Source organism: Simochromis diagramma, unplaced genomic scaffold, assembly GCF_900408965.1.
Source record: "Simochromis diagramma unplaced genomic scaffold, fSimDia1.1 OVJJ01000348.1, whole genome shotgun sequence".
In the NCBI taxonomy this organism is placed as follows: Eukaryota; Metazoa; Chordata; class Actinopteri; order Cichliformes; family Cichlidae; genus Simochromis; species Simochromis diagramma.
In genome coordinates this window covers 661-139,323 of record NW_024386755.1, presented here as the reverse complement: position 1 = coordinate 139,323, position 138,663 = coordinate 661, and the positions used below count along the sequence as shown (strand labels likewise).

The following is a 138,663-nucleotide window of genomic DNA, read 5'->3' as shown; positions in this document are numbered from 1 at the left end:
GATTATATACAAGCTAGTACATGCATATTATTTCTTAATTAAAAAAACATTTAGAACAACAAAACACCACAATCATCACCATGGTTTTGTTAATACACTCACAAAACCAAAGAAGAGTAAAAATCTATGATAGCAACAAGAAGTCTACACATGACCCATGATTACGTAGTGGCTATAGTAAAATGCTCCAAGATCTAACCCCATACTTACATTTTCTGTTTTCAGAAAGAAAGAATTCTTATCTGGGGTTTAAATTCACAACAACAAAGATACATACAGGGGGAGGAGATAAGAAGTATGACCACTTAATTCCGTAGATGAGCATTGTTCCAAATCAAGTCAAACTTTCAAAAGCTCTGTAAAACTCAATTTTACACTGATGGACATATCTGAGGGAAATGTCAGTCTTATCTTTGCAAATTCCTGCAATTAGTTTGTCACAATGCATATTTCAAGTACTTATTATCTATTGACTACAAAAATGCAAAGATCCTGTGACCATGAGCACTGATTGTTAAGTGATGACGTGAGGAATCCTACTTCCGGGCCTAAAGTAGTCTGCGTTTAATATGGCTTTTGTATTGTTAACATGTTTAATGTTATGTATTTTCTTCTATTTAATCTCAAAAAGCTCCTAAAACAGTCAGTGATCACTGTTGACCTCCCTCGGCTTTTATTACCGCTAATCATTTATTTAAGCTCAGTTTTTAAAACCTTAGGATGTAACTACAGCCCAGCCCATGCAGTAGTATATGAATGACTAACCTCGTATTGTGGATGGATTATCTCAGTTGTTCTCCTGGCTGAAGTTTGGTCCTTTTACAGCATCCTGCCATGTGATTACATTTGTTCCTGACCACCGAGAACACTCACGGTAACTTTTATCGAGTGGAAAAAAAGTTAGCTTGTTTATATTATGCTAACATAGCTGTGTCGCTAGCGGTCACGTAGCACATCATTATATACCAGCTAGCCCAACTTCAGTAACCCTACAAAAGTCACTGCTGTTTAACTTTCTGTCTTCATTTATGCTGGGAGTGATAACAGAGCTGTACGTTTTCATTTGTTTCCAAAACCCCGCAGTCAGGACATGCTATATTGTATTTAGATAGAAGCTAGCGAGCTAACTCCCTGCTAACTTCTAACGCCGTTAAATGTCATAAATTCCGTTTTTATGGATGCCTGGATGTTAAACTCAAACACCTGGTAGAGCAGAACGCTGATCATTTTATTAAAGATGAAAGACTTTAGACAGTTTTTCAACTCTCAGTAATGCCATAGTGATCGTTTGATATATGGACCTGCAGCGGAGTTTAGGCCCAGACACGGTTAGTGACGTCACACTGAACAACCGGATTAACAAAGGTAGCAATTTTTTGGCACGTAATTCTTCCCGTCAGAATTATGCTTCTTGCTCTTATTAACAAAGGTAGCATGTTTTGGCACGTAATTCTTCCCGTCAGAATTATGCTTCTTGCTCTTATTAACAAAGGTAGCATGGTTTGGCACGTAATTCTTCCCGCCAGAATTATGCTTCTTGCTCTTATTAACAAAGGTAGCATGTTTTGGCACGTAATTCTTCCCGTCAGAATTATGCTTCTTGCTCTTATTAACAAAGGTAGCAATTTTTTGGCACGTAATTCTTCCCGTCAGAATTATGCTTCTTGCTCTTATTAACAAAGGTAGCATGTTTTGGCACGTAATTCTTCCCGTCAGAATTATGCTTTTTGCTCTTATTAACAGAGGTGTTATGTCCCCACTAAATGTCCTCAGCCGGAAACAACATCTGTGGAATATTTTTAAGTTTATAAAGGTTTAAATTTATTTACATAACATACACTATATAACCAATATAACATCTACATTACCTTGCTGACACACTTAAACTTCCCAGAAAACAGAGGTTGCAACAATGCAAGACAACTGATACACGGGTTTCTGAAAAATGCAAGATTATTATTATTTTTTTTAAAGATTACAAAATTGCATAAAATACCTTTGTGAAATAACCGGCATACGCTCTCACTTGCCTTTTGTTTCCTAATGAGGCAGTGCAGGGCTCTAGAGTGCGACCAATTTGGTCGCAAATACGACCAAATTTTTCAGTGGTGCAACTAAAAAAAAAAAAAAAAAAAAAAAAAAAATTTGGTTGCACCTGTGCAACCAACTGTTCGGGTAGCGAAAAAAAAAAAAAAAATCTGCAACCTTCCCTGTGGTCAACAATAGACACACATTATGCCCCTATCGTGGACTAAACCAATCAGAGATAGTAAGGGGCGGGACCTCTCTGATTGGCCGTGGTCCAGTTGAAAGTGCAGGTGGAAGTGAGAGGTGAGTAGCTTGAATAAAGCGATATCAATTCATTAAATCCTGAATCGACTTTTAAATATAACTGTGTTTTGCCAGAAAAGCCAGATTCTCAGATTAAAGCTCACAAAACCATTTCAACAACAACCAAACAGCAAATGAGAGCAGGTACACGGATTCCACACAAAGACGTAAACATAGAACGGACCCGACGCATCAGAATCAACTTTGTCTTTCTCGGCTTTCTCACCCGACGGCCTGTAGACGGACACGCTGTCGGAGCTCAGCGATTCTGATGCATCCGTTCCGCGCTGTGATTACGTCTTTTTGCGCTGATTCTGAGCTGCAGGTTTTGTCTCTCTCCAACCAAAATTCACCGAGCCAGCAGCAAAAGAAGCAGCAAACTGCGCTTCACATTTGATCAATGTCGTCATGAATTTTGCTGTTTTGCTTCCAAAATCCCACTCCATGCACAGCTAGCTCTCTCTCTCACTCTGTACTTCAAGAACAGTTTCCCGTCTCCAATCTCTGTTTTCTGTATTATTCATTCGCTTATTACCCACCAGTCTACCGCTGTTTACAGCGCTGTGGCTGCTGTCTTTTTCTTTTCTTTTTTTCAGTTAAATGACCTCGGACAAGAAAGCCTATTTTTTCTGTTGTTCAATACTGAAGAAATTTAAACTTTATATGCAGAACATTGTAGAATATTTTTAAGGTTATCTGCTATAAAAAGCCAGACCAGAAAAATCTCCTTCATGTTTTTCTGTGTTTTATTCTCAGTTACTTTCACGCAAAGGCATCTGCTGTGATGTTCACAATTCTGATGAAGTCAGTACTGATAAATGATCAGAATTATAATATTTCTGACTGTCTGAGGCTAAGTTGAATCGAATCGGGACTTTGAAAACCGGAATCGAATGGATTATAGAAATCAGTGATGATACCCAGCCCTAGTGAGCAGCCTAGGCACGACAGAAGTGGATGTAGCTGTAATAGGAAAAGAACTATTGCTAACGTTTCTGTTAAGTTAAGGCCTGATCCTTCTGAAATTCATAGCCAGTGCTCTGACACGGTGTCATCAATCTTTGAATGCTGAAAAAGCACAGTGTATCCAGAAAAACACATTATATTATATAAATTATTATAAAATTTGTGTGCGCCTAACTTTTGTGCCGGTACGCCTAACTTTTTAAAGTTCCAGAATCTTTAAGGTAAATATATTTATGGAGTTCACGTAAATGTTCAACATTCTCATTTGTAAAAAACCCCCCAAAAAACCAAAACAAAAACACTTAATGACACATTCTCTAACGAACAAACAATTTAGCAACAATACTTTGTGTGCGTCTTAAAATCTCTGCCAGGCCTACAGGTTATTACTGTAATATCACTAATTAACCATATTTATTTATATTTTGCAAGTGTAGTTTGTCTTTTAACTGATATCAAAAAATTTGCTTATTTTAAACGCTATTTAACAACAGTACAAACAGTTAATACATACCCATGTTTTAATGTCAACTGTCATACCAAACCAGTAAAATCTGGAACACACTGCATTTAGCGTTTTGTGTGTGCCAGTGTGTCCTCCAATTGGAGATGAATGAAACTCATGAAATATCTTCCTGGCATCATCCATGGTTTTTACTACTCTTCTGGTTCCAACAAAGAGTTCTCCATCTGCAGTAAAACAATATATATTTAGAAATTAATTTAACCACATATATGAGTTGTTAGTATTAACAATAAATTACTGACCCTTTTGTTTGAATTTTGAGGCATATCTTCTGAGGTTTTGCCTCTGAGCCTTGTCATATCCTGAAGGGTAGGAGCCCGCAGAAATGAATGCGTAAATCTCTTCCCACTTCTTCTCCATATCTACGAATGTAAATAAACATTTTCTTATGAGCTTCAATATGTGCAGTTAACAATGCAAATAATTTAACTTAATAAATAATGACATTACTGAAACAGCCTTGAAACACTGAAGCTGCGGACTCAAAAGTGTTGTGCAAATACAACGTGTCCAGTAACTTGACAGCAGACTTCACTGAAGCTGCAAATTCGACAGTTTTGTGCAGAAAGCAGATAGCGACTTCACTTTAATATTGACAAACAATCACAAAGACTTAAAAAAATCAAGTATCAACATCAATAAAAAGTACTAATACTTACTACTTACCTATTCTCCTGCAAATATGACAACGGAGTAGCGTGAAATCACAGCCGGATGCGTTTAGCTTCCCTTTTTGTGTTGTGCGCATGCGCGCACATGCTCAGGAACAACGGGTAGGACAGTTTACGGGGTAGGAGAAATTCCAAGAACACCGGAAACCATCCTCTGTAAGCGGGTGGCTAACAACTCCTGGTATTTAGGTACTGGCAGCGCTACCCACTCTTGGCAGTGATACTCCACCGTGTATATTAAATCTGCCTGGAGCTCAGCGGAGGGATTATGAGCTGCTGGGTCCATGTCGTGGTCGCGTTCTTCTGTCATGATCAGGCTGTGTGCAGGCAGGATGAGGACCCAAACGCAAACTCACGGGAAAACAGGACTGAACTCAAAATACAGCTTTAATGCTGACAAAAGATAACGGTGATACAAAATAACATGAAACTGAACTGGGAAGTACTAAGGAACTGACTTACGAGGAAACACACGGAGGGGAACACAGTCATGAGGGAGAACGTGACACTGAACTGAGGGAGATGTGGACATAAATGACCAGAGGGTAAACAAGGGAAGTGGGAGCACATGGGGAACACAGCTGACACAGATAATCGTAACGAGACAGGGTAGGGGTGAACACAACATGACGCATACTGACGAGAGACTGTCAAAGTAAAACAGGAAGTACACAGAGGTTCAGACAGGAGGAGAGAGCACGGACATAACGGAAAACATGGAATAAAACACAAGCAGGGGAAACAAGGGTTCACAGATACATAAAGGGGCACACAGGAGGTAACCAAATAAGGAACATCTTAACTAAACAACCTAGGAACCAAGGCATAAATAGGACAAAATACAAAACACACAAAAACTAAGAATACTGGGCCAACATGGCCCAGGACCATGACAATAACTCAAACTTCTCAGAACTCATGGCCATCGGGCATACCGGGCATATGCCCGGTGACTTATTTTTTATTTTTTTTTGTAATGGCATGAACAATGAGAGGTGGTGGATTGGCCAGATGCAGGTCGATGTGTAAAAATAACTCAGTTGTTTGGTGGTGGCTATGGCGGGGCTTCCACAGAGGCCAGCAGGTGGATGAGGGAAGGGGAGGCAGAAGGAGAGCCCCGAGGCGGCCACCAGTCTGAGTGTCAGGTGAACTGAACTTCAGGTAAGAAGTTGTGACCTGCAGTCTATCTGGGTCAGATATAAACCAAGTTTAGGTGAAGTTTATTTTCGTTGTGCTGCCTTTTTACAGTCAGTTGCAATAACTCGTACTGCGTTCTAGCCAGCTTGATGGAGTTTTTAGGTGGGTGGGTTCTATGATGTTACTGATAGTGAACTTTATTTTATTCATAAGGTTAGTTAGTAGAGTTGCCAATGGCTCCTTAAAAAAATGGAATGGTCCCTCATTCAGAGAAAATATTACACATTTCGTATTGAGCTGAGAAGAGACGCAGTTTGTCCCGAACTTTAGCTAGAATGGAAAAAGACACAAAGCTGGATTTATTCTGTCGTTACGCTGCACAGCTGCCTCTTCTTCTCTCATTCTCTCCCCTGCCTCTCCTGTTGCTACTTCAATCATGAAACTGATCAATGATCAGCTAATCGGCTTTTCTCTCTCATTTATTTATTGCCCACTTTGCACCAGAAAGAGGAAACCAGCAGATGTCGCGCTAAACAACAGCAGCACGTTTAAGCTTGATCAGCTGTTGTTAGAATTTATTTAATATTAATTTCTAGTATCAGCTGATGTTTGCTGGAGCCACAGCTGTAAAACTGCTGGTCATGATGTCAGTTTGTATATGTGGTGAGAGGGAAACATGAAGATGAAACCAGGAGATGTCCTTACTGAATCATCAGAGCTGAACAGGTGATGGAGAAACAGGTTTACCTTTTAGGTGACATGAATGAGTTGAAAGGAAGTTATGAACTGTTTCTGAGAGACAAATAACACCAGGATCCTTTTCTATGTAGCTGACAGCTGGTAACTGTGCAGGGGTGGATCTAGGAAATTTTTGCCAGGGGGCCAGGTAGGGCATTAACAGGGAAAGGGGGCACAAAGAAATACTTTTCTTTCTTATTCTCATTTAAAATATCTAGCTTTTATTAAATAATTATCTAAATCTTACAACCAAAGTTTTTATCTGACGTAAAATGTCTAGAAATCATACATATACCAACAAGACTGTGTACATCACTGTCACAACAGCATTTGTTTTCATTCAAAGGCTTTATGGCTTTAATACCTGGTGGGCTGGTCTGTAGTCAAAATGCCCGATTTTCTGTCCCGGTCCAGCCCTGCAGGTTAATACTGGCAGTGTCACCATGCCAGCTGACTGTATTTCATCATCAGCCAGTGTTGTTCTTTATACATCAATGTTACCAAAGTTTACCATAAGGCAGCATAGAAAGTATTTACTTGCTTTCAGGTTTTATTCAAATGTTAGTCTTTTCAGTTGTTTCCCCACTTTTTTCCTGTTTCAAAATCAAACACCAGTTTGTGAGAAGATTATCTTCTTTTTTTAATAGGCAGATAAAGTTTTGCATTGGCATTGGCTAATTTGCCAATTGTTTGTTACAAATGTTCGTATTTTAATATTAAAAAATGTTTTTGCCCAAACCATATGTGCACTATATGTCAGTAAAAATACTATGCAAATAGTGCTGTCCTTGAATGCTGAGTAAACACTGACAAAGCACTGATTGTATCTCTTGTACTTTATCAACGCAGTATCTAAAAACTTTGCACCGTAGTGGTTAAAATCTCATTCTAATAAGAGTTAAAAGCGCATTCAGTTATTAGGTTCATAGGGTTATTGAATTATGGTTAATGGTTGGTAGAATTTTTTTTAAACATTATCTGCCAATTACATCTGCCACCCTTCTCCAAATCTGTGCCCCTACCTGGCCCCCCCAACAAAAATTTTCTAGACACGCCACTGCCGATACTTTGTACAAAAACGTATTTTATTAATTGTATCTTTTATTGTATCTCAAATTATAGCGTCATCATGATTACAGGATATCAGACTACTCGTTCTTATCACTTAATAATGCAGAATTCATAGAAATAAAAAAACTGAAGTTGTGCGCTATTTGAACACGCTGCCTGCCTGCAGCACTAAAGGACTCCACGAGAGACGTCATATTCTGTGATATGATTTACTCTGAGGTGTTTGACGAGGTTAGTGGTGTTGCCACAACACCTCCCTTTCTTGCCACATGTATCACAAGTCTCGGCTGTTTGTGGAGGTAAAATACATCCACACATGACTCCATTTACGCTCAGCCATTGTTGTGAGTGCACACGCCAAGGGGCTGCAACACATTTATACAGTCATATTTCGCATATGACTATGAAAGGCGGAAGAGGAAGTAGTTCCTTCGAATGTAGACAATCCGAATGTTATAGTTTCTTTCCACTGTGTTCCTGTTAATGATAAACTACAAATTTACCCTAAATTACTACAAATTTACCCTAAATTACTAAAATATCAATATTTTAATATGAGAATCGATTCAAGAACATGAATGACTGGTATCGGAGGAATCGATATTTCAGTATCAATCCGCACATCACTAGCCCCCCACTTGTGTTACGTCTCCTCAAGGGCAGGAGGGGATAACACAACAACTGTTAACCCGGTACAGGTGTTATAAAAAAAGTTTAATGGCAGCGCTCTCACAAAATAAATAACCCAAAGTCAAACAACAGATGAGGGGGAGAAAGGGACAGTTAGGTTATGCCAAAAAAAAACCCCACCAAAAAGCCAAAACCAAAACTTAGCTGAGCTATTATCCTAGAAAAACAAAAACAGGGGGGGTGGGGAAAGACCCTAAACCTCATCTCAAAACAAGCTCAAAATTACATGGGTGGCACCAACCTACTTACCTAGTGGCAACATTTTGGGAGTAATGTAAAGGCTGGATGCACAGATGAATTTAAAGGTGAGAAGCTTTACGACAGCTCTTTTTGAGATAAGAAGAGAGAGAGATTGCTTTACTCTGGTTACATTTAGTTTTTTTTTAATTTTTTGCAAGAACTTCTAGAAGAGGATGGAGGCTGTAGGAGCAAGAGGAGTTTATCCGAGTGGGCAGACAGTATTACGGTGAATGCAAAGTGTGAAGGTGGAGCTGAGGGCTGGTGCCTCAGCAATTTGAGTCCTGCAGATGATTTTGTCACTAATGAATTTATTTAAAAGTTTTATTTACAGATTATTTAAAGCTTATTTACACAGACTCAGTAACTGTTCTCATTTCTTTCACTGTTTCTCTGAGCTGTTCAGCTCAGCACTCGGGTTCTTTTGTAGTATCCACATTAAATTCAGGAGGACACTCTTCAACTCCGTTAGTCACGTCCACGTGAAGGCGGCCGTCTTCATCAGTAGACATAATCATTGTGGGACGGTTCAGTCTCTCCCATAGCTTCTTCTTTATGAGGCGTCCCAGCTCCAAACTGTATGGACGGAGCTGCCCGTTCTCGTCTCTGTGAGGAACAGAAGAAACAGCAAGTTTTAAGCCATTTTTTTTGTCGGGCGGGGGACAAAAGAGGTTTGATCCACACTGACCTCAGCATATCATCAACCACTTCATGGTACACCTGCTGGTACTCTTCTACTGAGCGGTTGTGGATCTTTAGAGGGCTGTCTGGCCGAGGTGCAACAGTAGAGGGTCGAAGATTGTGGGCTGTATTTGAGACCGGAAGCAGCTCAGTATCAGGGATGGTGGCTGATGGTCTTGTGAACGTGTCGTCTGCATCTGAGGTAGAGGCCTGAGGGGTGGAAGACATATAGCTATCATTTATTTGTTATCAATTTAGCACCACTGCAGAAAGTCTAGAAGAGACAGACAACCTTGGTTTTCCTCCTTTTCTGGGGAAGGATGACTGCACTTGGAGAGCGCTGGCGTTTCACTTGAGTGTGCTGTAAGTGGAAACAGGCAGTAAGACACAAGAACATCCTTAAGAACATCCTTTAACAATCCTGCAGAGACAAATCTCCATCAGATACATTGACCACTCTCACAGGAGATGACCCTCAAAAATTTGCCAGATCTTAAGATGTAAGAAGAGATTTAAAACATGAGCTGTGCTCTGTTGCTACTCATGATTTGATGGAAAGTAAACAAGTGTTGTAAATGAATCAAACAAGCAGAGTAGCATTGTTTCTAATATATTCACGTATTTTATCGTTTAACATATGAGAATCAGATGTGTAACCTGCTCATCCTTGAAACACTCACACGGTCTACAGGCTACAGGCTTTCTTCTCCTCTCTGATAGCCGTGCAGAGACTCTCTTTGCTGTGAGGCTGTCTTGGACTTCAGCAGCACACTGCAAAATTTCATACACATCAGAAAAAAGCCTTTCTAACACAGCATATGTAATAATGTCAGTTTTAACAAATTTCCTGCAACTAAATTGGATTTTCTGGAAGACTGAACACCACAGTGTTCTCCTGCCACCTACAGTTTACATGCAAACAGCAGTTAAATGAAACTTTAGCTAAATAAGATAAGATAAGATAAGAAAAAACTTTTTTTTTTTTATTACTTAGTTTTTAATAAAGGTTTTACATATTTTTACAACAGAAAAGGAAAACAACAAACAACCAAAAACAACAATAACAAAACAAGCAGTCGACTGAAAAGCACAGGTTTTTCCCACAAAGCAATTCTGGCAATGAGAACATGACTTTATATTCATGAATTGACAGCAGATCTACAGATGTAAGAGCAGCCTAGGAGAGGCATACAGAGGTTTATATAGATGTGAGTAGGCACAAACAGGAGAAAGAAAAAATAAATTACATTTAAAAAAACAAAAAAAACAAACAACATTCTAATTTCGGATATATTTCAACCACTTGTCCCATCTTGTGGTATAAATATTAGCCTGCAGTCTTAACAAAAAGGTAAGTTTTTCCATTTTATGAATCTCCTCAACAACGCTCAACCAGTCGTCCAGAACAGGGGGGTCAGTACAGAGCCACTTACGAGTAATTGCTTTTTTTGCTGCAGCAGTAAGAATCTTCAGGAGATATTTGTCATTGCTTGTTAATTCTTCGGGTAGGTCTCCTAAATAAAATGTTATGACAGGCCGTCGTTTTGATTTAAAGCCTATAGTCTGTTCTATCTTTGATATAACATCTTCCCAAAATTTAGAAAGTTTTCGACACGACCAGAATATGTGGGTATGGTTTGCAACAGTTTCCCCACAGCTCCTCCAGCATGAAGAATTTCCCCGTGTTTGTTGTTTTGGTGTTATGAAAAATCGTACCAGGTTTTTCCAACTAAATTCTCGCCAGTATGCAGAGGATGAGGTTGAACTGGCAGTCTCACACATATTGTCCCATTGCTCAGAAGTTATAACTGAGGACAACTCTCTCTCCCATCTTTCCTTTATATAAGCTGTTGAGGTTCACCTACTTTTCAATATGCCCTGGTAGAGTTTAGAGATAACTGACTTGCAGCCCTTATAATATGTTTGTGAAATCAGATTAATTATTTCATTGGGTTGTGTATTAATTTCTTTAGTCACTTTTGAGGATAAATACTGCCGTAATTGTAGGTATCTGAAAAAATCACTTTTTCCTAGTTCATATTTTTCTTGTAATGTTTGGAAACTTTGCAGGCCATTCTTATCCAGTATTTTACAGTATACATTAATGCCTTTATGCGACCAATTCTTAAATTGTAAATCCAATTGGTTTGGTTTAAACTCAGAGTCATAAGCCACCCACTTAAGTACTTGAATGTGTTTCCTTAGATTTAGTTCCTTCACTATCTCAAACCAGATAAGCAATGTAAAAGATGCGAAAGGGTTCAGTTCTTTCTGGTGGGCTGTTGCCAGCTTCTGATCACCTATCAAGGCTTGTATTGGAATGACCCCACACATATTCTCAATGTCTTTCCATCGGGCCCCATAAGTGTCATCACACCATTGTATAATTATTTTGAGTTGAGCAGCAAGGTAGTAATCCCTGAGACTTGGGAGGGAGAAGCCGCCTTTATCTTTATGGATTAATAATGTGCTATATTTAATTCTAGGTTTCCGCCCGCTCCAAATAAATCGAGATATTTGTTTGTCCCAGACATGGAACTGAGATTTGGGGATTTTGATAGGCAGAGACATAAACAGATACAGTAGTCTGGGTAGGACTGACATTTTAATGACCTCCATTCTCGCGCTAAAATCAAAAACAAGTGTTGACCATTGGGTGAGGTCCTCTTTAATCTTTTGGCTCACGGGTTCAAAGTTTTTTTTATACAAGTCATCTAACGATTTAGTCAGCCATACTCCTAAATATCTAATTGCTTTCAGAGACCAATCAACAGAAAAAAAAATTTTTAACCTCATTCGACGGGCTATAGTTAAAACTCAAAATTTGTGTTTTTCCTATGTTGAGTTTGTAACCAGAATACATCCCAAACCTTCCCAGCAAATCTAAAAGGGTCCGGATGGACTGGTCTGGATTTGACAAGTACAAAAGGACATCATCAGCATATAATGCTATTTTATGTTCTCTTGAATTAACTACGACCCCATGAATACTATTATTTTCTCTTATTGCCTGTGCTAAAGGTTCAATGTAAAGAGCGAAAAGAGTCGGAGACAAGAGACAACCTTGACGAGTAGATCTTTCCAACTTTATACGGTCCGTGACTCGTCCATTTATCTTGATTCTCGCGGTAGGCATTGAATATAATGTCTTAATACTGTTGTGGCGGGGCGTGGCCTGCGGTGCCGTGCAGAGGAGGCGGACGCACCTGCACGGCATCCGCAATCACGCCCCGCCGAATTAAATATTGTACTGGGTCCTGTGGTTGGGTTGTTGGTGTTATGTTGAGCTGGAAGCGGGAGAGCTGCAGCTCTGAGTGCGAATGTACAGCAACTGTGTAGGGATTAATAAAAGCATCAAAATGCCACTGGGTCTGCTGTGGTCGTTTACAACTGTTAATGGAGTTTTCAGCAAAACCAAACCTTTCTAGGACCAAGAACAAATACGTCCAGCTGACACAATCAAAGGCCTTTTCGGCATCCAGACTAATTAGTACCGCTTTATGATTATTTTCTCTTACATTATTGATTATGTGGAGAGAGCGTCTTATGTTGTCTTGGGTTTGCCGGCCCCCAACAAATCCAGTTTGATCTTCATCAATCAAATCTGGGATGAACGAGTTTAGCCTATTAGATATAATTGAGGCATAAAGCTTATAATCTTGGTTTAGGACTGATATCGGCCTATATGAGCTGCACAGCATTTTGTTCTTACCGTCTTTAGGTATAATTGTCCAAGCATTTCACTACATATCGTACTGTGTATGACTGTGTACGTGACAAATAAAATTTGAATTTGAATTTGAATTGTTATGATTGTCTCAGACCATGATGGGGGGGTGGACATATTCTCTAATGTCCAGTTCAATGACCTTAGCAAAACTGGAAGCCCCTCCACCTCAAATGCTTTATACCACTCAGCCGGCAGGCCGTCTGTACCTGGTGTTTTGTTATTTTTTAGTTTCTTTAAGGCCATTTCCAGTTCTTCTTTCTGAATCTGTTTGGTTAGGCATTCATTTTGACACTCGCCAATTGATGGCAAATCTAATGAATTAAGAAACATTTTTATATCTTCTGTATTGGCTTGTGCAGGTTGTGCGTATAACATTTTGTAATAGGTTTGGAATGCCAAGTCAATTCCTTCCAGGTCACTTTGTAATTTCCCAGTTTGGGGATCAAGGACTGAGCATATAGAATGCGTCATTTGCTTTTTACGAAGTTTTCTAGCAAGTAATTTTGTTGCCCTTGGCCCCGTTTCATAATATGATTGTCTCATAAATTTGTATTTTTTCTCTTCTTCTTCCTGATATATATCAAGAATTTGTTTTTTAATTTTCTGAATTTGTTTCAAGGTCTGGTCAGATTGAGTCTTTTTGTGTCTGTTTTCTAAATCTTTTAGGGTATTTTCAAGTCCATTTAGCTGATTCTCTTTAGCTTTCTTCAGAGCTGCACTTAGTGATATAAATTTGCCCCTAACAACTGCCTTTAAGGTGTCCCATAAAATGTTAGGATTTACCTGGCCATTATCATTTATTTCTAGAAAATGTTTTATTTCGGCTTTTATCTCTTTTATAATAGCCTTATTGTTAAGTAGACCTGTATTTAGCCTCCATACGGTTTTTTTTGGTCTAGTCTCTAGGTTAATTGTTAGATAAATTGGTGAATGGTCTGACATATTCCTAGTGCCTATGTCACAACTTTTTACCCTATGTCTATCATTTCTAAAGACAAAGAAAAGATCTATTCTTGAATATACGGCATGGGGGGTGAAAAGTAAGTAAAATCTCTATGCTTTGGATGCATTTCTCGCCAAATATCCAATAAGCCCAAGTCATCCAGGCCCTTTCTTAGCAATTTACTCTGTGAAGTCACTATCCTCTTATTATTAGAGGTATCATCCTTATGCATGATTGTATTAAAGTCCCCTGCGCATATTAACACAGCCTGAGACTCCGAGGAGATCAATTCAAGGATTTTCTTAAGAAGTTTCAAATCATAATTTGGTGGTAGGTAGACTGAAAGAAGAGTTACCATTTTGCCCTCTATTTTACCTTGAATTAACACATATCTGCCTTCATTATCCTTTACTTGTCTGGTAAGTTCAAAATGTACGGAGTTGTGTATCAATACCGCCACTCCTCTTTTGTTACCTGTTTTAAAAGAGCTGTAAAATGTATTTGTGAATCCAAACTTCTTTAACTTCTCATGCTCTGTTTGAGATGAATGAGTTTCTTGGAGAAACACAATCTGTATTTTTTCCCGCTTTATCTTAGACATGACTCTACTCCTCTTAACAGGGTTGTTAAGTCCATTTACATTCCATGAAGCTGCTCTAAAGTCACAGTTACCGGTATTTCCAACCACTTATGTCAACGCTCTGAACATAGTTAGAACTATAAGAACAAAATAACCACAAAAACTGAACATATGTTACCTTGACTTCCACTCCTGGGGCTTTATAGTGCCCTGTCATTCTATAGTGTCCATTCTTACAATATTGGAGAAAAAAATCCTACCATATGTAGGAGCTCCATCGCTGCATCCAGCAGCTTCCTCTTGTCTCTGCGCATTTTAAGTATCTCTCTCTCGGTCCTGATCAACATAGTCTGTTTTACACGACACAGGTCTAACGCAAAAAATGGTATAAAGTAAAAACGTTACGGGAGCAATACGTACAATGCCAGAGGTAGAAGTATTTCTTTATAAATCTTAAATAAGATGTAATAGAAAGGTAAACACCTCTTCCTCTATTATAATAAACTGAGATTAGGAAACAGTACTTACAGAGCCAAAACAGGTATTTTAGCCGCTTAGTCCAGTGAGGCTTAACACAAGATAGTTAATACTTATTGTCTGAGAAATCCACGAAGCGGACACGTTCGGAGTGTGAGCTATCCGTTTTCTCCCAGTGTGCGCTTCGGGTGAGAACCTGTTCCCAGTTGACGTCCCCGCAGCGTGGCATCTCCACAGCGTAACCCCGCTTCTTCATATCCTCTGCCACTTCTGATGCACTCTTGTACAGGCGTGGTCCGCTCTCCCAATGAATTCTCATTTTAGCTGGGTATGGCGTCTGGAAACGAATTTTTTGTTCTTTGAGGATCTTCTTAATGTCCTTGTATTCTTTGAGCTTGTTGTTAATCTCAGTCGGTAAGTCGTGTGTAAAAGTGATAGTTTTGCCCTCATAAGAAATTTTCTTAGCCCAAGCTGCTCTCAGGATTTTGTCTTTTATGTCATACCTCTGGAAATTAACCACAATAGACCTTGCAATCGCTATGTCTTGCGGCTTTGGTCCCAGTGATCGGTGAGCGCGCTGAATCTGCAACTCCTCATCTTCGGGAAGGGCAAGTTCTTTCTTTATGAAGTTGTTAATGAATGCCATCATATCATTCTCCCCCTTTGTTCTTAGTGCCAGCAGCTCCGCTCTCGAATAGTGAAGGAGCTGGTTCCAGAAGTTTTAAAAAGTGCATTATCCATCTTGTATCGCTATATCTAAGAGGTATAAGTACAGTAACTAGAGGAAGGTGAAATAAAGTTTGAAAGCCTAGTCTAAAAAAAGTTAAAAGTTAAGAAAAAGTGCGGTGTTGCAGAGCTACTTGGAAAGGCTGCCGTCACTCCAGCGCCATCTTGAAAAACAAATACATAATATCAGGTTATAGTATTTCAGATTCACGGGTTGAGTTGTTTAAAACAATAAGATCCAACTGATTGGAAAGGTTTAATTACAACAGATGCAGAAAAACATTTATGCATGCATTTGCATTTGTTTTGAATTAGACTAAGTTTAGGCAACTTTGAGTGCTACCGAATGCACGTCGATTCACACTCTCAGGTAAATTGTAAATAAAGTAAATTGAGTAAATTGACCTTGAAAAGACTTCATTGGTTATATATTTACAATAAATACTGTTTGGTTTTTTTAAGATATGAGAAAATCTTAAATCTAAACTTTCAGGCCTACAAAAATCTCAGAGGTGAAACACACTGAAAACAAATCAAATCTCACATTTTCCATGATGAAAGTCGCTTTCTTCTGGCTCTGGGAATTTTTAGTCCTCATCAGGATGAAAATATTCTTCAATAAAACTGATAGTTTGCTAGAAATTGCTGTGTCAAAAGTCTCAAAAAGGATCTTGAGCATCAGAATGTTTGTTTAGGTTTAAATGATGAATAGACAGAAATGAAGCATCTGCAGGGGAACCATGGCAACTGTGGAACCCTGGGTATCCATGTAGTGCACAGCTGTTTTTTGTAAACAACTTGGTGTTTTGACACATCTCACCTGTGTGACTGTCTCTGACACAGTCTGACTGCATCCTCACTCACAGTGCCTGCTTTAACTGTGCTCTCAGTCTTTCTATGAAAAGCTGACTGTATTTGTGCATGCGCTTGTAGAGCCTTAAAATAACCAGCCCAACATAGTGTGGATTAAATAAGAAGAAAGCAAAAAGATACAGCCATGCAGAAATTAAAGGCTCTGTCTGCACATTAGCACACATTTTGAAAATGGATTAAGTTTTAATAGAGTAGAAATCAACAACAAACACATCTACAAACATCACAAAACTCCTCATCACATCTGTTGCACATCAAAAGCTCCTAATTTTACCTAGTGTCTTAGATTAGGGAGCGTTACCTAGAGGTTCATGTCACTGTACAGCATGTTTACCTTTGACTGCTCCATAATTCAGACTCTTCATTTTGTGCACATGGCACAGCAGCGGTATCTTCATTCATGAGTATATTTAGATCTGTTGACAAAGCTGCATCTTAGTGATAATTTCCCCTAGGGATCAATAAAGTATTCTGATTCTGATGGTAATAACTGACTGCGGTTTCTTCATATTAGACAGTTTTGCTGTTATACACAGATCAATAAAGAGAAAACATTTAGAGGTCAGCATTTTCAAGATGTGGCCAGCTCCACAAAGCTGATCTCAGCACCTGAGATCAGCTTTTTAAAGCACAACTGTTTTCGGGCCTCTTTGTGTTTCAAAAGTGCGAAATGCACAGAGCTCCACTTCTATGTTGATCTTTGACTTACCGTCCAGATGTTTCAAAATCAGAATGTATAGACTTCTGTGTGTCACTTTAAGTTATTTTCTAAAATAGAGGATAAGTATCTAATGAATATGTAATGTGTTCTCTGTTCATGCGATTGCAAATCTAATTGATCAGCTGCAAACATAATATTTCATAATCAGGCAACCCTGTTGAGCTGCTGGTTCAGAGTACAGATCCATCCATTCTCTTCCATTTATCCTTTTCAGGGTTCGCAGGGGGCTTGAGCCTATCCCAGCTGTCTGAGGGCAAGAGTCAGGGTACACCCTGGACAGGTCAGCAGTCTGTCACAGGGCAAACACCATTTGCACACACATTCACACCTATGGGCAAGTTACCAATTAACTTAAACCCAATAACTGCATGTCTTTGGACTGTGGGAGGAAGCCACAGTCCCCAGAGAGAACCCATGCAAACACAGGGAGAACATGCAAACTCCACACAGAAATAGCCTGGCCTGATGATGGAATTGAACTCAGGACCTTCTTGCTGTGAGACCGAATTTCAATCATCGCTCCAATCATAGAATTGCTGGCTGGCTGGCTGGATGGATGGATGGATGGATGATGGATGGATGGATGTGGGTGGGGGCTCTCCTTACATTTAATGACAGAAGCCATTAACATGAGCAGCTGCAGCCAAACAGCAGTGTATGATGTAAAAGCATTACATAGCACTAACAGCACTAAACAGTTCACTGTAAAACAGAAAGCGTAACTTTGAGCTGACTTTATTACCCAGCAGTCCATGTAATGTTCTTAGATTCACTGCACAGAATCTGTGGTTCAGCCAAACGCAATCATTCAACAACAGAACACATGTAGGCATCAATTCTTTTCTTTTTTTTTAAAGTTTAACTGCATTGATTCCATGCTATTAGACAAAACTTTTACTTAATTACACAAACAATCAAGATTACTAGGATCATTATACTACTGTCATTTAGTCTATGTATCAGTTCTCAGTCAATGGGAAAACAACTAATCCAGTTCTGTCTTATCCTGTTCTATAATACAGACATGAAACTTTGACAGTGAATGGTTTACATATTAAGTGTCATGCATATAATGTAACATACTAAAGTGATACTTACTACAAAAACATGATTACTAGTTCCACTAAAAACCACACAAAAACACCATCATAACCACAAACCACCACCAGTGAGCGTACTAAATAATTACACAGGTTAATTTTGCTCTATGTGTAACAGGCCTAAAAAACAAAGGAACCAAGAGGCTGGCGTAGTGTACAGAAACATCTGAGGTCAAAATGAGATTCCAAATATGGTTTATTTTTAACTAATGTGGTTAAAAAAAAGACCAAAAAAGAACAGTTTCACTCATTAAAACTAACATTAATATTTTGTAGTCTGCAGTGGCACTGGGTTTATCTGTACTGGGTCATGGGGTGATCATTCCAGTAAGGCAGCTTGGACAGTTTCATTTCAGTGGCTGTTTCTATTGGCCAGCCCCAGGCCTTAAAGAAGCCAGTCAGGTTCATCTTCACAGTCTGAGAGAAAGTCTCAGCATACAGGTTCATCTTTGTGTTGTTGTTGTCAGGGATGTCACTCATATGGTGGTACGCAGCAAACACCTTCTTGAAGGCATCCCAGCCAAACTTTTCCTGGAGCTACAGAGAAGGTAGATATGACAACAAGCCAAACTACTTTTATACAAAATTGTTGCTGTTTGTTATGTTGTTTGTTTGTTGGGAGTATTTTCCTCTTGATATCCACCAGTGACTGGTTTATTATTGTTCTAAGGGCAGTGTTGGGGAGTAACGGAATACATGTACCCCCGTTACGTATTTAAAATACAAAATATGAGTAACTGTATTCCGTTACAGTTACCGTCTAAAAAGGTGGTATTTAGAATACAGTTACTTTGTTGAAATAAATGGATTACACGGGGGTACTTCCATGTTTCATATTGTCGCGTGTCAGGACTGTTTGGGTTTTGTTTGACAGCTACGTTCTGTTGTTCCAGGTGGCAGCGTTACGGTTGCCGTGGTTATAGGGTGATGCGCTCTCTCTCTGCGTGTTTCCTGGGTGAGAGAGGCCTTTTTGTTGTTGTTGTGCTAAGCTAATAGGCAGAATGCTACCGGTATAGCTCTAAAGAATGTAGCATCATAGGCAGTGTAGTCCGTGCTGCAGGGAGAATGGACTGCCATACCCGTTATGTGTCTGTGAGCGAGGGAGGGAGAAAAAGGAAAAGTACGAGTTGTCATCGAGCAGAAACGGGAGCTGGAAGCATGTAAATATAATAATAACCACTGCAGCCAAGAAGAGTGCCTGACGAGCCCAGTTGTAAGTAAGCTATTAAGACTCGACTGTACACAGTGTTCGTGTTTTCCTCCAAAAACAATAAGTTCCGTTGGAGCAGTCTTTCAACGCCTCTCTCTGTCTCTCGCAAGAAAAGTTGACCCACACAACAAAGTAAAGCTATTTTTCGCCCGACACAGAACCCACCGTATTAGCCAGAGGTCCCTTTACTACGGTTCGGAGCCGCGGACCTTCAGTAACAGTAATAAATCACAGCAATAGTACATTCATGTAGTTGTAAACAGCATGATAATATATTAAGTAATCCAAAGTATTCAGAATATGTTACTCTCATTGAGTAACGTAACGGAATACGTTACAGAATACATTTTGGGGCATGTATTCTGTATTCTGTAATGGAATACATTTTAAAAGTAACCTTCCCAACACTGTCTAAGGGTCATGTCTACCCCTTGCTGTGTAATTTTCTCCTGTATATGATGTAATTTGAGTATGTGGCTAAAATGCAGATTAAATAAGTGATTTGTTGTTCACTTGCTAGATTTAAAGTGTGACTGGATCAAATGGAGTTACAGACTTTCAGTCTTATTCATATCATGCATTTTCTTCACTGTGGACCAAGCAAAATTTCTCTATAACTCTCTCACCTGCAGATATGTTTCCAGGGCAACCCACAGCTTCCAGTCACTGAGTTTCCTTCCTCCCTTGATGTATTTCTCTACTCGACTCTTTCGCTTTGCTAAAGGCAACTCGTCATGAGCCTGCATTGAACAACAATTGGAAAAAGTGCTTGTGTTTTATGATCATGTCTGATAACGTAAATAACAGATTTTCAATCTCAACACCAATTGATTTGCTCTACCTGTGCTCTGTTGAGACCCAGCACTTCTTCATGCACATACACTGACCACAGGTTGCATGTACACTCTGTGGTGTGTGGTGGGAACTCCCAGCAGCTTCTCTGTTGGTTGTGTCCCAACTCATGGATGGGACCCCACAGTTCTTTACCTTTTTTAACACCAACTAATTCAGCAGCTGAAGCATGGTGTGCCATGATAGGATAACCTGCATGCATCCAGCCTTAACCAAAGAATAGAAAGTTGATCTACAGTGGGATACTAGTACTTTTTTAAGATTACATAGCTTTGTAAGAGAACAGTGCAACATACCATATATTGCCATTCATCATTCTAACAGTGTATATATGACAGAAACATTCATTTCCTGTTTAAGTTAGGATGGAAACTACAAATTGTTGTGATTTATAAATGTAAATGGTTGTCTGTATATGTGTCAGGGACAGGCGTCATGTCATTGGGACTCTCCATAAGCAAAGCAAATAAGAAACAGGTACATACAAAAGCTTTCAGCTGCTCCCTTTTTCACAAGGGGTCACCACAGCAGGAGACAGTGGGCAAGTATAAAACATGAAGCAAAGTGCACTTACCGGCAGAAATCTGCACATCTGTCACAAAGCGCTCCTTGCGGGGAAATTTGTGTGGTTTGGCAGCCAGATCTGCAATGGCCCTCATCATTTCATCCCAGAGAGTGGCCACCTTGTCGGGGTGCTCCAGATCCCGAATAGCATCTGATGGTACAGTGAGGACGATGTTTTCAAACTCCAACTCTGCCCACGGTGAAGGAGCTGTGCGCAGCGCTAACCACTCAGCTGCAGTTGTTACACCTGAAAAGAGCAAAAGGGGAACAGACACTTAAAAATGCCTTGGATTATTAAACTTTGTGTACTGGTTTAGAAGAGGGGTAAAGCTGTTAAAAGGTTCTTTGTTTAGCTTTCTTTACTAGAAATATGTTAAGCTCAAGTCACCTGTATTGTCCAATGAAAACACTGTGTACCTTCGATCAGAATGAAAGTGATCCAATTCAATAAGATTAAGACTTATCAGATATCTTCCATTAAATCAACTGACACAAAGTGCACAAAGTACACAGCACTGTTATAAACCACAGACTCACCAGACTTGTAATATGGAGCAGTTACAGCTTTCTGGACTGGGACCTCCAAACCCTTCACTTGTGTGTTGGGTGGAGCCACCAGATAGATGAGTCCCCCCCACAGGTTGGACACAAGCATCATGTCTGATGTAACAGTAAACTGCTCATGAACACATGGTGGTCTTTTCAGCTCATCCTTGTCATGTAGCTCATCAGTTTGACAGCCTATCTGAATCTGTAGATAAAATGGAAAATTGTGTCATTGCCTAATACTTTTTAGCTACACATTACAAGATAAATAAAAGGATAACAGGCTGCAAAATTTGATTTTCAATTCAATTCAAATCAATTTTATTTGTATAGTGCCAAAGCACAACAACAGTTGACTCATTGTGCTTTATATTTTAAGGTAAAAAACCTACAATAATACATACAGAGAATACTCCATCAATCAAATTTCCCCTAATGAGCAGCTTGGCAACGATGGGAAGGAAGAACTCCCTTTTAACAGGAAGAAACCTCTGCTAGTACCAAGGTCAGGGAGGGGCAGTCAACTATTGCAAACAGTGGGGGCGAGGGAAAGGAAAGGGACGCCTCAGTAAGATGAACTTGGCCCTAAACCTCACTGGAGGTGAGTTATGGTTTCTTATGGTTTCTATCAAAGACCAGACAACATGTAGCATTATCAGAGGGACAAAGAACTCAAAATAATCTGATTTTGTTTGCAGTACCTTCCAGTTTTTGTTGATAATCTCAGCTGGTAAGACCACGATGGTCTTCATTCCAGGACACAGGTAGAGACCTGTACTGATCCATTCTTCCTTACCTGGCACACAAAAAGAGAAAAATAATATACTAACTATACTATACTAACTATTAACTTTTATTAATTTGTTGAATTATATTAATTCACTATTGTTGTTAATAAGAAAAATTGTGCAGAAAATAAATATAAGGTAGCTAAAGCAGTATGAACAACTGCCATTGAGATGTGGAGTACTAAGTTTGTACACTAACTATAACAAGGCTTAAAGAGAGCACCAAACTGTAGCGACTCAGTAACAAACTGAAGAAACATCTGTGAGTCAAGGTTTAGGGGGCACAATAACAAAACAACAGGAGGAGCTGCCAGAACCACTTCAACTGGCTCCTTTTAATGTGAAAGAATAGAGTCCATCACACACCGAGAATGATTTCAGTTTATTGCTGATAATGCAGACCAAGCTTTTTCTGCAATTATAAATGTGACAGCAGACAAGACACCCCGTACTTCCATGTCATCTTGCACAGGATACCCCAAGGGACACAATTATATGCCTTGTCCAAATCCACAAAACACATGTGCGAACATGGGCAAACTCCCATGCACAATCAAAAATCTTTGAGAGTAGGGCTGGGCTATATCATACCCCATATGGAAAAGATATATATAAATCTTATAAAGTTTGTATCTGTCTTGTGTGAGACTTGTATGAAAAGTATATAAGAGTGAAAACAGATATAAGATCCCGTGAAAATTTATATAATGAAACTTGTATGTTTTGGATACTTACTAAAACAATGTATGAAAGTAATGAGAAAGTGGCCACTTTCATGAGTAAATCATGCAAGCCTTATATGATTTACTCATGAAAGTGGCCACTTTCATGAGTAAATCACATATAAGTTGTTACTATCTCTTTTCCATAAGAGACCGTTCACGGTAATACGGGTGTAATTTTGGGCAACGATAGGAAAATGAAATATCGCAATAGAATATGGGTAAAACGGGCATGCGCAGTGCCTTTGTTTACATACGCACATGGCGGTGACGCAGAATGAGAAGAGCTAAAGTGGATCGTTAAATGAAACGGATGAACCAGAATTGGTTTGTAAAAATGCTGCAACTTTAGTGATGTGGAACTGGTTTAGCTTTCGTCCATCAGATACACAGCAAAGCACTATTTTTGGTAGAGCATGCTAGCAGGCTGTCGTTATTACCGTGTTGTTTGGAAAATACGGCACACTTAAAATCAATCCTTTGTTATTTCTGAAGATTAACAGTGCCCCTTATAATCCCGTGTGCCATATGTATGAATTCTGGTTGTGTTTACTGACCTCGAAACGATTTTATGTCGTACACGGTAGTGATGGGATTTCCGGCTCTTTTTAGAGATCCAGCTCTTTCGGTTCGGCTCACTAAAAAGAGCCGGCTCTTTCGGCTCCGAACCGGCTCTTCAAGTTGTTTTGTTGCTTTAATTAATTTATTATTAACAATAATATAAAATTATGCACAAAAGGAATTACTAACGTAAAAAAAAGTGGTTTTATTTGTATATGTTTATATATAAATATATGCGGTGGCCCCTAGAGACAAAACACGTACAAACTCCAAAACACAGTTCTAGCATGAACTGAACTTCCAAATCAGAGCTACTAGATCACTTAAATTACACAATTGAAAGCATGTGTGTATTGTTTGTGTATTTATACACAGGCAGTCATATATATTCAAATAATTTAAAAAAAAAAGTTCATTTACCTGTTACTACCACACACCAAATCCGGTCGTTGGTACTTGCTGGCTTGTGTAGCCACTAGGTAACAAAAGCTCAACACTGCGCCCAGCATCCTGGAGCACTTCTGTTATCTTTTGTACGTGTTTTGAGTTTTTATGTGCTTCTGAGTTTTTTGTACGTGTTTTGGAGTTTTTACGTGTTTTGGAGTTTGTACGTGCTTCAGAGTTCGTACGTGATTTGAAGTTTGTATGTGCTTTGTCTGTAGGGGCCACTGTAAATATACTTTTATTTTTTCACTCAACATAAAATGTAATAAATAAATCATATAATACAAAAATCAACTATTCACATTTCAACTTTTAACTATTTAAATTTTCAGCTTTTTCCTTTTACAAATTTAAAGTGAAAACAACACAAAACACTGCAAACCACAACACAATCAAATATAAATTATAATATGAAAACAAAAAGAACATGCATATTCTCTGTCATATGGGCCTGCATGAATAAACTTTCTGAATCCTTTATCATCTGCAACCGAAAATAGTTGTGGATGATTACTATACCTTTCTAATGTGACGTTGTTGTCCCTGGCTCTCTTTCTCTCTCGCTCCCTCTGGCTCTGTTCCTGTGCTACTGAGTGTAACTACCGCCCCTCCCCCCTCTGCCCAGCATAAAGCACAAGGCTCAGGTGCGAAGTGAAGCGGAAAAAAAGTGCGAGAGAGAGAGAGGGGGAGAGAAAGAAAAAAAAAAAACCCACGTGCCGGCTCGCGATAAGGAGCCGGCTCGCGTCGTTCACGTCAAAGACCCGGCTCTAAGAGCCATTTCGTTCGCGAACGACCCATCACTAGTACACGGCGCTCGAAAATCTGTCAAATGTTTTAGTACAACTTTGCTAAGCTACGAACCCGCACTGCTAGATGGATTGTCGGAGCATTACGGCTATCATACTCAGGAGCCTCGCGGAGTGATACGTACTGTGCGTCAACATAATATTACCGTATTGTGTGTGTATAACCTCTTTTAAGTTTTGTGGATATTATACGTGGTTATGCTGAGGATATGTCGGCCAATTTCCACTGGAAATGCCTTTTGGTTAAACTGTCAACAAGGAATTTGCACTGTTACATTTTTATATAACTTTAATGCACATAAAAACAGCTGCTTGTTTAAGTGAAAATATATTGATGGGGTGTTTTGCACTAATAAAGTTGTGGAGTTGTAAAGTATTTTGTCTAGTGTCAATTATATCGTCAGTTATATCGTTATCGCAAATTTTCAAATGTATATCGTGATAAATATTTTTGGTCATATCGCCCTGCTCTATTTGAGAGGATAAATAGCTTGTCCAGCTTTTCCAGTCGGCTCTGTAATTGACTGCAAACTAAACACATTCAAAGCTGTGGTGAAGACGAGATCACTGAACAAACAGTTATACATAATGGATAATCTTGACCACAGTCTGCACTAGGGATGGGTACCGGTATCCGGTGCAAACGGTAGTAACCAGACCCAAAAGCAGCGCACATTTCGATGCTTTATTTCTGTGCTTTTTTTCCCCCCCTGAGCTGTGATACACTTTAGATTCTAGCCAATCATTTTACGTTTCCGAGGATAGTAGGCAGGTCCAGGTACGTACGTTCTTTTAGAGCAGAGCTACAGATTAAAAATGCCCAAGGCGAAGTGGTCAAAAGTCTGGCTGTACTTTACAGCAAAAGATGCAAACTCAGCAGTCTGCAACAAGTGCTTTAAGCTGATACTGTGATACTGTCAAAGGAGGTAACACCTCGAATCCGATGAAACACCTGGCGAGGCATAGCGTTCTTTTTTAAAAGCCGAGAAATGCGCCGTATTTGATAGCTTGCTGCGAGACCTCACACCAAGCACATCTACTGCGGGTGGGTTGCCTGTTATTGGATCCGGAGTTAGCAACATCCCCAAGAACCCAAAGAGGAGAGTCCTGGCGCCTAGCCCTGCCAGTGTAGCAGAAATGATGACGGATGATGATGGCAGCAGCAGCCGTTCTTCTCTGCGTGAGTAGCTTAATGTTGTTCGTGTGTAATTTACGTTGAGTAGGCTAACCACGTTATTACTAGGGGTGCAACGATACACAAAATTCATGGTTCGGTTCGATACTTTGGTGTCACGGTTCAATATTTTTTCGATACAAAAAAAAAATGTTCATGCCTTTTTAATTTGTCATTTATTAAAATTATAAATATATATTGTAACTCAAAAGTACAGTTTTTAAATGTAGTGTTGCTGAAACAAAAAAGTAATAAAAAAAATATATATCTGCAGGGCTCGCAAAATGTCATAATCCCTGGTAGCCCTTCAGGCAGGGACTCTTCAGTTTTTGGTAGCCCAAAATAAATTTAAGTAGCCCGAATAAAAAAGAGAGCAATTTTTTTTGATTGATGTTTTGTTTCCTGTTTTGTTTCCTTTACAATATTATACATTAAAGTATAATATTGTAAAGGAAACAAAACATTAATCAAAAAAATTGTTGAAAAACAAATTACAACATTGTATAAAAATTACAATCATCAACTCAAATACTTGGTTCTAATTGAACAGAAATTTCTATGAACTTGTAAGAACTGTGTAGGACATGAATCAGTCTGTGTCATATCCTGAATTTGAAATTTCCACTGAAGTCACGGGTAAGAGACAAGTGGAACCAAGATCTAGGCCATTTGCTTTTTGAAGTTTGCAAAGACTGCTAAATTTTGCCAGTGGTAGTTCACTCTTTGCAACATAGTACGCTGTTTTAAACAGATTTTTCAGGTTTATTTTTAGTATGTTATTTGCAATTGGTGTTTGTTCTGGGAAAGATATTGCAGACTGAGCAATAATGCATTTCTTGCATTTCTCATGGGTTCTAATGGGGGCCTTTCTTAAAGGGAAAGGGAAAGGGAAAACCAACAACACACCCGGCAGAACATTATGTTATTTACACGGGTGCACATAAGTGGTCCGCATGTGCGCATTCGCTGTCAAAATAAAAGACGCGCACCAGATAAGAAGTTGCAACGCGCGTTTGCGTCCATATAAAAAGCACTGTTTTTGTCCGCTAGAGTGGGATTTTCACGGCACATCCCGCACCACATCTCTGTGCGTTCATCATTTGTTTGAAGCCAGCTCACCTCCTGCAACCACTTTTCCGAGAATACGTGCTTCTTTTGTGGTTCGGACTCCTTCTGACATTTCTTTGGAGGTGGAGGAAAACCAAAGTAATTGCTTAAAGGAGCTTCTTCGACATCTTTAAGAGTTCTAAACAAATGTCTGTCCTCCTCCAGAAAATCTTATGTACGCAAACACGCGTTGCAACTTCTTATCTTGTGCGCGTTTTTTTATTTTGACAGCTTATGTGCAGCCCTGGTTATATAGCTTGTCATAATGCAGCCACAGAAATTCTTTTGTCCATGAAACCATAAAGCTGCACTTTCTTTTTGCCTTATAGTCTGATTTGTCACTTTTCCGTTTTGTGGTAAGCTTTTCTTTGGCTGTCACTTCTTCACCCTGACCTGTCTTATTTGGCTCAGCAGAACTAAAATATATATCCTGCTGCTTTTACAGAGGCACTCACATAACGCTCAGCGATTCTCTGCGTGATCAACCTCTCACATGTTTAAGCTTGCTGCGGGAGAGTTCACTTGTCATGTTTGCATAGTAAGCTAACAATTGATAAGACGATGTCAGTCACCAATCAGTACTGTCGCTAGGGTTGCCAACTCCCTGAAAAATAAATAAGGGACACCTCGTGGCCAGGGCCGGGCAACGCAGTTCACCCTTCCCAGTGTGTTGAATTTTGTAGCTCTTGTTTTTGTGTGAAATTATTTTTTAACCATTTGACTTGAATTTGATTTAAGCAGATGCATATTCTGAAATATCGATTCCTCCGATACCAATCATTTATGTTCTAGAATCAATTCTCACATTAAAATATCGATATTTCAGTAATTTAGTTTACATTTGTAGTTTATCATTAACAGAAACACTTGGAAAGAAGCTATAACATTCGGATTGTCTACATTCAAAGGAACTACTTCCTCTTCCACCTTTCATAGTCATGTGCGAAATACGGCTGTATAAATATCTCGCAGCCCCTTGGCACGCGCACTCACAACCATGACTGAGCGTAATTGTGCGAACGTATTTTACCTCCACAAACAGCTGAGACGTGGTTTGCGATACATGTGGCAAAAAGTGAGGTGTTGTGGCCATACTTTCCCAACCTTGAGACCTCAGAATTAGGGAGGCATTCAAAAGGGCTGTTGGGGGGGTGATAAATACATTTTACAGTGTTTATTTATCGGATAAAATACGTTAAATGTCATCATTATTATTAGCCGGCCCGGAAACAGCGGGGGTGTCCAAATTCAGAGGCTGCTTCCACCTGAGGACCCGGCCTTCGCGGTCTAAAGAAAGCCGGGTTGTACGTCACAGGCTCCCTCGGTGGAGTGAAACTCTGCCGTCTGCTCTTTGCTGTCTAAAATATAACCGGGCGCTGGCGTAAACTCTCAACCGTCTCACACTTTCTTTAATTAGTTTTCTGTTTGATGTTTATTCAGCTGTGTGAAAACCCCGGAGGAACCCTCTCGATGGATTAATAAAGTTAAATTTAATTTAATCTAATAACTTTAATCTCAGCCAAACCGATTTACTCACGAACAAATAAAACACTGAAAAAGGCAAACAATAACATTTTTAAGTTAGTGACTTATATATCATGTTTAACCCGAGTAGCGAAAGACCGCGGGGGTTTGAAAACGATGGGTAGGCTCAGATATTTGAAGTTTACACAGCCACATTCTCACCTGAAAATATGTTGAAAGTTTTTTTTTTTTTGCGACCCAGAAAGAGAAATAAGAGTAATATTAAAACTAAGTAGCTGCCGCCATTGTTGGAAACTGGAATTGGCTGGGCCATGCTAGGAATTCTGCGATATGGTTTTTCAATTTTGTTGTCCAGGTGGAAATTCGGGAGAATGGTGGCTCCGGGATTCTCCCGGAAAAATCGGGAAGGTTGGCATGTATGATTGTGGCAACACCACTAACCTTGTCAAACACCTCAGAGTAAATCATATCACAGAATATGACGAGCATATGTTGAGACGAACTGAAGAGGAGGACAGGGACAGATGCTGCTAGGGCTAGACAGACCTCTCTCATGGAGTCCTTTAGTGCTGCAGGCAGGCAAGGTGTTCAAATAGCGCACAACTCCAGTTTTTTTTTTTATTTCTATATGATGAACTCTTCATTATTAAGTGGTAAGAATAAGTAATCTGATGTCCTGTAATCATTATGACGCTATAGTTTGAGATACAATAAATAAAATACGTTTTTGTATAAAGTATCGGTATCGGATCAGTATCGTTGATACCACCCTGAATATTACTTGGTATCGGATCAGAAAGGAAATCAGTGGTATCGCACATCACTAAGAAGCATGCCTTTAAAGCGCCGGCACACAGTGCAGTGCGCTTTAAAGGTGTTATCGTGCATTTTCCCAGCCAGGTGTTTTCCTTTTCCCATTCCTCCCTGTACTTTTGCAGCCTTTTTTTTTTTCTTTTCTCTGAGCAACAAACATTGCTGCTCTAATGCTGGGCTTACACTGTGTGATTTTTGGCCCATTTTGAGACGATTTTTGAGTCGTGCGACCAATTTGGTGATCGGGCCGATTTTGGCCTTCATCGTGCATCGTGTAGTATACGTGGGGTAACGAGAAGCGATTAACACCTCACGACCAGCTCCCGATCATCAATCGCTCGTGAGGGTGTCACCACAGCCGCTCACACTGCTCACGTGCAAACACGTAAACGTCGGTGAAAAAGATGGAGCAGCACGGCTATGCAGCGTGTGATCTGGACACAAGCGATGGAGGCACAACTTGTAGAACTTTGGAAAGCTCATCCAAGCCTTTTCGATGTGGCCTCACAAAATTATCACCGGTTTGAACACCGTTTAAGCACCGGCACCGTTTCAAAAGTACCGGTTTGGCACCGGTATCGGATAAAACCTAAACGATACCCATCCCTAATCTGCACTGATTCAGCTCCACTGGCAGAAGGGCAGATACACAAAGTCTTTAATACCACATGCCATCACCCTCTATTATGCAATATACCTGTCTACCAGAGGGCATTTCCTCTTTCATTTCAGCATTTTATAACCATTTTAAAGCTACTTGTTTTATCATTATTATTATTATTAGTAGTAGTAGTGGTGATAGCTCATTTTGAATGATAGAATTTTTTTATTTAAAAGAAGCCATACCCCGACATGCAACATTAAAGTTTGTAGTCACTGACAACTGCATATGCAAAATCTGCAGTTCGCTTATTTTATGGTTTTCAATTAAATTGATATGTTCATGTTATGTAACATCAAGCACAAACATTACTGTAACATATAGAGGGTCATTGTCTAAGTCAGATATATTACTTAGACAATAAGTGCACGTATATGGTGTGTAGGTTGGACTCATCAATAGTTCACATATTTGTCAACAAAAATAAGCTCTGACCTGCTGTGTTAACATCGATCTTGATCTTATGGTTACAGACAACAGGCATTGCTGGATTATCCTTGATGAGGTAGGGCCGGAGGGCATCGGGTTTTGGGCAAACCTTATATACAGCTGATCCCACACTGAGGAGTAGGTGGTCTTTTGGAGTCATTACAGGACAGCTGTCGCTCACCTTGAAAGAAAATTTCAGTGGATGTTAATCTAACACATCTAAGTAGTTGATAGCTGTAGTGTACTATATGAGATACTGCATGATCTTCCACTCACCTGCGGCAGGCCTGACCTCTTTAACACGTCAGTGAGTGCAGCCAAGACTTGTCTGTAGTGGAAGCAGTCATGGGCTTTCATCTGCAAGTAGACATTGCAGTCGCTGCCCAGCTTTTTCAAACATCCCTCCTCATGCTTGTTTAGTTTTCCACCTGTAGTCACATGGGCAGCAAAGCGGTACAGAAGGTGGCGGAAATGGTAACTATCTTTAATAGCCTCGCTGGGAATAGCGGCTTTGTATGATCCCGCGCTGATTGTTGCTTTCAACAGGCTCAATCCCATTAGGTTGAGGATCTTGTTTCCTGAAAGACATTACACAATTCCTGATTGATTGTCATTGGCTCCGTCTTAAGTCACCACCATCACTAAGTAGTATATCAAAGACATTTCAGTCATGCAATTTAATAGCATGCTATGTGGTCAAATGTTGTGTGTGTTTGTATAAGTACGTCCTCTAATTTACTGTGATCAGTGTTGGTTTTGTTACTCAAAAAAAGTAATGAGTTACGAATATTACATAGAACACTTGCAGTATATTACTTAATTAGACATGAGACATGAAAAGGTAGAAACAGTGGCTGCAGACACAAACTAACAATTCAAAGAAATTGACCTGGTAATCGGTTCTTGGAGACAACAAGTTCTCGATTCCCATCCCTCGTCATCAGTGTATTAGTGGTTGTCTGTTACAGCACTGCATGTATACAATACGTTTTAAAGTATTGCTTTGGTTGATAAGAGGACAAGAGCTCTATATTAATGAGGTGCATTTATGAACAATTAGGTGGAAAATAAGGACAATAAAAGTATTCCTGTTCTGTATATCGAGAAACCCTGGAAGGTAAAATATTATACCTGAGAAATCTGTTAGTACATTTTGCCCAGCATGTGTCTGCGGCCAGTACCAGGCATGTCCTCCAATCAGCAGGCCTCCTCCCTCTGCCACAAAGTTTTGGATTTCCTCCAAATGCTCAGTGATATACGCTTTACACACAAACACACTGAGGTCTTTCCTGAAGTTTGTCTTCTCGCACTTCAGCCCAGACTCACTCAGAACTTTGAGTGCAGGATCCACCATGACACCAACAACCCCTTTGCGCCCTTCATCCAACCAGTGAATGGCGTTTCTCCAAAATGGAGCCATGCTCTAAAATGAAAGGAAAGCAGCAACAAAGGCTGTCATGTGTATGTGTGATATACAAAAACGTCCAATCAGCATACAGTTCATTTTCTCACTTTTTTCCACTCTGAGGTTTATTACATAACCTCATTAAAGTAAGTGATTTTTGGAATTTGAAAGTTATTTTGCCAGTACTCCATCACACTTAAACCCTCCACCACACTGATTGTGATTGTGACAGACTGCTGGTGGAAACAAATGTCGTGTGACACAAATGCATTTGTAAATGTACAACATGAATAAATTCTTATGTGTTGATTTTGACCTTAGAAGGTCTTAAAATTTCAGAGTTATTTTTCAGAGCAACTATACCTCAAATTTCAGACATCCTTCATGTGTAACCACAATGACCCGTCCTCGCCCATAGTAGGCTCCTGCCAGGAATGCTCGTCCATCTTCTGTAGTGCCGATGGGAAAGGCTAGTGGGCTGTGGACTAGAACCTCAGAACACAGATACTCAGAGGGGAGGTTGAATTCTGAAACCCCCTGGAGTAAGAACTCCAAGTCATCCTTAAAATCCCTGCCTGTCCTGTATTTAAAAGGTCAAAGAGGAACAGGAAAGACAATACATCAAAGTGAAATCAGAGTCTTTTTACTAAAAATCTGTTGTTGTTGTTTTGTTTTTTACCTTATTTGTCATTATGAAATTAAAGTGTAAAATGTTTAATCTCTAAAATCAATGTCCTCAAAAAATATATTAATGTTGTAAAATAACAATTCAATTGAATTTAACTCTAAATTGATTCTACATTTGATCAGTAACTGACAAATAAATAACATTTGCCAAAATTAAACAAAAAAAAGCTGTTTATGAAAAAACAGGAAACTTTAAGCCACATTATTTTTTAATCTCAATTTTTGAAAACTACACAAAGTGTGTACTAGGACAAAAAAAATGATTTTCTTCAAATAATAGATCAAATGTATTATTTCATTATAATAAAATAATTCCTGTGATAGACTCAATGAAAAATGTAAGTTGAATTGATGGACAAAACAAGGAGGAAAGAAGAAAAGGAGAAAAAAAAAATATTAAATGTATGATGTTGAATTGTAAGTTATAAAAAAAAACAGTTCGATTTACTTCAAAAATGAGCCCACAAAAAAAAGAAAAATAGTTTAAAAGGTCTGTGGCAGCAGACTGTGTTTCTCTTTAGAGAATCCAAACACAGACACTCGGGGGAGGGACAGCATTTAATAAAAAAACATGCAGTTTATTGAAGGCAGAGCACGAAGGTACAAAGTAAGAGAAACCAAAACCAACAGCTAAACTAAACTGGGAAAAAACTAAACTAGGAGCAAGAGTTAGACAAGCGTCTTAGAAAATTTATTCCTGGATAATACAATAAAAAGTAAAACTAATGGGAAAAAAAACTTTATATAAAATTGTAATTTTTATAAAAGCTATTTCTACTTAATAATTAGGTAACGCAAAGGAATAGATTCAATGCCAAATTTCACTTTAATAAAATTGTATCAAACAAGAGAGAAAAAATGTTTTCACATTAAAAGTTATTATCTGAAAAGTGGAACTTCTAGAAATCTGCAGTAAAACAGAACTCTAGCATATACTCACGCTAACGACATCCAGGAGGACGGGATCTGAGGGTAGACGGGCAGGTTCTCCGCCTCACCATAACGCTCAGTGAAGTAGATTCCTGCCACTCCTGACACTTTATTCCCATCAAACTGATGCAGTGTGTTCTCTTTGGGGTGATCTGCAGCCCAATGCCACGCCTGTCCAGCTATCAGCACCCCTCCTCCAGCTTTCAGAAACGCCACCAGCTCTGTTGGGTCTGAGCCCACGCTGTAGGCATCGGTCACATAAACACCAACTTCCAGTCTGTCACTGAAAGCTCCCACAACTTCTACTTGGAAGCTGGATTTTTTTAGGCTATTAGCAGCTGCACTGACATTTCTGTGCACCCCTACAGAGAGGTTATCAGATCCATCACCTCTCAGCCAGGTCACAGCATTTTCTACCAGAGCAGGAAAGGCTGTCAAGTAGCCCTCATGACCCAGGACCACAATCTTTCCACTGCCGTACAGAGAGGCAGCCATCAGGACCTGACCTCGGCTGTTCATTGCTAAAGGAAAGGCATGGTCTCCAATCAGGACCAGGTCACTGGGAACACAGGGTCCCTGTAGGTCCAGCTCCTTCAGGCCTCTCATCAGGGAGGTGTAGGCTTCTTCATGTTTGATTTTGAATGACTGGTTAGATGACATAGTGTAGAGGATTTATACTCTGTAGACTGATGAATAAGGTGAAGGTTAGGATGCAGGAAAAACGGTTTTTAGCACATCAGCTTTAATAGTTTTTCTTACATATATGTATGCCAAGCTAAGTTGATGGATTTAAAAAAGACTCACTTAACATAAAAATAAAAATATTATTCTTTTGTTAAACATCAAGCCTCAAAGCAAATTTTCAAACTGCAGCTGGTGAGAAAATAAAAAGCTGTTCTCCACTGATCTCATTACAACCACACACAACTTAAAAATACAAAGCATTTTTTTGTCTTTTTGGTTACCTGAACGTTGCCTTTCTGTAGTGCAACAGCTTTAAAGAAAAACACCAGGAGCTCTACCAGACAGGACAGGAGAAGGAATGTAAAAAGAGCAGGGAAAGGTGATGTTTATATCAGAAGATATGACAAGAAGAGGAGGGACTTTAGTGAGGACAAACGAGGAAAGAACTACTGATGAGAGACAGCTCCTTTTATGTAAGTATGTATATAAATGTACTCAATTATATTCCGTCACAGACCGATGTGTTAGTTTTCTTTGCTATTTGAGTTCAGACTTGTGTTTGTTTTGTTTCTGTAAGACACAGAAAGTTCTTCACTCAGCACAAATACTGTGCAATCTTTAACTCATCATATACACCTTTAACATCAGAAGTTCACATTTACAATCGCAGTCCGCATGCCTCGAAATCAAACACACATGCCAAAGCAAGTTGAGACAGATTACCACTGGCTTTTGAGCTACTTGACAAAAAAACAAGTACTCCCCCTTTTGGCTCAGGCTTACTGATCATCACTGTGACCTCAGTGCACAGGCTGGTGGGTTTTTAGTTACTGAAGACAACTTGTCTTGACAAAGCCCCTCTTTGGAAACAAATGAGTTCCTAAACTATTTCCCTGCAAGCACTACATTTATAACATTAACAACAGAGTAAGTTATTTTTGTATTTGAGTCTGTGTGAATGTGTTTTAGAGAGCCTGCCCTTTCCTCTTGGATGCCCCAAGTGCTCTTTTCGTGAGGCGTTTTTATTCATTTATTTATTTATTAAATGTGTGTGTGCATGTAGAGCAGGGGTCCCCAACTCCAGGCCTCGAGGGCCAGTGTCCTGCAGTTTTTAGATGTGTCCTTGATCCAACACAGCTGATTCAAATGGCTAAATTACCTCCTCAACATGTCTTGCAGTTCCCCAGACACCCTTGCCAACCAAGGAGGCATCTGATGACACAACCTGGTGACAAAGGATTGGGACCAGAATGCTCTTTCCATATTGATTAGCCCTTCCCACCAATGGGGAGTTACCTGCAACCTACACATCACAGTAATCTGGTTTTCAGGTGCTTCTGAGCCAAAGGGCAAAGTCCCAGTCCAAAGAGATATTGCTGAACACGACACATGTTCAGAAGAGCCAGTGGGAATATGTATACTGTTGCTGCCATTAGCCCCATGTTGCAGAAGGTATGGGTATAACCTCCAGGTCACTCGTGACACCAACTAAATCTGGAACAAGCAAGTCCTGAGGGTGGCATATCTCACAGGGGTTAACAATAAGGTCCCTCTCCTGGCATCCAGCCACATGTATAAGAATTCTGTGGCTTGAATGGCCTTAAGTCTGCTTTTCCTCGTGTCTAGGTTCTCTAAGTGCTGTGGCACTGCTCCTCTGAAAGAGCATTCAAGCCAGCTGTCTGCATAACTCCGACCAGTGATGGGCTTTAGAAGGCTTAACATACTGCCTGAGCACCAAATCCTTGAGATCAAGAACCAGCGGTACTGAAGATAATCAGGAAGACCCAACCCTGTCATTTTCAAAACAGAATTGCCACTGAGATGACACTCTATATTTGTGCAGGGAGAAATCCAAGAACAATTTCAAAAACTGGAGATTAGTATGTAGCATCATTTGACCATGACCAGCATTTTCACTTGTTTATCATAACTTCCTAAACCACACATTTCTGAAAGAGCCAGAGAGAACCAAAACAAGCAAAAACAACAAAATAACAAACCCCTCCCAGGTCACAGTCCCAAAGTCAGACCGCGCATCCCGCAGCGGTGCAAAAAAAAGAAAACGCCACAAAACAGTCTCAGCTGGCCCCTCACTACAACATAAGAGTTCAGGTGGCCTACCTCGGGTCCCGTGATGGCAGTAGGATGCTTTAGGCGGCCGATCTCGAGTCCAGTGGCGGCGGCGTTGCAGCTCCGGCGGGCGGCCATGGGTCCGGCAGCAGCGGCGAAACAGTTCCGGTGGCCTGCCACTGATCCAGTGGCGGCAGCGCTGCTCCTCCGGCGGCTTGCCCCGGGTCCGGTGGTGGCGGCGCTGTAGCTCCGATGGCCTGCCATGGGTCCGACGGCCGCGGCGCTGCTCCTCTGGCGGCCTGCCCCGGGTCCGGCGGCGGCGCTGCTCCGGTGAGAAACAGCGAGGAGTGGCACAAGGTCTATGAAGCACTGGTCGCTGACGTGGACGCGCTGGACGTGGATGCCGTGGAGGGCGCGCTAGGCGTGGAGGTCCCTCCGCCTCGCTGACCTCCAGCTTCGGCTCGCTGAGGTCCTGATCAGGCGGCTCCCGCTCGCTGGGCTCCGGCTCCTCTGGCTCTGGATCAAGCAGCCAGCAGCCAGACACCTTCTGGAGGGAAACTAACAGCAGCAAAGGGTCTCTGGGTGGCTTCTTAACAGGTGGAAATTCTTCATCCGGCAGTGCTAAAGGGGAAATTTGAAAATCAAAGTACAATCATAACATTTTTTATGCTGACAACTCTCCTGCTATGAGTTTAATTTATTTAATAAAAACGCCTTAATTAGGGGAGTTAAAAGAACAAAATATACAATAATGAGCTGAGATATTAAGAAAATAGTTCTAAGGATTTGGTTCGTATCCATGTGTTACAATTAAAAGAGTAACAGTTAACAAAAGAGACGCTTTTACAACCAGATATATTTCATAATTTTATGGATATTTGATGATGATTTCTTTACTCGAAGCTGCCATGCGATGCCAAATGTTATTACTGTAAGTTGACATTGTACTACTGAATTATTTAGATTGCATTCCTAGAAGATTCATCCAGATCTAATTTAAAATCCTGCTCCTCACATATAAGGTGTTGAATGATCGAACTCCACCTTATCTTAAAGACTTTATAGTATCATATCAGCTGCTCTCTGACTGTGCTCCCAGCTCCCAGTGTCAGGGTCCTGGGTCTGAGCGACCCAGGATCCCTGGGCAGTCATGGACTGGTGATATTATATGTATTTTTGGTGTTGCTGCTGCTCTTCTCCATGCTTGTAGATGTGAGTGTATGTGTGTGTGTGTATGGGTGCAGGTGTCTATGAACACTGGTTTACAGGCGCCTTCAGGCCTGGTGGGTGTGGCCCTGCTAGGGGACTGGCCACACCCGAAGCTACACACCTGCCGTTGATCAGGGCTCGTCGGGGGAGCTACTTATGCTGGGCAGACACTGTGCGATTTTTGGCCCATTTTGAGCCGATTTTTGAGTCGTGCGACCGTTTTGGTGATCGGCCCGATTTTGGCCTTCATCGTGCGTCGTGCATCGTGTAGTATACGTGGGGTAACGAGAAGCGATTGACACCTCACGACCAGCTCCCGATCATCAATCGCTTGGTCGTGAGGAAATCCTCACGACCGTCGTGAGGGTGTCACCACAGCTTCACACACTGCGCACGCGCAAACACATAAACGTCGGCGAAAAGACGGAGTAGCATGGCAGCGCAGCGTATTGTATGGACACAAGCGATGGAGGCACAACTGGTTGAACTTTGGCAAGCTCATCCGAGCCTTTTTGATGTGGCTTCAAAAAATTACCATGACCGCAACAAACGTGACAGGAGTTGGGTGGACATTGCTACCCAATTGCAGCTTCCTGGTAATTTTTTGTCATTAGCAATTTAGCAAAGTTGATGGTGGTAGTGGTGTTTGTGACTGAGTGAAAGAGAGGGAGAGAAAGAGACAGATGTAAAACCCTATAAATCGACTATCAGAAATATTTATTTTTATAATTAATGTCCAAGTAAAAACTCTCTCAAACTGCAGTTTTAACTTTAGTATGAGGAGAGCTTTGAATCTGAACTATTTAAATAAAAAGTACATGTTAATGTAAATTTTTCAGTGAATGAGGTGAAAACCCGGGTTGCATCACTTCGGACGCAGTATGGCAAACCGCTAAAACCGAAACCTAGTGGCAGTGGCCAGAAACCACCAACTCCCAAACAGACCTGGATCTTAAAACATTTGGACTTCTTGAAGGCACATGTTGTCCATAGACAGACTGAGTCCACTCTGAGAGTAAGTTCATAACCAAGTAGTTTAAAAGCATACACAGATACACACACCTTATGACGGGATATTTGTGGTGAATGATGTCAAAGGTAATTCTCAGTTGAAATGTTTTTAGTAAAATAAATGCCACAAAGTATGCAGTGTAAAATTAGTGTCTGATGTAACTAATACTGTTTAGATCTTTATCACTTTCCCTTTGTCTGCTTTTGGTACGGTTTCCTACAGCTTGGAACAGAGTCAGAGGACATAGGCGCAACAGAGGAGGGAGATGAGGATCAGTCCACTATGGGAATTGAAGCAGATGTCCTTATGTCTTCAAACACCACTAGCCCAGTTTCAGTGAGCCAGGAAGAGGAAAACACCTCAAACAGTCCACCAATCTCAGAGTCCACAGGTCGGCTTGTTAAAAGACCTAGAGTGCAAAAACATGCACCAAAATCAACAGAGCACAGCACTGAGATGACCAAACTTTCCCTGCTTCAGCAGGTCCAGCAAACGCTATCAGCATCTAATGCAGATTCTGAGGAGCTGTTTGGCCAACAAGTAGCCTCAGAGTTGAGAAACATAAAGGACAGAGCTCTACAGCTGTGACTCAAGAGAAACATCATGAACATGATTTATGACACGCAGGAGGCTGAGCAGGGAGGCCACCATTCTCAATTTGCAGGTTAGGCCACCTTGGTATCCCACCCAACCTCATCAGGTCCCAGGCCCCATCAACCCAGCCAATGTCCTTTCTGAAAATGCTCAACTCTGAGTAACTTAAATAATAAATTTCAGACAGTTATATCTAAGAATATTTTCGAGTTCACTGGTTCCTGCTATAAACACAGTCCATTGAAATTACAGCTTCATTCAAATGTTTTAAATGTTCCAACAGTTAATTCAAATTGTACATTAGAATTTTCTTGGTGACACTATTACTATGTGTCTTTCGTACCTCAATTTTGTGGAGTGTTGCAGAACTATTTGCACAATTTGATGGAAGATATTTTTGTATTTATGTAATAAAGCAAACCATTTTTGCAATTTCCCAGAGGTAGATTTATTGTTGTCAGTATTTACAAAGGGATTTTTTTTTTTATTTAGTAAATTTTGGAAAGTAAACAAGGCAATTTAAACAAAAAAACAAACAAAAAAAAAACCCCTTCTGTCTTCCTATACCATGTCTTCTTGCCATGAAACACTCCCTGCAGGTGAGACAAAGTACTCGCAAAGGACATCTCGTTGTTTCTTTGCTTCCACTGAGGGGTTCCGTGCAAGGCCCATTGAAACTGACTGAAGCTCTCCCTCCCTTCTCCATGCACCTTTGACCAGCTGGTGGTTGGCATCCTCAGAATCCACATAGCCAGGTGGTACATAGGCGTCAGATTTGTGGTCCCGGAGATAGTTGTGCAGACAAAGACACGCAAAGATAATGGTGACAACCTTGTCTGGGTCCAGGCAAATTGTTGTTCTGAACACTCTGAAGCGATTCGCCAAAATTCCGAAAGCGTTCTCCACAACGCGACGTGCTCTGGACAGACGGTAGTTGTATATTCTCTGATTGGTGTTAAGGTTTCGAAATGGATATGGTTTCATGAGATCTGGTCGGAGGGGATAAGCATCATCTCCAATTAGCATGTGTGGCATCATAGCATCAGTGCCTGGCAGGGTATCAGCAGGGGGAAAGCTCAGCGTGCCTGTGTCCATTGCTTCTTTCAGGTCTGAATGGGCAAACACTCCTGCATCAGAGACCGTACCTTGTGTCCCTGCGCTTGCATACACAAATTTGTAATTGGCATCAACAACAGCCATAAGAATGATGGAAAACCTGGACTTGTAGTTAAAATACATGCTGCCACTCTTGGGAGGGGGTTGGATGAAGATGTGTTTACCATCTATAGCTCCCAGGCAGTGTGGAAATTGCCACTTGTTTGCAAAGTCTCTGGCAATGGCCTTCCACTCAGACTCAGTTGATGGTGTCTGTGAAAGACAAGTAGAAAGTGATACAGCAAAAGAATCTCTGGTGAATTCATGATTTCCTTTCTTAACCATACATTCAAGTCACTGTCACACTATGAGTTCACTTTACTTTTTTATATACACATGTAACAAAGACTGAACAAATACATTTGTGACTCAGAATTGTTTTTGGTGAAAACTTGCTGTATTAACTGATGGGACATTTTTGACAATGTGCAAGTCAATCTTTCAATAGTGTGAGCATGGGTAATGTATTTTCTGTCAAAATTACCTTCAAGTAATCTTCATGCAGTGCACAGGTAAGAGCTGTGCATGTTTCCATGACAATCCTGCTAAGTGTGGTGCTTCCAATCCTATACTGGAAACTTAATGAGTTGAAGGTTTCACCTGTCAAATAGAACAAAGTGTCTTAAATAATATCAGGTGGATAGTGGGCATGGATGCAGCTTCGTAGAGTGACAGATTTTAGGTGACAGATGTAGAATATAATGCAGTAGTAGCACCTTATGTAGTATGAATTTTCATGTCCACACACTTGCCTGTTGCCAAAAATCGTAGGGTAACTGAAAGCCTTTCCCTGGGGCTGATGGCCTTCCTGAGGTGTGTGTCCTTCTTGATGATAGCAGGACTAACACTCTCCAGTAGATAGTTAAAGTCCTCTACAGACATTCTGAGAAGGTCCCGAAAACCCCTCATATCATCTACCTGTTTACACAGAACAAAATCTGCTGGGTAGATAGCTTGTACTGGAAGGACTGTAAGGTGCTAGTTCAGGTTTGCAGCTACCACTCCCCGGAGTGTCGGCCAGAACACTGCTCAAGGCCCGGATGAATGTTCAGAAGGGAGACAATGAAGACACAGAGCATAGTGCAGACTCTTGTATTGACTTCACACAGTTGAAGGTCACAGGGATTGTCAGAGGAGCAGGTATTGCATACAGGTTTAGGTGCGTGGGCATGGGTGTGTGTGTGTGTGTGTGTGTGTGTGTGTGTGGTCTCTGAAAGGAACAGAAAGAAAATACTACATTACTAAAGTGTTCACAACAATGTCTCCAGAGTACATCAACATAAACACAGGCGGGAAATAAACTAACATCCCCTTTAATACCATAGGCCATATATTACCCACGACTCACGCATAGACCCACTGAGAGAGCTAACCAGGTACACAGCTATACCCAACCACACGGCAGGAGACTTAGCTTAGCTTAGCTTAGCTTAGCACCCACTAGCGGCACAGATAGAAACATAGTCATTTCCCCCCTAACCTTGATTACAGTCCCAAACACATCTTCTTATCACATCCTCACACATCACCAACTTACGTTGCTCATTAACGCACACTTCTCACGGAATAACCAATTCTCTGCCGGTAATCTGGAGCAGAAAAGCTCAGGTGCTTTGCCCACGTTTCTCCCTGGACATAGTCTCTCATACAAAGCGGTGGGGTGACCTCTACTGGCCACTCTAAAAACTACAGGTGAACTAACAACTAAACAGAATAAAACCATAACTACGGGGCCTTTTGTACAGCCGCCCCCAAATGTATGAAGTACATTTGCTCACAACAAAAGGCAATTTTACAAACAAAGTCATGGTGATTGTCCTTTGTCTTCGTTTGGGAGAGCAGGCAATACCACCAGCCTCGCCACAGGTCGGGTGAAGGTCCGGTCCTTCACCTTGATGTCAGCAGACCTGATGTGCCCGTCGGGACTGGGGTGGACTTTGGAGATGCGGCCCACGAGCCAGGAAGCGCGAGGCAGCTGAGGATCTACGATCATCACCACCGAACCTTCTGTGACATCTGCGGGGGATGACCGCCATTTCTGCCGAAGCTGCAGGCTTGGAAGGTACAGCCGGATGAATCGAGACCAGAAGTGGTCAGTCAGCACCTGGGAGTGCTTCCACCTCCGGCGACTCAGGAGCTCTTCTCTGGGGTAAGCCACTTGAGGAAGTGCTCCGTCAGGCCGCCCCATCAGAAAGCAGTTGGGGGTCACTGGATCAGGATCACTGATGTCAGACGGGACATAACCTAGTGCCATTAGGAAGGCATCTGTATCGATGGAGGTTAGGACATCAAGGTGGACCGCTCTGATAGTTAGGCACTTAAAGATGATGCCCCACCTCTTCTCCATACGGTGCCCGATTTTGACCTCAAAGGGTCCAAAACAGTCCACGCCTGTCGAATAAAAGGCAGGTTTGTAAAGGCGGAGGCGCGCAACTGGCAGGTCCGCCATCTTGGGAACAGTTGGTCGGGCTCTCCATCTGCAGCACTCAAGACAGGTCCTTTGAAAACGCCTAACTGCTTCCCGGCCTCTCAGGATCCAATGAGTGCGCCGAATCTCCGCGAAGACCCTCTCTGGCCCTGGATGGCGCAGGCGACTGTCGACGTCCTGGATGAACGGGCGGGTGACTGGATGTGTCGGATCCAAAACTAAAGGATGGGAGCTGGTAAAGGCGAGATCTTCAGAGCGGCGAAGACGTCCACCTACACGGATGACCTCATTCTCGTGGTCGAACTCAGGGGATAGTGCGAGGAGACGACTGCTGCGACTGATGGATTTCCCCTGCTTAAGGAGTCGATACTCCTCAGGGAAGCTCTCCTGTTGAGCTTCTCTCAGGACGTTCATCTCTGCTCGAACATAGTCATAAGCCGATGAAGTTCCACCGCCTTTGGCCACCCCATGCAACTGCGTAATAGCAGCTTCCAGCAGCTGTGTCCAGGTGTCATATTTGCTGAAGTTCGAGGTGGCGGGGTCGAAGGTGGTAGAAAATCCACAAAAGGTCTCTTTACGGAGCTCAGATGGGCCTGGAGGCTCAGCCAGGGTGCCACTTGGCTCTGGAGGCCACTGTTCTGGACCTAGGAGCAGGAAAGGAGGCCCTTGACTCCATCTATTGGGTCTGGTCAGCTCGGGAAGGGACTTCCCACGGGTTATATCATCTGCGGGGTTCTGGGCTGAATCCACATAGCGCCAGGTGTGTGAGTGAGTTAATTCCTGGATCTCAGCCACGCGGGTGCCGACAAAGACCTTGAAGTGGCATGACTGGGACCTCAACCAGGTGAGTACAGTTGTGGAGTCAGACCACAGCACTATTCTCTTTATGTTCAGAGTGAGATCATTTCTAAGGAGACGGGAAAGATGAGCTCCGGAGAGGGCACCACACAGCTCAAGTCTAGGCATGGAGAGAATGCGTTTAGGGGCAACACAGGAGCGAGCCATCAGGAAGGCTAGATGTGAACTGCCATCACCTGTCACTGTTCTCATGTAGGCCACTGCGCCATAAGCCTGCTCTGACGCATCACAGAATATGTGAATCTCTCTCTCACTAACTGACTCCGTGATGTGCTTTGGGAGATACGGGCGAGGAAGCAGGACTTGTGCAAGGAACGGCAATTCCTCTTCCCAGGTTTTCCACTGCTGGAGTAGTTCTGGCGGAAGCTGCGGGTCATCCCATCCCCTCTGTTGATCCCAAAGGCGCCTCACCAGCATCTTGGCTCGGGTGGTGTACGGTAGGATAAAGCCAAGTGGGTCGTATTGGCTTGCGAGAACCTTATAAATATTCCGCATAGTGGGGGCGCCATAACTGATTTTGCGGTGTCTGTAACCCAAGGTGTCCGTGTGGAAGTGCCAGCTAAGGCCCAGAGTTGGCTCAGAGGTGTCTGATTTGTCTTGAGTGAGCCAAAGTTCTGCACTTGGGGATCTGAGGTCTTCAGGTAGGTGGCCAATGGTGGTGGGTTCATTACTGGCCCACTGGCGAAGGACAAATCCAGCAGAAGACAGGAGGGCTCTTAGCCTGTCCACTAGGTCCCGGGCTTCTTCAGGGGTCGGCACACTCTGGAGAAGGTTATCAACATAGAAGCACTGTCCCACAGAGTGACGTAGCGAATCATCTCCTTCCGTGTGGTCCCTGGCGTGGCGCTGCAGAGCGAAGGTTGCACAGCATGGGCTGCAGGTTGTACCGAAGGGGAGGACCTGCCATTCATAAACGGCCACCGGTTCCTCGGGGTGCAGATCCCGCCACACAAACCGCAGGAGGGAACGATCCTCGGGAAGAAGGCAAATCTGGTGGAACATACCTTTAATGTCACCACTAATGGCTACGGCATGCTCTCGAAAGCGAAGGAGGACACCAAGGAGTGATGCGCTCAGGGTAGGCCCAGGTAGAAGATGTTCATTGAGGGCTTGGCCTTGGAACTGGAACGAACAGTTAAACACAAGGCGATCTTTGCCATTGTGGCTAACAAGGTGGTGAGGGATGTACCATGACTCATCTGCTTGAGCAACCTCAGAGGGGGGCACCTTAACCACCGAACCGGCCTGGACCAACTTCTCTATCTCCGCCCGGTAGATCTTAGCTCGTTCTGGATCTTTCTGGAGCCTTCTCTCCACACTTCTCAAACTGGGAACGACAGCGTTAGGGCTAGCTTTAAGGTGTGGCATGTTCTCGCGGCGAAGGAGGGGGGTGGCATAGCGTTGGATGCCCTCGACATCTACACGAACTGTCTTCTGCTCTAGCAGGCTAACTGCATAGTTATCTTCTCTTGAACGGGTAACCACCTTGCCTTCTGGCACCGGGACAACATCTACCTGCCATAACTTCTCTACATGTTTGAGTAGCTCACTCACCTGGGGAGGAATGGCGGTCGTGAAGAGGCACTGTTGTGGCAGCGAAGAGGAACCTATAAGGCTGGAGGGACCCTGTAGTGTCCACCCTAACCTGGTGCGCATAGCAGCGGGACCACCCGGTGGACCAAGACGGACAGCTTCAGTTGGAGTGATGAGCTGTGGGTGGTCACTGCCAATAAGAAGGAGAGGTTTGACCTTCTTGAAGGACTGGAGAGGCAGGCCTCGGAGGTGTCTGTACTTCCGCTGCAAGGACTCCACCGGATAGCTGTGCTCGGCTAGGTCGATACGGGTGGCGGTGAAGGCGTTGCGGACTTTGTACTTCAACCTAGGTTTGCCACCAGGGGAGATCTCGAATAAGACACATGATCCATGCAGAGTTTGCACATCTTGCCTGATAGTGCGCAATGGAAGTGTCTCTGGGATGCCTTGAAGGTCAAGCTTCTGGGCAGCGGTGGGTAGCAGCATAGTCCTCTCTGACCCATCATCCAAAACTGCGTGGGTGCTCAAAGTCTTGCCATTATGGTGAAGGATGACTGGGTCAACCTTTAACAGGACTTGGCTGCTTTCTGTAGGACGATCGAGGTACAGGACGCCCGTAGGATTCTCACCTTCTCGTGGGGGAGCAGACACTGGGCCATGTGTCTTTAAGGGCTTAGAATTCACATTGTGAAGGACCTGCAGATGACAACCCTGACACAGGCTGCAGGGTTTCTTGAGGGTACACTGTGCTGCCTGATGGGAGCGAGCGCAACGCCAGCACCTCTTGTTGGTCTTTATCCAGTCTGTGAGCTGTTCGCGACTCAGTTTGATGACCTCCTGACACTGACTCAGGTGATGGGCACGGTTATCGCAAAAGGCGCAGTAGGGTTGCTGCCTAGCTTTGTTTGGAGTGGTACCTAGTGACCTGGGTGAGCTCTCTGCACTGTGAAGAACCGCAACAGAGCGTCTGCTTGGTCTGACATCAGGCTTCTCTCTGGTGATCGCTGGGGTGGGCAAGCCGTCATAGTCCTGACACCAGGATTCATACTTTAACCAGGTAGCCAGGTCGTCCAGGGTGTGAGCCTGACCAGAATGGTTGTACATGCACCGACGGAAATCAGCCCTTTGCTCTGAAGGAAGCTTACTAAGGAGTCGAGCCACATGGGAGCCACACTGTAGTTCGACCTCCCCATCAGGGCCTAAAGTCTTCAGCATGCCCACGAGCGACTGGATGTGGAGAGAGAATCGCTCGAATGCGGCTGCATCCCCTCGGCGGATGTCAGGTGAGTCCATGACAGCAGCAATTCTTCTCAGTGCAAGCTGGTGGGGCTGCCCAAGCCTGTCGTTAAGAGCGTTCATAGTGTCACTGAAGGGCGTGGCAGAATGGAGGTAAGTGTCCACTATCAACTTTGCTTCCTCCAGGTGTAGGTGATCTAACAAGACTTGGTACCTGAAGAGCTCTGAACTCTCCGGGGGCAATAAGTTCTCTAGCGCCATCTTTAGACGAGCAAATTCCCCAGGATCACGGTGTGTGAGCTTGGGAATGCTTGGACGAGGCCCCCTGTAGGTCAAGAAAGGAGTAGATGAGGACGGAGGTGGAGCTGGCAGTGGTTGCAATGGAGGGGGGTGTGCTCTCGGAGGCGGCGCTGGAGGGTAGGTGGTCCTTGGCTCAGGAGAAGTGAACCCTGGCCTAGATTCATGTGGGGGGATGATCTGACTCTCCTGTGCAGCCATAGACTCCCTCTTCAGATCCTGGAGCTCTTTCATCATCGTATCGATGCGGTCCGCAACTGGACCCTGGCTGGAGACAGACTCCTCTTTGAACACAACAGGAGGAGGTGGTGGAGGCCAGTCCTCTTCCTCTTCAGCAGGGGGTGGCTGGAGATGAACAGCCGGGGCTCTGGGCGGTGGACTGAGCTGCAGACTCTCTGCACGGTCCAGCAACTGCAGCAAACTAGCACGAAGGGCCTGGAAATTAGCCAGCCCGGCTCTCATCTGGTCATGCGACTGCTGGAACAGGAACCTTTCACGTTGTATATCTTCTAACTCTGCTCTCAATGGTGTGACATGGCCGTGTGAGCGGTCATCAGAGGGGTCAGACGGAGGATGGTGGGAAGAACGGGTGTCGCCTCCTGTCTCACTTTCCTCCTGGTAACCTGCACCAAGCCCGGGGAAGTCAGTCTCATAAGCTTCATAGCGGAGGGGACGACGTACATTATGCCGTGGGCGCGCACCAAGAGCTGAGAAGTTCTGAATATCATCCATCTTGTTAGGGTAGAAGCAGCTTACCTCCGGCTCGGAGGACCATTAATGTTGGGTAGATAGCTTGTACTGGAAGGACTGTAAGGTGCTAGTTCAGGTTTGCAGCTACCACTCCCCGGAGTGTCGGCCAGAACACTGCTCAAGGCCCGGATGAATGTTCAGAAGGGAGACAATGAAGACACCGAGGATAGTGCAGACTCTTGTATTGACTTCACACAGTTGAAGGTCACAGGGATTGTCAGAGGAGCAGGTATTGCATACAGGTTTAGGTGCGTGGGCATGGGTGTGTGTGTGTGTGTGTGTGTGTGTGGTCTCTGAAAGGAACAGAAAGAAAATGCTACATTACTAAAGTGTTCACAACAATATCTCCAGAGTACATCAACATAAACACAGGCGGGAAATAAAATAACATCCCCTTTAATACCATAGGCCATATATTACCCACGACTCACGCATAGACCCACTGAGAGAGCTAACCAGGTACACAGCTATACCCAACCACACAGCAGGAGAGTTAGCTTAGCTTAGCACCCGCTAGCGGCACAGACAGAAACATAGTCATTTCCCCCCTAACCTTGATTACAGTCCCAAACACATCTTATTATCACATCCTCACACATCACCAACTTACGTTGCTCATTAACGCACACTTCTCACGGAATAACCAATTCTCTGCCGGTAATCTGGAGCAGAAAAGCTCAGGTGCTTTGCCCACGTTTCTCCCTGGACATAGTCTCTCATAAAAAGCGGTGGGGTGACCTCTACTGGCCACTCTAGAAACTACAGGTGAACTAACAACTAAACAGAATAAAACCATAACTACAGGGCCTTTTGTACAAAGTCAAAGTCAAGAACACACACAATAACAAAGCGACATAATAGTGGTTGAATGTTATTGATAATTAAAGAGTCGGACTGATATTTAACCAATGTTGTATAAAGCAGAAAGATGTCCCAAAAATCACTTTGGTAGTTGTTCAAGTCATTCACTAGAATGCTACTCAAGTAAAATGTAAAAGTACTATAGTTAATGGCCAGTAATCCAATTAAATAAAATACTAATAGGCTAAAATTAAATGTTGCCTACTGAAAGTAGAAGCATCAGATGTCTTCAAACATTTACCCATCATCATGCAGATAAAGTCCTGTAGGTAAGTGCAATTTAGCTGTTGGTGCTTACCTCCAGTTCTCGTTGTAGAATTGACAGACCGTACTGCCCACGTTTTCCTAGCCATTTCCTTGTCCATACACGCAGTCACTTTTCATTTTTAGATCTTTCTGCACACAGAATGGCACACATTGCTAAGGCAGCGCGTTTCTCTTTGGTGAGCATTTTCAAATTTCCCGGATTACAATCTCCCCAGTTCCGGATTCTTCTTCTTCTTATTGTTTATTGGCGGTTGACTTCCGGGTTCTTCTTCCGGAAACAACAACACGACGTGTTGTGCATGTACGCACAGTGTGAGCACTCAGGTCGCATCAGAGCATCGGGCCGTATAGTGTGAGACCCTGCATCGTGACCTATGAACTTCTAACCCCTGCGAGTCAATCGTACAGTTTGAGCAGGAGCTGAATCGCGCGACTGAAAAAATCGCACAGTCTGCCCAGCATAAGTCTTCATCACTGGCTGGTAGTAACAATTAGTTAGCTCCAGCTAACAGCAGAGAGTCCCATGTAAATAATGAACCAGGTGCTCCCCATTTTGATAAATAAAAACCTGGCTAGCACACTAAGTTAAATTGTTAGCATAATGTTAATTTCTGTCACTCGTTTTAGCTCTGAAAAATCGAGCTGAGCTCATTCAGGTATGGTTATCATCAGTGGAAATAATACTAATCACTCCTCCATCCCCATTAACCTGTAGGAGTCAGGGCAGAGGATCACAGAGAGGGAGAGGGGAGAGACCTCTGCTGGAGAGGTGAGTCAATTCTTTCACAGGATGGAGTCATTTGTGATGCAGATAGTCTGATTAGAATGTTATAGAACTCAATATGGATATGAAATATGAAACATTTCAGTCACATGTGGAGTTCCCCAAGGTTCCATCTTGGGACCCCTTCTGTTTAACATTTACATGCTCCCACTGGCACAGATTATAAAGAACAACAAAATAAACTATCATAGCTATGCAGATGACACACAAATATATATCACAATGTCACCAGGAGCCCGAGGCCCTGTACAGGCTCTTGGTAAATGCATTGAGGAAATTAATGACTGGTTGTGCCATAATTTTCTCCAGCTAAACAAAAACAAAACTGAGGTAATAGTCTTTGGCGCCAAAGAAAAAGGATTACAGGTCACCGGAGAACTTCAATCTATACATCTAAAAACCACAAACCAGGCGAGAAATTTGGGTGTAGTGATGGATGCAGACCTAAACTTAGAAAAACACATTAAGACAATAACAAAGTCAGCTTACTATCACCTCAAGAATATTTCAAGGATAAAAGATCTGATGTCTCAACAGGACCTGGAAAAACTAGTCCATGCTTCATCTTTAGTAGGCTTGATTACTGTAACAGCATCTTTACAGGTCTACCTAAAAAATCAGTCAGACAACTACAGCTCATTCAGAACTCTGCTGCTCGAGTACTCACTAAGACCAAAAAAGTGGACCACATCAGTCCAGCTCTGAGGTCTTTACACTGGCTGCCTGTCCGTCAGAGGATAGACTTTAAAGTTCTGATGCTGGTCTATAAAGCTCTGAATGGTTTAGGACCAAAATACATCAATGACCTCCTGACCCAGTATGAACCTTCCAGATCCCTCAGGTCATCTGGATCCGGTCTTTTATCAGTTCCCAGAGTCAGAACCAGACACGGAGAAGCTGCATTCAGCTTTTATGCTCGTTATATCTGGAACAAACTCCCAGAAAGCCTCGGATTAGCTGAAACACTCAGTTTATTTAAATCCAGGTTGAAGACTCACCTATTCTCAGCTGCATTTGAACAAAGCACCAAATCCACACTTTTAAGCTTAAATTTCAAAACTTACATTTAGCTACTGATTTTATCTACTGTTCTGATTTTATCTGTTTTGATTTTATATACTGTTTTGTTTGTTTGTTTGTTAATTAGTTTGTTTGTTTGCTTGTTTTAATAAATTTTAAATCATGCTTTTTATTTGTTTTTGTTTCTAATGTCTCTGTAAAGCACTTTGAATCACCTTGTTGTTGAATTGTGCTATACAAATAAACTTGCCTTGCCTTGCCTTGCCTTGCCACGGTACAACATATAAGACCTGTTTAACTTGAGCTTTTATTTAGGAGAGTCAAGGTTAGAAAGTAGAGAGAGCAAAGATATCTATATATCTATATCTATAGATATATAGATATATCTATATCTATAGATATTAGGGGTGCAACGATACTCGTATCGATATTGAACCGTTCGGTACAGTGCTTTCGGTTCGGTACGCATATGTATCGAACAATACAAAATTTTTAACTTATTTTATCAACTTTCCTTCTGACTATGCTGTCTGTGTTGAGCGCTCAATGGATCTGCGCTCGACAGTGCAGCCTAGGCGGAGTAGTCGAACGCAGATTCACTGAGCGCAGGGCAAGCTAGCGAGACAGAAGTTAAGCTCTCCTTGCAACATGGCAAATTGAACCTCCCCCACCCTCATTCAGATCTGGCGTTTGGAACTATTTTGGTTTTCATGTGACGTATGACCCTGAAGGTAAGCGTGTCATGGACTAAAGTAAAACAGTATGTTGGATGTGCCATGCAATGCTCAATTACATGGGTGGGAACTAGTGTGTTAGTGCAGTTAGCTCGTTAACGTGTTGGCCGTCCAGCCCCACGCACGGGGCGATCCGCGGTAGCTCGTTAACAGAGATTTGCCGTGTTGTGGCGTTAACGTCATTTCAACGAGATTAAAGCTGACAGCACTAGTGGGAACACAACGAATATGACTGCACATTTACTCTGACAGCATCCTAGTGCAAAGACAAGTGGAAGCAGACAAAAACAACAAGCACGCATGCTACAAACTTTACCCGAGTCATTTAGACAGCCGTTAGCACATGATTCTCCTTATGGGGACCTGATATGTTTAATATGCTGCTGAGAATATAGCCCAGAAGAAGCGTATAGTATAGCTTTTATTTTGGAAAGAGCCATTTCTCTGTAATAAACTCTCTTTTACAAAGATGAGTGATTCCTCAATCAGATACAGGGCTCGCAAAATCGCTAGCCCGACGTCCCGGGGCTAGCGATTTTTCCAGTCGGGCTACCAAAATCTATCTCTGCCCTGCCCGTCGGGCTATCGTAGGAAGGAAAAATCTATGTCAATGCTTTTGCATTCTTTCGGAAATGTAGCTGGGTAATTATGTCATTGGCATCGGTGAGCCACTGTCAATATGTGACATATTGAAATCGCGTTTGAATTTGCACTTGTTTTTTTGCTTTCACTTTGCAATCGAGCGAACTGTGTATCGAGAGCGACAGCACTGATTGGTGAGTGATGATAATTTGCGCACCAATTCCTCTGACATCGTCTTATCAATCGTTAGCTTACTATGCAAACATGACAAGTGAAATCTCCCGCAGCAAGCTTAAACATGTGAGAGGTTGATTGCGCAGAGAATCGCTGAGCGTTATGTGAGTGCCTCTGTAAAAGCAGCAGGATATATATTTTAGTTCTGCTGAGCCAAATAAGACAGGTCAGGGTGAAGAAGTGACAGCCAAAGAAAAGCTTACCACAAAACGGAAAAGTTATGACAAATCAGACTATAAGGCAAAAAGAAAGTGCAGCTTTATGGTTTCATGGACAAAATAATTTCTGTGCCTGCAATATGACGAGCTAAATAACCAGGGCTGCACATAAGTGGTCCGCAGGTGCGCATTCGCTGTCAAAATAGAAAACGTGCACAAGATAAGAAGTTGCAACGCGTGTTTGCGTACATAAGATTTTCTGGAGGAGGACAGACATTTGTTTAGAACTCTTAAAGATGTCGAAGAAGCTCCTTTAAGCAATTACTTTGGTGTTCCTCCACCTCCAAACAAATGTCAGAAGGAGTCCGAACCACAAAAGAAGCACGTATTCTCGGAAAAGTGGTTGCAGGAGGTGAGCTGGCTTCAAACAAATGATGAACGCACAGAGATGTGGTGCAGAATGTGCCGTGAAAATCCCACTCTAGTGGACAAAAACAGTGCTTTTTATATGGACGCAAACGTGCGTTGCAACTTCTTATCTGGTGCGCGTCTTTTATTTTGACAGCGAATGCGGACCACTTATGTGCACCCGTGTAAATAACATGATGTTCTGCCGGGTGTGTTGTTGGTTTTCCCTCGATTTCTGAGTCGACAAGCGCCTTTGTTACTGGGACCAGTCATTTTAAGAAAGGCCCCCATTAGAACCCATGAGAAATGCAAGAAATGCATTATTGCTCAGTCTGCAATATCTTTCCCAGAACAAACACCAATTGCAAATAACATACTAAAAATAAACCTGAAAATGTGTTTAGAACAGCGTACTATGTTGCAAAGAGTGAACTACCACTGGCAAAATTTAGCAGTCTTTGCAAACTTCAAAAAGCAAATGGCCTAGATCTTGGTTCCACTTGCCTCTTGCCCGTGACTTCAGTGGAAATTTCAAATTCACGATATGACACAGACTGATTCATGTCCTACACAGTTCTTACAAGTTCATAGAAATTTCTGTTCAATTAGAACCAAGTATTTGAGTTGATGATTGTAATTTTTATACAATGTTGTAATTTGTTTTTCAACAATTTTTTGATTAATGTTTTGTTTCCTTTACAATATTGTACTTTAATGTATAATATTGTAAAGGAAACAAAACAGGAAACAAAACATCAATCAAAAAATTGCTCTCTTTTTTATTTGGGCTACTTAAATTTATTTTGGGCTACCAAAAACTGAAGAGTCCCTGCCCGAAGGGCTACCAGGGATTTTGAAATTTCGCGAGCCCTGCAGATATATATTTTTTATTTTATTACTTTGTTGTTTCAGCAACATTAAATTTAAAAACTGTACTTTTGAGTTAAAATATATATTTATAATTTTAATAAATGACAAATTAAAAAGGCATGAACATTTTTTTTTGTATCGAAAAAATATCGAACCGTGACACCAAAGTATCAAACCGAACCGTGAATTTTGTGTATCGTTGCACCCCTAACAAATAGGTATGCCAATAGTAGTGTGTTAAAACAGTGTCACAAACTCTGACTAACAGAATTTGGTGACTTTGGTGAACCCTCTAGAAAATGTAACAGTCAACATTTCCCCACTAACATGATCACATTCTTTTGTTTATAAAAGAAGTTATCGGATTTAACAGCTGAATGGTTTCATTCCAATATTACAATGCATTTTATATAAAGAACAATATTGATTAACTACATAACAAAAAAATCACTTAAACTTATAATCTTTGTTTTTCAGTCTGTAGTGTTCTAAGCTTCAGTCATACTGAGCCAGAGGGGGGTGATCAGTCCAGGAAGGAGAGCTATAGTAGCCGTTTTTTATGGCCCAGCCAGAAAGTCTCAGCAAACAGGTTCATCTTTCCTGTGTTGTCATGGGGAAGTTGTTTATGTGGTGGCAAGCAGTGAACGCTTTTTTTCAGCATCCCGGCCAAAGGAGCTACAGAAGAGAAAACAGGTGTAGGGATATCTGCGAGTGAGAATATCAATCCCATTTAAACAAAGATTATACATGTGTGTGTATCCTTCATGGGGAAACAAGGACAACATATGTGATGTCATGGTTGCCATGGCATGTTTTCTCAAGGCCACACTACTACCCCAACTCTCTGCCATTTTTCAATTGACTCACAGTAACACACCATCCATATGTCTCTTGTCACCTGACACACCCGACTCCCAATTATATTGTGTTTACTCTATCCATTCTTTCTTTTGCCACATTCAGTTTCCCCTTCATGCAGCTCTCCATATCACCAGTAGATGTCCTCAGCCTTTCTTTCTTGACCTGTCACCCGACTCTCACATGCATCTGTTCTACTGATCTTCCCACCCACTCACACACACCTGTACTCTAGTTGTCTCTTATTGATACCTGCATTTGTCTTCAACAGATAATCTTCTACAGCACAGAAAAAAACGTGAGCTCTAAAGTTTCTCTCCAGAGCTGAATGAAAAAGGAAGTGTCTGAGAGGTATAATTCACGTTTATTAGTGTTTCAGTTGTGAGCAAACAAATATCAGTGTGAAAGTAAAGACAAAGGTTTGCTTAAATAAAGTCTGACCTCTGTATTATGAACCAGCATAATTCAAATGTGCAACAGCAGATCAAATGAAAGATGCAGTTTACTTACTCACACAAAGAAAATACACATATTCCACATCCACACTCTTACAGTATAAACCTGTAGAAAGTCCCTTGTATTCTTTTGAATATTAATTTCTTTATAAAAATTCATTTTACATAAGGAAAGGGTTGTAGTGCAAGGAAAAGAAACCGAAACAGGTTGGCAAACAGAAACCAAGAGCAAAACAGAAACATAATGCATAATGCATTGTATTTCTTTATAGAGAACAAATGATTGAAATGTATGCTATAGTAGTGCAATGCCTTGGTATGATTTCAGCCCAGAACATGTATAACAAGTCATATTTCCTGCTTGTATCTTCACATCAACTATGAAATAAAAGCAAAGATGCCACTCCTTATACCATCAAAAGTCTAGTCTACCTAGCAGTAAGTGGAAGCCTACTGTACTTCCCCTCGGGAACATGAGAATCACAAACCAGTTACAATTCTGAATTCAAACCCTGCAACCTCAGTACGTCATTTCTGTTTTTCTATTCAGATACTCTAATAAATGTTGTTAAAACAGAACACCAAACACCAAATCAATTCACTGTGTTGCCCATCATTCACTTCAAGCTAAGATATTGGTTAAAACCACCCTTCAGTGGTCTGAGGTTTATTGATATTGGGTCATGGGGTGATTGTTCCAGGGAGGCAGCTGGGACAGCTTCTCCTCAGTGGCTGTTTCTATTGGCCAGCCCCAGGCCTTAAAGAAGCCAGTCAGGTCCATCCCCACAGTCTGGGAGAAGGTCTCAGCATACAGGTTCATCTTTCCTTTGTTGTCCTTGGGGAAGTCCTTTATGTGGTGATACGCAGCAAACACCTTTTTAAAGGCATCCCAGCCAAACCTTTCCTGGAGCTGCAGATGAGGAGACATGAATCATAATGCTGGTAGTCGTGTTATGTGCACTCCAGTGTGGACAAAGGACTGACTGTTAAGATACTGTTTATAATTCTGTCTCCACACTTTCTTAAAAGTGACTTAATGGAAAACATTTCTTGAACTCTCCTTGTTTCACACTCTGCTTTCAGTTTTATATGCAATCATTTTTTTTCCTATGGAAGCAGGTCACTCCAGTGTGGACAAAGGACAGTTTCTCTACAGAGCAGAATTCTCTCACCTGCATATATGTTTCCAGAGCCACCCACATGCTCCAGCTCTCAGGTGTCCTGTCTCCCGCGACATAGTCATTTATTCGACTTTGTCGGTTTGCTGAAGTCATGGCTCCTTCAGTCTGCATTAAACAACATGGGATGAGATGATCGTAAAATATTGTACTCTAAAACATAGTTAAGTGGTTTGTCATCATATAACATCAAAGAAGTTATCATAAAAAGCGTAACAATATAAGATGTTTCTGGCCATTTGTCTTTGTCATTTACTCCACCTTCTCCCTGTCGACGCCCAGCACCTCTTCATTCACATACACTGACCAGAGGTTGCATGTACACTCTGTGGTGTTTGGTGGGAACTCCCAGCAAGCTCTCTGTTGATTGTGTCCCAGTTCATGGATGGGGCCCCACATCGGATTACCTTTTTTGACGCCGACCAGTTCATGAGCTGTCATTTTGTGTGCCATGATTGGATAACCTGCATGCATCCAGCCTGAAAAGAAAAAGAGCAATAAACAGTGGTATAGTGATGATTCTTTCAGATTTTACAGCATTGATAGACAAAAAAAAGAGAGAATGCCATTGTATCTATCTGAGCAAAGAACCAAACAAAATCATCATTACACTATAGTTGATCACTGGAAGGGTGGCTGTAGCTCAGGTGGCAGAGCAGGTCAGCTACTAACCAGAAGGTTGGTGGTTTGATCCCAGGCTGCTCCTGTCTGCATGCCAAATATCCTTGGGCAAGATACTAACCCCATGTTGCTCTCCGATGCATTCATCGGAGTGTGAATGTATATGAATGGTAGCTACTTAGCACTTAAGAGTTCAGAAAAAAGTGCTTGTGTGAATGGGTGTGATTGGGTGAATGAATTAGTTGTATAAAGCGCTTTGAGTGCTCAGAAAGAGTAGAAAAGCGCTATATAAGAACCAGTCCATTTACCAAGTGTGAATAGTGGCAGAATGCCCGAACTCCCCAGCAACCTTCACCACAGCTCATCTGAGCTTTCAAGTGGGTCGTTGGAGCAGAGCATCTACAGGCTGGACAGCAGCTGCCTCCTATTCACACCTACATGGGTGACATGAAATTGAAGCCCAGCAAATCTTGGAGCTTATCTTTTGCAGGCTATCCATGTAATATCCACTCCAGTGCTGGCAGAGCAATCAGTCAAACATTCAGGGCAGTGATAGAATGCGAGGTTTAAAGACTCAGACCATATTGACTAACTGAGGAAGAAACACCTTGTTGTCATAGATAGAACCTGCTACTCTTGCAAATTCAAAAAATACGGTGTTGGCAGTTCGTATTACTCTCCCATTTGTTGTGGCTTTCAACACTCTGTGAGGTTCCGATCACAAACATATAGACATAGCAGCCGATGCAGAACAAGGTGTACCTAGGTATTTCATGTAGAGGTGGGTTGCAGAGGACAACAATCAGGTCCCCGAGAAGAAAATGTGGATTCAAGCCATCACTATCAGAAGCTGATGAGTGAAGCAGTAATTGGCTTTGGAAGGAAAGGAAGTACACCAAATGGGCTGCAAGATGTCTGACATGAGGGGTTGAAGCAGAGGGAGCAGACTTGGGATGGCAGGTATTCAACTTGAGCTTTCAGGAGAGTCCACACTGATTTCTTGGTTGGTTACTCTGTTTTCTTCTTCTGAGTCTGGCTTCCTGTTCCCAGTGACTCCATCCCAAGCAAATAAGAATGAATTACTCACCTAAACCACTTAATTCCTTCCAAGGAGTGTTAGCTGTGTTAGGAGCTGACACTCCTGAGTGTTAGGAGTGCCAGCTGGTCCAAAGACTGGTCCACATGTAACCAGTCAGTCACCCAGCGTTTTTTTGGTCAGGCCTTATGTTCTTGGGAGTCTCTAAGAACAAGCAAATAAGTGCAATGTGTGTACTGTACAACATGAGGCAAAATGCACTTACCGTGAGAAATCTGCACATCTGCCACAAAGCGCTCCTTGCGGGGAAATTTGTGTGGTTTGGCAGCCAGATCTGCAATGGCCCTCATCATTTCATCCCACAGAGCAGCCAGCTCATCTGGGCGCTCCAGATCCCGAACAACATCTGCTGGTACGGTGAGAATAATGTTTTCAAACTCCAACTCTGCCCAGGGTGAAGGAGCCGTGCGCAGCATTAACCACTGAGCTGCAGTTGTCACACCTGAAAAGAGCAAAGAGAGGAGTGGATCTACTAAAATGCTTCGGGCTATAACATATACAGGGAGTGCAGAATTATTAGGCAAATGAGTATTTTGTCCACATCATCCTCTTCATGCATGTTGTCTTACTCCAAGCTGTATAGGCTCGAAAGCCTACTACCAATTAAGCATATTAGGTGATGTGCATCTCTGTAATGAGAAGGGGTGTGGTCTAATGACATCAACACCCTATATCAGGTGTGCATAATTATTAGGCAACGTCCTTTCCTTTGGCAAAATGGGTCAAAAGAAGGACTTGACAGGCTCAGAAAAGTCAAAAATAGTGAGATATCTTGCAGAGGGATGCAGCAGTCTCAAAATTGCAAAGCTTCTGAAGCGTGATCATCGAACAATCAAGCGTTTCATTCAAAATAGTCAACAGGGTCGCAAGAAGCGTGTGGAAAAACCAAGGCGCAAAATAACTGCCCATGAACTGAGAAAAGTCAAGCGTGCAGCTGCCAAGATGCCACTTGCCACCAGTTTGGTCATATTTCAGAGCTGCAACATCACTGGAGTGCCCAAAAGCACAAGGTGTGCAATACTCAGAGACATGGCCAAGGTAAGAAAGGCTGAAAGACGACCACCACTGAACAAGACACACAAGCTGAAACGTCAAGACTGGGCCAAGAAATATCTCAAGACTGATTTTTCTAAGGTTTTATGGACTGATGAAATGAGAGTGAGTCTTGATGGGCCAGATGGATGGGCCTGTGGCTGGATTGGTAAAGGGCAGAGAGCTCCAGTCCGACTCAGACGCCAGCAAGGTGGAGGTGGAGTACTGGTTTGGGCTGGTATCATCAAAGATGAGCTTGTGGGGCCTTTTCGGGTTGAGGATGGAGTCAAGCTCAACTCCCAGTCCTACTGCCAGTTTCTGGAAGACACCTTCTTCAAGCAGTGGTACAGGAAGAAGTCTGCATCCTTCAAGAAAAACATGATTTTCATGCAGGACAATGCTCCATCACACGCGTCCAAGTACTCCACAGCGTGGCTGGCAAGAAAGGGTATAAAAGAAGAAAAACTAATGACATGGCCACCTTGTTCACCTGATCTGAACCCCATTGAGAACCTGTGGTCCATCATCAAATGTGAGATTTACAAGGAGGGAAAACAGTACACCTCTCTGAACAGTGTCTGGGAGGCTGTGGTTGCTGCTGCACGCAATGTTGATAGTGAACAGATCAAAACACTGACAGAATCCATGGATGGCAGGCTTTTGAGTGTCCTTGCAAAGAAAGGTGGCTATATTGGTCGCTGATTTGTTTTTGTTTTGTTTTTGAATGTCAGAAATGTATATTTGTGAATGTGGAGATGTTATATTGGTTTCACTGGTAAAAATAAATAATTGAAATGGGTATATACAGTGGGGCAAAAAAGTATTTAGTCAGCCACCGATTGTGCAAGTTCCCCCACCTAAAATGATGACAGAGGTCAGTAATTTGCACCAGAGGTACACTTCAACTGTGAGAGACAGAATGTGAAAAAAAAATCCATGAATCCACATGGTAGGATTTGTAAAGAATTTATTCGTAAATCAGGGTGGAAAACAAGTATTTGGTCAATAACAAAAATACAACTCAATACTTTGTAACATAACCTTTGTTGGCAATAACAGAGGTCAAACGTTTACTATAGGTCTTTACCAGGTTTGCACACACAGTAGCTGGTATTTTGGCCCATTCCTCCATGCAGATCTTCTCGAGAGCAGTGATGTTTTGGGGCTGTCGCCGAGCAACACGGACTTTCAACTCCCGCCACAGATTTTCTATGGGGTTGAGGTCTGGAGACTGGCTAGGCCACTCCAGGACTTTCAAATGCTTCTTACGGAGCCACTCCTTTGTTGCCCGGGCAGTGTGTTTTGGATCATTGTCATGTTGGAAGACCCAGCCTCGTTTCATCTTCAAAGTTCTCACTGATGGAAGGAGGTTTTGGCTCAAAATCTCACGATACATGGCCCCATTCATTCTGTCCTTAACACGGATCAGTCGTCCTGTCCCCTTGGCAGAAAAACAGCCCCATAGCATGATGTTTCCACCCCCATGCTTCACAGTAGGTATGGTGTTCTTGGGATGCAACTCAGTATTCTTCTTCCTCCAAACACGACGAGTTGAGTTTATACCAAAAAGTTCTACTTTGGTTTCATCTGACCACATGACATTCTCCCAATCCTCTGCTGTATCATCCATGTGCTCTCTGGCAAACTTCAGACGGGCCTGGACATGCACTGGCTTCAGCAGCGGAACACGTCTGGCACTGCGGGATTTGATTCCCTGCCGTTGTAGTGTGTTACTGATGGTGACCTTTGTTACTTTGGTCCCAGCTCTCTGCAGGTCATTCACCAGGTCCCCCCGTGTGGTTCTGGGATCTTTGCTCACAGTTCTCATGATCATTTTGACCCCACGGGATGAGATCTTGCGTGGAGCCCCAGATCGAGGGAGATTATCAGTGGTCTTGTATGTCTTCCATTTTCTGATGATTGCTCCCACAGTTGATTTTTTCACACCAAGCTGCTTGCCTATTGTAGATTCACTCTTCCCAGTCTGGTGCAGGTCTACAATACTTTTCCTGGTGTCCTTCGAAAGCTCTTTGGTCTTGGCCATGGCGGAGTTTGGAGTCTGACTGTTTGAGGCTGTGGACAGGTGTCTTTTATACAGATGATGAGTTCAAACAGGTGCCATTCATACAGGTAACGAGTGGGGGACAGAAAAGCTTCTTACAGAAGACGTTACAGGTCTGTGAGAGCCAGAGATTTTCCTTGTTTGAGGTGACCAAATACTTATTTTCCACCCTGATTTACGAATAAATTCTTTACAAATCCTACCATGTGAATTCATGGATTTTTTTTTCACATTCTGTCTCTCACAGTTGAAGTGTACCTCTGGTGCAAATTACTGACCTCTGTCATCATTTTAAGTGGGGGAACTTGCACAATCGGTGGCTGACTAAATACTTTTTTGCCCCACTGTATTTGTTTTTTGTTAAGTTGACTAATAATTATGCACAGTAATAGTCACCTGCACACACAGATATCCCCCTAAAATAGCTAAAACTAAAAACAAACTAAAAACTACTTCCAAAAACATTCAGCTTTGATATTAATGAGTTTTTTGGGTTCATTGAGAACATGGTTGTTGTTCAATAATAAAATTATTCCTCAAAAATACAACTTGCCTAATAATTCTGCGCTCCCTGTATAAAAAAAGGACTAGGGGTTAGCTAGCTTTAACTTAAAGTTAGCTAATGTCCCATACTAGATAAATTACAAACTTGTGTCACATCAAGATCTACAGAGACAAATAACGACTTTATAATGATGAGGTTTCATAGATAACAATGGTCCACAGGAAATTAATGCTCATGATATAAATCACAAAGTCTTTTCATTTTATACAGTACATTATACATTATGACGTACACAGTGATTACTGTTCAGTTAGTAGCTTTGATTAACAGTTAAGAAACCCTGTTTCACAGTTAAACTGTTACTTGGAGACACACTTGGATAAACACATATTACAGTTCTATCCACCACAGACTCACCAGACTTATAATATGGAGCAGGTACAGCCATCTGCACTATGACCTCCAACCCCTTCACTTGTGTTTTGGGTGGGGCCACCAGGTAAATGAGTCCTCCCCACAGGTTCCAAACCTGTATCATCTGTGCAGTGACAGGAAATCGCTCATGGACAGATGGTGGTCTCTTCAGCTCGTCATTGTGATGCAGTGAGTCAGTTTGACATCCTATCTGAATCTGCAGAAGAAAAGGAAAATGCATTATTAGCATGTGTTAGTTAACTGAATAGGTGCCAGAAACTGCAGTCTCTCTCTTTTTTAAGCCTTAGATTTTGGACCATTGCCGCATTGGCTGATAGGAATCTCCCTGCCAAATCTGATCTTTCTACCAAATTTTTTTTTTACATTTTTAAAGTAATTATAACTGCAGTTATGTTTTTGTATCTGCGTGACCTTGACCCTGTCTCATCCCAATATGGTCATTTGCAATTTAAAAAAAAACCCCAACATGATTGTAGCCAGAGTACTGAAGGCTTTAAGCTTTAAAACCAGTGGGTGATGTCACCCACCCATTAGATATAGGTGGATTGATATTGAAGGCTGAGGCATGCCATATCATTATACTGCTAGTGGGCTTGACTGGAACCTCATCTTATACTTATGATGGTCTATAATCTTCAAAGTATCACATCAGGCTAGAAAATGCATATTTAAAATAAATAATGAGAATAAAATATTGTGGACCCCAACCTTTAGGAGGCATCCCGATTAGATGCCTCCTGAGGACAGAGACTTACATGGGGTCAGCATTATCACTGAAATTAAAATCAATTGACTTCATATGCTGTACCTTCCAATCCTTGTTGACAATCTGAGGTGGTATGGCCATGTAGGTCTTCATACCAGGAGAGAGGTAGAGACCTGTGCTGATCCACTCTTCCCCATCTGAAACACAATTATGTTTAAAAAATAAAACAACACAGTCAGGGACATTTGCAGGTATAAAATCAGTATTTTAAAAACTGTATTTCACAGTTTTCAGTGTCTACAGTGAGGTTCACAGATTAAAGCTGTGTAACATCAAGTAACAAACATTGCTGCATCATGGTGAACATTGCTATGTGATTCAAATGTGTTAGCAAAACAATAACCACTGTACACATATTGTAAATTGTAAAATTATAACCAGTTCACATAACACAGCAGAGAGATCTGACCTGCTGTATTGACATCAACCTTGATCCGGTGGTTATAGACAACAGCCATCATTGGGTTGTCCTTAATGAGGTAGGGCAGGAGGGCATCGGGATCTGGGCAAACCTTATATACCTGGGTACCCACAGCGAGGAGGAGGTGGTCTTTGGGACTCTTTACAGGGCAGGTGTCACTCACCTTGAAAATGCGTGGTGAATGTTATAAAAATTATCTTTCGCACATTATCACAGCATCTGCAGCCAAAAAAAACCTACCAAAACCAAACACTCATAGATTGGGCAGCTGTCAGTCATTGGTCACTTATAGCTGTGAGAAGTCAACCAGCACTGTTTCATTCTTTTGGAATTTTTTTAAGATGATCATATTATGTTGTCTACTTACTTCTGGCAGGCCTGATGTTATTAATATATCCGTGAGTGTGGCCAAAACTTGTCGGTAGTGGGAGGAGTCATGGGCTTTCATCTGCAAGTAAACATTGCAGTCGTTGCCCAGCTTTTTCAGATATCTCTCCTCATGCTGGCTAAGTTCTTCACCTGTAGTCACATGGGCAGCGAAGCGGTTTAGAAGGTGGCGGAAGTGGTAGCTGTCTTTAATAGCCTGGCTGGGTACAGGGGCTTTGTATGATCCTCCTCCGATTGTTGCTCCCAACAGGCTCAATCCCATTTGGTTCAGGATCTTGTTCCCTGGAAGATATTAAAGCAAATCTGACTTAAAATACTCTCGTTTACTGTTGGAAGTGTAATGACTTTGGTTTTTTCATTAAACTGCAGAAGGTTGTTTTTTTTTTGCCCAAGATGTGCCACCTTATCATCACTGTAGGCTATTAGAGCTCTGTATGTATATAATAAAAGAGCTTTGTGATGTTTTTATGAGCAATCATGGCTTGTAGTGTAAAATGATTTAAATGATACAGGCAAACTATAAAAACACTACCAGAAATTTTGAGTTTGAAAACAAGCCCAAAAATATTTTTTCACATTTAGTGACTCATGTATACCACATACAGTTAGGTCCATAATTTGTTGGACAAGAGAAGACTCCAACTGTCAGTTTCAAGAGGAAAAATGCATGGTCCATTCTGGCCATGAATAAGCTTTTTAGCCTTGCAGGACTTCTGGAAACAATGCTGGGTCAATAATAATAATAATTAGTAGTAGTAGTAGTAGTATCAGTAGTAGTAGTAGTAGTAGTAATATCATTTCCTCAGGGCAGTCACCCGTAAACTGTGCGAGTGACTCCAGCAGATTCCAAGACCAACATCCGAGATCTCTATCAAGAAGTGTACAGTCCAAGAAGCACCAAAGATACTGTGCAGAATACTTAATCTCTTAGGTCTCTGGTAGAGGAACTGAGCTTGAAAGATAAAGTATGTCAGCAGAGTGAGTGGTATTTTGAACTGACACCACTGTAATGTTACTTTGGTGACTTATTGGCCCACATACACCTACATGATTACCAGCCAGCAATAAATGTCCTAAAAGGAAGGAAATCTCAGTCTTGTATCCTGACCAGCACTCAGGGGTAAGTATTGACAACCCTCGAGTGCAAAACAGAGCTCTTATTCCTCAATTCCTCATTTTCATGTCTGGTTTCCTGGGAAACAGCACAGCGATATGTGTGTGTAGCTTTCTGTCATCCAGAGCTTTAAAAAAATAAAGGCAACTGGATTTTATTTAAGTTTGTGGAGATGTTTTAGCTCTTATCATGAGGCATTTTCAGTTCTAAAAACTACAGTTGGAGAGTCTCAGGTACTTAACCTCTAGTGGGGGTTTTCTGCTTTGGAGGTGGAAGTGAAGGTTGCTGACCCACTGTTGATTATGTGAGTCATTAAATGAGCCAAGGTGTGAAAAAAGGCATGGGTCCTTACCATCACTAGTCGTTAAGGGTGAAACCACTGTAAGGCCTTGCCTAACTACATCATGTAACCATTTTAGGTCAGATAGGAGAAGATGTGAGTAGTGTGAGTTCACTTGGTACATAGGTTGGTCTATGTAAGGGATTTGGGGAAACTAGGGGACTATAGGAACGACCTCCACTTTAACCTGAGACGCAGACAGACTGAATCTCACACTGGTTCCCAGTCCAAACTGGTTCCCAGGAGTTTGTGCCTTCGTTCTACACTCAAGGACATGGACCTGAAAAGATCTTATGGGAAGCACAGAAACAGCTCCTGAATAAAAGGATAGGATGGGTCCATTTCACCATAGATGCACTCCGAAACAAGATCAGCCAGACCCTGAAGGAATTTAGAACATTCTTACCATCCTCCATTGTAGAAGAAGTTTCAAAGTTGATGGACAAAGGTCAGTTGGTACAGCACATCAAAGGCCAAAGACAAATCAGGATTAAGGTTTCAGCAAACTTCTCTAGTGCAGGAAGTTTTCTGTCTAACCTCACTATCCAAGAAAAGAAACCCATCACATCACTGAGTAAGTCCATCACCCACTGGAAATGAGTCTGACTTATTGCCGGCTAAGCAGACCTTGGCCTGTCAGTACCTATCAGCTGCTTCTGAAGTTCCACAGTTAACCAAGCCCGATAGGACTCCTTCTTCAGCCTGGTAGCTCCCTTCACATCTGGTCTCAACCTTTTGGTTCAGGGGTTGCCACCACGACAGGCAGCAACCACCTTGTGGCTGCAGCTCAGTGCAGCGGCTTCAGCAGTAGAGGTGCTGAACATGATCCATTCAGACTCAATCCCCCCAGTCTCCCTTGGATTGCGGTAGAAGCTCTGCTAGAGATGTGAGTTGAAGATCTCGAGGACAGGGGCCTCTGCCAGGCCCTCCCAGTGCACCCTCACTAAACATTTTGGTGAGTCAGGTCTGTCCAGCAATGCTCCTGCGCCACTTGTTCCAACTCACCACCAGGTGGTGATCAGTTGACAGCTCGACCCCTCTTTTCCCCCGAGTGTCCAGAACATATGGCCACAGGTCTGGTGATACAATTATAAAATCGATCATTGACATTCCCCGACCCAAAAGCACAGGGAACAAACCTTCTTGTCCACCAGGAGAAACACCAACATACAGGCAGCAAGCCAAGGGGATACAGATACCCACCCCAGCCCACTGCGTCTCACCAAGGGCAACTCCAGACTGAGACAGAGTCCAGCCCCTCTCCAGGAGTCTGCTTCCAGAGCCCAAGCCATGCTTTGAGGTGAGCCTGACTATATCTAGCCAGTACATCTCAACCTCACGCACTAACTCAGGCTCCTTCCCCACCAGAGAGGTGACATTCCATGCCCCAATCACTAGTTTAGGTACACAGCAAAATCTCCAGTGTTAAATTAACACTGGAGAGTGTCTATATGGGTCCACACCTCTGAGTGTTAAATACAACACTGTTGAGTGTTAAATTAACACTTTTGACAGTGTTATATGTTTAAAAGTAACCTAGTCAGTTTTGAAGATTAACAAAGACTAACACTGAGCAGTGCTGATTTTCTAACACTGGAATATTTCTAACATTTTGAGTTATTTTCCAGTGTTAGAAAATCAGCACTGCTCAGTGTTAGCCATTGTTGATCTTCAAAACTGACTAGGTTACTTTTAAACATATAACACTGTCAAAAGTGTTAATTTAACACTCAACAGTGTTGTATTTAACACTCAGAGGTGTGGACCCATATAGACACTCCCCAGTGTTAATTTAACACTGGAGATTTTGCTGTGTAGTGGGGGATCAGTCCACCAGGGCATCCACTCCTGGCCACTGCCCAACACACATTGCACCCGACCCCTACAGCATCTCCTGCTGGTTGTGAGCCTACAGGACGATGGGCCGATGTCCCTTTTCTGGGCTCTGTCTGGCAAGGCTACATGGACTAAGGCCTAGCTGCCAGATGCTTGCCTTCAGGCACCCTTCCCGGGCCTTGCTCCAGGGCAGGGCTCTGGAATTCTCTGCACTGGAAGCTGGGAAGTCATTGCTGAGGAGATCACATTTATTGGAACTGCTTTGGACTGCATTGTTTTACACTGTAACTAAATTCCCTGTCTGCGAGTCCTGCTTTAGGTCCTGCTTTTCTGACATACTTGGCAGACTCAGCCTAGAGGCAATACACTCTCCTTACTCGAAAGAATGCTAATTAAATCCAAGAAGTTATAAGTCATATTATCTGGGCCAGGAGCAACCAGATCCTCAACTTTATATATCTTTATAACTTTATATATCACTCTTGTCGTGCATTTTCATACCTGAGAATTCCGTTAGCACATTTTTCCCAGCATTTGAATGAGCCCACCACCAGGCATGTCCTCCAATCAGCAGGCCTCCTCCCTCTGCCACAAAGTTTTGGATTTCCTCCAAATGCTCAGTGATATATGCTGTACACACAAACACACTGAGGTCTTTCCTGAAGTTTGTCTTCTCACACTTCAGCCCTGAATCACTGAGAACTTTGAGTGCAGGATCCATCATTACACCAACAACCCCTCTGCGGCCTTCATCCAACCAGTGAATGGCATTTTTCCAAATTGGAGCCATACTCTAAAACAAAGGAAGAAAAGCAGCAACAATACAGTCATATGTTTAATAATAATAATCTTTGCAAGTTTACAATTCCACTACTCATTTACTCTCACACTGGTGGAGGCAAGCTACAGTTGTAGCAGACAGAAGCGAGGCTGCCATATCGCACCATTGGCCCCTCTGGCCATCACCAGTAGGCGGTAAGTGAAGTGTCTTGCCCAAGGACACAACAACCAAGACTGTCTGAGCCGGGGCTCGAACCGGCAGCCTTCCGGTTATAAGACGAACTGCCAACTCTTTGAGCCACAATCGCTCCAGATTATCTGATATATAAAAGGTTTGGGAGATTAGCAGAAATATTTAACTCTTTGAGAACTACTTCCCGTTAACTCCTAACCCTATCAGGATATGTGAATTTTAGGGCATTTGAAATGTTTTACTTAAAGGTAACTATATTTACATTTTTTAAATGTAAATTTATTTTTACTTCCAAACACTAGGGTAATCCGTAGGGAACTGCTAATGTAGACAAATGTAATGTACACCAAAATAAATGTTGAAAGGAAGCATATTTACTGTCTAAGCTGAAACATGCTATCTATAAAATAGTGCATTCGTGTACAATAGGAGCAAATTCCTGTTATATGTTCATGAAAAAAGCTTTAATTTAAATACTAGTTCAAGGTGTCAACTTTACCTCAAGTCCCAGAAATCCTTCATGTGAAATCAAAATGACTCGTCCCTGTCCATAATAGGCTCCTGCGAGGAATGCCCGTCCATCATGTGTAGTACCGATGGGAAAAGCTAGCGGTCCATGGACTAGAACCTCAGAAGCAGTTGACCCCTGCGGGAGCTCGAACTCTGAAATTCCCTGGAGTAAGAACTCTAAGTCATCCTCAAAATCCTTACCTATGCTGCATTTGAAAGAGGGAAGAATAAAAGGGGAAAGACATTTTAAGAAGGAAAGACAGTCTATGGAATGTATTTTGTTTGCATTTTAATTTTTTTACACTCTAGAAATGGGTAAATGGATATAGAATAAAATATATTTAACAACTAACAGAAAAAAATCTGTTTGCTTCAGTGACAGATAAGCTGTTCACTTTTGATAAAATTGTAATCTTTGTTTATGCGCAGTAAAGCAGAACCAATAGAATCACTCACACCACAGACATCCAGGAGGACGGGATCTGAGGGTAGACAGGCAAGTTCTCCGCCTCACCACGGTTCTTAGAAAAGTAGATTCCTGCCACTCCCGACACTTTATTCCCATCAAACTGATGCAGTGCGTTCTCTTTGGGGTGATCTGCAGCCCAACTCCACGCTTGTCCAGCTATCAGCACCCCTCCTCCAGCTTTCAGAAACGCCACCAGCTCCATTGAGTCTGAACCCACGCTGTAGGCATCGGTCACATAAACACCAACTCCCAGGTTGTCACGGAAAGCTCCCACAACTTCTACTTGGAAGCTGGATTTTTGAAGGTTATTAGCAACTGCACTGACATTTCTGTGCACCCTTACAGAGAGGTTATCAGATCCATCACCTCTCAGCCAGGTCAGAGCATTTTCTACCAGAGCAGGAAAGGCTGTCAAGTAGCCCTCATGACCCAGGACCACAATCCTTCCACTGCCGTACAGAGAGGCAGCCATCAGCACCTGACCTCGGCTGTTCATTGCTAAAGGAAAAGCATGGTCTCCGATCAGCAACAGGTCAGTGGGAACATAGGATCCCTGTAGGTCCAGCTCCTTCAGGCCTCTCATCAGGGAGGCGTAAGCCTCTTCATGTTGGTTTTGGAAGGACTGGTTGGACATGGCCTGTAGGATTTGTAATTTGAAGACAAAGAAGAAGGTGCCGAAGAAGGCAGAGAGCAAGATATCAGGAGAAGTTATCTTAGTCCCTGAGGTTCAACTCTTCTTATGTAGAAGTTGTCCTCTAGTTGTCCTTGTTCTGTCAAATGAGAGAATGAATAGGAGGAGTGCCTACTTCAGGTGCCCTAATAATAAGGGGAGGGTTTACTGTGATGACAAACCCATGGACAAACAAATGCCCAGAGCTAAATTAAACATCAGATTCATAGAAAAATATCAGCAGTGGATAAGCTTTCTCAGAATAGGAATGATGTTTCACTGTGGCTGAATACACACCCTAAAAGAGGATTAAGCAAAACCTGCTCATCATGTCGCTTGAAGTTAACTAGTGTGAATGATACGAACACAACAGAAAAAACTCTGGAGGTGAATTAAACACAACAACAAGAATATCGATGTTTCTTAAAAGAAGCACATGTTTGTACTGTAGACTACAGTATCAGCTTCGATGTGGTCCCTTACAGAGCTGTCCTCTGTTTACAGAGAAAAACAGCTTAGGCTTATTCATCATAGGGTTTTACATAAAGGAAACTTTACATAATAAATGAATGAATATCATAAATAGTCACATGTCATTCGTTCTCAGGTGAGCATTTAGCCTCAAACTGAAATGTAAACAGAACAAATGCTCTCTTGTTTCCTTATTTCTGCATCAGGTTTTCTTCCTTGTCTCACTCATAGACTGTAGCATCTAATAACACTGACTCAGCAGTCATGAGTTAGAGTCTTCACAGAAGGCTTTCCACTGTTATTAGTGTGATGAAAAGTGACCATTTTAATGTACTTCTAAGTTTAAATTGATTGTGAATGATAACAAATCTTTAAAGGGTGCTGGCAGGCATATATATGTGTAGTTTCTTTGCCTTTCCCTAAATGTCTAAATATCAGGCCCATTGTGACACAGGCATCTTTTCCTCAGTGAGGGCTTGCTCCAGCTGGGAGTATTGACATGATGTTTTCAAATGCCAACGCTGCCTGCAGTGCAGCAACCACCACATTTCAGAAATGAAAGCTGCATTTGTGTATTGTAAACTGAGTCTAAGCCTGATACTAAGGTAACTTTTTGAATCTTAAATTGTACATATTTAAGATTCAGTTTGTGTCAAACTGCAACAAACACTCCACACTCTGACTGGCACAGTTGAAGTAAGAAACTATATCTTCTACTATTCAAGCACTAAGATTTCCTGACTCGGAGCAACATGTAAATCTAAGCATGAGGCAGATCTACTGTGCACAGGTAAATTCTGTTTGCCAGGACCAAAAATAACCTGCACTGAGAAGTGAATGGTCCTAAATGTTCCATCACGCTGGACAAACAAGCCAAATTCCCTCCATCTCTTTAAGAAGGCAACACAGAAACATGCATAGATGATGTCATGGTTGTCATGGATTTGTCCCTTTCAAGGTTACTCCCTTCCACCACACCCTGTCCTTCCTTCCCTGCCTCACAGTAACCTAACACCTTAGGGAAATGAGGATCAGGGTAAGCTTGTCCGCAGTCTGAGCTGACTGTGAAGAGCTTTTTAACCTCTTAAAACAGTGTGGGGCATTTTAGCAGGCTCCTCAGCCTCAACACCTGGCTTCAGAATAAACATAGGTTTTATTGGCAATTTTAATCTGTTGTTCCCTTTTTAGAACAGATGAAAACCGGCCCAACTGGTTAGTTGGCTCATTTCTAGCAGTTAACATGCTGTATATTGTCCATTTTGCTACACGTGACTGCCTCTGGAGCCTTCTTCCCCTTCTCAGCCATGAGTAGTTCTGTTTTATCTGCCAGCTTTGTTAGGATGCCTGGGTCGTTGACCCAGGGTTTTTGAGTTTATTATATTATTTATCTTTTCTAGTCTTTGGTTTCTTTGTTAGAGTTCTTTCTTATGGTTTAGGTCTCTGTGTAATCCTTAGTTGCTGTCTCCCCTGTCTGCTGTATCCCCATGTCCTGTCAGCGTCTGTGTCTGCCCTTGTCCCACGTCTCTGTTCTCTCTGTTGTAGTGCCTGCCTGTGAGTCTGTGTCTGTAAATTCAGTCTGTGTTATGTTTCCTGTTTTATTTTGAAGGTCCTTGTCTTATGTTAATGTGTCTGGTTTTGCTTCCCCTGTTTCGTTAGGCCTGATTTGCCCCAGCTGTGTTTCTCTCCTGTTACCCATTCCCTGATTGCTCCCTCTGTGTATTTAAGCCCTGTGTTTCAGTTTGTTGGTGTTGTGATCTACCCTTATCTTGCTGTGTGTTCTGTCTGTGTAAGGTTATTTTGTATTCTCAGTTTTGTTACCCTTTTGAGTTCAGCATTAAAGCTGTTTTGAGTTTACATTGTGTCTCCGAGCGTCTGCACTTTGGGTCCTTTTCCTGCCTGCACACAGCCGTTCCATAACAAGCTTTCTCTGCAGGCCTCACGAACTAAGTCCACTGTGTTGCTATCCTATGTCCACAACACTATCACCCCCCTGTAACCTATCTTATGCTACGTTGTACTTATTATCCAAATTACTTAGTGATCACAATTTAAGAGAAAATGATAAGTCACTGACCTCAAAATCTGATCAGGTTAACCAAACTCTGTAATTATAACACACAGAAGGAGACTGTAGCATTTTCATCAAATTTCTACTCCCTTCTTAATTTTTTCATTCAACAGAAGGGTTTACAGGAACAACTTAAATTGTGTTCCATTTACTTCTAGCTTCTTCTTTTTTTTAATTCATTCAAAATACTTTGTGTAAGAATCCAGTCTCCTTGTTTTCTATCATCCTCCTAAATTCCCTTCTGAATTCCTAAATAAACTCTCAAATGTGTTTTCATCTGTTGTTCTTTAATTTGACCAGTTCATTATAGTTGATGACTTTAACTTTCACATCTTCTTTCTTAGATCTTTCCTCTGGTTGTAATATTCTTAATAGTCCCGTTCTTATCGGTGAGCACACCCTGGAGTATGTTTCTACTTGTGGCCTGTCCTTAAACAACCTTTGTACGTCTGATTTACTGTCAAAATATAACTTCACTAATTTTGTGCTCCCATAGCAGACTTAGTCTGGCATTGTTAATGACAATTCAGCAGCTCTGTTCTCCTATTTTTACATTTGAACACCTGGGTTTTCAGTGATTTACATGAATGATTTAATGATCTGTGTTGATCATTTCTTGATAGTGTAGCCCCTTTAAAATCTGGATTACCTTGAGCCATCAATGTTTTCCCTTGGATCAATGATTATATGTCACCATAGAAAGAAGTGCATAAAGGCTGAATGCATGCAGTAAAATACAAATTACACGGCAAAGACACAACCAGGGTGTCACCTTTGTCCTGTCTCCATCCCTTCACCCCCAACCATTTGAGAGAAAGCTGTGGCCCGTCAGTTACTTGGACTGATCGAGGGTCTTAATAATCTTAATAACAAAGTCCTACATGGCCAGGGTCCCGGGTATATAGCAGAGATTCCCAGACATTATACTGCTACTGCTGTTGGCTCTTCAAGCCTTATTTTCAAGCTCTTATGTTATAATCAGAGGCCATCAAATTTTGATGTTGTAGCTGAAACAGCCTTCCTCAGCCTATAGGGTTGGCTGAATCTGTGGTTTGTTTAGAACAACTGGTGAAAACTTTGCAACAACAGCAAGTGAGTGTATACAAATAAGAACAGGAGGGGCTACTTGAGTGAAAAAGACAAAGACAATTAGAGGAGTGACTTTAGTCAGGGCAACCGACTGACTCAGGCTGATGGAATTAAGTGAAAGACGAGGTGTCAGTGAACAGAGAAGGCTTCAAAACCTGTTAGTCAACATTCTGCATCTGTTTTTAAAACTCTGACAAGCGACACACCCAGGCTTTATTACGCACCCATTCATCTAGTTTTAAGGGCTGGCTCTGCAATAGCATCCTATATGTCACTGTGTGTGTTTATGTGTGGAAGAAAACCATGGCAGTTTTGGATGCAAGTAAAGAAATGCAAGTAAGTAATAAATATGCAAACATGCAAGAACATTTTCATCTTCAGAAACGATCTCTGTTTAGTAATGTAATGTCTTCCAGTTTTCACAAGTCACAAACATCAAGTTGCATTTTCTGCAGGGAACAAAATTATTTGGCTTTGTACAAAATAAAGGGAAAGATTCGATACCTACAACCTCAGTCCACCATTTCTGTTTCTCTATTCAGATACTCTAATAAATGTTGTTGAAACAGAACACCAAACACCAAATCAGTTCACCGTGTTGCTCATCATTCACTTCAAATTAAGATATTGGTTGAAACCATTTCTCTGCACACTGCAGTGGTCTGAGGTTTAGTCATACTGGGTCATGGGGTGATCGTTCCAGGGAGGCAGTGTTGAGAGCTTCCCTTCAGTGGCTGTTTCTATTGGCCAGCCCCAGGCCTTAAAGAAGCCAGTCAGGTCCATCCCCACAGTCTGGGAGAAGGTCTCAGCATACAGGTTCATCTTTCCTTTGTTGTCCTTGGGGATGTCTTTCATGTGATGATACGCAGTAAACACCTTCTTAAAGGCATCCCAGCCAAACCTTTCCTGGAGCTGCAGATGAGGAGACAAAAATCATAATGCTGATAATCATGTTATGTCTAATAAAGTGTTCATGTCAGGCTTATTTCTGTTTGTTAAGATACTGTTTTAATTCTGTCTCCACACTTTCTTGATAGTGACTTGATTTAAAAGATATCATCTTACAGTTTCTGGAACTCGCCTTGTTTCACACTCTGCTTTCAGTTTTACATGCAATCATTTTTTTTCCAGTGAAAGCAGGTCACTCCAGTGTGGACAAAGGACAGTTTCTCTACAGAGTAGAATTCTCTCACCTGCATATATGTTTCCAGAGCCACCCACATGCTCCAGCTCTCAGGTGTCCTGCCTCCTGCGACGTAATCCTTGGCTCGACTTTGTCGATTTTCTGCAGTCATAGCTCCATGAGCCTGCATTAAAAACATGGAATGAGATGATTGTAAAATATTTTACTCTTAGTAAAAACTGAGTTCAATCATCAGTTATCATGGGATATCAAAATAGACACATGTGATTTACTCTACCTGTCCTCTGTGGAGACCCAGCACCTCTTCATGCACATACACTGACCACAGGTTGCATGTACACTCTGTGGTGTTTGGTGGGAACTCCCAGCAGCCTCTCTGTTGGTTGTGTCCCAGCTCGTGGATGGGGCCCCACATGTCTTTACCTTTTTTAACACCGACCAGCTCAGCAGCTGAGACTTTGTGTGCCATGATAGGATAACCTGCATGCATCCAGCCTGAACAGAAAAAGAGAAATGAACAGTGGTATAGTGATGATTCTTTCAGATTTTATAGCTTTGATTTAAAAAAAATAAACAATTAACAAACAAACAACCAAAAGCATGATATGATTATGGTTCTTCGGTAAAAGTTAGTCATGTTAAGTGTAAATGTTCATCTGTCTCTGTGGTAACCCTGCAGTGGTCTTGCGACCTGTCCAAGGTCTGCTCAGCCTTTTGCCCTGTCACAGCTGAGATAGACACCAGTGGATGGATAGATGTTTAAACAAGTTTCTCTGATTGGCAGTTTTTTATAAACACAAGACTTCAATAACAAATGGGTAGAGCTTCTGCACTCAGAGGCTAAGCTGGGGATACACGCCCTCAGGGATTTCAAACAGAGCCAAAAGTAGAAGGAAAAACTGTCTGATGAATAAGCATTTAGAGCTCTAAAGCCTGAGCTTTCAGCTTACAGGGATTAAGTGTGCACACACCTCATTTTCTGAAACTTGTTAGATAGCTGAAGCCAGCATTGTTACTGTATATATGCACTATTTTGCCAAAAGTATTTGTTCGTCCACTTTCACACCCACACAAATTTGGGAGACATCCCATTCTGAATCCATAGGGTTTAATATGATGTCAGCCCACCATGTGCAGATATAACAGCTTCAGCTCTTCTGGGAAGGTTTTCCACAACATTTAGGAGTGTGTTTATGGGAATTTTTGACCATCCAGAAGCGCATTTGTGTGGTCACATACAAAGAGTCCAGTAGCAGCATTCTGTACATCACCAAAGCACAATGCTTTGCACTAGTTCAAAGCATTAAATGCAAAGGTTTATATGCTTTGCACTGTCCCTCGTGGTGTAAAGTTTGGAATCAGGTGCTCAGGCATGGAAACCCTTTCCATGAAGCTCTCTGTGCACTGTTCTTGAGCTAATCTTAAGGCCACATGAAGTTTGCAGGTCTGCAGAAAGTTGGCAACCTCTGCACGCTATACACTTCCCAATCCGATGAACCTGCTTTGTGATTTTACTTAGCCTGCCTCCTTGTGGCTGAGTTGCTGTTGTTCCCTAAATCCCTTCCACTACTCACTATGTTTAGTAGCGAGGAAATATCATGACTGGACTTCATGCTGAGGTGGTATCCTATCACAATACCACACTGGAATTCCCTGAGCTACTGAGAGCGACCAATTCTTTTTTTTTCTTTTCTTTTCTATGATAATAGATGCATAGTGACTGTTTATTGTTGGTAAATAATAAAGCAACCTGCACGCCACTTTCCCTGCCAAAATACCAATCTGTCTCGCAACATTGTATTTACGAGAGAGTAAGCTCTCAATAGTTGGCAGTTTGTTAAACTGTAATAACTATATGGATTCCTTCATACAGCAAAATGGGAAAGACACATATGGAGACGTATAAATCATTGTCCCAATTCTTCATAAATCTAATTTTTCATAGTCATCCCCACTGCACTCGGTGTCAGAATAGGAGGCCTGCTAAATGTACAATGTATAACAGCGACCAATTCTTTTACAAATGTTCATAGAAGCAGTCTGCATGCTTTGGTGCTTGATTTTATACACCTGTGTCATGGAAGGAACACCTTACCTCAATAATTTGGTGACTAAATACTTTCTGTTTGCTAGTTCAGAGAACTGGACCATGCATACCCTGCCTGTCACCCAGCATTACTTGAGACTCTATATATGACAAGCCAGTTAAAGGCAGGTGTATATACAACATGATGCAAAATGCACTTACCAGCAGAAATCTGCACATCTGCCACAAAGCGCTCCTTGCGGGGAAATTTGTGTGGTTTGGCAGCCAGATCTGCAATGGCCCTCATGATTTCATCCCACAGAGCGGCTAGCTCGTCAGGGCGCTCCAGACCCCGAACAGCATCTGACGGTACTGTGAGAATGATGTTTTCAAACTCCAACTCTGCCCAGGGTGAAGGAGCTGTGCGCAGCAACGACCACTGAGCTGCAGTTGTTACACCTGAAAAGAACAAAGAGAGGAGTGAATTTATTAAAATGCTTCAGGCTCCAACACATAAAAACAGAATTAAGGGCTAGCTAACACCAACTTGAAATATTAACAGTTAGGGAAGCCTAATTCATTGTATCAGACGTTAAACTGTTGGATTTTTACTTTACTTTACTGAACACTTCTAACACTCCTAACACTTCATATTTGATTAGAACCAGGGAGATGCTGCCCTCAGCCCCTTAAATCGCCTTATAAACTGTTTGAGAATAGTCTATTAGACCAGTACAAACAAAGTTAACAAAGTCAAATCCACCACAGACTCACCAGACTTATAGTATGGAGCAGGTACAGCCATCTGCACTATGACTTCCAACCCCTTCACTTGTGTTTTGGGTGGGGCCACAAGGTAGATGAGTCCTCCCCAAAGGTTCCAAACCTGTATCATCTCTGATGTGACAGGAAATCGCTCATGGACAGACGGTGGTCTCTTCAGCTCCTCATGGTGGTGCAGAGAATCAGTTTGACATCCTATCTGAATCTGCAGAAGAAAAGGAAAATGCATTGTAAGCAATCTCTATATGCTAAAGTATTGAACACTGTAAAAAGGAATGTCTAAAAATTGCAAGGACTCCTCTGTGTTTAGACACCTAAATGACCTGAAACAACTTACAGTATCTATTCACCGCAAAAAAAAATTCAGGTTCTGGCACCTTGCCATGTGGACATGAGCTGTACTTGTGGTGAGTCTCTGTCACTACTGGAGACAGAGACTTATATGGGGTTGAACTCAAAATCAATTGACTTCATATGCTGTACCTTCCAATCCTTGTTGACAATCTGAGGTGGTATAGCGATGTAGGTCTTCATACCAGGAGAGAGGTAGAGACCTGTACTGATCCACTCTTCCCTATCTGAAACACACAATTATAAAAGATCACAATCAGGGACGTTTACAGGTATAAAATATGCATTTTAAAAACTATGTTTCACAGTTTCCAGTGTTTGCAATGAGCTGCATATATTAACACATTTTTGAACACAGCAGTGAGATCTGACCTGCTGTATCAACATCAACCTTGATCCGGTGGTTATAGACAACAGCCATCATTGGGTTGTCCTTAATGAGGTAGGGCAGGAGGGCATCGGGATCTGGGCAAACCTTATATACCTGGGTACCCACAGCGAGGAGGAGGTGGTCTTTGGGACTCTTTACAGGGCAGCTGTCACTCACCTTGAAAGTGAATAGTCAATCTCATTATATATGTCCCCATATTATGACACTATCTGCAGAAACAAAGGCAACTAGTCACCCCCTCCACCTCCACCACACCCCATCCATAAAAAGCAGTGGTCAATCATGTTTAAAACACATTGGTGTTGTTGTTTCTTTTTTAAAACACATTTTTGAGACACATATTACTTGTTGATAGCTGTAATATACCAACTAATAGCTGTGACATGCACTGTAATGTTTTGGCACACATAATGGTCACAAACCACATCAGCTAGCATAGCTTTGTTTAATTTTGTTATTTTAAAAGGTGTTCATATTATTTTTGTCTACTCACCTGTGGCAGGCCTGATCTCTTTAATAAGTCAGTGAGTGTGGCCAACACTTGTCGGTAGTGGGAGGAGTCATGGGCTTTCATCTGCAAGTAGGCATTGCAGTCGTTGCCCAGCCTTTTCAGACATCTCTCCTCATGCTGGCTAAGGTTTTCACCTGCAGTCACATGGGCAGCAAAGCGGTATAGAAGGTGGCGGAAGTGGTAGCTGTCATTAATAGCCTGGCTGGGTACGAGAGATTTGTATGTTCCTCCTCCGATTGTTGCGCCCAACAGGCTCAATCCCATTTGATTTAAGATCTTGTTTCCTGAAAGACATTAAAACAAATCTGACTTAAAATACTCTGGTGTATTGTTGGAGATGTCACACTAATCAGATGCATTGGTCGTGCACTTTCATACCTGAGAATTCTGTAAGTGGATTTTGCCCACTATGTGTCTGTGCCCAGTACCAGGCATGTCCTCCAATCAGCAGGCCTCCTCCCTCTGCCACAAAGTTTTTGATTTCCTCCAAATGCTCAGTGATATACGCTTTACACACAAACACGCTGAGGTCTTTCCTGAATTTTGTCTTCTCACACTTCAGCCCTGACTTGCTGAGAATATTGAGTGCAGCATCTATATCCATAACACCTACAACCCCTCTGCGGCCTTCATCCAACCAGTGAATGGCATTTTGCCAAAATGGAGCCATGCTCTAAAAGAATAGAAGGAAATCAGGAACAGATGCAGTCATGTGTACATAAGATGTATAAAAATTGCATCAAAACAGCAGAAACATCTCCTTTTTAACCATTATAGGTCTGCTTACCACTGACTCCTAACTCTAACCCTATCACAATACACAATTTATGTTATCTGCAATGTTTGCTCAAAGTCAGGGAGAAACACAATAAAAACAGTCATACATCCATTCTGAGTTGCACAAACTACTACTACTCACATTTTTAACCCTCTGAGGCCTGAGTCATCATCAGTGGAGAACCCAACCCTAACCTAAACTTTAACCTCCATCCCTCTATCCATCCTAGGCAATAAGAATAGCTTTGTTTTAAATTAAATTATTCACCCAAGTCTTGGCAATCAGTTAACAAAGAAACTATTCATTACAGTGACACACATAAAAACCTTCTGATGCAAATCAAACTTGTAAAATCAAAGGAAACCTGTTCATTCATAGGTCCGAATCACGTGCTGATTCGGACCTATGAGTGCTTGGAAAGGAAGACCAACTTTCACATTTACCTCAAGTCCCAGAAATCCTTCATGTGTTGCCACAATCACTCGTCCCTGTCCATAGTAGCCTCCTGCCAGGAACGCCCGTCCATCATCTGTGGTCGCGATGGGAAATGCTAGCGGTCCATGGACTAAAACCTCCGAAGCAGTTAAATTAGGCGGGACCTGGAACTCCGAAACCCCCTGGAGTAAGAACTGCAAGTCGTCCTCAAAATCCTTACCCAAGCTGAAAGGTGGAAGAGTCATGATAGGAATGAGAGACAAACTTAAGAATAATTGTGTAAATTGCATTTTTTTATTTATCTGTTTTTGCATGTTAAGAAAACAATTAACCAACATACAAGCAAGTTTAATTTTTACATTTTCAGAATGTAAAAAAGCACCACTGAACAACACAGGAATACATTCCTGCCTGTTGCCATCTCCCTGTACAACTCATCCACTTAACACACTGTATACTGCAGTAGCTACACCCTTTTTGGACATGCTCTTCTTTCTTATTCAGATATTTATCAATATATCTATATATATGTATGTATATTTTGTATATATTGTGCTATTTTCTTACTGTAGTGTATTGTCTGTCTTTGTTACTGTTTGTACCAGAGCACTGTAACCAAAATAATTCCCCCTAGGGATCAATAAAGTATTCTGATATTAAATTAATAAATATGAAACATAAAATTGATTTTCCTACTGTTATTATAAACACAGTCCTGTAAAAATACAGTCCTTTTGTAAATTCACAGGTGCTGAGTTTGACATCAATAGATACTTTGTTTTATTGCTTAGGCAGAAAATGTCAAAACTGATAAATCCATGTAAAATTATGTAAAAGTTTACATTAAATATAATAATAATAATGTTTTTTTAAAACTCTATATGCAATCTATAGTAGTTTGCAATTTATTTCATGTTATAGTTAACTTGTGGGTTTAAACTAACAGTAACAATAACAACAAAACAGAACTATATTAAACACTCACACCACAGACATCCAGGAGGACGGGATCTGAGGGTAGACGGGCAGGTTCTCCACTTCACCACAACGCTCAGTGAAGTAGATTCCTGCCACTCCTGACACTTTATTCCCATCAAACTGATGCAGTGCGTTCTCTTTGGGGTGATCTGCAGCCCAGCCCCACGCCTGCCCAGCTATCAGCACCCCTCCTCCAGCTTTCAGAAATGCTACAAGCTCCACTGGGTCTGAGCCCACGCTGTAGGCATCGGTCACATAAACACCAACTCCCAGTTTGTCACTGAAAGCTCCCACAACTTCTACTTGGAAGCTGGATTTTTGGAGGTTATTAGCAACTGCACATACACTTCTGTGCACCCCTACTGAGAGGTTATCAGAGCCATCACCTCTCAGCCAGGTCAGAGCATTTTCTACCAGAGCAGGAAAGGCTGTCAAGTAGCCCTCATGACCCAGGACCACAATCCTTCCACTGCCGTACAGAGAGGCAGCCATCAGCACCTGACCTCGGCTGTTCATTGCTAAAGGAAAGGCATGGTCTCCGATCAGGACCAGGTCACTGGGAACACAGGGTCCCTGTAGGTCCAGCTCCTTCATGCCTCTCATCAGGGACATGTAGGCCTGTTCATCTTGGCCTTTGAACAACTGGTTAGATGACATAGTGTAGAGGATTTTTACTCTGAAGACTGAATGTCGAGGGCAAGTTGTCTTAACAGATTTGATTTCACAGTATTTCCTGCATCAATGTATGCCAAGGTGACCTGTGGAAATAGGGCAGCAAAAAAATTCATTGTTTTTTATTATCATTCCAGCACACGTATTCACTTGAAGTGAAACAAAAATTTGCACTCACACAGCAGTTAAAGTAGGTAATATGCAAAAACAAGAATCATATCCACGGTGTAGTGTGAATAAGATAACAAAAATAAATAAATAAATAAAATGAAAGTATGACTAATGCCTCATAAGTCATGACAAAACATTACAGTAAATAAAGCTGATTCAGAGATAAAAAGTTAAATAGCTGCTTTCCACTTGGTACAACCAAGACCCAGATTTTACACATCTCGTTACTACTAAACAACTTAAAAAAAAAAAAAATGCATTCTTTTATTTAATAATATTTTTACCTGCAAGATGACTTTCCGGTGCAGCTCAAGAGTTTTTCAAAGCAAGTGACACAAAGAGCTCTACCTGACAGAATAAAGAATGTGTAAGTGAGTGCCTATTTGAGGAGTTGAGGAGATCATGAGTGGTAGGTTACGATGAGGACAGCCCACAGACGGGCTACTGAGCACAGCAAAAAATAAACAGAAGCATGGAAAATGACAGCAGTATGTCAACATTCCCATTGTGTGAATGTTGTAATTACTGATACACCCTAAACGAGTATGAAGCCCACAGAGAAACCTGCTCATCCTGCCATCTTTAGTAACTAGTTGTGAACGCTAAAGGGCACAGCGCAGAACTTTCTGGAGGCAAAATAAACAGAAGAATGTGGTGTTTTTAATTCAGTGTGTTTTGCACCATATAAAATTATTACATCTTTCAGCATTACCATAGCGGGATAGCATAGCGTGATTACTCTTTATCCGTTCGTCGTTAGGCTTTAGACTAAATGTTTGGATAATAAATAGTGCTCACTATTTTGCCACACAGAATTAGTCTTCAGATGAGCTTTTAGCTCAAAATGTAACCAGGACAATGTGTTACTTTGTCTTCTTTCCGTATCAACTTTTCCTCCCTGCCTCGCCCATTACAGGACCTGAAAACCAAAATAGTGACTCACCAATGCGGATGTGTTAAATATTTAACTCCTTCGGTGAGTAGCAAATAACGACGTCTTATTACATCCAGTGAGAGTATTATAAATACACATTGTTGTTATATTACACGTGTCAACAAAGACAGAGTCCAAAAATGAGATGGAAATATTATAATGTGGTCCAGTCAGCAGAAGTTTAGAATGTTGTTGCGCTTTTCTTTCAGATAACACGGTACGGGTGCCGAGTGACTCAGAAAGCCAACGGGATAAAGTTTTCTTTATCCTGCAGTTTTTCACCATCTGACTGCGCAGCCCAGCACAAGTTTTGCTATATTAACAAACTATCGCACATCAAGTGATTTCAATGCTGACTCCCAACTCTGCACGTAATTAATGTTGGATAATATTGCTGAATATTTTAGAAAAAAAATAAACCTAGACTGTAAATACATAATCATAATCTGGCCTCACACAGGTCCCAAGAGGGTATGCTTATGGGGGGTCCTCAAAATATTTGTAAGGACAAACAGCAGACCATGTTGAGATATGCAGTATTCAGCTAATGGCTGTTTGGGAATCACCATATTGATGCAGCTACAATATAACAGTATTTCAGAATGAAATGAAGTCTTTCACTTTTTTTCTCTCTCTTAATGGAAAAAGATAAAGTGGATTATTATTGAAGCTGTTTCAGATATCAGTGTAGTGAAACTAAAGACTAAAGTTCTTTTATTATAAAGTCTGACCTCTTTATTGCAACCCAACATAATGCAAACATGAAAATACAGCAGCAGAGCAAATGAGAGTTTCAATATTATGCTTATTCACATAAAGAAAATCCACATTTCTAATAATATAAGTGTCCTTATAAAAATCCTGTGTCCTCATAAAAGACTACTATTTTTTAAGGAAAGGGTTGCAGTGAACGTATTCAGTAGAGCACAGTGTAAGGCAAGTGTATTGCGTTGTATGATATAGTAGTACAATGTCTTGCTATGATTTCAGCCCTGTACAAAACAAAGGCAAAGATCCACTCTTGTTATCATCGAATGTCTAGTCTACCTGGCAGTAAGTGAAAGCCTACTGTACCTACCCCGTACAGGTACATAAGGGGAAAAAAATTCAAACTGAATTCAATAACTACAACCTCACCACATCATTTGTTTCTCTATTCAGATACTCTAATAAATGTTGTTGAAACAGAACACCAAACACCAAATCAGTTCACCGTGTTGCTCATCATTCACTTCAAATTAAGATATTGGTTGAAATCATTTCTCTGCACACTGCAGTGGTCTGAGGTTTAGTCATACTGGGTCATGGGGTGATTGTTCCAGGAAGGCAGCTGGGAGAGCTTCCCTTCAGTGGCTGTTTCTATTGGCCAGCCCCAGGCCTTAAAGAAGCCAGTCAGGTCCATCCCCACAGTCTGGGAGAAGGTCTCAGCATACAGATTCATTTTTCTTTTCTTGTCCTTGGGGATGTCTTTCATGTGATGATACGCAGTAAACACCTTCTTAAAGGCATCCCAGCCAAACCTTTCCTGGAGCTGCAGATGAGGAGACAAAAATCATAATGCTGATAATCATGTTATGTCTAATAAAGTGTTCATGTCAGGCTTATTTCTGTTTGTTAAGATACTGTTTTAATTCTGTCTCCACACTTTCTTGATAGTGACTTGATTTAAAAAAATATATCATCTTACAGTTTCTGGAACTCGCCTTGTTTCACACTCTGCTTTCAGTTTTACATGCAATCATTTTTTTTCAGTGAAAGCAGGTGTGTGGACAAAGGACAGTTTCTCTACAGAGTAGAATTCTCTCACCTGCATATATGTTTCCAGAGCCACCCACATGCTCCAGCTCTCAAGTTTCCTGCCTCCTGCGACGTAATCCTTGGCTCGACTTTGTCGTTTTGCTGCAGTCATAGCTCCATGAGCCTGCATTGAATAGTATGGAATGAGGTGACTGTTAAGCATTTTACTCTAAGGAAAACAGTGTTAAGTCTTCTGTCCTCATAGGATATCAAAAAAAGAGTTATGCTTTCTAAAACTGATTGATATGAAAAGCATCACAATTCAACAAAAGCTTTTCTGGTCATTGGTCTGAAAGACGCATGTGATTTACTCCACCTTCTCCCTCTTGATGCCCAGCACCTCTTCATGCACATACACTGACCACAGGTTGCATGTACACTCTGTGGTGTGTGGTGGGAACTCCCAGCAGCCTCTCTGTTGGTTGTGTCCCAACTCGTGGATGGGGCCCCACATGCCTTTACCTTTTTTAACGTCAACCAGGTTAGCAGCTGAGTTTTTTTGTACCATGATAGGATAACCTGCATGCATAAAACCTGAACAGAAAAAGGAGAAATGAACAGTAGTATAGTGATGATTCTTATGTAAAAACAAACAAACAAGCAAACAAACAAGCAAAAGTATGACATGATTATGGTTTTTCAATGCAACAGTCCAGGGTCTACTCAGCCTTTTGCCGTGTGACAGCTGGGATAGACTCCAGTGGATGGTTGCATCCACTGGAGTCCTCAGGGATGCCCTCAGGGATTTCAACCAGAACCAAAAGTAGAAGGAAAAAAATAAGCATTTAGAGCTCTAAAGCCTGAGCTTTCAGCTTACAGGGATTAAGCGTACACACGCTTACTTCATTTTCTCAAACTTGATAGACAGGTAAAGCCAGCATTGTAATTGTATATATGCACTATTTTGCAAAAGTATTTGCACGTCTGCCTTCACACCCATATGAACTTGAGTGACATCCCATTCTGAATGAGTGCTTTGCATTGTGCTTGGTGATGAAAAAAGCATATACTTAGGGCTGGATCAGGTGACCCTGAATCTTCCCTTAGTTATGCTGCAATAGTTTTAGGGTGCTGGGAGATTCCCATGATGCCTTAAATATTTCTCCTCCACTCACTCTTTTCACACACTATATGTTAACAGACCTCTCTACATTGAATCCTACTTGTTATCAGTCGCTGGCTCTCTTTCACAGCATGTTTTTTTATCCTGTTTTTTTTTTATCACAACAACTGGTCACAGCCAATGTGCTTGTTTATGGGGGGGTCATATGATTGTTGGGTTTTTCTCTGTATGTATTATTGTAGGGTCTAGCTTACAATATAAAGTGCCTTGAGGCGACTGTTGTTGTGATTTGGCGCTGCATAAATAAGATTGAATTGAATTGAAAAATTGAATTTGGATTGGTGACTGAATACTTTCTGTTTGCTAGTTCTATTCCAGAGAACTGGTCCATGCATACCCTGCCTGTCACCCAGCATTACTTGAGACTCTATATATGAAAAGAAAATAATAGGCAGGTGTGTATTGTACAACATGAGGCAAAATGCACTTACCGTGAGAAATCTGCACATCTGCCACAAAGCGCTCCTTGCGGGGAAATTTGTGTGGTTTGGCAGCCAGATCTGCAATGGCCCTCATGATTTCATCCCACAGAGCAGCCAACTTGTCAGGGCGCTCCAGACCCCGAACAGCATCTGATGGTACGGTGAGGATGATGTTTTCAAACTCCAACTCTGCCCAGGGTGAAGGAGCTGTGCGCAGCGACGACCACTCAGCTGCAGTTGTTACACCTGAAAAGAACAAAGAGAGGAGTGGATCTATTAAATTGCTTTGGATTATTACCTGGGAGATGCTGCCCTCAGCCCTTCAAATTATAGACTGTTTAAAAAATAGTCTATTAGACCAGTACAAACAAAGGTACACACTAGTGCAAACACATATCAAAGTTCAATCTACCACAGACTCACCAGTCTTATAATATGGAGCAGGTACAGCCATCTGTGCTGTGACCTCCAACCCCTTCACTTGTGTTTTGGGTGGGGCCACCAGGTAGATGAGTCCTCCCCAAAGGTTCCAAACTTGTATCATCTCTGAGGTGACAGGAAATCGCTCATGGACAGACGGTGGTCTCTTCAGGACATCGTTCTTGTGCAGAGAATCAGTTTGACATCCTATCTGAATCTGCAGAAGAAAAGGAAAATGCATTATAAGCAATAATACAAGCAAAAATATAATAATATAAGCAATACCACAAAGTGTGCAACACTGTAAAAAGGAATAACTAAAAATTGCAATGACTGCTCTGTGTTTAAACAACTAAATGGCCTGAAACAGCTTACAGTATCTATTCACCAGAGACAAGTTTTGTGTCTGGAATTTTTCAGTTTCTGGCACCTCGCTATCTTTAGGTAACAAAGTTGCAACATTCTGAGTGAACTCAAAATCAATTGATTTCATATGCTGTACCTTCCAATCCTTGTTGACAATCTGAGGTGGTATAGCGATGTAGGTCTTCATACCAGGAGAGAGGTAGAGACCTGTACTGATCCACTCTTCCTTATCTGAAACACACAATTATAAAAGATGACAGTCAGGGACGTTTACATGTATAAAATATGCATTTAAAAAATGTATTTCACAGTTTTCAGTGTCTACAAAGAGGTGCATGTATTAATACTGTGTGACACTGAACAACAGGCATTGCTGCATCATGCTGAACGATGCTGTACAATTTAAATTTGTACCTAAATTCAAATAACCACATTCACATTTTTGAACACAGCAGTGAGATCTGACCTGCTGTATCAACATCAACCTTGATCCGGTGGTTATAGACAACAGGCATCATTGGGTTGTCCTTGATGAGGTAGGGCAGGAGGGCATCGGGATCTGGGCAAACCTTATATACCTGGGTACCCACAGCGAGGAGGAGGTGGTCTTTGGGACTCTTTACAGGGCTTTTTTCACTCACCTTGAAAGTGAATGGTGAATGTTATTAGATATGTCCCCACATTATGACACTATCTGCAAAAAAAAGGGCAGACGAGCGACCCCTCACCAAACCCCATCCATAAAGGGCAGCTACTCACCTGTGGCAGGCCTGACCTCTTTAATAAGTCAGTGAGTGTGGCCAACACTTGCCGGTAGTGGGAGCAGTCGTGGGCTTTCATCTGCAAGTAGGCATTGCAGTCGTTGCCCAGCTTTTTCAGACATCCCTCCTCATGTTTGCTAAGTTTTTCACCTGCAGTCACATGGGCAGCAAAGCGGTATAGAAGGTGGCGGAAGTGGTAGCTGTCTTTAATAGCCTGGGTGGGTACGAGAGATTTGTATGTTCCTCCTCTGATTGTTGCGCCCAACAGGCTCAATCCCATTTGATTTAAGATCTTGTTTCCTGAAAGACATTAAAACAAATCTGACTTAAAATACTCTGGTGTATTGTTGGAGATGTCACACTAATCAGATGCATTGGTCGTGCACTTTCATACCTGAGAATTCTGTAAGTGGATTTTGCCCACTATGTGTCTGTGCCCAGTACCAGGCATGTCCTCCAATCAGCAGGCCTCCTCCCTCTGCCACAAAGTTTTTGATTTCCTCCAAATGCTCAGTGATATACGCTTTACACACAAACACGCTGAGGTCTTTCCTGAATTTTGTCTTCTCACACTTCAGCCCTGACTTGCTGAGAATTTTGATTGCAGCATCTATATCCATGACACCTACAACCCCTCTGCGGCCTTCATCCAACCAGTGAATGGCATTTTGCCAAAATGGAGCCATGCTCTAAAAAATGGAAGGAAAGCAGGAACAAAGGCAGTCACGTGTACATGTGATGTATAAAAGATTTCTCGGAACAGCAGAAGCATTTCCTTTTTAACCATTGATGGTTTAACCAACATTCACCATGCTCAGACTCGGGTACTCACACTATAGACATCAAAAGAAACTTAGGGTTCAGTGTATTTGCCGAGTATACTTCAACATCCAAACTGAAGAAGCATGGGATCAACAGACAAGCCTTTAGATTAGTAGACAACGATCTCTAACCCCTGCGTCGTGCCTCATACAGAGTTAGGGTTATCACCAATGATGGCTCAGACATCAAACGGTTAGAATGTTCTTTTATATTCTCTCATCACAGATGGTCTAAATCTACAGTAAGCATCAAAGTGCTGACAGAAATATACAATACTAAAATATATATATAGTGAAAATAACAAATGTCTAATTTACCTCAAGTCCCAGAAATCCTTCATGTGTAGCCACAATCACTCGTCCCTGTCCATAGTAGCCTCCTGCCAGGAACGCCCGTCCATCACCTGTGGTCGCGATGGGAAATGCTAGCGATCCATGGACTAAAACCTCGGAAGCAGTTAAATTAGGCGGGACCTGGAACTCCGAAACCCCCTGGAGTAAGAACTGCAAGTCGTCTTCAAAATCCTTACCCAAGCTGAAAGGTGGAAGAGTCATGGCAGGAATGAGAGACACTGTTAAGAATAATTGTGCAAATTGCGTTTTCAAATGAGTCTTTGCATGTTAACAAAACAATTAACCAACATACAAGTAATTGTATTTTTTACATTTTTGGAAGATTATCACCATGAAAATTTGAATTGCATTCATGTTGTATAATTATTACCAGTGACTATGTATAAAAACAATAAATATGAAACTTCAACATAAAATTGATTTTCTTAATGTTATTATCAACAAGTTCCTGTAAAAATACTGTACATATAGTCTATAGTAGATTGCAATTTATTTCATGTTATAGTTAACTTGTGGGTTTAAAAAAAACTAACATGGAATCTAAAATAGTTATAGCATGTACTCACACCACAGACATCCAGGAGGACGGGATCTGAGGGTAGACGGGCAGGTTCTCCGCCTCACCACAACGCTCAGTGAAGTAGATTCCTGCCACTCCTGACACTTTATTCCCATCAAACTGATGCAGTGCGTTCTCTTTGGGGTGATCTGCAGCCCAGCCCCACGCCTGCCCAGCTATCAGCACCCCTCCTCCAGCTTTCAGAAATGCTACAAGCTCCACTGGGTCTGAGCCCACGCTGTAGGCATCGGTCACATAAACACCAACTCCCAGTTTGTCACTGAAAGCTCCCACAACTTCTACTTGGAAGCTGGATTTTTGGAAGTTATTAGCAACTGCACTGACATTTCTGTGCACCCCTACTGAGAGGTTATCAGAGCCATCACCTCTCAGCCAGGTCAGAGCATTTTCTACCAGAGCAGGAAAGGCTGTCAAGTAGCCCTCATGACCCAGGACCACAATCCTTCCACTGCCGTACAGAGAGGCAGCCATCAGCACCTGACCTCGGCTGTTCATTGCTAAAGGAAAGGCATGGTCTCCGATCAGGACCAGGTCACTGGGAACACAGGGTCCCTGTAGGTCCAGCTCCTTCATGCCTCTCATCAGAGACATGTAGGCTTCTTCATGTTGGCTTTTAAATGATTGGTTGGACGACATAGTGTAGAGGATTTATACTCTGAAGAATGATGAAGATTGAGGGCAAGTTGTGCCAGCAGATTCGACTTCACAGTATTTCTTGCATCAATTAGAGATAGAGGGGAAAAAAAGAATTACGTAGTTTTATTATCATTTGAGCACATGTATTCACTTGAGGTGAAACAAACTTTTGCACTTAGACAGCAGTTAAAGTAGGTAATATATGCAAAAACAAGAAATGTATTCACAGAATAACAAGAAGCACATTCACAGTGTACTGTGAATAAGAAAAACAAATAAAGTGAAAGTATGACTGGTGACTAATGCCTCATACACCATGACAAGACATTACAGCAAATTCTGAAAATAAAGCAGGTTCAGAGATGAAAAGTTAAATAGCTGCTTTCCACATGATAGCACCAAGACTCAGAGTTTACATATCTGGTTACTACTAAACACCTTTAAAAAGGACATTCTTTTATTTATTTATATATATTACCTGCAAGATGACTTTCCGGTGCAGCTCAATAGTTTTTGAAGGCGGGTGACACACAAGGAGCTCTAACTGACAGAATAAAGAATGTGGAAGTGAGTGCCTATTTGAGGAGTTGAGGAGATAAGATCAAGAGTAGGTTTACGATGAGGACGGGCTACTGAGCACAACAAAAAATAAACAGAAGCAGGGAAAATGACAGCAGTATCAACATTATCAATGTGTCAATGGTATAATCACTGATACACAGTAGCGGTTTTTGATACGGGCGGTTGTTCATTGTCATCTCTGCTACATACAGTCCAGTATATAGAGAGACAAGACGACGAGGCTCCAGTTACAGCAGAGCAAGTAAACAAACAATATATATAAGAAGAGTAAGAAAATAAATATACACTTTAGGACTAGGGGTAAAGGGATCAATAACAATTGAAAATTTATAATTTACAGTTTGATGATTTAAAGTCTCACACACAACCCGTCGAAAGGGGAGGAGGGCGGCTGCTTCCAAACAGAGCACATTTCATTCATAATGATGTAAATCCAAGCCCATCATGTATTCCTGATTTGAATCCTGGGTTGTGTGAAATCCCAGAAATAAACCCTAGACAAAGTGAATCTGTGAACTAAGGTGTAGGTCTATTAGGTTATGTTGTGGCGATCCTCGAGTTGGGGGATTTGTGTTCATACTGGAGTGCAAAATTAAAACCAATGGAAGATGGACAAGAAAAGTTCAAAGCCACCAGGTGTTTAGAAAAAATAGAAAAGAAGAGGAAGAGAAACGAGCAAAGGATACAGGTAAGCAGATGTGTCATTGGATAATGGCAGGTCATCTTGAAACAATCAGAGTCAGAATCAGAATACTGAGGGAGTGTTCGCCCGGGGGCGCCAAACAGGCTAGGACCGCCACTGCTGATACACCCTCCTGTCATCTTTAGTAAATAGTTGTGAATGATGAAAAGCACAACACAGAACTTTCTGGAGGTAAAATAAACAGCAGAATATGGTGTTTTTTTTATTCTCTGGGTTTTGCATTATATCGAAGTATTACATCTTTCAGCTTGACCATAGCGTGATTACACTTTATTCGTTCGTCGTTCCGCTTTAGACTTAAAGTTTGCATAATAAATAGTGATCACTTGTCCGTCACACTAAATTAGTCTTTAGATGAGCTTTTAGCTGAAAGTGTAACCAGAACAATGTGTTACTTTGTCTTATTTCCGTATTATCTTTTTCTCCCGTCTCGCCCATTAAAGGACCTGAAAAGGAAAATAGTGACTCACCAATACTGATGTGTTAAATATTTAACTCCTTCAATGGACAACAAATGACAACGTCTTATTCCATCTAGGGAGAGTAATATGAATATGCATTGTTGTTATATTACACGTGTCAACAACGAGAGAGTGGAAACATTATGTTGTGGTTCAGTCAGCGGCACCTAGAATGTTGTTGCGCTTTTCTTTCTGATAACACGGTACCAGTGCCGAATGACTCAGAAACCCAACAGAATAGTTTTCTTTATCCTGTAGGGTTTTTTTTTTTTTACCATGTGATTGCGCAGTCCACAATGATTGTACATTATCATTATTACATTACGCATTATATGTATATTTATTTTTTAAAAAAAACTTTAAAAGTTATTTCAATGCTGACTTTCCCCCCCAAAAAAAGAAAAGAAAAGAAACCAAATAATTTCAGCTCCTGCTAGCTTGACTGCGACTTTGCTCATGTAACCTACACTTTGAGCGGAACCTCACGCGGGGACGACGTTGCTAAACGTAGTTATTTTTGCGTCGGACCGCGGGGACAACGCTGCAAAATCAGACCCCTGTAGTTTGTAGTTCACACATTCTTCAAGTTTTTCTTTAGAAGACGAAAAGAAATTCAGGTAGTTGAAGTTGTAATGATGTTAAACACTACTGCGTGAGGCCGTTTAATGTCCTGTACTTTGGCTTGACTTAAAAAAAACTCTTAAACACAACATATTAAGGGGCAAACAGCCTCTCTGTGGCCGCTTGTTCGAATGTCCTGCACGCTGGTTGGCGCCTCTGGAGCTCGGATCTCCCTGGAAGATGGACGGGCTGTGATTCTGGGCCGGGGTCCGGACACTGGTGTCACAGATAAGAAGTGCTCCAGACATCAGGGTGAGGCGTCCCGCTTATGTGCCACATTTATCGCGAAACTCTAGATTTAAATCTGCGAAGCTGTTAGTGCTCGTGCTCTGCTGAAGCTTAACTTTATAACAAACCATCCTAAAGCTGTAAATTACTTTACAGTGTACAACGCAAGAAAATACTGCTAATGTGGCTGTAAGCTTTAATTCATTCATGTATTTATGTGAGAAAGTAAATCAGTGGGGCTGACTGAGTTTTGTGTTTTGAGTGTCTTGCATTCACTCTACAAGTCACTAACGGATTTAAACTCATGATGACTGAACTTTGGTTACAGTTTTACATACAGATATATGTACTTAATAAGTGAGGAGCTTAAAATTGCATCCACGGGGAGTCAAATAGAGCAAGAAAAAGAACCAGGCTGGTACTTTTTTTCTCTTTGAAAATCAGTAGGTATGTATATAAATGTTTTAGTGGGGCCAGATGTGCCCTACAATAGTTTTTTGGGAATCACCATATTGGTGCAAACATACAGTTTTTTGCCTGGCAGACTGAGTTATCTTTGATATTTCTCATAGGTTCAATTAAAGAAATGGCAACAAATGACTGTGTTCTTGCAACACAGTTTGGAATTGTTTTTTTAACTTTTATTTAAAGACACAACACTACTTCCTTCCTTGACTAGTTCAGTGTTAAGTGGCCTAAAAAAATAAATAAATAAAACAAAACAAAATTTAAAAAAACATCTCTCTGAAAACGGTCAGGTACAAGGAGTGGATTGAAAATGAGTGAAAAAGCAGCTAATGTCCAAAGAAAACTTTGAAGACCTTGAGAAATCCAAAAGGACTATTACTCAAGACTTATTTAAAAAAAACAAGTCTGTTAAAGTATAAAGACAACATGGGTGGCTCAAGACCTTTTTTGCACAGTACTGTATGTAATGGCACATGGTAATTTTCAAAATTAGCCGAGGCATTTCTTTTATGCATTTAGTTTTCATATTGCAAAATAAAAACTGCATTTAAATGGAAAATCTGCATTAAAATGAGTTAGAAAGTTGTTGTTTTGTCTTCTTTTAGTTTTTTTGGTCCCAGCTCTAGGTGTGTATACATACGAAATGTGTGTGTGTCTTTTTATTTATTACAGTGAAGGTGGTGGCTTGCTTTGCAGACCAGGATGTTGTTGTTACACAGGTATGAAGAACAAACACTGGGTGCCTCCACAGTCGAATAATGACCCTGCCTATTAAACTAGAGCACACTCCCTTCAACATCACCGCGAATTAATATTTAACCCAAAGCAATTACACCTGATCCACAGCAACCGGCGTGTCATTATGTTCAAAGCTGATGTCAGCACATTGTCCTCTTTGTCCACTCTTGTTACCTCACAGCTCATGTGCTAACTGTAACTGCTACAGTCCAATGTCCATTTCTCCACAGCTGGGTCCCAACCCCAGTTCTCTGGATGGTGAGAAGCTGGGCCGGGGTCAGTCTGGTAAACTCAGCCACGGAGGTACTCTCTACCTAGTTAACCAGAGCCACCCATTCACACTGAACTACTCTCTAAGCTCCAATGGGATCACCTCCAGCACGGCACAGAGAGGGCTGAAAGCAGCAGATAAGACAAAAGGAGGGACGAGTTCAAAAGAAAAAGAGGCACAGTCCAGTCCCACACCCAAACGCAACATAAAGGATTTCTTCCCCAGCTCTCCCATGAAGGTAAACCTCTGTGATGTATTGATTCATGGATCTAGCTGTCTACAAGCATATGTATAAAGAGGAGCCAGAATGAGAGAAATTGCTGTTTTGTTCCTTGTTATTTAGTCATCTAAAAGGCAACTGAGCCCAAAGAAAGAGCAACCTGAGGTGAAGCGCCAAAGAATAGAGGAGGAAGCTTCTGATTGGCAGATGAAAGAGGAGGAGGATGAGGAGGAGAGACTGGCTGGCGAACGGCTCAAGTACCTTCAGGATTTTGCCAAAAAGTCCCTGACAGAGGAGAGCAGCAGCAATCAGCCGTCATCGTCTTCAAAACCAAGTCTAAAGAGCAGCTGGCAGCAGTTTGGCAGCTTAATGGTTTACACAGCTGTTGGTGTCAAAGGGAGTGACAAGGTGGGGAGTGATTCATTCAGATGATCAGCAGATATGGAGTCTTTATCTACAGCAGGCAGTGTTTTATATAACGTTCAAATGAGCGAAAGACCTAAAAACTCTGGAGCATATCATGTTCAGCTCTTCTCAGAAAATTAATCAGCAACTCTTTTTGTTATTGTGTGAACTGGGATCCAAAAGGTCAGAAAATGCACCCATCAAAATAAAAAAGCCTTACCTGATTAAAATCATGACCATTTACCCCTTCAAGATCATCTTCTCAGGCTCCTCTGGAGGTCTTCCATCACAGCTGCTTCTTTTTTTTACATTTCTCAGTGGAATTCCCATCCTGTCCCCTTTGATTTGTGTCTGTCCAGTGACTGCTGGATCACCTCCAGTGTGTCACATGGATTCAAATATGCTGTGTGGGGTGAGCAGTGGGCAGAGATTTTGGTATTGAGGTCTGGGTGCAGGGAGGAGGGGAACGGGGCACTGAGCATGCTCCTGGTCTCGCTGTGTGAAAGGCCCGGCTGCCATCACCAGCGATGATCCTTCATGTGAAATTTGGGTCAGTTTGTCAGAGGAGTCGGTGCTTGCTGCCTGTACGAGTTTAAGGTTTGTTTGAACTGCAGTGCTCACGATGCGTGCAGTCGTGGGCTTACACTCCAGAGTTGCATGAGCAGATGAGCTTGACTCGGAGATGAACAAGATGTTAAAATTCAGGTTTATGTGTTATGCACAAGGTTTTGTGAAAGATATGGCTAATTTGCCTCTTCTAACTCCAGATCGCTGGGTTTGACATTGATGGCTGCATCATCACCACCAAGTCTGGCAAAGTCTTTCCCACAGCACCAGACGACTGGAAGTACGTCTGCACTCCTCAGCTTTTCCTGTTCATCTTTCTCATTTCATTTTATTTGATTTTATTAAGTTACAAATAAGTGTCTGTGTTTTCTTTTTTTTTTCGTAGTTTCATTTCCAGATTGTTTGTCAGACTTTCACGGTTTGTTTGTGTTCAATTACCAGAATTTTGTACCCAGAGATTCAGCCCAAGCTAGCCAGCCTGCTCAAGAAAGGTTACAAGGTGAGGAGAAGCTAATGTGATGCTAATGCTAAAGTGTACTTTTGCAAGGTTAAATTTGATTTGCTCTGGCAGCATTTGTCACTGGGTTTGTCTCTCGTCCTGCAGGTGGTCTTCTTCACCAACCAGTTGGGGATTGCTAAAGGCAAACTGAGACCAGAAGTGTTCAAGTCCAAAGTGGAGGACATCCTTGCCACTCTGAAGCTGCCTGTGCAGGTTGGTCATGTTGCATGAGCTGGTTCCCATTGTTTATAGTACTATTTATAGGTGATCTCACTGTCTGTGTTTCAGGTGTTTGTAGCAACAGGTCCTGGTATTTACAGGAAACCAGTCATGGGAATGTGGAATCACCTATGTGAGAAGGTAAATGCCAGGTAACATCCATGAAAAAGGCGCACACGCCCCCTTAAGAGCCACACCTCATCTGTTATTTACACAGACACAGCCTGCACAAAGAAGCAGTTAACAGATGTGATGAGTCATAGAAGCCGCACTCATCTTTTCTCATTTCAAACAAAGAAGAGTAAGACAACAAAAAGTAAATGAAAAATCCTTTGATTTGATTATGAAATCATTTTAAAAAGTCATGTGATCCACAAACACAGTTTTAATGAACAGGACCATTAAAAACGATCCAATGGTGTAATGAGTGTATGTATTTTAATGTGTTTATGTGAGTGTAACATACAGTGGGGCAAAAAAGTATTTAGTCAGCCACCGATTGTGCAAGTTCCCCCACTTAAAATGATGACAGAGGTCAGTAATTTGCACCAGAGGTACACTTCAACTGTGAGAGACAGAATGTGAAAAAAGAATCCATGAATTCACATGGTAGGATTTGTAAAGAATTTATTCGTAAATCAGGGTGGAAAATAAGTATTTGGTCACCTCAAACAAGGAAAATCTCTGGCTCTCACAGACCTGTAACGTCTTCTGTAAGAAGCTTTTCTGTCCCCCACTCGTTACCTGTATGAATGGCACCTGTTTGAACTCATCATCTGTATAAAAGACACCTGTCCACAGCCTCAAACAGTCAGACTCCAAACTCCGCCATGGCCAAGACCAAAGAGCTTTCGAAGGACACCAGGAAAAGTATTGTAGACCTGCACCAGACTGGGAAGAGTGAATCTACAATAGGCAAGCAGCTTGGTGTGAAAAAATCAACTGTGGGAGCAATCATCAGAAAATGGAAGACATACAAGACCACTGATAATCTCCCTCGATCTGGGGCTCCACGCAAGATCTCATCCCGTGGGGTCAAAATGATCATGAGAACGGTGAGCAAAGATCCCAGAACCACACGGGGGGACCTGGTGAATGACCTGCAGAGAGCTGGGACCAAAGTAACAAAGGTCACCATCAGTAACACACTACAACGGCAGGGAATCAAATCCCGCAGTGCCAGACGTGTTCCGCTGCTGAAGCCAGTGCATGTCCAGGCCCGTCTGAAGTTTGCCAGAGAGCACATGGATGATACAGCAGAGGATTGGGAGAATGTCATGTGGTCAGATGAAACCAAAGTAGAACTTTTTGGTATAAACTCAACTCGTCGTGTTTGGAGGAAGAAGAATACTGAGTTGCATCCCAAGAACACCATACCTACTGTGAAGCATGGGGGTGGAAACATCATGCTATGGGGCTGTTTTTCTGCCAAGGGGACAGGACGACTGATCCGTGTTAAGGACAGAATGAATGGGGCCATGTATCGTGAGATTTTGAGCCAAAGCCTCCTTCCATCAGTGAGAACTTTGAAGATGAAACGAGGCTGGGTCTTCCAACATGACAATGATCCAAAACACACCGCCCGGGCAACAAAGGAGTGGCTCTGTAAGAAGCATTTGAAAGTCCTGGAGTGGCCTAGCCAGTCTCCAGACCTCAACCCCATAGAAAATCTGTGGCGGGAGTTGAAAGTCCGTGTTGCTCGGCGACAGCCCCAAAACATCACTGCTCTCGAGAAGATCTGCATGGAGGAATGGGCCAAAATACCAGCTACTGTGTGTGCAAACCTGGTAAAGACCTATAGTAAACGTTTGACCTCTGTTATTGCCAACAAAGGTTATGTTACAAATCATTGAGTTGTATTTTTGTTATTGACCAAATACTTATTTTCCACCCTGATTTACGAATAAATTCTTTACAAATCCTACCATGTGGATTCATGGATTTTTTTTTCACATTCTGTCTCTCACAGTTGAAGTGTACCTCTGGTGCAAATTACTGACCTCTGTCATCATTTTAGGTGGGGGAACTTGCACAATCGGTGGCTGACTAAATACTTTTTTGCCCCACTGTATACTTGTGTTTCAGCAAGTCCTTATTAAAAAATATATTATTATTTAGTTTGAATGTTTTTGCATGTATGTTTCCCGCTCAGGCCAATGATGACGTGACTGTTGACATGATGCAGAGTTTTTATGTTGGAGGTGAGTGATCCCAGCTTCTTTTCACAGTGAGCTGCCCATATGTAATGCAGGACTGGCTGTTATCTAGAGCCCAGCAGTGAAGAGTATAAATGCTGAAATCTGAAATAATACTGAGTAACAAGTAGGAGTGTGTGTGTGAGAGAGAGAGAGAGGCTTGAAATGCATAGAATTAAGTGCTAAACAAATCTAAAGTGGGACTTGTATGGCACATTTAGTGTCAGGAAGACTAGAACAGTGTTATATAAGTGCGAGTACATTTAATGTTTTATTTTTTCTCCTGTTTGCTTATTTTTTTGTCCATTTATTCCAGCTGTTGTCACAGAGCACAAACTTGTTTTCATCATAAACAGAAGAAAATGTCGGGCTATTTTTGAACATTTAACCATTGTTAAATTGTGCGTTACCTACTAAGTTCTGCAGTTTGGAGACTAAACTAACTTCAGTCCCTCCCCCGTCTCCTTCCTAAATTAACCTACGCATTAACTCAATCACATACAAGCTGCACAAACATGCACACACAGTGTGTGACTTACATCTGTGCTCAGATGCCGCAGGAAGACCAGAAAACTGGGCTCCAGGGAAGAAGAAAAAGGACTTCTCCTGCAGTGATCGCTTGGTAAGAGCTATGTTAGCAGCTTAGAGGAAACCCTATTTACACTCTTGATCTTTTGTGGCATGTCAAGTATTACCTGTTGTCTCTTTATGTTAACGGAGGATGTATATTTCTTATGTCATAGTTTGCTCTGAACATCGGATTACAGTTCTACACCCCAGAGGAGTACTTTTTGGGTTGGAAGCGCGCCCCCTACAACCTGCCTGAATTTAACCCTGTGGGTACAATATAGACTGTACATATTACACTATATATGTCTTCTGCTTCAGTGTTTCGTTGACGCTTGTCTTTATTTAAATCGCTAGACTAAGCTCGACTCTGCTGCCAGGCTGTACGACCCACCGTCTGCCTCCCTCACCTCCGGTGACACTGAAGTAATTGTTGCCGTGGGATTCCCAGCATGTAAGAAAACCACAGAGTCATCGTTCTGTTCTCACCTTTGACAAACACCCTTCTGATCTCATTCTGTCTTCCTTTGATCTGCAGCGGGTAAATCCACCTTCTTCCACACCCACGTTATTCCAAAGGGCTACATTTATGTCAACAGGGTGAGTGGCGCTTGCGGCAATATGTGCTTATCCACTTTAATTTTGTCTTTGCACCGAACTATTTTAACTATAGTGAAAATTATCTATATGGTATATATGGACTGGTTCTTATCTGGTGCTTTTTTACTCTCCCTGAGCACTCAAAGCATTTATTCACACACATTGACACCTCTCCATTTGTTTCCGGATCAGGACACACTCGGTTCGTGGCAAAACTGCGTGTCGGCATGTGAGCGCGCTCTGAAGGAGGGCCGCAGCGTCACCGTAGACAACACAAATCCAGACCCAGAGTCTCGCAAACGGTAAAGCACCTCAGTCTGAGTGCGTGTGTGGGTGTGTGTCCTGACTTGTCATAGTACACCCATATCTTCAAATCCACCTGACCTGAGTACACACTGGGCTGGGGAGTCATTCAAAGATGAACACGTATCCAGTATCTACCATCACATTCAAAGTATATATCAGATATTTGCAATCAGGGTGGAGATATTCACCTTCTGTTTACACTGAAGTCTAATAGAGTCACTTATCTGCTTGGTGTTTCTGGAATCAGCTCAGTGTAATACATTGAATTATGTGACAGACTGTTTGACTCTGGTGCTGTATTTCAAGTTTGATAAGTAAAGAGAGAGAGAAGAGCCATGACAAGCACTAATTTTACCCTTACAGAAAAATGCTCTCAAAGTGATTGTTATTGTTGTGTTTCATCATTTTATTTTTGTTCCTTTGTGTGTATTTTGTAGCTATGTGGATGTGGCCAAAGCAGCAGGTGTTCCTTGTCGCTGCTTTCACTTCTCTGCCACTCTGGAGCAGGCCAAACACAACAACAGGGTATGACTCACTCGTCCACACTGCCCCATTATACACTCGTGGGTTTTTGTGTTGTGTTTTTTTAAAAAGCATCATTATTGTCGGCAGTTCCGTGAGATGGCTCCGTCAGACAGCAAACACGCCAAGGTCAATGACATGGTTTTCCACAGCTATAAGTAAGTAACACTGGTCAGGAAGGACAGCCCTCCCTCCCTCATTCTTTAAGTTTAAGACATATTTGTTTGTTGTAGCAAAAGGCCCATGTCTACCATTTTCAGTACCGGGTTAATTCTTTATTCTAAAAGATTCTCCGTCTCTCCCTGAACAGGAAACATTTCCAGGCTCCTGCTCTCTCCGAGGGATTCTCCGAGATCCTCCAAATCCATTTTGTTCCAAGCTTCAAAGACAAGCAATCAGAAACTCTGTTCAGACAGTTTTCTGAGGGCTGACTGGACACCTTTTACTTTACTGACAAAGAAAAAACACAAATGGTACCCAGTAACATCAGCAGACGTCCACATTTATTTCAGCCCAGTGTTTTCAAGCTGCATTCAGTAAGATCTCTAGCCACAAAGTCCAACTCCAAAATCAGAGACGTTATTAAAACGGTGTTTTAACAAAGGCCAGTTGAACATCTGTATGAATGAACATAACAGTAGTTTGATGCGTCACGTAGTATGTACGTTGTGTATTTTTACTGCACAGCTTGAATATGTCAATAAAGCTTTAGAAAATCTATTTGATTGGTTGTAAGTATTTAAGTTTGGAGAGAGTTCACCTCCTCTGTGTTTGCTCTGTTGAAATCTGCAGTCTAATCCTGGACCCGCTCAGTTTATCTCAGGCAGGAACTGGATCTCCTTCCCCAGATGCTGCTTCAACCACGGCATTATCTTGAAGAGGTCAATGTGAAAGTCTCGAGCATCTGGAGGAGGCCTCCTTGTGTATGCTATTTTACACACATCTACGATGCCCCAAGACACCACACCAACCTGGTGATTAGAGAAGGAAACTGTCTCTTTGATCCTGATTCCCCAGCAAAGTTAGGCTCTTATAAATATCGGCAAACTGACCTGAAAGTAGCGCTTCTTTTTCTGCAGAAACAGGGACCCACCAGAATCGCCTAGAAAGAAACGCATTGAGCTGTTAGGTGATTCCGATGTTGGTCAAACTGTTAGGATTACTATGCAGAAGAGACCAGACCTTGGCAGGTGATAGCATCCTGATATCCTGCAGTTCCCCCAGAGCAGAGGAATCTGTCAGGTACAAACTCATCCAAAGTCACATCCGTGTGCTCCACAAGCTTCCTTGCCTTCTCCACACAGCCAAGCCTCTGCAGACAAATGATGCACTGTAACAAATCCCTGTTAACACAGTACTGATGATAAGATGAAAGCAGCGCTCACCTGACGCCCTGTATGAATATGTGTTTCTTTGCGTTCGTTGCTTCCTGAGATCTTATGATTGAAAAAAGCAGGAGTCTGCTCGAGCGTTAGTAACTCCACTCCTGGAACATTAATTTTATTCAGAATAAATTATCATTTATTCAACGATTTATCCTCAGTTTTGTGTCACACTATAACAGACTCATCACAAATCACGTTGTGGAGAAGGTAAAGGTCACGTACTGTGGTCTGCACAGGTAGAGTTGACTTTCTTCATGGCTCGGGAGCCTGGTACGGTGCATGGCAGGCAGATGGGTCTGTTGTACGGCACACAGACAATAAGCATGACAAGAGGATTAGAAACGCACACAATGTATAACTCGTCTTACCTGGCCATCCATGACAGTGGGATGCTCCTGTTTGTCTCCACCAGAGCTACATCATAGTCATAAAACTCTGAGACGTTTCTGTGTTTGAGTGCGCTGGTGCTGTAGCTGGGGTGCATGATCACTCTCTTAAATTTGACATTTGACTGGGAGGGTGGGAGACCTGAGGACAAACAACCACAGCCTATAACACAATGATTAGCACCTGCAGTTTATTCATTAAAAGCTAAACTAGGATTAAATACTCCTGTTGTGTTCGGGTCAAATATGACTGATTTACAAATTAAAAAACTCCAAAATATTGTGTTTTACATCTGATTGCTTCAAGGCCTTATGACATCCTCCACACTATGCACTTGAACATATAAAAGTGATGAGCACCTCTTTCGTTCAATTTTGACTGTTTTTATCAACTTTGTTACATCTGTGGTGCTCCCGGTCGAAAGGAAATGAATGGGAATCCACCCCCACAGTGTAAAATGATATTGACGTCCTGATCTACACATTTAAGAATTTTCCACAATAACCACTGACCATATTCTATGTCCAGCTGCCGTGGGACACTGCCCGTGCTTTCTCTGGCAAAGCAATGAGCAGCCGTCAGCACCCAGTTCTGGCTTACAATGGATCCAAAGCAGGACTTGTCCCTTCCCCATTCAGGCTACAGGGAAGGAAAAATGTCAGTATGTAAAAATCCACTCGATAATATTGAACACAAAGAATTCCTTATTGAAATAAAGTTCTTACTGATTTCAGAGTCACGTGCCAGGGGGTGGTGTAAGCTCTCTTCCCACCGTCCTGCTCATCCTTGGAGATGTCTTCCTGAGCCACCCCACACATGGTCACACTCTCGTCACCTGATTTATAGATTAAACAAATGAATGTTTCCACTTCAGTTTTTCACTTTTGTTTTTTTCAACAAGCATGAAATGTGAAAGATAAATCACTAATGTTGTTTCATTTGGCTGTTTTGTGTTAGAGTGGAGGGTTGACTTCCACTTACTAATGATGCTGTTGAACACTTCTCCCAGTTTGTCATAATCTTTGAGGATGAACACGTGAGTCTCACCACGTTTTTTTGAGGCCAAAGAATTCAACTCCTCTTTGTTCACCTTCTCCTTGACGCCAAACACATAGACGTCTGAAAGTGCACATGGAAACATAAATGCAGATAAGTGCGCCAACTCCAGCTCAACCTTTTTAATATGTTATTTCCATCACAATACCTAGCATTTTCTCATTTGTATGGTCTGGGTCTGGGTTACTATAACCCAGCAAATGCCGGATCTTTGTGAGGACAATCTTAGCCGATTTCCCTGTGTTGGAGTAACCTGTGGGTAGATAAACATTAGGACAGAATAAATGTTGACTTTTATTTTCTGATGATATTTGTACAGCACTTTTAAAACCAGCATTACAAAGTGCTTTTCCAGAAACACTTTGTGTTACAATGTGATATATATAGTTCGCCTTGTAATCGGAAGGTTGCTGGTTCGAGCCCCGGCTTGGACAGTCTCAGTCGTTGTGTCCTTGGGCAAGACACTTCACCCATTGCCTACTGGTGGTGGTGGTCAGAGGGCCCGGTGGCGCCAGTGTCCGGCAGCCCCGCCTCTGTCAGTGCGCCCCAGGGTGGCTGTGGCTACAATGTAGCTTGCCATCACCTGTGTGTGGATGACTGGATGTGTAAAGCGCTTTGGGGTCCTTAGGGACTAGTAAAGCGCTATATAAATACAGGCCATTTACATATATATATTAAAGGTGCAACAATACACAAAATTCACAGTTCGGTTCGATACTTTGGTGTCACGGTTCGATATTTTTTCGATACAAAAAAAATGTTCATGCCTTTTTAATTTGTCATTTATTAAATTTTCACGGCACATTCCTCTGTGCGTTCATCATTTGTTTGAAGCCAGCTCACCTCCTGCAACTACTTTTCCGAGAATACGTGCTTCTTTTGTGGTTCGGACTCCTTCTGACATTTCTTTGGAGGTGGAGGAACATCACAGTAATTGCTTAAAGGAGCTTGCTTCTTCGACATCTTTAAGAGTTCTAAACAAATGTCTGTCCTCCTCCTGAAAATCTTATGTATGCAAACACGCGTTGCAACTTCTTATCTTGTGCCCGTTTTTTATTTTGACAGCAAATGCGCACCTGCGGACCACTTATGTGCAGCCCTGGTTATTTCGCTTGTCATATTGCAGCCACAGAAATTCTTTTGTCCATGAAACCATAAAGCTGCACTTTCTTTTTGCCTTATAGTCTGATTTGTCATAACTTTTCCGTTTTGTGGTAAGCTTTTCTTTGGCTGTCACTTCTTCACCCTGACCTGTCTTATTTGGCTCAGCAGAACTAAAATATTGTGGCGAGCTCAGACAAGGAGGAGACGGAGGTATCGTTTGGTCTTGCTTCCCGTGAGCTAGCCAGGGAGCACAGCCGTTTATTGACATCTGCAGAAGAACACTGCCGCTAGCTAACTGCTCAGCGCGGCAACAGCACAGCAACAACAACAACAACAACACACAGGGCGCCCTCTGACCCCGGAAGGACACACCGTCGCAGCGAGAGGGCGTCACCTGTCACTATGGCAACATAAACAAAACATAACTGTACAAACAGAACCCCGAACAGCCCTGACCCGCTACAATATATATCCTGCTGCTTTTACACACGCACTCACATAACGCTCAGCGATCCTCTGCGCGATCAACCTCTCACATGTTTAAGCTTGCTGCGGGAGATTTCACTTGTCATGTTTGCATAGTAAGCTAACGATTGATAAGACAACGTCAGAGGAATTGGTGCACAAATTATCATCACTCACCAATCAGTGCTGTCGCTCTCTATACACAGTTCGCGCGATTGCAAAGTGAAAGCAAAAAAACAAGCGCAAATTCAAACGCGATTTCAATATGTCACATATTGACAGTGGCCCACTGATGCCAATGACATAATTACCCAGCTACATTTCCGAAAGAATGCAAAAGCATTGACATAGATTTTTCCTTCCTACGATAACCCGACAGGCAGGGCAGAGATAGATTTTGGTAGCCCGACTGGAAAAATCGCTAGCCCCGGGACATCGGGCAGGCGATTTTGCGAGCCCTGTATCTGATTGAGGAATCACTCATCTTTGTAAAAGAGAGTTTATTACAGAGAAATGGCTCTTTCCAAAATAAAAGCTATACTATACGCTTCTTCTGGGCTATATTCTCAGCAGCATATTAAACATATCAGGTCCCCATAAGAAGAATCATGTGCTAACGGCTGTCTAAATGACTCGGGTAAAGTTTGTAGCATGCGTGCTTGTTGTTTTTGTCTGCTTCCACTTGTCTTTGCACTAGGATGCTGTCAGAGTAAATGTGCAGTCATATTTGTTGTGTTCCCACTAGTGCTGTCAGCATAAATCTCGTTGAAATGACGTTAACGCCACAACACGGCAAATCTCCGTTAACGAGCTACCGCAGATCACCCGTGCATGGGGCTGGACGGCCAACACGTTAACGAGCTAACTGCGCTAACACACTAGCTCCCACCCATGTAATTGAGCATTGCGTGGCACATCCAACATACTGTTTTACTTTAGTCCATGACGCGCTTACCTTCAGAGTCATACGTCACATGAAAATCAAAATAGTTCCAAACGCCAGATCTGAATGAGGATGGGGGAGGTTCAATTTGCCATGTTGCAACACAGCTTAACTTCTGTCTGCTAGCTTGCCCTGCGCTCAGTGAATCTGCGTTCGACTACTCCGCCTAGGCTGCACTGTCGAGCGCAGATCCACTGAGCGCTCAACACAGACAGCATTGTCAGAAGGAAAGTTGATAAAATAAATTAAAAATTTATTTTGTATTGTTCGATACATATGCGTACCGAACCGAAAGCACTGTACCGAACGGTTCAATATCGATACGAGTATCGTTGCACCCCTAATATATATATATTTGTATATATAAAGATGGCCCCAAATCCTTTGTAACGTCACTCAATGTATTCAGACTTTCATTCTATTCAGACTATATCATCTTACATATTCAGACTTAGTGTAATATATACAGCATTAAAACAGTGTCTCCGAGTGTTGTCACCATCTGTTGCTATGATGATGATGTTCTGGGTCTCATTAAACTGATTGTTGTTGCGCTTAAAGATGCTCATCCTCTCTTCGACGCGCTTTAGAGCACCGTGGATGTTGGTGCCTGTCTTGCGCCCGTGGCCTGTACGTGAACAAACAAAGAGGAATAAATCACTATGGAAATAAATGCATCACAGTTGTGATGCTATGCAGACTGACTCAGATCAAAAGACGTGGTTTTCCAATAAAGGCAGAACAAGCAGAGTCATACTCGTGTAGTTAAAATCCATGATGCTCCAGATGACGTCGTCAATGTTACCACTTTCTTCCTCCATGATGTCAACGATGTCTTTGGCCTCGGTGGCAAAAGACAACACGTGGAAATTCAACTTTACATCGTAACTGTCCAGCTGGAGAAAAAATGAAGAACATGAGTGGGTTTCTTACTCGCTGAAAGAGGAAGACACATAAACTAGGATCATAAGTGCATCAAGGATTTCACTGTTGGGTCTCAGGTCGTCACGCTGAGCTGTTTCAATGCTGACCTTTCTGATCAGAGCAATGGTGGCATCCCTGGATTTCTCAAACTCCTCCCTTTCGATGCTTCCTGATGTGTCCAGTAAGATGTAGATGTGCATACGGCTGACTTCAGCCACGCGGAAGGTTCGGCCAAAGGAAATGCTTTCCTCTTAAACACACAAAGTGGATTTTTCTTTTTTTTGCCTTTTTGTTACTGATTATGTGTATTCCAATTATATCAACATGTGCTTAACATTTCATGGTAACCACCTTTCTTTTTGTCGTCAGGTGACAGTACATCCATTAGTCCTGCAAGTGATCCCGTCATGGCTGCAGCCACAGCACTGGGGGAGTCAAAGGTATTTGGACCTGTGACAAAGCAACACATTGTTAATTTGCTGTCATGATGCTCAATTTTCTTTTCTTTTTTTGTTATTAAAGAATTAATGTCCTGTGAAATTATAGGCAGAAAACTGTAAATTTTAAGCACCATGGCAACGTGGTTTTGATCCGCTCCATTCCCGGTGCTCCAGACAGAACCTTTCAGCCGACCCGAGCAGATCCAGACCGGTCTGACACCGGTAAGTCAACTTTTCTCCCCTGAAGAACCGGCCTCCTGACCTCAGGGCACCGGGTGGGATCCCCGGGTCGTCACAGTCATCAGCTGAATTTGCAAACAGATGCAAAAAATATAAAATAGTGATTTCTGGGAATTTCAGCATCTTTGAAAAGGCTTTTCATGTTTTCACTATTACAGTGACTAAAGAATTAGGTTTTATTATAAAAAAAAGCAACTATGTAGCATGTTGAAATTATGCAAATGGTCTTTTTGAGACATCAGAATATTTGCACGTCACAATGAAATAATATTATCATTGCAGTGTAAACTGCAGCATAAGCAAGTGTGATAAACTGGAAGAAGACCCGTGCAAACGTAAGTGGAGTTCCTTAAAATTATATGATTCATACAGAAAGATTTGCTTTTTAATTTCTTCTTTTCTCACCATGGTTGTTACAGATGGGAGTTTCTCCCGTCCACTCCCCAGAGAGAGTGCAGTTTCTCTCAGCTGAGCCATACAGGGTGAAGCCTTCCTGGCAGGAGAAGCTCTGTGTCGCCCCAACAGCAAACCACTGGTCCCTGGGCCAGAAGTCACCATGATCCAGCTGCAGCTGAGCCGGACACAGCACGTCTGGGTGAGAGGAAGATGTATGTGCACACCAGAATGGGACCGCTTTCATGTGTGTATGATACCGAAGGCATCATCATCATCAACATTACCTTTGCATGTGGCCCTAGATGCAAGCCTCCCATTGGCTAGTCTCATGGGCGACCACTCCCCATGTTCTTCACATGTCCTGTAGCTAACTGGGGACGGGTATTTCTCTGGACCGCAGTGATAGGTCAGCACGCTGCCCACCACCCCTCCCTGGCGAGGAAACAAACAGTTGTTTAAATAAACAGATTAGGTAACATGAGGTTTTCCAGTAAAGCCATGTCCCTGTTGCATCACTTGGATTTTATTTTCTTTTTTTTGTTTTTTTATCATAACCAGAAAATCAACTTTCTAATTCTTCTGTTGTCAGCAACGTTAAAACTGCACTAAAACTATGAGAACTAAAACTGAATATTTACACTATTTAAAATGCTGTACATTTGCATTTTACTTAAACCTCTCCCCCAGGTGCACATATTACTTTTGTTACCTTGGAGTAGCTGACATATCCACCTTTGATGCTCTCTGTGAACAAGCAGTGCACGGGCTCTTCATCATCGTACGTTTCATATACATAGTCGTAGTCGGTCTTTTGCAGGGACCCTAGAGCGCACGCAGTAAAACTGTGGGTAACAAACATGCAGCTCTGCACGCACACATGTGGCATCAGTCCACACACATCTGACACAATCAAATGCACTTAAAAGTGAAATGCTCACCTTTATGGACCAACACGAGGAGGAGGATCCATAGTATAGACCTGGGGTGCATGGCTGGTCTCTGTAGCAACTTCTTTTTTACCTTTAAGTAACAGAAGCTGCAACAAGAGTGTTTCTATTGACATGCAGTCAGTTCCTTTATTTGATGACTGATTACCCATTAACACAGAGGACCTAACGGGAAGAGGAGGCATTGAGCAATTTAGGACAGAGGACAAATAAAGTCACTCACTTTTAGTTTTGATCTCTTTCTCTTTCTTCAGGATTATCTGAGGTCTTGTTCTATTCAGTGACACATTTGAAATACTTAGTGAACACAAACCAGACACCAAACCGGTCACTGTGTCAGAGAATTTAAACTGTTAAAAAAATAAATGACTTGTTGGCTTATAATCTGTCAAACAAATATGTCAAACATGTCTCTCATGAACGATATTGAGTCATTTTGACCAGAAAGAGCATTCCTATCACAAGATAGAAGCTGCAATCAGCTTTTTGGAAAAAAATATTTTCAAAACAGATCTGACCAAGAGGGCAGAAGGGATTAGAACGAATGTAACATAACAATTCTATAAACACACTTTAAGGGACCAAAAAGGACTGGATTCATTATAATGTATGTAAAACAATGCAGAGTCATAAAGATACTTTCAAAACAGGTCATTTTATATACAGTATAAGATGCAAATATGAAACCAAAAATTCACCTGAATAAATGTCCTACTTTGAGTTTGTCTCCACCTGCTGGGCGGTGGCGTGTTTAGGGTGGAGGATGTAGTTGCAGCTGTCCTGCAGGTGGAGGTGGTGCAGGACAAGCAGAGCAGCAGATTTGTGAGTGTTTTGGACTTGAATTAAAAAGACTGATGAGGCTGCTGTGTGATCTAGAGACAAGTATAAGGATGTGTATAAAGAGTGGGTCTAGCTGTATTGCTCAGGCTGCGCTACAGCATCTATTCACAGGTGCAATCCCACTACTAAGCGACACGGGGGCTTTGACCTGCTCCGTCTCCGACCTGGGCCAGTGCACCCCTCCTTAGGTGACCTGGTGGTCCCAGGATCACCATATCAATGCCGAACGTAATGCGGACACCCGATCGACATAGCCTGCTGCAGTTCAGAGCTCCTGAGCTCAAACGATCCTCAAACCTCAGCCTCCCGGTAGCTTGGATTACAGGCACGCGCCACCGCACCCGGCGAGAAGCGCTTACGTTAACAGGGCTTTTAACCATGTCTGAGGTAACATCATGACACTAACCTGGTGCCCATCATTAGCAAAGTTGTAATGATGGGCAGCAAAGATGAGGAATGAATGGTGCACAATTGTTATATGCAAGTTTTTAGAAAGCTCGTGGTTAACCCAAGAGTATTTTGTCACAATATCAAGAAGAGTAAAGCTTCAATGTCAGAAGTGGGATTCAAAGCCACACCTCCAGGAGAGACTGCAACCTGAACGCAGCGCCTTAGACCGCTCAGCCATTTTGACATTGCAGTGCCAGTTTGGTGGAGGTTACCACTGTTAGATACTTTGGAAGAAACACACATTATCCTTCTCATAACACATATAGCAGCTGTTCAGCCATGGAAACGTAGTGCGAATAATCTACAATGTCATCCATACTGATCATTTGGCTGAATACTTTTAGGCAGGTTGCCATGACATGACAGTTCACACAGTTTCACATCGGTTCCATGGTGTAATGGTTAGCACTCTGGACTTTGAATCCAGAGATCCGCGTTCAAATCTCGGTGGGACCTGCTTATTGGGAGGTGAAACCATACTGCATGTCACATAGTGATAACTTGTTTTTGGTCGCCAAGCGGTCTAAGGCACTGCATTCAGGTCGCAGTCTCCTTTGAAGGCGTTTGTTCGAATATAGCAGCTGTTCAGCCATGTAAACACATAGTACAAAGCTCGTTGCGCCCACTTTCTGTGCTGACTTTGAGGTCGGAAGAGGTTTGGAGCTGTACAGTTAGTGAGTCAGCAGAGTGTTTGTGACTTTTGCGCACAAGCGCACCTCAGCACTCGGATACTCCAATCTGTAACTTTGTGTGGGTTGTAACTGAATTTCAGACAGCTCTTTAGCAGAGGTGTGGACTCGAGTCACATGACTTGGACTCGAGTCAGACTCGAGTCATTAATTTTATGACTTTAGACTTGACTTGAAAAAATGTTCTAAGACTTGTGACTTGACTTGGACTTTTACACCAATGACCTGGGACTTGAATTGGACTTGAACCGGTTTACTTGAAAAGACTTGATATTTCACCCCAAATATAAAATTTAACATGCATATTATATAGAGATTGAAAATGTGACGTCATTCAGGGGTAAACCACAAAGGATTCTGGGAACTCGTGGCAAGAGGTACTAGCGCACGCAGGCTTTCAATTGAAATCAGTCACACAGCGATAAAAAGAAACACAAAAATGTCAAGAAGCTGTTGTATTATTAACTGCAATAGCCGGTCGCATGACAGCCACGGGAAGCCGACGGGTAAAGAGATCGGTTGTTATCGGATTACGTCGTTGAAGAGAAATTGTTCGAGCCATGTTTCCGAAGTAACAAAGACGCGACGGGTGGCCTGGATTGCAGACATTCAAAGACCAAATATAACGTCCCAGAACACTCCAGCTCACAGGTTAGTCTGCTCAAGCATTTACACGAAGGTCAGTGTTTTTTAGTAGTTAATACGTCATTTTCATAACATAATTGGTGAAGCAAGTCTGGCGCTGAACAGAAATTGTCGCGCTATGCTCCTTTGTTTATTGTGCATAAATAGTGAATTGTCCTGACTCAATATTACGTTTCGCCTCTGTTATTATGGTACAGTGACAAAAACATATACTTTTATTCACAGGATAAAACAGGTTTTTTGTATCACTAATTGCCCAGTGCGATTACAGCATACAATATTATTGTCACTGCTACATTTCTGTAACGCGAACCAGAAATTATTTCCACTGCTAATTAATTACCCTTGAGCTCAAAGGTCCTATTAATAAACGGTTAACGAATGTGTATTTATGAAGACGATTTGTGAGACTGGTAAACTTACCTTTGTTCGTACGATGGTCTTTACTTTCTACACGGTGCATTTCAAGGTCCTGTACCCATCCGTCGGTAAACTGTACCTGGGCTTGTTGCAGTGACCTGAAGTTACTAAACTTCATGAGTGTATGCACTCACTCCAAGAACCGTATGATTATAAATATGCATATAAATATGCTACAATGAGATAGCTGACTTCATCTAACTAGCAAATGTTTTCCAGGCTACGTTGGTGATGCAGTTTTTTTTTAATGTGTATGATATTTTTGTCATGCGATTTTAAAGCCGGTCCTACAACCGCATCCAAGAATAACATGCAGCTTATCTCAGAACTGTCGGTGAAAATTATTCTTGGAGCTAGGTTTAATTGAGCTGCATTTTAAAGAGGTGCAATTTCACAATTTGTGTATATTTTCTAAGTTCACTATTTTGTCATGTGTTGAGAAAAACACAGATTTAAAAATTACATGGTCTAATATTTACATTTAGCATATAACTGCAACATGCTTTTTTCGTTGTTTTTTTTTTTAAAGACTCGAAAGGACTTGAAATTCAAAATTTCAGACTTGTGACTTTACTCGGACTTTTACACCAGTGACTTGAGACTCGACTCTGACTTGCCTGACATTACTTGAGACTTGACTTGAGACTTGAGGATAAAGACTTGAGACTTACTTGAGACTTGGAAAACAATGACTTGGTCCCACCTCTGCTCTTTAGTACCACATAGTGACTGACAAGTGAAGGAACTCTTTAGTGATTGACAAGTGTTTTGTAAAGGCAGACGTCATGGTTAGCTGCTTGATTTTATAAAGCTCTCACAGAAAACACAAGTCATACAGAAATTCAATGTGCCAGAGAAGACATGCAGTATGGTTTCACCCCCCAAAAATCAGGTCCCACCGATTTCACCAGATTTCACTCCATAAGAGTTTCCTCTTTTCAAAACTCTCCCAATTCATCCAGTGACCCTGCTTGGCCAGCGCTATGGCTCTGGCGTGTCTTACTGTTTCCTCCTTTCGACACACCTCCTCCACCACCATTTTTTGACGTTCGGTTACAGATGCCTGTTGCCACCGAGGTTGCCAAGACCAAATCCTTCTCTGCCCTGTTGGACGCGACCCACCATGTCATTATGGCTCAGAGCCGATTTGGCCTGTAGCACAGACGTGGCTGGGGTCCACTTCCTCCCTGTTGTTAGGGTGGGAGCAGCCCCCCTCACTATGGGGTCCCGGGAGTCCTTGAGTGACATCTCAAGCCTCACTCAAGGAGTGCAGTGTTGTTAATCCGCCTGAGGTCATTAGCCAAGTTTTGCCTTTGTTTGTCAAGTTGCCAGGTATCATTGAGGTCTACATTATACCACCGTCCCAGGCTCTTGATGGACATCTCTTAGACTGTTGGAATTGGTTCTCCACTGATATAGAATTGCCAGTTTCAAGTGTATTTTGTCACAACAGTATCAAATCAAATCAAATCAAATCACTTTTATTGTCACATCACATGTGCAGGTACATTGGTACAGCACATGTGAGTGAAATTCTTGTGTGCGAGCTTCACAAGCAACAGAGTTGTGCAAAATACAATAATGTAAACAAGCAAAATACAAGAATGGCTACATCTGAAACTAATAAATATATGTACAATATATAATAGTATATGCATTTCTGGATGTGTATACTAAATATTTTTCTACGTGTGTGTGTGTGTACACATATTTTACAAATTAAATAGAGTAAACAATAAATAAAATATATAAAAATATACAGAGTTGAGACATGTGCAAAACAGTGGCATTACTGTACAGTATGGAGTGCATAATGTTAAAGTTCCAGTAGTGAAGCTGAGGTGTCTATGAAGTGTTCAGCAGTCTGATGGCCTGGTGGAAGAAGCTGTCTCTCAGTCTGCTGGTACGGGACCGGATGCTGCAGAACCTCCTTCCTGATGGAAGTAGTCTGAACAGTTTATGGCTGGGGTGACTGGAGTCCTTGAAGATCCGCCCCGCTTTCCTCAGGCACCGCTTCCTGTAGATGTCTTGGAGGGAGGGAAGCTCACCTCCAATTATCCGTTCAGAGCACCGCACTACTCGCTGGAGAGCTTTGCAGTTGTAGGCGGTGCTGTTGCCATACCAGGTGGTGATGCATCCAGTGAGGATGCTCTCAATGGCACAGTGATAGAAGGTCCTGAGGATGCGGGGGCTCATGCCGAATCTTTTCAGTCTCCTGAGAAAGAAGAGGCGCTGCTGCGCCTTCTTCACTGTTTTGTTTGTGTGTACTGACCACGTAAGATCCTCAGCCAGATGTACACCAAGGAAGCGGAAGCTGCTCACTCTCTCCACAGCAGCGCCGTTGATGGTGATGGGGGTGTGTACTTCTCTGCACCTCCGGAAGTCCACTATCAACTCCTTTGTCTTTGCGACGTTGAGGGTGAGATGGTTGTCTTGACACCAGTGGGTCAGGGCGCTGACCTCCTCCCTGTAAGCCGTCTCATCACCATTGGTGATAAGACCCACCACTGTAGTGTCGTCCGCAAACTTCACAATGATGTTGGAGTTGTTAGTGGCTGTGCAGTCGTAGGTGTAGAGCGAGTATAGGAGAGGGCTCAGTACACACCCCTGTGGAGCACCAGTGTTCAGTGTGATGGGGGATTAGGTGATGCTGCCCAGTCTGACCACTTGGCGTCTGTCAGACAGGAAGCTAAGGATCCAGCTGCAGAGGGAGCTACTCAGTCCTAGATCCTGCAGTTTCCTGTCCAGCTTCGAGGGAACGATGGTATTGAATGCTGAGCTGTAATCTACAAACAGCATTCTCACATACGTGTCTCTCTTCTCCAGGTGTGGCAGGGCAGTGTGTAGTGTCAGGGCTATGGCATCATCAGTGGACCTGTTGTGGCGGTATGCGAACTGTAGAGGGTCCAGTGAGTCGGGTAGTGCAGAGCAGATGAAGTCCCTGACCAGCTTCTCGAAGCATTTGCTTACGATGGGGGTCAGGGCTACAGGTCGCCAGTCGTTCAATGAGGAGATGGTGGAGGATTTGGGTACAGGGACGATGGTGGCCATTTTGAAGCAGGCTGGGACTACAGACAGAGAGAGGGAAAGGTTGAAGATGTGCGTGAACACTCCAGCCAGCTGAGCCGCGCATGACTTGAGGACGCGGCCGGGAATCCCGTCCGGACCAGTAGCTTTGCGTGCGTTCACCTTCCTGAAGCACTTCCGCACATCCTCCTCAGACACAGTGTGCGCACTGACGTCATCCGCGGTGCGCACACTGTCCGGTCTCATGGTGTTCGCTGTGTCGAATCTAGCGTAGAATACGTTTAGATCCTAAAACAGAGAGGTCGTGGTCTGCGGTGTGCTGGTTTTCCCTCTAAAGTCTGTGATCGTGTTTAGTCCCTGCAACATACTCCGAGGGTTGTCAAACTGTTGCTCCACCCTGTCCCTGTACTCACGTTTGGCTGCTTTGATCGTCTTCCGGAGTTGGTAATGTGCGTGTTTGTAGTCCGATGTGTTCGCGGAGGCAAAGACGGTGCTCTGTAAGAAGTCTCCAAAGGTTGATTCTGTTCATCTGAATGTAGCGTTTTCAGTGGGAAAAATGTCTCGTCACTCATCCAAGTGACTTCTTCAGTCTCAGCTAACTGCAGGTTTCCCCAATCTTATAAACAGTATATTTGCATAATGACTGAAAGCAGCCCCCTGAAGGAACAGTGGGCTTGGAGGTCAGTTGCTTCATCGTGATTATGCAAATTCTCATGACCATTGATCAACAACCACTGATCAAAGACCCATGAGTACCAAGAAAGAAGTGCCAAGATACAATTGTCAGAAGTGGGATTCGAACCCACGCCTCCAGGGGAGACTGCGACCTGAACGCAGCCCCTTAGACCACTCGGCCATCCTGACACATTACAACAGCCAACTAGTTGAATAATCCCACGCAGTTGCTGATTTCCATTCAACATACTTGTATGTTAAGTGCATGTAATAAACAAATAAAAATAATTACTAAGAAAATATATTGATTTAAAAGTTTGTGTTAAATGTTGTAAGTCAGATCGAAATAGAAAGATCAGGTGTGGTGGACAGGAATGATTAGATGTCAACAACTTGATTGGATGGCCAAAGTGTGAAATGTGACGTCCTGTGAGGGAAGCGTGAAAAAGCGTGAGCAGGTATAAAAAGACATTCTGGGTTCTTCTATTTTGTCTTTTGCGAGATGAGCAGTTGGGAAGGTTGGATCTAAGAGGTTCACAGTTGAAAGTTCAAGCAGAGACGCTAGAGGGGGAACCACAGCCCAACCTGTGAACTGGTTTCAAATGAATGCCCAGCTGCTTTCCTGTTGGGTGATTTTCATCAACACAGAACACGGGGATAAATGCATTTTTGGTTCCATCCTCTCTCCTCACCAATAAAATGTCCTACTTTGAGTTTGTCTCCACCTGCTGGGCGGTGGCGTGTTTAGAGTGGAGGATGTAATTGCAGCTGTCCTGCAGGTGGAGGTGGTGCCGGACAAGCAGAGCAGCAGATTTGTGAGTGTTTTGGACTTGAATTAAAAAGACCAAGACATGCTGATGAGGCTGCTGTGTGATCTAGAGACAAGTATAAGGATGTGTATAAAGATTGGGTCTAGCTGTATTTGAGTGACGACTACCCCCGCCATCAAATTAGATAAAGGATTTAAGTTATATGCTGCATCATATATACATAACTACGAAGGTAAGAAAACGTAAATTAACCGAAAAAGAAACGCTAGCTAACGTCAAATGCAAACACTACGTTACTCCGCTATGTCCTTCATTTGATGTCAATTCTCTATATTACATCTTTTCTTAAACGGTATTTTATGTCGTCCGAAAGTATAGTTGAGGTTTTCTTAACTAATGTCACTTTTGTTGTTGGACACTGTTATAATAGCGATAGGTAGTTGGCTAACTAAGGAGGTAGTTAACTACCTAATGCTACTCTTGCTAAGTGTAAAGTATATATGTTTAAGACGTGCTGACATGAGTAATACAGAAATAATGCTAATCGTACTTGTATCTTTATTCAGTGTCCAATAAAGACAGGTTGTCAGGGGAGGTCGGTGTGAGAGCCCTGTGCTACAGGTCAATGAGGAAGAGTGAGGCACCACACAGACTAAGTGTAGGCAGGAAGCTGTGTAAAGTTGTTAATCCCCGTTCAGTGGGGTTCAGTTCATTTAAGCATTAGTTAAGTTCATTCCTAAAGGCCCATCAGCTTGAATGTTTTCCTTGTCTCCCTGCTTTATCACTCCTAATTTGACTAGTCAGATAGTTAAATCATGTGTTTGGGTGATCAGAAACATTTGACAACAAGTTAATACTGCAAATATACACAATCAAAGTTATTACAGTTATCAAGGATGGTTAAGTTGTTTTAATAGGGAGAGAAGGAAACACTAAGCTTTCAGGAGGGTAAGCCTGTAGGGGTCAGTAACCATAACACTGAACTATGTTCCTGTTCAGCTCTTCCATGAAGATGTTACATTTTTAAATTTTTGTTCTTTCTTCTTAGATTAAGCTTCTGGAGTCATCGCTGGTGATACTGACACATAGTCAGTGCTCCTGTGTGGCAGGCGCTGTTATGTGCAATCACACAGTGGCACTGCTCTTCCAAACAGCACACTACTCACAACTCAGAGTGCCGGTTGTCCCCCCTGTGCATAGCTGCACGGAATCTGAACAGCAATGGCACAAGCCACGGACAGTGGTAATTTAAATGAGGTTAAAGTTTTTGAATTAGTCCATGTTTGCATATGAACAGCAACACCATCCATAGTAAATGGGTCTTCTGTTAGGGTGTGAAGCCAGGACCCATCAACTCCATGATCTTCACTAAGCCGGTACCAAATAGGATGGCCCAGACTGGAGTACGGTAATTAGATTTGTAAAATTTGGTTTCATGTTGCTATTTGTTCATACATACATGTGTCACAATAGGTATTAATTTACATACAACATTACACTTTCTGAAGACGGCTAACTCAGTCATGTACATATATATCCCAGTCTCTAACTTATGCACCACTGTTTTACACCTTTTAGTTTTTAGTTTAGTTGTTGTTCAACTGCTCATCAGTGGGATGTAGTGGTGTGACTTTGTTGTGTGGGCACAAGAGGACTACCTAGTGCAAAGAATATACATGGATACAGATGTGCACAATGCAACCAGAGGAAAGGCAGACTATTTCTTTTTTTACATATATATGCCAAGATACCTGTGTTTGGAAAAATGAACAGTGAAAACATAGCAAAAAGAAAAACAGATCCTTCAGGCTTGCTGGAACAAAATAACTGATGTTTTATTTGCAATGTATTTCATGAATTATTTTGTTGTTACTTGTTACTTTTATGTGAAATCAATAAACTGTTATTTAAGCAATGGCATCAATTTCATTTTTTAAAAACACACAAAACATTGAATTTGTGTAGAACTTATTTACATGGTATTTAAAACTCCATGCCTAGCATACTGATATACATTTAGACAATAACACAACTGAATGAAGAAAATGACAAATGGTATTTTTGATGTTACAAAAGCACAATGTCACTTATGATTTTAAAACGATTTAGTGATTTACTTTATAATTTTGATAAACAATTTTGTTGAATCTGAATAGTAATATAGTAGTATAATTAAAAAGTATTAACTCATTCACTGCCATTGACGTCTATAGCCGTCAATTGCAGTGAATGAGTCAATGGGTTTAACTCATTCACTGCCAATGGCTGGCAGTGAATGAGTTAACATTCAACATTTGCAATGAATTTGAATTATCAGTAACTTAAACTCAACTATCAGCACTCAAGTACCAGTTCTGTAATTAAGTATTGTCAGCTAAGAAGGAAGAAATGCAACTGTAGTGGCCTCAGCTGCAGGTCATTTTCCATAAGTTACTGGCACTGGTGTCTTGGGAAAAATCCATCTTGTCTCACTTAACCCATTTTTTTTTAACTAATGCTGTGTTGTGGTAATTTGACAGCATACATGCTACTACAAACAGTTGGTTGATATTGTAAACATGTGACATGGTAATGATGCTATCAAAAAGTTTGTTCTGTTTGATCCTCCTAATGACTCGCTCCACATGTACCCTGAGTCTGGCTATGGCCTGCGTCTCCTTAACCTGGTATGCTGGCATCTGCTTCTGCTTAGATAGAAAAGGTGGGCAGTACACTTTGCATTTACAACAATCGGTGATTAGGAAGCTCTTATCTACCATCACTGCCATGTCTTCAGTCAACTTCTCAGCAATGCCTGATTGTTTGAATAGTTCCTTGTCACTAACCGAACCAGCATACAGATTAGAGATGAATGTCACTGGACCATGTGGAGCTATGCCAACCAGGGCTTTCATCGTACAGTGGGATTTGTACGAAGAGTACATTTCACTTTGGAGAAGTGGTGAGGATGGTGTCTGACACCTCAGCTCTGTACAGTCAAGGATCATCTGGGTGTCTGAGAAATCTTTGAATTCCTCAGGGAGGTAAGCTTGCACTTCTTCACGTGTAAGCCAAATGCATTGAGACCCCAGTGCAGTGGCAAGAAAATTTGTCCATGTTGCAATAATGCGGCTCACTGAGGACTGGTGTATGTTAAATCGGTGTGCCAGGTCCCTCTCCTTCAAACCAACTGACAGGAAAACCAGGAAAAGAAAAAACTCGTCAATTGGCTGTAGCAGCTGCCTCTGGAAGGTGAAAACAAAAGGGAAAATGTTACTCCTTAAGCTATGAACTAGTAAAATTATGCTTTTCTTGGCTAAATGTTTTGTAATGGTTATGCATACCATACTGTACCATGGGGTAAACAATGAGGTGCTGTAGTACACAGGTGTATGTGTGTAGGATACTGAGTCTAGCATACATACACCTGTGTATGTATGCTATTGTACATTATGTAATGTTATTGTACATAAATACAATAACATTACACCTCTAGTTCTAACTACCAACAAACCCATAACCTACCATTGATGTGCGTGCAGGTGTCAACACTTCTTCGTTCTGATTGGCAGCTGACTTGGCTCTTGAAACCCGGATCATTTTATAGATGCAAGGCTCAATCAAAAACCAAAATGCCATCAAATGAGCATAGCTTGGAAATCTATTCACGAGAGAGACATACATCGTGTCAATCATTAATTAACATCCAACATTGGCATAAAATAAACTGTGACAAATATGCTAATGGTATGCTGTATAAAATAGTCTGATTAAGAGTATTTGGTGTTGTATTTTACCTGTAGCATTAGGATATCGTTTAAATACTAAAGCATCTACATGAAACATACAATCAGCAGAGAAAAAGTAAATTTCTATTGTGTTTCATTAAGACTGGAAACACTTGAAATTTAACTGATGGTGACCTTGGTATATTTTAAACAGTTAGCTTGAATAGAACTTAGGTGTACCTGGTATAGAATCGGATGTCGGTGTCGGAGCCAGCAAAACGCTGTAACCCAAATTCTCGCTGGACACGTAACTCCTGTATTTCCTTCCTCAGAGTCTCCACGTCTTTGAACAGGTCTTCTGCAGCTGATGCAGATATGTCCAATGCAGACGGCTCGGGGACTGAGCAGTAGTCATGATCTCTTGTAAGACGAACTAGTTCAGGGCGTCACTCCGTTCTCTCCCAAACACTACGCCGCGGTGGTTCAACTTTATAGCCATTCCACTCAAAAAGTGTTGGTACAGCACCTTTAATAAGCCGCCTTCGACCATCGAGGGTTGTTGGCTCTATGAGTTGATCACTGGCAAAGTGTCTGCAGCAGAGCCTGGTGTGAGAGGTAATCGTGAAATGATCCCGGCGTATGTTTACCAGCCATTGTCTTCTCAAGTCGGAATGGGTCGGAAAGCCATGAAAACTTAGTATGCCGTTAAATTTGGCTGAAGCCGAACAAAATAAGACACAGCAATGCTCGGAGTATTTCTTCTCCTGTTTTTGAAAATGTTCTGTTTTAAATACTTTCCTTTTTATACTCATTCTGAAGGGACATTAGCATAGCTACCGACAGATAAACAAACATACCGGAAACGCCCAAGCGGTAGTATTTGGAAACGGAAATACGTCACATGCCCTAGTGCAAGTAGTCCATTGGTTCTCCACTGATATAGAATTGCGAGTTTCAAGTGTATTTTGTCACAACAGTAAGAAGTCTCCAAAGGTTGATTCTGTTCATCTGAATGTAGCGTTTTCAGTGGGAAAAATGTCTCGTCACTCATCCAAGTGACTTGTTCAGTCTCAGCTGACTGCAGGTTTCCCCAATCTTATAAACAGTATATTTGCATAATGACTGAAAGCAGCCCCCTGAAGGAACAGTGGGCTTGGAGGTCAGTTGCTTCATCGTGATTATGCAAATTCTCATGACCATTGATCAACAACCACTGATCAAAGACCCATGAGTACCAAGAAAGAAGTGCCAAGATACAATTGTCAGAAGTGGGATTCGAACCCACGCCTCCAGGGGAGACTGCGACCTGAACGCAGCGCCTTAGACCGCTCGGCCATCCTGACACATTGCAACAGCCAACTAGTTGAATAATCCCACGCAGTTGCTGATTTCCATTCGACATACTTGTATGCTAAGTGCATGTAATAAACAAATAAAAATAATTACTAAGAAAATATATTGATTTAAAAGTTTGTGTTAAATGTTGTAAGTCAGATCAAAATAGAAAGATCAGGTGTGGTGGACAGGAATGATTAGATGTCAACAACTTGATTGGATGGCCAAAGTGTGAAATGTGACGTCCTGTGAGGGAAGCGTGAAAAAGCGTGAGCAGGTATAAAAAGACATTCTGGGTTCTTCTATTTTGTCTTTTGCGAGATGAGCAGTTGGGAAGGTTGGATCTAAGAGGGTCACAGTTGAAAGTTCAAGCAGACACGCTAGAGGGGGAACCACAGCCCAACCTGTGAACTGGTTTCAAATGAATGCCCAGCTGCTTTCCTTTTGGGTGATTTTCATCAACACAGAACACGGGGATAAATGCATTTTTGGTTCCATCCTCTCTCCTCACCAAGGAAATGTCCTACTTTGAGTTTGTCTCCACCTGCTGGGCGGTGGCGTGTTTAGAGTGGAGGATGTAGTTGCAGCTGTCCTGCAGGTGGAGGTGGTGCCGGACAAGCAGAGCAGCAGATTTGTGAGTGTTTTGGACTTGAATTAAAAAGACCAAGACATGCTGATGAGGCTGCTGTGTGATCTAGAGACAAGTATAAGGTTTGGGTCTAGCTGTATTGCTCAGGCTGCGCTACAGCATCTATTCACAGGTGCAATCCCACTACTGAGCGACATGGGGGTTTTGACCTGCTCCGTCTCCGACCTGGGCCGGTGCACCCCTCCTTAGGTGACCTGGTGGTCCCAGGCTCCCCCAGGATCACCATATCAATGCCGAACGCAATGCGGACACCCGATCGACATAGCCTGCTGCAGCTCAGAGCTCCTGAGCTCAAACGATCCTCAAACCTCAGCCTCCCGGTATCTTGGATTACAGGTACGCGCCACCGCACCCGGCGAGAAGCACTTAAGTTAACAGGGCTTTTAACCATGTCTGAGGTAACATCATGACACTAACCTGCTGCCCATCATTAGCAAAGTTGTAATGATGGGCAGCAAAGATGAGGAATGAATGGTGCACAATTGTTATATGCAAGTTTTTAGAAAGCTCGTGGTTAACCCAAGAGTATTTTGTCACAATATCAAGAAGAGTAAAGCTTCAATGTCAGAAGTGGGATTCAAAGCCACACCTCCAGGGGAGACTGCAACCTGAACCTGCAGCCTTAGACCGCTCAGCCATTCTGACATTGCAGTGTCAGTTTGGTGGAGGTTACCACTGTTAGATACTTTGGAAGAAACACACATTATCCTTCTCATAACACATATAGCAGCTGTTCAGCCATGGAAACATAGTGCGAATAATCTACAATGTCATCCATACTGATCATTTGGCTGAATACTTTTAGGCAGGTTGCCATGACATGACAGTTCACACAGTTTCACATCGGTTCCATGGTGTAATGGTTAGCACTCTGGACTTTGAATCCAGCGATCCGCGTTCAAATCTCGGTGGGACCTGCTTATTGGGAGGTGAAACCATACTGCATGTCACATAGTGATAACTTGTTTTTGGTCGCCAAGCGGTCTAAGGCACTGCATTCAGGTCGCAGTCTCCTCTGAAGGCGTTTGTTCGAATATAGCAGCTGTTCAGCCATGTAAACACATACTACGAAGCTCGTGGCGCCCACTTTCTGTGCTGACTTTGAGGTCGGAAGAGGTTTGGAGCTGTACAGTTAGTGAGTCAGCAGAGTGTTTGTGACTTTTGCGCACAAGCGCACCTCAGCACTCGGATACTCCAATCTGTAACTTTGTGTGGGTTGTAACTGAATTTCAGACAGCTCTTTAGTACCATATAGTGACTGACAAGTGAAGGAACTCTTTAGTGATTGACAAGTGTTTTGTAAAGGCAGACGTCATGGTTAGCTGCTTGATTTTATAAAGCTCTCACAGAAAACACAAGTCATACAGAAATTCAATGTGCCAGAGAAGACATGCAGTATGGTTTCACCCCCCAAAAATCAGGTCCCACCGATTTCACCAGATTTCACTCCATAAGAGTTTCCTCTTTTCAAAACTCTCCCAATTCATTCAGTGACCCTGCTTGGCCAGCGCTATGGCTCTGGCGTGTCTTACTGTTTCCTCCTTTCGACACACCTCCTCCACCACCATTTTTTGACGTTCGGTTACAGATGCCTGTCCTGCAGGTGGAGGTGGTGCAGGACAAGCAGAGCAGCAGATTTGCGAGTGTTTTGGACTTGATTCAAAAAGACCAAGACATGCTGATGAGGATGCTGTGTGATCTAGAGACAAGTATAAGGATGTGTATAAAGATTGGGTCTAGCTGTATTGCTCAGGATGCGCTACAGCATCTATTCACAGGTGCGATCCCACTACTGAGTTACACGGGGGCTTTGACCTGCTCCGTCTCCGACCTGGGCCGGTGCACCCCTCCTTAGGTGACCTGGTGGCCCCGAGCTCCCGCAGGATCACCGTATGTATGCCGAACGTAATGCGGACACCCGATCGACATAGCCTGCTGCAGCTCAGAGCTCCTGAGCTCAAACGATCCTCAAACCTCAGCCTCCCAGTATCTTGGATTACAGGTACGCGCCACCGCACCCGGCGAGAAGCACTTAAGTTAACAGGGCTTTTAACCATGTCTGAGGTAACATCATGACACTAACCTGCTGCCCATCATTAGCAAAGTTGTAATGGTGGGCAGCAAAGATGAGGAATGAATGGTGCACAATTGTTATATGCAAGTTTTTAGAAAGCTCGTGGTTAACCCAAGATTATTTTGTCACAATATTAAGAAGAGTAAAGCTTCAATGTCAGAAGTGGGATTCAAAGTCACACCTCCAGGGAGACTGCAACCTGAATGCAGCGCCTTAGACCGCTCAGCCATTCTGACATTGCAGTGCCAGTTTGGTGGAGGTTACCACTGTTAGATACTTTGGAAGAAACACACATTATCCTTCTCATAACACATATAGCAGCTGTTCAGCCATGGAAACGTAGTGCGAATAATCTACAATGTCATCCATACTGAGCATTTGGCTGAATACTTTTAGGCAGGTTGCCATGACATGACAGTTCACACAGTTTCACATTGGTTCCATGGTGTAATAGTTAGCACTCTGGACTTTGAATCCAGTGATCTGTGTTCAAATCTCGGTGGGACCTGCTTATTGGGAGGTGAAACCATACTGCATGTCACATAGTGATAACTTGTTTTTGGTCGCCAAGCGGTCTAAGGCACTGCATTCAGGTCGCAGTCTCCTCTGAAGGCGTTTGTTCGAATATAGCAGCTGTTCAGCCATGTAAACACATACTACGAAGCTCGTGGCGCCCACTTTCTGTGCTGACTTTGAGGTCGGAAGAGGTTTGGAGCTGTACAGTTAGTGAGTCAGCAGAGTGTTTGTGACTTTTGCGCACAAGCGCACCTCAGCACTCGGATACTCCAATCTGTAACTTTGTGTGGGTTGTAACTGAATTTCAGACAGCTCTTTAGTACCATATAGTGACTGACAAGTGAAGGAACTCTTTAGTGATTGACAAGTGTTTTGTAAAGGCAGACGTCATGGTTAGCTGCTTGATTTTATAAAGCTCTGATGAAAGATTTTTTAATTTTGTGAATTATGCTTAGTTGTAGCTTCATTAAAGAAGAGGAGTTTGTGAATTGGAGCCAACAGAGAGAGAGAGAGATTGAAGCCATATGTTTAGAGGAATGTGGTGACATCCGGTTTTAAACAGACAGACTGGCGCTCCCCCTCTCTCTCTCTTCCCTTTTATGGAATGTCTGCATTTCTATACATACTACCTCCTTTGTTTCAGCTACTGACAAGCTAACGGTCTCTTTTTCCTTTTATGGAAATGTTTTTGCCACTCCTACTTCCTTGAAAACTTGTATAAATAAAGCAAGTTCTGGATGCCCTGGGCGGTCTTCCCTCTCACTCACATTTGTCCTGCACACATCTAGTGCGGGATGGATGGGGCCATGAGGGGGGGTCATCCATGTGTGCACATGTATTAAGATATCTTGAGTCTGAGTTCCTTTGCCTTCTACAATTTCTCTTCACATTTTCTTGGTCCTTCGAGCCGGATAGAAAGCATCGGCCACTGTGTTCTGGCGTCGTGGAGATCTTTTCACTGAAGTCTGTCGACAGCCTCCTCTGGGTAGGAGTCAAAGTCCAGAGACGTTAAATTCGGGTTCTGGCCAGTGTTTTAATCGAGTGATCCACGACGCTGGGATCCAGTGGCTGACTTTCAACATAACCAGAGAGTTTTGGGAAGGTAAAGAAACCACTCACTTACACTCGCGTAAAACGAACCTAGGTCTTTTATGTAATTAGTCTAATCCACTGCACGGATTTTCAAAATAAAAGCCTTCGGATTGACCCGCCGAAAGGGTCCACGTGTTAAAATAAAAGCTTTAGGAGTAATCCACCGAACGGATTGAATGAGTTTGATCCACTGCACGGATCTGTAAAAATAAAAGCTTAAGACTGACCCGCTGAAAGGGTTCACGTGTAAAAATAAGAGGACTAATCCGCCTAAAGGATTTTCAAAATAAAAGCTTAAGGACTAATCCGCCGAAAGGATTTTCGAAATAAAGGCTTAAGGATTAAATTGGGAATTTTTTAGGACTGACCTGCCGAAAAGGTCTGCGCGACTGTGTAAAATGTCTGTATAAATGTTTGTGTTTTCTGTGTGTTGAGAGTGAATTGATTTGAACAGCACAGTACGCTGCTGAATCACTCTCATTGTTATTGTCATTTTATTTCCTGTCAGTAGCTGAAGTACTGGTGACAAAAGAGAACGGTTGAGTTTCATCTCATAAAATTGACACCGCTCCAGAATAGCTGGAGTTGAAGGGCGTAGTCAATAACCACTCTTTAAGTCTAATACCAGAGAAGGCTCTGCACTTTTGTTTTAATGGGTAATAAGCCCACTAAGTTTACTGTTGATGAACAGTATTTAGAAGAAAAAAAATGTAGCCCATCTGCATTATTACTGAAAGTAGGAGAAACAAAAGATTTAAAGAAAAAAGAAAAATGAAAAAGGCAGAGGTAGCCAACCCCCACCCCTGCTGCTGTGAAGCCAACCCCCACTTCCGCTGCTGCGACCCCCCTTAAACTATCCTGTGATCTGTTTAGACCTCAGTCTGGTCTTTATGCAGAGGCACAACGTGATAATAACCCAAATATATTCGTGTTCTTGCCGTGGTCACGAAAAGATAGGCAAAATTGGCGAAGTAAAACAAAAAGAAAATGAAACAGCGTCCGATTTTTTTAGATCGCCTGCGTCCGGTTTTTAGGCAACATTCAGGAATGGATTATAATGAAGGTATAATGAATGCGTTCCTGAATGGCCTGCTATCCGCAGTGAAATCCCACGTTGGAAAAAAAAACATTAGGTCACAATGAATGACCACTAGCCGACGCATTGCAAAATGCCGAGCACGCGCTCCGTGTAATATAAATAAAAACTGCAAGCACAGGTACTTTCCCATTAGATCCAGAAACAGAGTTTATCGCACTTTTAGGAGGATTTAGAAAGTAACAGACAGGAGGAATTTAGAGGAAAGGGCCAGAGATATGTAGGACAGATAGACTTACGTGAAAGAAGTGAAGAAAGAGATAATATGTGCTGGAATTGTGGTAAGGAAGGGCATTTTGCCAGAGATTGCAGATATAAAACAGACAAACGGCAATATTTAAATGAATGAATAAATGAGAAAAAGCCAAGTAAAAATGACAAAAGTGACGCAGAAGTATTTAATGTCTATCAATTAGTTTCTGAAGTAAATGGCAAACCAGTGCGGATGTTATGTGATACAGGAGTATGTAAAACCGTTTCGAACAAAAAACCATAGGAAGTACAATTCTCAGAAGATACTTTAATAGTAAAATCAGCATCAGGTCACACTACAGTGCAGTGACTGACAAAACCCTTATTAAGTGAAAACTAGAGATCAATGTAGTTTAAAGTAGTTTAAAAAGGTTGGAAACAGACCCCACTGAATAGATATAAATATAAGAAGTACAAAAATAAAATAAATAAAGACAAAATTACATTAGAACTTATTTTTAACGTATTGAAACTAATAATAGGAAGGATAACAACCTGTAAACTGATATTAACAATGAAACATAGTTGGCATGACGGCCATGCCCAGAATGTATAAAATGAATAAAAGGAAAATATTCACACAAAAACCTTTTAAATAAAATAGAGAGATGCATAAGGTACATTAAGGCTGTGTCATTGTTCAGCCAAGGAAAGTGTGTGAAAAGGTAAATGTCTCCAGCTTGGGAAAGGGTGAAACTGCAGATCACCCGAAGCCCTTGATGGATACAAAATAAAATATAAAATATATAATAATAAATTACTTGGTTCGACATGCAACAGAGAGAATGAAGGTGACTGAAGGTTGGATCTGAGATGAGGCAAACAGAAGACCAGTTTAAAAAGTAGGCACAAACCTGTTCAGAGAAAAAGCCAATTTGTACAGATTGGATGAATTCTAAATTATCTGTTTGCCGAGTAAGATGATCCTACCTATTAAATTGGCTCAGTAGTGTAGTGATATACACTAATAAAATATTGTAATATACTATTGTTATTATATAGAAAAGAAAAAGATGATAATATTAATAATAAGAAGCAACCTAGTCAGTTATGATGTGAGATGGACGATTGTTATGAAGTAGTCTGCATCAAGCTTAAGGTTTGCTCAAACTCAGTATAATGACATATGAGATGAAGAAAATAAAGGAAATATCTAAACTAATTAGGTGCATAGAGGCACTTAACCTGCTTGAAAACCTGTCATTTATCCTAGATAAAATATTACTGAGATATAGAGCACATCTATAATAACAACTAATAAGCCAAACCCTGTAGACAACAGCTAAAGTTACAGGATTGAGAAGCTGAATTAAATATGTGGACACCGCTAAGTTGATGAGCATGTTACACATTTTCTTTTATTTTTATTTATTTGTTTTTAGAGCAGAAGCTGCATAAAAGCCAACACATGCAGCTGTCTGTGAGCTCAGTTTTCCCTCACACGTCTGCTCTGTTTCAGTAGCAGCATTTTTCTTTTTGTGTCCTGACTCATGTATGTTTTTTGTTTTGTTTGATTATTTTATTTTGTTGGTTTGGAAGCGAATTTGTGACCATACTTGTGGATCGCAGTGATACATAGTGATTAGGCATATGATTTACAAATGCCCAGTTTTAGAACTGTGAGCAATTCAAAGTTTAAAAACATACATATATATATATATATATAAAAACTCTAACTTCAAAGTTTGAAATATGTAAGATGTGTGAGATGTGTGAATTCTTTGAAAAACTAGAAATCATCTAAAAATGTCTTAAAGTGAAAATGTAATGTTGCATCTATAGAGAAGAAAAAAGAAGAAGCATTCAGTCATTTAAAAATAGGCATTACAGACAGATACAGTTTTAGCATTGCCTGACTATGATAAGCCTTTCTACTTACGAGTAGATAGAGGAGCAGGTTATATGAAAGCTGTGATAACACAGGCGTTTGGAGGAAAACAATGCTCGTTAACATTCCTGGTGAAATTTAGACTCGTGTAAATTAGACTCTGTTGCGTTAGGCCTGCATGTTCAAGCCTGTGTAGCCGCAGCAGAGGCAGTAAAAGAGTCAGCTGCACGTATGCAGTCATATGTGCATATGAATTGCACACAGGCCAAAATATAAATATATACACTGACAGCCAGTCTGTTCTTTCAGCAGTGCACCACTTTGCAAAAATTTGGCATAATAGAGGTATGGTCACCTCTATGGGTAACCCAGTGAAACACGGCAGCTTTTTGAAAATCTTATTAGAAGTGATCACCTTGCCAAAACAATTGGCACTTTGCAAATGTGCAGTATATCAAAAAGACAATTTTATTGTCACAAAAGGAAATAATTTTGCAGATCAGGCAGCAAAACAGGCTGCACAACAATCGGCAGAGCTACTAGTAATCAACTACTGCTCACAAATACCACTTGATGTACTAAAAACCGAACAAAAAGCTGCAACAATCACTGAACAGAACAAGTGGCTGAAATGTGGAGCACAACTGAAAGATGACTTAATGGTCTGTGATGGAAAACCAATACTACCAGAGTCGTTACACAGGACAGCGGTTGTAGTGACACATGATGTAATACATGTGTCAACAGGAGGGAAGTATAGTATAGATAAACAAGACAATACACACTTTTACACTATAAATTTTGAAACTTTAGCAAAAAAATTTGTAAGAACATGCCTATTCTGTCAAAAACACAACTCACAAGGAAACTTAAGACCTAAGAGAGGCCAGTTCTCCACACCATCCACATGGATTTTATTGAATTGAATGAATGTCAAAGATCAAAATATGCCTTAGTGATCATAGATGTGTTTTCAAACTGACCAGAGATATATCCAGTAAAAAGCAGAGGCAATCTCCATTGCAAAATGGTTATGTAATCATTTTTATTCCAACATATGGTATCCCTTCTGTGACAAGATCAGACAATGGGACACATTTTGTCAATGATATGATCAGTAAGGTCTCTGAAGCACTAAGATTCAGCATAAGAAATTATTGTGCTTATCACCTATGCAGGGTTAGTAGAGAGAACTAACAGCACCATAAAACAGAGACTTAGAAAATGCCTAAAATAGACAAAAATGTAAAAGTTAGTAGAATTACAAAGGGTTTGTAGATTGTAAATACAAAATGAGTTTGATTAGCCTGCAGAAACACAAAAGAGAGTAACAGGAAGTGTGTGTGTGACAGGACCGTTGCATGCCCATATAAGGAGTGAGCACCCAGAGAGAAAAAACAGAAGAGACAGACTTTAGCCAGATGAAGCAATTGGAGGCTTTAAGAAAAGACATGAAAATGATATTAATGGTATGGTTTAGTGTGTTAATATAGGCCACAAATAGATAAAGGTGGACTTTTCTCAACCTAGAATTTCGAGTGTAGCGGCAAAATCATAGATTAACATAATTGGGAGAAAACAGGCCAAAGTTTGGCTTAAAATTTTACAGCTTGACCTCCCACTTGTCCCGATCCTGAGAAGAAGCTCAAAGGACAATTAATCTCCTGATGAAGACCAACAGAACATCGTGAACCTGAAGAATTAACAGCAGGCTGGTAAGAACAGTGTGACATAACTGTTTAAAGGCACTGAATGTGATATTTTGCCTGGCTGGGACTTAATCTACAAGGAAAATACTGAAAGGAAACGGAGAAGAAACAGATTGTGTTTGCTGGAGATTTAAGACAACAAAGGACACTTTGAGAAGGGTACAGGGGCCAGTGGGAAGGTGAAGCCCAGAGGAGTATAATTGGGTTGAAATTGAAGCCTGAACTCATGATGGTGTTTAGAGATGTCCACCAGATCGCGACAAAGAGGTAAATAAAAATAGAAAACACACATATATAAATTGTTACATGTGAAATTATTTTTGGAAAGAATCAGAAGTAAGAGTTTGAATCAGACCTCAGTGAAAAGATGCATGAATTGATACAAGTGAACTAATAGATAAATCTGTTAGAGAGACAACTTTAGTAGAAAATAGGGATATTGTTTTGAACTGTTATGCGACGCTTCTCAAGTCTCTTGCAGATTAAAACCAGGCGATAAGGTCCGTGCCAAGTACTCCTAACGACACCAACAGCTTGCAAAATCGCTGAGAAGCCTTTTTGGATCCACCAGAGCCATTGCAAAAAGGTGGAAGTGGGTGACAGCACAACTTAAAGACACCACCACCCCGACTCTTTGGTGATCTACCGGTGGAGGAAGGGCTGATTGGGTATATCCCGCCTCTCCACTTCGCTGGTAGTCTACTCACCAGAGTGAATCGGTGTGTCTGGTCATCATGAAGATTATTCTGTTCACCACCTTGGCCCTGCTGGTTACAGCATGGACTCTGATGCACTTAAAGGATCAAGAAGCCAACTTGCATAGAAGGACATGGACATATGACAATTCACACCTGGTCGAAAGTGACACAGGACCACATCCATCTCTGGATGAACAATGCCTGATACAGATATATATGTTCACACATGTTTACTACAACACAGCATGCTATATTATATGGCAGACCTATGAATATGACTCAAGTGACATGCGCAGCAAGCTTTGCCAATCTAGATTATCAATATTCAGGAATTGTCCTAAACCACAGCGACCCCCTGACTATTGGACTATCGTTTTGAGCTGTTTTTAAATGCAATCGACCACCATCAACAAAGGGCAAAATCAGGAAATTGATGCCATAAGAATGACTGTTATGCAACACAGAGTCGCCCTGGACATGATCTTGGCGGGAAAGGGAGGACTGTGTGTTTTGTTCGATACAACTGTTGTACCATATATTCAGACAATGTGCATTCTGATAATATGACAAATGCTCTACAATTACCTTAGAAATGTTCAACAGGCACAGGTAACCGATTGAGCGGCTCATGGAGAACATTGATGTTAAGGTTTTGATGTTTATTGGCCTAATACTATCATGTTTTGTATCTTTACTAAATGTGTATTCCCTGTGTAAGAGGAATGGTATCAAGAATGATATCCTAATCTCTTGTTGCATATGTCACTGTGCCAGATGAGGAAGAAGGAGAAGACGATGAGTATGAAGCTAATGTGATGAATGATTATGTTTGAATGATACACATTTTAAGACGACCAGACCGAAAGCACTCACAATGTAGGGTCTGTGTCTGAAACACATTGATGTATTTTCTTTAATTTCAGCTACAAACAGGAGGGAATGATGAAAGATTTTTTAATTTTGTAAATTATGCTTAGTTGTAGCTTCATTAAGAAGAGGAGTTTGTGAATTGGAGCCAACCAGAGAGAGAGAGAGATTGAAGCCATATGTTTAGAGGAATGTGGTGACATCCGGTTTTAAACAGACAGACTGGCGCTCCCCCTCTCTCTCTCTTCCCTTTTATGGAATGTCTGCATTTCTATACATACTACCTCCTTTGTTTCAGCTACTGACAAGCTAACGGTCTCTTTTTCCTTTTATGGAAATGTTTTTGCCACTCCTACTTCCTTGAAAACTTGTATAAATAAAGCAAGTTCTGGATGCCCTGGGCGGTCTTCCTCTGTCACATTTGTCCTGCACACATCTAGTGCGGGATGGATGGGGCCATGAGGGGGGGTCGTCCATGTGTGCACATGTATTAAGATATCTTGAGTCTGAGTTCCTTTGCCTTCTACAATTTCTCTTCACAAATATGCAAAACACACTAACATCTTTTATTGCAGGGTTACGGAGCTACTCCAGCGGAGATGCCCTGATGTCACCTGGGACATGATCTCGCTAACCTTTTTCTTTAAGACAGGAATCCAGGTTTGATGAGTTGACTCATGGGAGTGTCCATGCGTCAAGAGGAGGGGTCCAGGATTAACATGAAATGTTTTTTTTGATTGTTGCAGTGATTTGTGTGATTAACCGTTTATTACAGGTATTAACCTATGCAAGTGGTGCATTCATGTTCAGATGAGGCTTTGATGGCCTATAAGTGAAGTTTACTGAACTAAAGAATGTGGTTTGATGATTGTTGACATGTTCTCCAAATAGAAGTTTTTCCTCCTAGCAAGGAAATACAGGTGCAGCAGTAATCTCCTGAAAAATCTTCAGAGGCCCAGTGAGAAGCAAGAACCATTCCAGGCATAGCTGACAGCCCAGGCAGTGGTTGAGGTCAAAGGTCGAGCTGTTTGGGGCCCATCATGAGATCAGACTTTGGAGCCACAGCAAGGACCAAGAAACTGCATTGGAATGAGAGCTGTGCCAAGGGGATTTCCAGAGGCCAACAGAGGAGATTGTGGACAACGGACGGGCACCTGAAGGATGAGGGGAGCGTGCCAAGCTCCATCGACAGCGCAGAGGGAGTCTAAGGATGGCATCATGATTCTGTGAAAGCACAGGAACCAGAAGCTATGGTGGTATGACAGCAGTTTCCTATGAACATCACCTAATGCTGTGTCACTATACTGTGCATACGCTGGCACATTGAAGACTGCTGGGATCATAACAGCAGTAAGATAACTGGATCTAGCACCCTTTTCAGAGGGGTTTTTCTGCAGAGCGTGGACAGTGGAGGAGTCATAAGTATCCCCCTCACAAGACGAAGGCCTGAAGTGAGGGATGGGGGTTGGTAGAGGCCATAAAACTAGAGTGCTGAAAAGAGGTCTGCGGCTTTGGAGATAGCTGAGACCCATGTTGACAAACAACAAAACCAACTGGTATGTTTGAATGTTTATTCTACATACATTTGGACTGTGGTCCTATGAACAGTGATGGAAACAACTGGAAGAGACATTTGAGACGCCCTGCAGAACTCAACCACTCTGCAGAGACATGTGATTTGCACACCTGGAGGAAGCATCACGAAGCTGAGATGCGTTTGAAAATGTTACTTTCTTATTTTAACTATTAAATTAACAATTCATTTGTTTGCTCGTAGGATGCAGTTTGCCATTGGATGATGATAGGTTTGTAGCTTGAACCATCCGCTGGAACGTTGAAGACAATATAATTACACAGCAAAGCAAGACACGGGTAGGCAAAGTTCTTCATGTTTCTCGTGCACGGGAGAGATCGGACAGGCGCCGTTCCCTCGCTTGACCCCAGTTGCTCTCTCCGTTCTCCCGTACCACTGTCCTTTTATTTATACAAAGAGTACCTTGCCTGTGTGCGTGCGTGTGTGCGTGCGTGGTGCGTGTGTGTGTGTGTGTGTGGTGTGTGTGTGTGTGTGAGAGATCAAGATGTGACCCTGTGAAGACTCCCCAAAGCTGGTGCCAGGCGTCTAGCAGATCTAAAACAAAAGGCTCTTATACTCAAACAGATATACGTGTGTTTGCTATGCCATATTAGCAAGAGAAGATACGACCTCTCCTAGGAGGTGTGTGATCCACGCCAGAACACTCTGTAGAGGGAGTGAACGCACTCCCCTCTTCATGCTACACAGAGTTGTTACAGACCTCCTAGGATGAGACATTCTTTCAATCTACAAATGATTATACACCTCTAAGCATATATGGTTAAATATTTCTAAGCATAAATGACAATCAACAATACAAAATCTAACAGATGAGATCAATGAGTAATGGGATAACTGCTAATACATTTGTCAAACTGTGTATTTTTACAGTAATTTAGGGTGATTGACATATGCTGCGTATAACAATGTTTGCATTGAAACTGTCAGACATGAGGTATTCATAACTGGGAACTTTTCTAGCATAAAGGTCAAAAGGGGGAATGTTAGGTTTTGTATTGATGATTGTCATTTAATTGTTTTTTATCTAAATATTTCTAAGCATGCTTAGAAATTTTAACCATATATGCTTAGAGGTGATAATCAATTGTGTAGTGATAGGATGTGTGGTCTTTAGCAGGCTGCAAAGGCTTGGTGTGTATTCCACACGGAATGCACACCTACATTCTGGGAGCATGAGAGAGGTCGTACCTTGTCTTATTGTTTTATGGCAGGATAAACGGGCTGTATCTGTTTTAGGCTAAGTGCCTTTTGTTTAGATGAACTGTTGGACTTCCAGACCAGCAGGTTTAGGAAAGTCATTTATGGGGTCACACTCTGACCACACACACACACACACACACACACACCACACACACACACACACACACACACACACACACGTAACACGTAACACGAAGAACTTTGCCTACTTGGTGTTCAATGCTTTTGCTGTGTAATTATATTGTCTTCAACGTTCCAGCGAATAGGTTCAAGCTACAAACCTATCAACAGTGACATCATGCAGTTTATGTTTTGACCTCCAGAGGGCGACAAATCAGCACAGACAGAGAGCTCCATTCAAACTTTGCTGCCATCAGTAAGAATCCTTCAAATATAATCATCAGTGTTTGAGCAGTTATGATATCAGGGACAATCTAGACATGTGTGACAATACTGAGCATGTCACATGACACACCTTAAACATCATGTGATCCACTCTCAGTCTGCTGCACTTTCATTCATGACTTCAACAGGTTGAAATGAGCTTTGAAGAAACATTCAGTGAAATAAAGTTTTCATCACAGGATTGTGAGCAGCAGATGAACTTTACAAAGAATCAGTGGATTTATCTTCTGTTTCAGATCAACTTTGATCGCTTAGAGCATCTTAAGTCCGTTTGTTCTAACTTCTCACACACTAACATCTCATATGGTTTCAGATCCCTGCTGTTCCCCACCTGCCCTGTAGGTGGCCGCAGTGTGTTCCTACTGTTTCCAGTCACCTGACCCCTCGTCCAACAGCACACCTTTCCCTGCTCCTCCACCTGCATGTACAGAAAGTCTGAACAATTTGTGGAAAATGTTCATTAAAACAGAATGAAATGATCTGAAATCAGTTCAGTGACCAGTGATCAGATATTTAATGAAAATCGTTCAAAGTTAGCAGATTAATGTACAGTGAAGACAGAAAGGATGACTGGATCTGTAGACTGGAAACAGAGAAACTGACTGTCAGTGTGTGCAGTATAAATATTTATTCAGTAAATAAAGCCAGCAGTCTGGGTGTGGCTGTATTAGATGTCTGTTCACGCTGGCAGATACAACAAGGTTTCATGTTAACAAGTGAACTTTACTGTGAACCAGCCTGAAGTCAAACACACTGATGAAGCTCAGAAGCTGTAGTCAGATTAACATTAAATTATAAAACCAAAGATCTGTTTCTACAGAGTAAAGTCTGCACATGATCAGGATCCATTAAACATGTTGGACTGATTCCATTTGCCTTCATCACATGTTTATAATTTCCATAAATCTTATTAAAGGATGACTAATCTTAGTTGGAGAAACTGAATATAAGTCAAACTAAATGCAGTGTTTGTTGTTTCTTAATCATGATGTGGCTTACATACGACTTCTTTTGAATTCTTTTCTTATGTGTGTTAGCAAGAAAAATTTGAGAAATGTCTAAAAGTTTTTTAACTTCATCCAGAATTAAGCACATCATGTTTTTTGCTGGCAGATGAAATGCTGTCTTCCTATTTTGAACAATCAGTCGAGTGGAACAGTGCTGAGTGTTTTGTCTTTCTTTACTCTCACGCTCTTTGAGCCTGTCCACTAGTCATGGTAAATGCACTGGTTATAAAGGACCTTTCTCTACCTGAGCACTCAAAGAGCTTTTTACAATTTGCCTCATTCAAAAGAATCTGTGACATGTCTAAAAGTCATATTTTTTGAAGCTCATCCAGAATTAAACCAAAAACACATCATGTTTCTCTGTCGGCATATGAAATGCTATAGGGCCCTTTTTGAACAGGTAGTCGAGTGGAACAGATGTGGTTTTTTTATCTTTTCTTGACTCTCACACTCTTCGAGCCTGTCAAGTACTCATGGTAAATGCACTGGTTACCTTTCTCTCCCTGAGCAGTTAAAGAGCTTTATGCAATTTGCCTGATTCACCTCATACAAGCACCTTTTTCTATGTAAGTCTTTCTAATATCCACACACATTAATACGCTGACGGATGCATCAGAGCAACTTGGAAGGTTTGTTTAGCCCAAATATATTTGGCATGCAGACTGAAAAAGGCAGCAACTGAAGTACCTTCTGCAGCAGATGAGATAGAATTAAACTCAGGGGGCACCAATGAGTAGGTCCCATATAGTAGTGACTTACCGTATTCTTCTGTTAAAAACTGTTAAACTGTAGAATCTGGCATTATATCTGACATTAATAAAAATAAAAAAAAAAAAAAAAGAATGATCTTCAGGGTTCAAGATCCTGAAACTGGAACATCCGGTTTCAGTGTTTACAGTCGGATCTTGGAGCAGAAACAAACTGAGAGCTCGTTTCATTTGTTTGTTTACACAGCACAGTTGAAGGTCATCAGGGTGAGGGGGAAAGTCACATGATGTGACTTCATCAGGTGGAGTTCAGATTATTCACAGACTTTAACATAGGTTTCCATGGTGATATACACATGTGAAATATAAAAGTCACTAAATTCATAAACCTGGAGTCTGGTTTACACAAATACACAAAGTACACAAAGGTGAGGTCCAAAAAGCTGCAGCAGTTTCTTTAAATTACGATAGTCTGAAATCTAAAGAAGGTCTGTATCACAAATCCTGTTCTTAAAATGACCTGTAATAACTGTGCCTATTTTTAACAAGCAGGAGGTTTCTGTGCACATGAATCTCTGGATAAATGCTATGGCTATGTACCAGATGCATTTAAAGCCCTACCCCTCCCCCCTCTCAGCTTAGCAACTACCACACCATCCTGCTGGCCCCTGCTTACACCCCAGTCATCAAGAGGATTAAAAAGGTCACCAAAAATATCAAGCAGTGGACAGAGGAAAGTATGCTGACCTTACAAGAAGGTTTCGAAGCCACTGACTGGGACAGCCTTCTTTCTCCCTCTGATGACATTGACGAACAGTCGACAGTGACATCATACATCTCCTTCTGTGTTGACAACATTATCCTCTCAAAAACAGTCTCCAACAACAAACCCTGGATCACCAAGGAGATCAAGGAAATCCTTGATAAAAAAAAGAGGATTTTCTTCACCGGCTCTGCTCTGGATAAAAAAGAGGTGAAGAGGGCCATAAAAACTGCTAAACTGAAGTATAAAAACACAGTTGAAAAGAAATTGACCACAGGGGACCTCCACTCAGCCTGGCAGGGCCTCAAAACCATGGCCTCTGTGAATACTGCGGTCTTCACCCCAGAACCATCCAGGTGGGGGGCAGCAACCCCTCCTCCCTCCCTGACGACCTCAACGCTTTCTACACCAGATTTGAAACGGACAACATGGCCCAGCTTGAAGAGTCCAGATCCTCACTCAAACCGGGCAGCTCTGCACTCTGCACTGAGGACGTGGTGAGAGCTCTCAGGAGGACCAGGGCAAGGAGCTCACCTGGCCCTGACAACATCAGCAGTCAGGTTTTGAGGCACTGTGTAGGGCAACTAGGAAATGTGTTCCGGACTCTATTTCAACACTGACAGTCACACCGTCCCCCAGCTGTGGAAACACTCCACAGTCATCCACATCCCCAAAAAAACAACACAAAGTCTCTGAATGATCTTCGTCCTGTGGCCCTCACTCCCTGGTGATGAAGGTCATGGAGAAGATCATAAAACAGCACATCATAAGAGCAACTGAGCCCTGATGGATTGACTCCAGTTTGCTTACCGTGCCGGTGTCGATGATGCAAAAATCTTCATCTTGAACTCCATCCCCAAACATCTGGAGCTCCCTGACTCAACCGCCAGACTTCTCAACAGCATTCATCACTCTGCTGCCTCATATCCTGGCCACTAAACTTTCCTCCCGATATCACCTGGATGATCAGGTGATCCAGTGGATATTGGACTTTTTTGACCAACGTGTCAACTACTCTCTTTCCAGTCTCCGTTCCACCTCCACTGGCTCCCCCCAGGGCTGTGTGCTCTCCCCCCTGCTCTTATCATAACATATTTACGTACATACATATACATATTATAACACTGATGACTGCAGACCCACACAGCCCAACTGTCACATTGGTAAAATATGCTGACGACACAGTTGTCCTGTCACTGCTGTCAGGCCCCTCGCAACACCAAGGGCCCACTCTGCAGAAGTTTGAACTGAACGTGAGCAAAACCAAAGAGATGGTGGTGACCTTCCCGTGGCTGCTTCAGTCACCACCACCATCCACCGGAAGCCAGTGGAGGTAGTTGAGGAGTACAAATACCTGGGAACCATCTTTGACAACCTCCTGAAATTCTCCGCAGACAGAGGAGATTCTCAGGCGGTGTCATCAACGGCTATACCTCCTTGGGAAACTCAACTCCTTTGGAGTCATGATGACTTTTACTATGCCTTCCTGGAAAGCATCATGACCTTCTCCATCACCTGCTGGTTCCACTCCCTCAGCCTTCAGAACAGGAACAGACTGCAGCACACTGCATCAAAATCATCGGCCTGCCTGTCAGAACTCTGGCACAGGTTTTCAGCCAACAGGCCCTTAGACAGGCAGCCAAAATCATCAACGACCCCTCCATATTCTTCACCCCACATTTCAATGGCTCCCCTCTGGGCGATGCCTCCGCTGCATTTCCTGCAGGACTGAGAGGAGGAGCGCCACCTTTGTCCCCAAAGCCACTCTGCTTTTTAACTCCAGCCGATAAGAACGCTTCCCACACCAGAAACATAAACTACTCTGCACTCTTTTTATACTGCCGACACTTTATTCACTTTTAGTCACTTACAGTTATTTATTCACCTTTCAGTCAGTTTAATTTTAAAACTGTGTATACTGTATGTTCTGTGTGTATTTATTGTCTTAATCTTATTGCCAGTTTATGCCCTGTCTTTATCTTCAACGTCATGCTGCTCTGTTGTATCTTAATTTTCGCTTTGGGGATAAATAAAGTCTTTCTTATTCTGACCCTTGAGAAATTAAACTCTGTGAACCAGTTAGCTGGAAGGTTCAAAGCCTCGTGAAGCTTCATCTGAAAATCACTAACAAAAACACTAACAATACACAGATTGATTCTTTATTTCTGTACAACAGAGTTTGAACTGCTCTGTTTTTACATCACTGCCCACTTTCCTTTATCCCGCAGACTCTCAGTCCCAGCACATTACTGA

General features: G+C 42.0%; 10 protein-coding genes, 2 long non-coding RNA genes and 4 other non-coding genes across 22 annotated transcripts; 5 read left to right on the top strand and 11 right to left on the bottom strand.

The window, feature by feature from the left end:
- Nucleotides 1–3,954: 3,954 nt before the first annotated feature.
- LOC120728856 lies at nucleotides 3,955–4,237 on the bottom strand. Its single transcript, XR_005694792.1, has 2 exons — nucleotides 4,066–4,237; nucleotides 3,955–3,987 (listed from the first exon to the last, which is right to left on the bottom strand). It is a non-coding gene; the product is annotated as an uncharacterized LOC120728856 (long non-coding RNA).
- Nucleotides 4,238–8,524: 4,287 nt separating this feature from the next.
- On the bottom strand, nucleotides 8,525–10,022 carry LOC120728849 (uncharacterized protein C22orf31-like). Its single transcript, XM_040024074.1, has 3 exons — nucleotides 9,341–10,022; nucleotides 9,056–9,258; nucleotides 8,525–8,973 (listed from the first exon to the last, which is right to left on the bottom strand). Exons 1-3 carry the CDS (start codon nucleotides 9,455–9,457, stop codon nucleotides 8,775–8,777), a joined length of 519 nt encoding a protein of 172 aa, XP_039880008.1. The 5' UTR covers nucleotides 9,458–10,022; the 3' UTR covers nucleotides 8,525–8,774.
- A 6,508-nt stretch (nucleotides 10,023–16,530) lies between these two features.
- On the bottom strand, nucleotides 16,531–36,957 carry LOC120728772 (TRPM8 channel-associated factor homolog). 4 transcript variants are annotated; one of them, XM_040023917.1, is made up of 13 exons: nucleotides 36,188–36,957; nucleotides 34,348–34,400; nucleotides 33,393–34,068; nucleotides 32,129–32,345; nucleotides 31,492–31,783; nucleotides 30,637–30,938; nucleotides 30,367–30,541; nucleotides 22,072–22,166; nucleotides 21,362–21,575; nucleotides 20,835–21,071; nucleotides 20,250–20,467; nucleotides 20,035–20,148; nucleotides 16,531–18,735 (listed from the first exon to the last, which is right to left on the bottom strand). In XM_040023917.1, exons 3-13 carry the CDS (start codon nucleotides 34,040–34,042, stop codon nucleotides 18,493–18,495), a joined length of 2,757 nt encoding a protein of 918 aa, XP_039879851.1. In that variant the 5' UTR covers nucleotides 34,043–34,068; nucleotides 34,348–34,400; nucleotides 36,188–36,957; the 3' UTR covers nucleotides 16,531–18,492. The 4 variants fall into 4 exon arrangements, with proteins under 4 accessions (XP_039879851.1, XP_039879870.1, XP_039879842.1 ...); XM_040023936.1 differs by lacking the exon at nucleotides 34,348–34,400; XM_040023908.1 differs by lacking the exon at nucleotides 36,188–36,957 and having other exon boundaries at nucleotides 34,348–36,173.
- Nucleotides 36,958–37,637: 680 nt separating this feature from the next.
- Nucleotides 37,638–39,528, top strand: LOC120728843. The gene is made up of 3 exons (XM_040024062.1): nucleotides 37,638–37,941; nucleotides 38,185–38,360; nucleotides 38,580–39,528. The coding sequence occupies exons 1-3, from the start codon at nucleotides 37,779–37,781 to the stop codon at nucleotides 38,943–38,945; spliced, it is 705 nt and encodes a 234-aa protein (XP_039879996.1). The 5' UTR covers nucleotides 37,638–37,778; the 3' UTR covers nucleotides 38,946–39,528.
- Nucleotides 39,486–40,704, bottom strand: LOC120728827 (protein ANTAGONIST OF LIKE HETEROCHROMATIN PROTEIN 1-like). The gene is made up of 2 exons (XM_040024036.1): nucleotides 40,591–40,704; nucleotides 39,486–40,319 (listed from the first exon to the last, which is right to left on the bottom strand). The coding sequence occupies exons 1-2, from the start codon at nucleotides 40,639–40,641 to the stop codon at nucleotides 39,513–39,515; spliced, it is 858 nt and encodes a 285-aa protein (XP_039879970.1). The 5' UTR covers nucleotides 40,642–40,704; the 3' UTR covers nucleotides 39,486–39,512.
- Nucleotides 40,705–54,329: 13,625 nt separating this feature from the next.
- On the bottom strand, nucleotides 54,330–68,984 carry LOC120728789 (TRPM8 channel-associated factor homolog). The gene is made up of 11 exons (XM_040023950.1): nucleotides 68,172–68,984; nucleotides 67,705–67,921; nucleotides 66,734–67,025; nucleotides 62,923–63,224; nucleotides 62,544–62,718; nucleotides 62,177–62,271; nucleotides 61,351–61,564; nucleotides 57,540–57,776; nucleotides 55,879–56,096; nucleotides 55,612–55,725; nucleotides 54,330–55,349 (listed from the first exon to the last, which is right to left on the bottom strand). Exons 1-11 carry the CDS (start codon nucleotides 68,816–68,818, stop codon nucleotides 55,107–55,109), a joined length of 2,754 nt encoding a protein of 917 aa, XP_039879884.1. The 5' UTR covers nucleotides 68,819–68,984; the 3' UTR covers nucleotides 54,330–55,106.
- Nucleotides 68,985–72,542: 3,558 nt separating this feature from the next.
- On the bottom strand, nucleotides 72,543–81,869 carry LOC120728738 (TRPM8 channel-associated factor homolog). Of its 4 annotated transcripts, none has more exons than XM_040023836.1 (13): nucleotides 81,666–81,869; nucleotides 81,007–81,070; nucleotides 79,887–80,637; nucleotides 78,910–79,126; nucleotides 78,067–78,361; nucleotides 77,671–77,972; nucleotides 77,159–77,333; nucleotides 76,919–77,013; nucleotides 76,427–76,640; nucleotides 75,875–76,111; nucleotides 73,904–74,121; nucleotides 73,676–73,789; nucleotides 72,543–73,394 (listed from the first exon to the last, which is right to left on the bottom strand). In XM_040023836.1, the coding sequence occupies exons 3-13, from the start codon at nucleotides 80,534–80,536 to the stop codon at nucleotides 73,152–73,154; spliced, it is 2,760 nt and encodes a 919-aa protein (XP_039879770.1). In that variant the 5' UTR covers nucleotides 80,537–80,637; nucleotides 81,007–81,070; nucleotides 81,666–81,869; the 3' UTR covers nucleotides 72,543–73,151. The 4 variants fall into 4 exon arrangements, with proteins under 4 accessions (XP_039879770.1, XP_039879788.1, XP_039879797.1 ...); XM_040023854.1 differs by having other exon boundaries at nucleotides 81,007–81,066; XM_040023863.1 differs by lacking the exon at nucleotides 81,666–81,869 and adding an exon at nucleotides 81,521–81,637.
- A 484-nt stretch (nucleotides 81,870–82,353) lies between these two features.
- Nucleotides 82,354–90,953, bottom strand: LOC120728755 (TRPM8 channel-associated factor homolog). The gene is made up of 13 exons (XM_040023875.1): nucleotides 90,692–90,953; nucleotides 89,415–89,480; nucleotides 88,287–89,014; nucleotides 87,685–87,901; nucleotides 86,940–87,234; nucleotides 86,544–86,845; nucleotides 86,251–86,425; nucleotides 85,921–86,015; nucleotides 85,422–85,635; nucleotides 85,008–85,244; nucleotides 83,770–83,987; nucleotides 83,464–83,577; nucleotides 82,354–83,187 (listed from the first exon to the last, which is right to left on the bottom strand). Exons 3-13 carry the CDS (start codon nucleotides 88,934–88,936, stop codon nucleotides 82,945–82,947), a joined length of 2,760 nt encoding a protein of 919 aa, XP_039879809.1. The 5' UTR covers nucleotides 88,937–89,014; nucleotides 89,415–89,480; nucleotides 90,692–90,953; the 3' UTR covers nucleotides 82,354–82,944.
- A 265-nt stretch (nucleotides 90,954–91,218) lies between these two features.
- On the top strand, nucleotides 91,219–99,828 carry LOC120728808 (polynucleotide kinase 3'-phosphatase). Its single transcript, XM_040024004.1, has 17 exons — nucleotides 91,219–91,555; nucleotides 92,672–92,718; nucleotides 92,968–93,246; nucleotides 93,352–93,636; nucleotides 94,401–94,480; nucleotides 94,642–94,699; nucleotides 94,805–94,912; nucleotides 94,988–95,059; nucleotides 97,071–97,119; nucleotides 97,665–97,735; nucleotides 97,857–97,949; nucleotides 98,038–98,134; nucleotides 98,219–98,280; nucleotides 98,473–98,582; nucleotides 99,024–99,111; nucleotides 99,199–99,266; nucleotides 99,419–99,828. Exons 1-17 carry the CDS (start codon nucleotides 91,435–91,437, stop codon nucleotides 99,537–99,539), a joined length of 1,809 nt encoding a protein of 602 aa, XP_039879938.1. The 5' UTR covers nucleotides 91,219–91,434; the 3' UTR covers nucleotides 99,540–99,828.
- On the bottom strand, nucleotides 99,624–107,523 carry si:ch1073-280e3.1 (complement C2). The gene is made up of 19 exons (XM_040023977.1): nucleotides 107,387–107,523; nucleotides 107,158–107,270; nucleotides 106,733–106,880; nucleotides 106,458–106,643; nucleotides 105,944–106,117; nucleotides 105,724–105,822; nucleotides 105,480–105,622; nucleotides 105,206–105,344; nucleotides 104,948–105,076; nucleotides 102,085–102,189; nucleotides 101,862–101,999; nucleotides 101,606–101,715; nucleotides 101,393–101,519; nucleotides 100,862–101,021; nucleotides 100,716–100,789; nucleotides 100,494–100,594; nucleotides 100,291–100,420; nucleotides 100,161–100,210; nucleotides 99,624–100,079 (listed from the first exon to the last, which is right to left on the bottom strand). Exons 1-19 carry the CDS (start codon nucleotides 107,436–107,438, stop codon nucleotides 99,918–99,920), a joined length of 2,340 nt encoding a protein of 779 aa, XP_039879911.1. The 5' UTR covers nucleotides 107,439–107,523; the 3' UTR covers nucleotides 99,624–99,917.
- Nucleotides 107,524–109,069: 1,546 nt separating this feature from the next.
- trnaq-uug lies at nucleotides 109,070–109,141 on the top strand. Its single transcript has one exon. It is a non-coding gene; the product is annotated as a tRNA-Gln (tRNA).
- A 5,106-nt stretch (nucleotides 109,142–114,247) lies between these two features.
- trnal-cag lies at nucleotides 114,248–114,330 on the bottom strand. Its single transcript has one exon. It is a non-coding gene; the product is annotated as a tRNA-Leu (tRNA).
- Nucleotides 114,331–115,088: 758 nt separating this feature from the next.
- Nucleotides 115,089–116,826, top strand: LOC120728733. Its single transcript, XR_005694776.1, has 2 exons — nucleotides 115,089–115,143; nucleotides 115,960–116,826. It is a non-coding gene; the product is annotated as an uncharacterized LOC120728733 (long non-coding RNA).
- A 371-nt stretch (nucleotides 116,827–117,197) lies between these two features.
- Nucleotides 117,198–119,063, bottom strand: LOC120728727. Its single transcript, XM_040023814.1, has 3 exons — nucleotides 118,859–119,063; nucleotides 118,416–118,551; nucleotides 117,198–118,135 (listed from the first exon to the last, which is right to left on the bottom strand). Exons 2-3 carry the CDS (start codon nucleotides 118,527–118,529, stop codon nucleotides 117,380–117,382), a joined length of 870 nt encoding a protein of 289 aa, XP_039879748.1. The 5' UTR covers nucleotides 118,530–118,551; nucleotides 118,859–119,063; the 3' UTR covers nucleotides 117,198–117,379.
- An 815-nt stretch (nucleotides 119,064–119,878) lies between these two features.
- Nucleotides 119,879–119,961, bottom strand: trnal-cag. Its single transcript has one exon. It is a non-coding gene; the product is annotated as a tRNA-Leu (tRNA).
- Nucleotides 119,962–121,447: 1,486 nt separating this feature from the next.
- Nucleotides 121,448–121,519, top strand: trnaq-uug. The gene has a single exon. It is a non-coding gene; the product is annotated as a tRNA-Gln (tRNA).
- The last annotated feature ends 17,144 nt before the right edge of the window (nucleotides 121,520–138,663 follow it).

What these genes read in the sequence shown, in the direction of transcription:
- LOC120728849 (XM_040024074.1), bottom strand. Translation starts at nt 9,457, where the DNA reads ATGTTCTTAAGGATGTTCTTGTGTCTTACTGCCTGTTTCCACTTACAG. An exon ending in AGAAAAGGAGGAAAACCAAG is followed by an intron (nt 9,259 to 9,340) that starts GTTGTCTGTCTC and finishes TCCACCCCTCAG; the next exon opens with GCCTCTACCTCAGATGCAGA. An exon ending in GTGGTTGATGATATGCTGAG is followed by an intron (nt 8,974 to 9,055) that starts GTCAGTGTGGAT and finishes TGTTCCTCACAG; the next exon opens with AGACGAGAACGGGCAGCTCC.
- LOC120728772 (XM_040023917.1), bottom strand. Translation starts at nt 34,042, where the DNA reads ATGTCATCTAACCAGTCATTCAAAATCAAACATGAAGAAGCCTACACC. An exon ending in AAGGATGTCTGAAATTTGAG is followed by an intron (nt 31,784 to 32,128) that starts GTATAGTTGCTC and finishes CTTTCATTTTAG; the next exon opens with AGCATGGCTCCATTTTGGAG. An exon ending in TGTACTAACAGATTTCTCAG is followed by an intron (nt 30,939 to 31,491) that starts GTATAATATTTT and finishes AATGTCTTTCAG; the next exon opens with GAAACAAGATCCTCAACCTA.
- LOC120728843 (XM_040024062.1), top strand. Translation starts at nt 37,779, where the DNA reads ATGGCAGCGCAGCGTATTGTATGGACACAAGCGATGGAGGCACAACTG. An exon ending in TACCCAATTGCAGCTTCCTG is followed by an intron (nt 37,942 to 38,184) that starts GTAATTTTTTGT and finishes TAAATTTTTCAG; the next exon opens with TGAATGAGGTGAAAACCCGG. An exon ending in AGACTGAGTCCACTCTGAGA is followed by an intron (nt 38,361 to 38,579) that starts GTAAGTTCATAA and finishes GGTTTCCTACAG; the next exon opens with CTTGGAACAGAGTCAGAGGA.
- LOC120728827 (XM_040024036.1), bottom strand. Translation starts at nt 40,641, where the DNA reads ATGGAAACATGCACAGCTCTTACCTGTGCACTGCATGAAGATTACTTG. An exon ending in TGCATGAAGATTACTTGAAG is followed by an intron (nt 40,320 to 40,590) that starts GTAATTTTGACA and finishes TGTCTTTCACAG; the next exon opens with ACACCATCAACTGAGTCTGA.
- LOC120728789 (XM_040023950.1), bottom strand. Translation starts at nt 68,818, where the DNA reads ATGTCCAACCAGTCCTTCCAAAACCAACATGAAGAGGCTTACGCCTCC. An exon ending in TGCTCCATATTATAAGTCTG is followed by an intron (nt 57,777 to 61,350) that starts GTGAGTCTGTGG and finishes TGCTCTTTTCAG; the next exon opens with GTGTGACAACTGCAGCTCAG. An exon ending in AGATGTGCAGATTTCTCACG is followed by an intron (nt 56,097 to 57,539) that starts GTAAGTGCATTT and finishes TTTTCTTTTCAG; the next exon opens with GCTGGATGCATGCAGGTTAT.
- LOC120728738 (XM_040023836.1), bottom strand. Translation starts at nt 80,536, where the DNA reads ATGTCATCTAACCAGTTGTTCAAAGGCCAAGATGAACAGGCCTACATG. An exon ending in GGTTGATGTTGATACAGCAG is followed by an intron (nt 77,014 to 77,158) that starts GTCAGATCTCAC and finishes TGTGTGTTTCAG; the next exon opens with ATAGGGAAGAGTGGATCAGT. An exon ending in TGCTCCATACTATAAGTCTG is followed by an intron (nt 76,112 to 76,426) that starts GTGAGTCTGTGG and finishes TGTTCTTTTCAG; the next exon opens with GTGTAACAACTGCAGCTCAG.
- LOC120728755 (XM_040023875.1), bottom strand. Translation starts at nt 88,936, where the DNA reads ATGTCGTCCAACCAATCATTTAAAAGCCAACATGAAGAAGCCTACATG. An exon ending in AGAGGTCAGGCCTGCCACAG is followed by an intron (nt 86,426 to 86,543) that starts GTGAGTAGCTGC and finishes TTCACTTTCAAG; the next exon opens with GTGAGTGAAAAAAGCCCTGT. An exon ending in TGCTCCATATTATAAGACTG is followed by an intron (nt 85,245 to 85,421) that starts GTGAGTCTGTGG and finishes TGTTCTTTTCAG; the next exon opens with GTGTAACAACTGCAGCTGAG.
- LOC120728808 (XM_040024004.1), top strand. Translation starts at nt 91,435, where the DNA reads ATGTCCTGCACGCTGGTTGGCGCCTCTGGAGCTCGGATCTCCCTGGAA. An exon ending in GGAATCACCTATGTGAGAAG is followed by an intron (nt 95,060 to 97,070) that starts GTAAATGCCAGG and finishes TTTCCCGCTCAG; the next exon opens with GCCAATGATGACGTGACTGT. An exon ending in GCAGAGTTTTTATGTTGGAG is followed by an intron (nt 97,120 to 97,664) that starts GTGAGTGATCCC and finishes ATCTGTGCTCAG; the next exon opens with ATGCCGCAGGAAGACCAGAA.
- si:ch1073-280e3.1 (XM_040023977.1), bottom strand. Translation starts at nt 107,438, where the DNA reads ATGCACCCCAGGTCTATACTATGGATCCTCCTCCTCGTGTTGGTCCAT. An exon ending in CCTCGTGTTGGTCCATAAAG is followed by an intron (nt 107,271 to 107,386) that starts GTGAGCATTTCA and finishes CGTGCGCTCTAG; the next exon opens with GGTCCCTGCAAAAGACCGAC. An exon ending in ATCAAAACCACGTTGCCATG is followed by an intron (nt 105,823 to 105,943) that starts GTGCTTAAAATT and finishes GCTTTGTCACAG; the next exon opens with GTCCAAATACCTTTGACTCC.
- LOC120728727 (XM_040023814.1), bottom strand. Translation starts at nt 118,529, where the DNA reads ATGGCATTTTGGTTTTTGATTGAGCCTTGCATCTATAAAATGATCCGG. An exon ending in CACCTGCACGCACATCAATG is followed by an intron (nt 118,136 to 118,415) that starts GTAGGTTATGGG and finishes TTCACCTTCCAG; the next exon opens with AGGCAGCTGCTACAGCCAAT.